This window comes from Pituophis catenifer, unplaced genomic scaffold, assembly GCF_029215685.1.
Source record: "Pituophis catenifer annectens isolate HBS135680 unplaced genomic scaffold, rPitCat1.0.hap2 SCAF_7, whole genome shotgun sequence".
Lineage (NCBI taxonomy): Eukaryota > Metazoa > Chordata > Lepidosauria > Squamata > Colubridae > Pituophis > Pituophis catenifer.
In genome coordinates this window covers 44,263,503-44,407,681 of record NW_027256887.1, presented here as the reverse complement: position 1 = coordinate 44,407,681, position 144,179 = coordinate 44,263,503, and the positions used below count along the sequence as shown (strand labels likewise).

The following is a 144,179-nucleotide window of genomic DNA, read 5'->3' as shown; positions in this document are numbered from 1 at the left end:
TGGTTATGGTTAGATAAGGGTCAATGGCAATCAAGAGGAAGTTGGACTTAACTATTTTATGGCTTTTTATATATTATATAATGATTTTAGGCAGAATCCTAGAATCTTCTTCATTCTTTGCCTTGGCTCTGCCACTCCTTCTATAGAAAGTCAGTAGGAAAGTCAAAAGCGACTGCTGCAGGGCTTCCTCTGGTTCCTGGGGACTGGCTGAAAAAGGTCTATTTCGATCCATTTTGGGATGGACCTTTTTCAGCCAGCCTCTGAGGGGGCGGGGAAGCTTTTCTCTGTTTCAGAAACATTGGATTTGCTGGAAAGTGAGCAAAGGTTAATAAATGATGAAACCATGAGACAAGTTGCCCATTTTTATATGAAAAATTGGGTCCTTACCTACAGGACACACACCGTTGCTGTGCAGAATTTTTCAAAGAAGCATAGGTCTGGAAGGGATCTTAGAGGTCTTCTAGTCCAATATGTATACAGAACAGCCTCAATAGAGTTCAGACTATTTTGACTTGCATTCCTTATAGGTCAGTGATGGTTAACTTTTTCGGCACCAAGTGTCAAAACTGGAGTATGCGTGCGGCAGCCAGCTGCACTTCTGGGTTGTGTCGCGCACATGCACCACACATCTGGTTCGGTGCATATGCGCACTGACCAGCTACACTTCTGGGTTCCATCATGCAAAGACCAGCTGATGGTGCACATGCGTGTGCCAGAACCCAGAAGACAGCAGCTGTCCGGCGTGCATGTGCACGACGGAACCTGAAAGAGCAGCTAGCAACCGTGCGCGTGCCCACAGAGAGGGCTCTGCGTGCCACCTCTGGCACACGTGCCATAGGTTCACCATCACGGTTATAGGTTATTGGAAGTGAAATTTAGTATACAACTATTATGTATTAAATAAAGCAAATAGTTAAAAATTAAAATTTGGCAATGCTAATTTTGATAAGCGAGTTAGGTACATTTCTTTTGTTTCTTTTCTAGATGGCAAATGTCTGTTATATTTTTTCCAGATGGCATTTTCCAGAGTCCAGATTTTTCAGATGGCAAAGTATTTTAGTAAAATCTTCCTGAGGACTTCTATCGCTTTTTTAATCAGTTTATTGCCTTTTTCTCTATATCTTTGCTTATCTCAGCAATAAGCCTTGCATATACAGTAATAAATAGTAGAATGATAGCAGCTTGGGGAACTGTTAATAAAAGAGGTGGGTTCTGCACCTGGAAGTGAATGGGCTTGCGTTTTTTTTTTTTTTTTAATGTGTATAGGATAGGTAGAAGAGAAATCTCTAATTTCATAGATGGAAAATGGACAGAAGAGTAGAAGAGTCTTTATTTTCATTTCTGTTTTGAATAAGGGTGCTCTTGAAGCATGTCTCTTGAGTTCTTGTTTCGATGCATTCAGGAGTCCTGGGATGTAAATGAGCATTAGAATTTGTCAGCTTAATAGAGGTTATCAGACTATAATTGAATCAACATAATCAGATAATTGTGGCTTATATCAAGAGTTGTCATCAAGTAACATACTACAAGAATTAACATTCCATTAATCTTAGTAATGTGATAAAAGATCTTAAAAATCAATTCTTGGGAGCCCTAAGTATTTACTTTTTTATAAACAACTTCTATGCATTATCTGCTGATTCATTGCCCTAGCCTTGGGTTGTTCCAGTTGGTCTAGGGCTAAAGACAAATAATCCTGTTACATATCTACATTAGGTTTGGTGAGAATAATCAAACAATTCTAGATTAAAATTAATCAAAATTCCCTAACTGAAAAGAGATACAGAACAATTATTAATCCAGAGATACAATTCCTTGAGCATTGGAAATTTTTTGAAGCGTAGAACTAAAACATGCTTCTACTAGTTATTTTTTTGAGGGGGGAATTTTAGCTTTTGAAATTTATTTGAGGACATTTGAAGGTTTCCGTTAATATTTAAAAATTATGTAGTTATATGCTACATTATATTGCATTATGTTTATAATATTCTGTACTACAGATGCAAAATGAATACATAAGAATCTCTGATATATGCTGTTATACAGTATGTACTAATTAAAATGCTTCTTTTGTCTCCATTATGTCCTTAAGCTAAACCACAAGTTGTAAACACACATATACCTAAATTTTTAATGTATTTGTATCGCTAGAAATGAAAAGTGTGTGTATAACAAAGTTGAAATACTTTCAAATTAAAAAGATTTAATCTTGAAAAATTATCTGAAAACTAGTGGCAAGCAGTACTTGAAAATTAGAGAATCTATTCTCAACTGATTGGACAAGCATTTCAATTGCCAGTTTTGGCTGACTTTAAATGGAACAGCTGCCTGTGTCAGCAGCATAGGGTTACCAGGGTAACGGTGGCTGTTCAAAGAAGAATGTAGCTGAGCGGGCAAGTTTTTGATCTGTAAGTTGAGGGAAAGAATTTGATGTGATCATCCATTAGCTCTTCTACAGTAATCACACACATTCAAGTACTAAACACTATATTAGTGGTGTGTAGTAGCCTATAATTCTGTTGCGTTTGTATGAGGTTTTAGTTACTTCATTTTTAGAAGCTAAAGAGTTTATAATAAGCAATTCTACATTTTTAGTTTCGAGGCACAGTAGTGAGACACTGCTATATTCAGTATCTAACTGTAGCATTTAATTTGCAGTTGCAGGGATAAAATACCTTTCCAACTTTGGGTTTCATAATTTGCTCTCTTTCAGTAAGAACATTCAGAACTGTTTTCAGGGAAAATAATCTACCTACCCTTTGTACTTATACTTATACTGTAGATACTTATCTTTGTACTGTTAATATTATTGGCTATTCATTTTACCTTTCATTGTTTTCTGAAATAATAATTCCAATTTGCAAAAAGGCAACATTTTCTTCTCTTATCTACCAGGAAAAGGTAGGCAGGATTTAGACTACACATGGGCAACCTATTGGTCTTCACATGCCCTCAGAGACTTTGAATATGCCTTGCTATGAATGCCAATCCCCTGAATCAATCTCTAAACTATTATGCTATTTAGAAAATTGTGAGAGGGGACTAGGATAATACCTGGGTAAACAATATACAGGAATGACCTTTCTCTTCACAGTTCATACGGAATTTGGAAGCTGTTAATCTGTAAAGATATAGGGGATTTTTCATAACCCATTAAATCTTTTCAGCTAGTTGAAGTTGATCTGAGCTCATTATTGCTTCTACTTTCCTGTCCTATGCAGCTTCTTAATCATAGTCAGTGACTTCTGCCGGAAAGACATCCTAATGTGAAATTCTCAGAAATCTTTTCCAACAACAAAGTTCAAAAGTGGCAATATTTTTTCTGCTTCTTCACAGTCCAACTTTCACTTCCATAGACTGACATGGGGAAAACCATTGAATGATTCTGATCTTTGTAGGTATTGACACATCCTGACATCTTAATTTTTTTTCCCCCAAGGTCTTCATTTCTATTCTAGCAAGTACTAGTGTGTGGAATATTTAGTGATTGCTTCTTCCTGTATTGTTCACAGTCAATTCTAAAAGGCAGGAGCTGTCCACCAGTTCAATGTATTTATTGTCAGGTCTATGATTTCTTGCATTTAGTACCCAATAAGTAAAGAAATTTCTCTTGGTGTCTGTATGCAGTGTGCCCTCTCCCCAATCATTGTTTTAGTGTGTTTTTTGTTTTTTATTCAGACAATTCTTCAGTTTTTACTTAATGATTTTATCTGCATAATTTTCTCATATTGCTGAAAGGAATGAGAAATTGTTCCATCTTAATTCTTTCCTTTACATTTTATTGAACCTTCCACTTTTCTGTCATATGTTTTTCTTTCCTTTTAGTTTATTCCATAGTGATTTTTATGCTAACAATTAGGAGTTTGAAGAATCGTTTGTACTGTTGAAGATTTGGGGCAAGAAAAAGGCATCAATTTTTTTAGAAACCTCTATTAAATAAAAATGTCCATCTTACAATTATTTAAAATATACACTTAATGTTTCTTAATATTCATTCAATTGAAAGTCTATTATTTGCCTATGTAGAAAAGAATTAAATAATATAACTCAAAGTTAATTTAATTTCTAGTATGTACTCACCACTCGATCCTGATAGACTGGGCTAGTAACAAAATATTCAGTCTAACAGAGAAAATATACATGTGCATGAATGATGGGAGATGAAAGAACAGATTTAGTACTGCAAAATAATTATAGGAGAGGTAAACCGTAACAATGCAGTGCAATGTCTGTTTACTTTCAAGTAATCCTTCTGAATCCAGGAAGTTCATTCACTTGAAAATATGTTTAGAATTGACTTTTAGAGTTCTTAATTGACCATGCATACATGGCAGCTTTTGATTAAGATCTCCTTTTGTATATTGGTGGGGCAGGGTGGGTTCTAAAAATTTTTACTACCGGTTCTATGGGCATGGCTTATTTTGTGGGCATGGCTTGGTGGGGGTAATGTGACTGGGTGGGCGTGGCCATTTTTTTTTATTTTTTATTTTTAAAAGCATTTTTACTACAACCTTAAAAGGTTGCAGAAAAAAATGCTTTTAGAAGCCTCTGACGATCAGGCAACTCAGCTGGGATCGCCAGAGGCTTTTAAAGGCATTTTTTTCCCTACAACTTCTTCAGTCAAAGAGGTTGCAGAAAAAATGCTTTTAAAAGTAAAAAAAAAAAAGCCTCTGATGAGGTGGGCAGGGTAAGCGAGCGGCGACTGGGCCGGGTCCAGTTCAGGGGCATGGCCAGCCAAAGTTATTACCAGTTCTCTGAACTACTACAAATTTTTACTACCAGTTCTTGCGAACCGGTGCGAATCGGGAGCAACCCACTACTGTGGTGGGGGCACATTAGAATTTTTAAAATGCTTAGTGGGATCTCACACAAAATTACTGATATGCAATATTTTCTCTAATAAAATGGCTGTTGTTATGAAAATAATGAGTTGCAAATCAATTTAATAAAGAATAGGCTGGAACTGTTGCTCTTTAGTACCTTTTTTTCTCTTGATGGATTTTTTTTAAAACGATCACTGATTACTTTTTTTTCTATGAAGCATTCTTTTTCTAATAAAGCATTAGATTGTACTGTAATATTGAGATTATTCAGCAGGAATTGGTATAAAAAGATCTTTTAACCCTTAAATACCAAAAACTACTCATCCCAGAGAGAATTTAAACCTCAAGAAGTAATGTGAAAAAGAAAGTACATCCTCTTAGAACTCGAAGTTCTAATGGTTTTACATATCAGGACATAGTAAAAATCATTGGTTTTTAACAGTTCTTAAAAGTAGGTAAATAGAACCTTAGATAAACAACAACACCTGATATTATGTGATACACCATGTCATCATTTATTTTACAAAAAGAAAGCCAAATGGAGAACCATGTATGAACAACTAAGTACACCTTATTGCTTCCATGGGTATGAAGAGGCTAAATAGCAACCAGGTGCTGCTAACCAAGTGCCCTTAATCAATTGATCATTAGCAATTATGACTACCTCTATAAAAGCTCAAGTTTTAGGAATTTCCTTGTCTCCAGCATTAAGTGTGTGTTAACACAATGCCAAATAGGAAAGCTATCAGCAATGATTTTAGAGAAGCAATTGTTCCTGTCCATTGGTCTGGGAAGGGTTATAAAGACATTTCCAAACAGTCCATCATTCTATAGTAAGGAACACCATTTCACAAGTGGAAAACATTCAAGATAGTTGCCAATCTTCCCAGGAGTGGATGTTCCAGCAAATTCACCCCAAGGTCAGACTGCAATGCCCAGAGCAATTGTTATAGGATTAATGGCATTGTATTGGAACAGGGGTGTTAAAATTGCAGCAACATATCATCATATGACATATCATGACTTTTTTACCCCTTTGCTAATACGGGGGTGGGCGTGGCCAGCATGTGATGCATCCGGCCCACAGGCCGCAAGTTTGACACCCCTATATTAGAATCTTGCAACATTCCTGCAAAGTAAATTTGTTATTATTACCTGAGTTGCCCCCAGCAATATCAGCTCAATTTCTGCCTATTACATAAAAGGCCAAGAGAGGTATGAATGGCACAGAAGTCTTAAAAATGATAGTAGGGATTATTAAGAGTTGGATTGGACCTTGGAAGTCTTCTAGTCCAACTCCCTGCTAAGGTAGGAGTCCCTATACCATTTCAGACAAATGGTTGTCTAATCTCTTCTTAAAAACTCCCAGTGGAGGACCACCCACAACTTCTGGAGGCAAGTTATTCCACCAATTAATTGTTCTGTCAGAAAATTTCTCCTTAATTCTAGGTTGGTTCTCTCCTTGATTAATTTCCATCCATTGCTTGTCCTGCCTTCAGGTGCTTTGGAGAATAGATTGTCCCCCTCTTGTTTCTGGCAGCCGCTTAGATATTGGAACACTGTTATCATGTCACCCCTAGTCCTTCTTTTCATTAAACTAGACTACAAATCTATGACCATGTTATTTAGTTCACTGCACTGCTATTACACAATATTATGAAACATTAATTTAAAAAATTGCTATTTACCAAATTGTCATATTTTGCATACATTACAGCTTGTAATGCATTGTTACTTTGTCTCTCCTCTAATGACATCTACTTTACTCCACCATTTTATCCTCCAAACATTCTTAGATATGATGGGGATCTGATTGTATCTGAGTCACTTTGTCATGCTCATGGCTAAGCAGAGATTGAATGTGTATCAACCCAGAGAAAATCCCATTTCTTATGCTATAAATAGGGTGGTCACAATGAATAAGGTTTAGGAAAGGCTTTTTCAGGATCAAAGCTTCCATAAATGTTATTAAAAATCAATCACTTTTGAATATGATATAAAAAGTATAACAAATTATATCACCAAATAATTATCATGTTGTAAATTGCCATCATGATAAATAAGCAAACTACTGCTAAAGTATAATTGTCTCAGAAAATACCTGCAGTTGCTTGTTTTTGTTTTTAATTAGAAGCTCATTAGAGGGACTCTGTCCACAAAGGCACAAAAAAAAATTATCACTCTTTATATGAGTAATTCATGAAAAGGCATCCATAATGCCAATGTAACATTTTAGTACTATGTTAAAACGCAAATGCATTGCATTACAATATCCCTCAGGACAGTTACCAGGGTGGCAAAAGTTCTTTACATGAATTACCAGAATACCTTATTTAGGATAAATATTTAATTGCAAACCTGATTCTGAGAACACTGCCAGACAAGTGAGATAATTGTAAAAGCAAGCTGTATATAACCAGTAATATTCCATTTATGTCTAAGCAACTCCCAATGTAGGTTAAATAACAAATATTAAATAGTTATATACAGGTAGTCTTCAAGATATGACAGGTCACTTAATGGCTGTTCAAAATTAGAACAGCTCCTTCAAAAGCTACATACAAACCTGTTTCACAGTTAAGGCGCCTTTAGCACTCTCATGGTCATTCTCCCTCGTGACTGACCACAGGGATGGTGTGGTACCTCACTCCGCTACCCCCATCCAGCTCTGAGGAGACTGCTTGAGCCTGATCTCCATGCCTCCTAGAAGTAGTTGCCATTTTCAGCACTCGGACAATTTCTTGCAGAAATGGTGGCTACTTTTGGAGTTTTCTGCCCTGATCAGCTGGTCATTGGAAGACTGAAAATATCTGGCTCTTGCTAGTCCTTAAGAATCCAGCCACTTGCATGCAAAGGCAACAACTTCAGAAGGCACTTCTCAAAACATTTCCCCAACATGTGCAGTGAATGGTCAGAGCAGAAGCTGGCTCCTTGGAAAGCTTTTTGCTGTTTGTCTGACTGCCTTTAGACAAGTCCTAGGTGGGTCCTAAAGGCAGTCAGACTAACAGTAAGAAGCTTTCCAAGGAGCCAGCTTCTGCCTTGACCATTGCTGCGAATGTTGTGCTCTAGCCAGCTGAACTTTTTGAGCAGAATTTTTCTTTAGTTCCTTAACACAAACTGCAGAAAAGTTTTTTTGCTTGCTTTTTTTCCTCTATTCTTCAGCTTGGCAGTCACTCATCAAGGTAACTTCCAGATATTGTCAGGCATAGAGTAAATTTAGAAAATGAGGTAAATTAAAATATCAAGATTGGAGACTAGAGGTAGAAAGTTTAGTTTCAGCACCTAATTGGGGGAGGGGAGAGAAAGATCAACAAGTCTGTTCCCCACTCCCGAAAACTTTTTTCTGTTTTCTTTATTGAAGAAATGTGGATTTCTGTAGGAGGCAGGGAGTTAAGTAAGGGGAAGATTTTGATACATTCTTCCTGAAACTGCTGCCTTGGCATGCAAGCAGCTGATTTCCCCAAAGCTTAGGAAAGGTTTGCAGTCTTCCAATGGCCCAGCTGATCAGGGCCAGAGGCTCAGCCCTCAAGCCCATCTTCATCAGCCAGCACAGAGGTCTGTTTGGAAGCTTCTCTGGCATTGGAACACGGCACTAGGACCTAATCCAGCTGGGATCTTCTCCCATGCTAGGCTGGTTTTTTTGGCTTTTTGCTGCTTATCTGCCTCCTTTATGGACCCAGCTGTGTAGTAGGCCTTCCAGGGACTCCCCTATCCATGAAGTGCCCTATATGCTTGCTTTCAACATCTTGTGTGTTCATTTAATGGTTGTATCATAATGACTCCCACCCCTGAAGGGGGTGGGAGTCATTATGCAAAGCTGTCTGACTTAATGGTTGTCACCACTTGCGACTGTAATAGAAAGGCTCCATTACAGTCATAGGTTGAAGACTGCCTATAATCACTTGAAGTATATAATTAATGTGTCCGAGTTTGACTAGACATCACAGAATGAGGCATATTGTTTCTCTAGCAGCATTATGGCCACATTTACACAAGGTACTGAGTGGGACTGCATTCTGTTACATCAACATATTTTATTAAAAAAGGGATAAAGATTTTATTAATGCATCTTTTATCCATCCAGCTATTCTGAAAAATATACACATATATACAGAAGGTGACTATTAACTAATGACAAGAGGGACATCACTAGTACATTCTTTACATCCCAGCACACTCAGATATCCCACTCCAACATTTCCTTTTTTAAAACTAGAAACAATCACACTACTGCCAGTCCAAGCCTTTCCTATACACTGGAATTCAAATGCAATTATGCTTTATATGAGATAAAAGAGAATATACAATATACAGACCATATACTGTAGCTCCATAAAGCATTCTCAGCCATCTTTTGAGCCTGGAAATTCAAACCCATTCAGAAAAATAAAGTCTCTTTCAAAAATAGCAAAAGTCAGGAGCCAGATCATCCAAACACTGATAATAACAGCATTCACTTCTTGGGGCTCAAGGTAGAAGCATGGGAATGGAGTTCAAACTGCCCAAGAAAAAGGGAGGAAAGTAAGTTTCAACTTCACATAGCTGACAGACAAAATAATACTAGAGGCAAAAAAGTGGAGGCTCCCATGGCTCCTTCCCATATTGAGAGATCTACCCAGATGTTATTTAACTACTCAGGCTTTACAGCAAATTGGACACATCATAAGGCATTAGTCTTCCTACACCCCCAGTAAAGGAAAAGAGGACATTTTCTTGTTCATCTATATTTCAACATTTTTATAACCTAAATTACACATACCGCAAACCCCTGGCAGTGTTTATTTAAGAACAGTTGTACACAATAAAGTTGTATAAGACAAAAATCCTCCCTGGGAAATAATTCTGAGCACGGTTAGAAATGATTTGCGATATAGACAGAGTCTGCAGTACTAGGAAGGAATTGTTATGGTTTCTTAAAAATTGCGCAAACCATTAAATTGGAGCATAGGGATTTCTGTTGTTGTAACAACCTCACTTGAATGCAATCCAATCTGCCACATCAAGTTCAGGGCAAGGATTTTCCAATTCATTTAGGATATAGATCCAAATAAACTAAATTCTGTGCAAATCAGATTAATGCATACATGTACACACATACACAAATGCAAGTGAAATAAAAATATTTAATATTTAATGTAATATTTATAACATGCATTTTAAAAATTAAAAATGGTATACCAACTTTCAATATTTCTTATAAATATAATTTTAGTGGAATTACAATGTAATTATTGAAAATTGTAGAAGAAAATAGTATACATTCCTAATAACATTTTAATGTCATGAACCAAGCAAATTAAAGATTACTGAATTATTTTTAAATACTTCTGCTTATTAGTCTTTCAAGAAACTTAATAAAAATATTTCTGCTGTCTTTCTTAAAAAAATATGATGCAGTTATTTAACTTGATTTTTATTCTGCAAAAAGGCACTTTACTTAAAACTTACATTTTTTAATGCCGACAGCATTTTTAAAAAGTTCAAAACTCAACTTTTTATATGTATGTATGTATGTATGTATGTTTTCATAGATTTTCACGGGTAGAGGTATGCAAGTTTTGATGTATTCGGGTCTTTTCCCGTGTAAGATTGAGATTACTTTCAATCTTACACGGGAAAAGACCCGAATACATCAAAACTTGCATATTTTATATATATACACACACACACACACACACACACACACACACACACACACACAGACAGCATTCCCACTTAATCTGCATAAACCTAGTCATCTTGGAAAAAAACCCAGTGACCTTTCCAATTTGTTTACAATCCCCACCCCAAAATTGTAACTCAGCGTTTGAAAACGTCACCCTGTGTGAGCCAAATTATATACTATGATACAAAAAGTGCTGGATTAAAAAGTGAAACAAAATTAGCCAACCTCAGTTAACTTGGTATATTGAATGTACTACATAATCATAAGAACATCTCTATTCACATTAAACTGCCACTTGCCTTATAGCTGCATACCTGAAGGAAAGCAAATCAAATCTTTTCCATTTGCCAGAGGAAGCCGCCACAGGGAAGTGATACTCTCTCTTATCAGGTAAAAAAAATCCAATCAAATTGGAAATAAAGGCATACTGAAGGCTTGTTCTTTTGTTCAAATGTTATCAAGATAAAATTCTATTCTCTTTTCCCCTCAACTCCCATTCTTTTTAATTTGTAAATCTTAGGGATGGGTCTAATCTTTTTTATTTAATCAATGTGAAGCATTTTGTCTTAGCCTGAAAAGCAACATATTTATGCATGAAGAAATGGCAAACCAAAGACAGCTCTGTGAAAAGCAAAGCTGACAAATGTGGCAAAATGAAGAGCCAGCAAGTAGACCTGCTCTTTGCAACTGCCTGCAAGTGCTCCAGACATCTGCTCCTCCCAATGAGATTGCAAAACAGTGGTCTCCAGCAGGTTTACAGCTCTGGGAGACAGGGAATAACCACCTTGCTCAATCTAAGTTGGCACCTTTGAAAAGAAATATGCAGAAAATAAAATGTAATTTATTTAGACCATCATATTGACTGAAAAAGAATCCTTTGACTTTTTAATGCATCAGGAAATATTCTGAAAACCTAATGGAATGTTTTACTAGATCTATACACATTTAGAATTGGTTTGGTAGTTTGTGATTAATTTGATACCTTGTTAGCGTGCAGGCTCACAAGAGAACACTGAGTTATTGTGAAAAATATGTAAGGAATCTAGGAGATCTAGAAACAAGCTTAAAGTTCTATACTATACAAATAAAATTGCTTATATTTTTTTTAAAAAAGCTGTACCTATTTAAATAATTTTAAAAAGCATCCTTTGAGAGTGTCTGATGTAAAAAAAAAATTGCTAGACTCAGAATGCCTATGGATTTCCCCAGAAAATTGTCACGTTTTGCCAGTGATAGCAAATACCCTCTTAAACAAGAAACACTGTACTACATGGCAATCTACATTCTGTTCCACCATTTCTAGTTACAAGGTTCTATGGATTTGATAGGTAAGGTCTGCCATCTTTTTTCCCCAAAGGCAGTCATCAAACTGAAAGTTATTTTGATTGTTTTAAAATCTGGATATGCTTGCTCTTCAAAACCTGAAAACAGAGTAACTCAAGAACAAGCACACAGACAAGGAGCCAACTCCAGAATCTATTTATCAGCCCCAGTTTACCAGAACCGCACTTTGTTTCTTATTAATAAGGGTGGGAAAAGCACAGTTTCTGCTCACAGACCCTACTATGCCATAATGTGATTCGTTTGGGTAAGGCTAGCAAGTGTTGCAAAACCGGACATCAAACTGCTCCTCCCCGCTTCCACAGAAGGCTCAACATCAACATTCCTGAGAATGAGGCCCTGGAATGACTCGTTTGGTGAGATCAGTGCGACCGTCGAAGCCAAACTGCTACCACGCAAAGGTCTTTGAAGATCATTCCCATTGGAGCCACTCCGAACTGAGATCTGGAGATGACGGACGGCATAGCGTCAAACGCATCTGGAAGGTACCAACTAGGAAAAAGCTAAGGCACGCCAAGTCAGCGCATCTCAAACCCCGACAAAGCGGAACTTTACTGACATCAGTTCTCGCCGACACCCGTCAAGAGCGCTTAGAGACCTTCGTAAAAACCACACAAGCGCCCAATACCGACTCTCTCGTCTGCTGTCTCCGCTGTCGCCCACTCCCCTTAGAGCCTTGTCAGGCCACCAGTACCAACAGCCATCCACCCGCCTCGGACCGCAGCCTTCGTCAGGACTCCCCTTCTCCGGTGGCAAGCAGGCAGGCAAAAGGCGCCTCCTTCCCTGCGCCCCGAGCCTTCCTCCCACGCACGGAAGAAGGGAACGGCTTTCCTGCAGCCAATTTCTCCCCCTTCCTCTTTCAAAGTCAAACCGACAAAACAACCTTAGACCCAGCGAAACCAGTAAAGCGCCCGGACGTGGCGGGGAACCGGGAAAGCAGCAGCAAAAACGGCCACCGAGAGAGATCCCGCCCTCACCTTCTTCATGAGGCCGACTGGCTTACAGGTGGCTAAGAGACAACCGACCGGGGTCCACACCTGCCTGGATTAGCCGGAATCCCAGTCCCAAGAGTAGCAGCCAGGCCTCGCTCTGGGCCGGACCCTGCCCAAGACAACTTCCGAGGCCAAGCAGGCAACTCCTTCCGGGCCAAAAAAGGGGAAGAGTGGGAGTGGTCGGCCGGTCTCCCTAATCGCGGATTCTTGGTCTTGCCGGCGGGAGCGGGGAAGGCGCGCCTTTGGCTGTTGCTACGGAGGGCTTGGCAATCAGGGCGCGAAAAGCGGAGCGGAGGAGGGAAATTAACCCCTTTGGTGGACCGGGGTTTTGTAATCAAGGAATGATAGCCTGGCGAGAGTGTTGGCTTCTTCATTTGCTACCAAAAGGATTTGTTTCCAAATGAACAGAGGCATTTTGTCTGTAATCCCATCAAGACTTTTTCCTGGGGGTAAATAACATCTTATCCCGCTAAGCAGAAGTTTTAAAAGTGTTCAATTAAACACATTATCTTAGTTGTTTCAATTACCACATGCTATTCTCTTGCTGTCAGTCCTAAAGCAAATGACTAGTAAAGAACCTTGTTTAGCACTGTGTTTAGCTTGTTCATGAGGTTTACCAAATTATTGATGGATAATGTCTCTTTAGTCAGACATGTTTTTTATTACATAATCTTCATTTTTATACATAAAGTGTTCCCACAGATTTAATATTATCAGGAATTGTTAAATACTGCCGGGTTAAACAATACTATATGTCATTTATTTAAGAGATTTCTATGTCTGCAATTGCAGAGCATATGAGTAGCTCACAACAGCAGTCAAACTACAAAACCATAAAATTAAAATAGCTAGTTTAGTGTGGTGAAAGACTTGAGTTCTAAGCCTCTTTTAGTTAGGAAAGACAAGATAACTTTGGGCTGGTAACTTGCTCAGCCCAATCCATCTCACAAGGTGGTTGTTTTGGAGAAAATAGGAGGCAGGGCATGAAGTATATTCACCTCCTATAAAAAGGAAGAATAAAAATATGGTAATAACACTGACACAAAAGAACAAAAAAAAAAAAACCAACCTAAAAACCCAGTGCCTCAATCAGCCTTAGAATACCTCAACAACTATCCAATTTCTCACCACTCTACCTTGGTGCCTGGGTAAAGAGCCAACTAAGTCTTGATGGCGTTCTAGAAGACTAAAATGGTGGGGGGCTGCCAGATCACTGGGGAATGGGTGTTCTACACTAGGTAGAGGCAACCACAGGAAAGGCTGTTCTGTGCAATAGCAAATACGTTGCTGTTTTAGAATAATTTTTCTGGTTTTGTTTGTTTTTATTCACTTGAATTAAAAAATTGTGAACATGGCCAGAGTCAAGTTATCTTGTTGGAATCTTTTAACAAAATATAGTTAGCTTCAGAAGGTAAATCCAGTAATAATCACTTCTCCATGAGTAGATTTTGCAGTGCAGCCTTAAAATTTCTCTCATAACTATATGGTTGGGGCCTGCATTAGCTTCTCTTTCTTCCAAGCCATCTCAATTTTGACCTGTCATGACCTTATTATTCCAGTCTTTGCACTCTTACAGGAAAGAACTCTTATTGTGTGGTGTTTTTGTCATGGAAATTAGATTGCATAGACTACATATTTTCACCTGTGACCCATATTGTTTTAGCAAGTAGCCAACTCTATGTAGTTCTAAAGAGCAGTCAAGCAGCATAACTTGTTTTTACTCAGTGGAATATATCTGTAAAATAAACTGCTCCTTATTCTTTCCCATGCTGTTCTTTGGTTAGCTGGAGTAAGACTCATTCCTCTGCTAGATAATTTCCCACAATTCCTGTGAGGTCATCTGAAAGTGGCACTTTTGCACATGAAAAACAGGGACCGTATTAAAAGAGTATAATAGCACTCTGCCTCTATTTGAGACCTCACACATTTCTGAGCTTTAACTACCTTCCTCTGGCAGAATGGACAATGGTAAAAATAAAGAGTTGTAGTACCTTAAAGACTAGCCAATTTGATTATCACATAAGTTTTCACGGATCACAGCCACTTTAGCAGATGAATGCAGGAAATTCCTGTGAGAGCAACAATAGCCATAGGGAAAGAAAGTGGGTGGTGAGAATAGAATTACATTAATATCCAAGACAAAGAGAAACAGAATAAAGTAATGGGTATATTCTCATGTGATCCATGTAGCAAAATCAATCAAAAATATTGTGGTTTAAAGACTAGCTACTTGCTTACTACTTGCGTGAGATTTATAAACCCCAAATGTTTTAAGGCATCTCTGGAAATTGAGAAAAATCTATAAGAGCTGAATATTTTCCACATCTGCTACAAAAATACAGCTGCCACTCTGGGGTAAGCTAATTATGTATTATTTCAAAAATCATGGTCAAAAGGCACCTGGTTAAGTATAGTATGCAAACATTTTTATGAATCAAATTATTGTCCCTAAACAACAAAATTGTTGCAAAAATGGACATCAGAGAATGTTGATTGAATTTATTTGAGACAAACATTTCCATGTTATTCTCAGAATCACTATAACTCAAGCTACAAGTTCCCATGCTAAATGTTGGTAATTCAGTTCTGCCAAATTACTTTAGTACGGAATCAGACTGATTCCATCTGTTGCATAGGAGTTTGCACAGAATAATGGCAACTTTTACATTTATTTCAATACTATACAGTTACTTCCTGGGGCCTAGCTTAGTGTTTCTGATGGAGAAAGTAGAAATACAACAATAGCAACAGAAACATAATCAATGGCTAGGTTATATTTCTGTTGTTTCTTCAAAGGACATCATGTCAACAGTCGAATATGTTATTTTGTTACTATGAATACAGCATTTTTCTTTTCAATTATGGGCCATCAAATTGATGTTGTCTCTTAGCAACTATACAAGATCTATCCCGAAAATTGGTCCTCCAGGTTTTCCTGTGATCCACCATTGCTACTGTAATCAAAGTGCCATTCGTTACAAAACAATTGCTACAGTCAATCCTACCTAGCTCAGGTTCAATTGAATATTTTTATTTATTTATTTATATCCCCTTATTATTTTTACAAATAATTCAAGGTAGTGAACATATCCAACACAGTTCCTTCCTCTTCTATTGCATGTTGCATTGAGTGTACATTATAAACATCTGAAATATTGAAATATTTCAAAAGTATTTCTCACTCTGCCAATAACTTCTGAATTTTAACAGCTGATAACCTGATATGTTTACACTTCGTTGTTTGAACTATTTTGCTTACCATTGATTAGTGACCAAAACAGTGCATTAAGTGGTTCTATAGGGTTTTCATGTAATGGAAGATATAACAATAAAAACCCTTTTATTATAAACCTTCCCCAGAGTTTAGTTATATCCAACTGCCACCTACTGCACAACACATAAATATCACATTTCATTTGAATTTAATCTATGGCTTTAATAAAAGTAAGCTCCTTGGAACAAGCGTATTTTTAAATAGTTCTTTTTAGGTAGATCTGACCTTAATGTCTCAGCAAGTGGCAATATCTGGGCAAAATTAGCTGGGTTTGGAAAGGTAGGTTCGGCCGGTTAGTACTCTGATGAGATATTAACAGAAAGGGTTATGGCTAGATTGGGAAATTGAAAAACATTATGGAAGAACCCGCTTCCATACTATTGCCAAGAACATTTATTTATTTACTAGCTGATTACCCATGTTCCGCTATGAAACTATGTGATTGGGCTTGATAAATTGACACTTACAACTTGAAAATTAATGAGTAGTTATGATCAGCCTCTTCTCTCCCCTTCTCTCCCTCAGGCTTGCCCCACAGAAAAGTCTCCTATCCCATCCCCTTCTCTCCTTCAGACTTGCCCCACAGAAGCCTCCCCATCTCACCCCCTTCTCTCCCTCAGGCTTGCCCCACAGAAGCCTCCCCATCTCACCCCCTTCTCTCCCTCAGGCTTGCCCCACAGAAGCCTCCCCATCTCACCCCTTCTCTCCCTCAGGCTTGCCCCACAGAAGCCTCCCCATCTCACCCCCTTCTCTCCCTCAGGTTTGCCCCACAGAAGCCTCCCCTATCCCATCCCCTTCTCTCCCTCAGCCTTGCCCCACAGAAGCCTCCCCTATCCCATCCCCTTCTCTCCCTCAGTCTTGCCCCACAGAAGCCTCCCCTATCTTATCCCGTACCCTCCAGAGTTATTTTCAGGTTGGGAGGGGGAGTAGAACGTCTAACTAATTAGCATCAGAGCGTGTTAATAATAATATAAGAAATACTAATGATCTGATGGTCATTTTGAAAAATCCTTTCTTAGCAAGCACCTAGAAACCAAGAGGAACATACGTGCCAAATTTCAAGTTTGTAGGCTTTACGGTTCTGGAGATTTCATGATCGCGGTGTGAGTGGTTTTCGCTTTTATATATATAGATTATATTTATATGCCATCCATCTAATCAATAAGGCAATTCTAGGCAAACTTACAAGCTTAAAAAAGTAAATATAAAAGCAATTAAAGTTAAGAATAAAAACTAAACTAAGGGGAAAGACAGCACTGGGATGAGATTTTTTTTCTTACCTGTCAACCACTTCCAGTGTAGAGCACCCCCATTGTGGCTCCAAGCCAATCAGCAAAATCAAAACATTGCATTGATAAACCCACAGAATCATCAGTTGAAATTGATTCAAGAGAATCTTCACTTTTACTTCATTAAACTTAATTGTGCTGCTTAATACATGAATAGATACATGAATACAAGAGCCTTGGTACTACAGTGGTTTAAAGCACCCTGTTATTAACACAGCTGCCTGCAATTTACTGCTGGTTCGAATCTCTCCAAGGCTCAAGGTTGACTCAGCCTTCCATCCTTTCTAAGGTAGGTTAAATGAGGACCCAGTTTGTGGGGGCAATAAGCTGACTTTGTATAAAATATACAAAAGTATGAAGGCTATTGCTTAATGCACTGTAAGCCGCCCTGAGTCTCCGGAGAAGGGCGGCATATAAATCAAATTAAAAAAAAAAAAAATACATTTCATAACTAATAGCTCCATGTTACCTGAGGAACCATCTCAAGCCAATGGGGAGGTATTGGCTCATGTCCACCCATGCCAGCAGAAGGGGCATGCTGTGGACCCCGTCAGTCAAGATATTCTGCTGCCAGGGTCCAGGAGAAGAGCCTTTTCTATCATGGTTCCCATCCTCTGGAACATTGTTCTTCCCAAGCATGTCTGCACCCACCCTTTTGGCCTCCCAAAAGAGCTTGAAATCATGACTCTGTCAATTGGCCTGGAGCCCTAATCAAACTGGAGGTAATTAATGGACTGAAGTAAGATCCCTTCTCCCTGTATGCATCTTGCTCCCTTCCTTTCCATCTTTGCTAATTTTAAGGTTATTTTAATGTTAATGTTTATTACACTAATGAATTGTTGCTTGTTTAGATCTAACTTGACTAATCCACAAAGACCAATAAGCTCTCACTGTTTTAAATATGCTCTAAGGCATTTGATTTGTTTGTAGAATTATATGCTTAGGTAAATTTGACTTTGTTTCTTCTGTTCTCTAAAGGCAAATATGAAAAATTCAAATTCAGTATTTTGCGGGATTGCCTGATGCAAGCATGCCTAAAAAGCAGTCTGACCTTTGCAACTCCTTTACACATTATAAGAGATAAAGTGTCAGAAAAAGTATGCTATGGCTGTTAAAATCCTCATTTCCCCCCCTTGTCTTACTGTTTTTTAAAATACTATTAACTAGAGGAAGAGGCGGTTTCATGGTATCTGAAGCAGAACAACTAGATTCTGTAATAGCTTTGTACCACATAGTATCAATCTTGCTAAGTCTCAAGACTTTTTTCCACTATGTATTCAAAATGGACTGTGATTAATATATATATTAATCAGATCCATAGTAAATAAAGCCCCCCCCCATTTGTGATCTTGTTCAGGAGGGGGGAGCGGATCTGGCAGATATTATGGAGACCTGGTTGGGCCAAGAAGGGGGGTCCCCCTCATTGAAATGTGCCCTCCTGGTTTCCGTGCATTTCATCAACCGAGGTCACAGGGTAGGGTAGGGGCGGGAGGGTGGCAGTTGTTATAAAAGAAGGTCTTGATCTGAGGGAGGCCACTGTTCCTCAGATTGCCGGATGTGAGTCCCTCCGGTGAAGTGAGGTGATGGGGTACAGGTGGGCTTGCTGATCATGTACCTGGCTCCCTGCCATGTGACAGTGGCCCTGCCCGAACTGCTCAACGTTATAGCCAGGGTGGCGGTTGATACCCCAAGGCTTATGGTCATGGGGGATTTTAACTTGCCATCCATCGGTGAAGCGTCTGAGGCAGCACGGGAGTTCATGGCTTCCATGACGGCTGTGGACCTGACCCAGTTAGTGCATGGCCCTACTCACACGGGGGGAAACACTCTGGACTTGGTTTTTGTCTCTGGACAGTGGTTGAATGATCTCGATATTGGGGATATAGTGACTATACCCTTGTCGTGGTCGGATCATTCCCTCCTTCGCTTTGACCTTCGAACCGCCACACCCCGCCGCAGGGAGGTGGAACCGATGAGGTGGTTCCGCCCCAGGCGCCTGATGGACCCGGATCGGTTCCAGACGGAGCTTGGGCCATTTCCTGAGGCTCTGGCTCATGGCTCGACCGAAGACCTGGTGGCCGCCTGGGATAGAGCAGCTGCTGGAGCTTTGGATTGGGTCGTGCCTTTGTGGCCTCTGACTCGGCGCCGATCTTGCTTGGCTCCTTGGTTTACTGAGAAGCTGAGGGAGATGAAGCGCCAGAAAAGACGCCTGGAGAGCGGTTGGAGGGCCAGCCGGTTTGAACCTGACCGAACACTGGTAAGGTCTCATATTAAGACTTACCTAGTGGTGATAAAAGCGACAAAATGTAACTATTTTTCCGCTCTTATTGCGTCATCAGATAATCACCCAGCCGCCCTGTTTAGGGTGACCCGCTCCCTGCTCCTTCAGGAAGCGCGGGAGGACTCCTTGGAGGGCAGAGCCGAGGATTTTGTACAGTATTTGTATGATAAAATTGCTCAGATGCGGGAACACCTGGACTCCAACGGGGTAGATCCAGGGGGGAGGATGGAGGCAGGTCTTGAGAATATTATCTGGGAAGAGTTTGATTCTGTGACTCCCGAAGACGTGGACAGGATACTGAGTAGACAGATGCTACCACATGTTTATTGGACCCGTGTCCCTCTTGGCTGGTGCTGGCCTCTCGGGAGGTTACACGAGGCTGGCTCCAGGGGATTATAAATGCTACTTTGAGTGAAGGTGTCTTTCCCGCCGCCTTGAAAGAAGCAGTGGTGAGACCTCTCGTCAAGAAGCCTTCCCTGGACCCGGTAGTGTTGGCTAATTACCGTCCAGTCTCCAACCTTTGCTTTGTTGTGAAGGTTGTTGAGAGTGTGGTAGCATGACAGCTCCCTCAATACCTGGATGAATCGGCTTATCTGGATCCGTTCCAGTCGAGCTTCAGGCCTGGGTACAGCACGGAAACGGTATTGGTTGCATTGGTTGATGATCTCTGGAGGGCTCAGGGCAGGGATTGTTCCTCTGTCTTGGTCCTATTAGACCTCTCAGCGGCTTTTGATACCATCGACCATGGTATCATGCTGCACTGGCTGGAAGAGTTAGGGGTGGGGGGCACCGTGTTGCGATGGTTCTCCTCCTTTCTCTCTGACCGGTCGCAGTCTGTGTTGGCAGGGGGGCAGAGGTCGACCCCGAGGCCCCTTGTATGTGGGGTGCCACAAGGGTCAGTGCTCTCGCCCTTTCTGTTCAACATTTATCACTGACTATTGGGGGCGAGTCGTTGGCCCCCACAGAGAGGGTCTGCAACTTGGGTGCCCTCCTGGACTCACAGCTGTCTTTAGAAGGGCATCTGATGGCTGTGGCCGGGAGGGCATTTCATCAGGTTCGCCTGATTCGCCAGTTGTGTCCCTTTCTGGATCGGGACTCATTAAATACGGTTACTCATGCCCTCATCACTTCCCGCCTGGACTACTGCAATGCTCTCTACATGGGGCTCCCCTTGAGGAGCACCCAGAGGTTCCAGCTGGTCCAGAATGCAGCCGCGCGGGTGGTTATGGGAGCGACGTGGTGCTCCCATGTGACCCCCCTCCTGCGCAAGCTGCACTGGCTCCCAGTGGTCTTCCGGGTGGGCTTCAAGGTTTTGGTTACCACCTTTAGAGCGCTCCATGGCCTAGGACCGGGATATTTACGAGACCGCCTTCTGCCACCAGTAGCCTCTCACCGACCAGTACGCTCCCATAGAGAGGGGCTTCTTAGGGTGCCGTCGGTTAAACAGTATTGACTGGCAGCCCCCAGGGGGAGAGCCTTCTCTGTGGGAGCACCTGCCATCTGGGACGAGCTCCCCCTGGAGATACGGAGGATCACTGATCTGCGTGCTTTCCGCCATGCCCTTAAAACATTCCTATTCCAGCAGGCCGGCCTGGCCTAATCTCTTTTTTAAATTGTTTTTAAATTTTAAATCTGTCTTATAATTGGGGTTTTTAAATTTTGTTTTCTGGGCCAAATTATTTAATTGTATTTTAATGATTTTTTAACATTTGTATTATATGTATTTTATCTTTTGGCTGTTCACCGCCCTGAGTCCTTCGGGAGTAGTGTGGTATATAAATTCAATAAATAAATAAATAAATAAATAAATAAATAAATAAATAAATAAATAAATAAATAAATGAATGAATGAATGAATGAATGAATGAATGAATGAATGAATGAATGTATGTATGTATGTATGTATGTATGTATGTACATATACAATGCATCCAGAAAATATTCAGAACCCCTTTACTTTTGTCATGCTTTAGCCTGATTCTACAGTTGTTGAAATTAATTTTTTCTCATTAATCTACACTCAGTACCCTATAATGACAAAGTGAAAACAGAATTTCAGAAATGTCTGTAAATTTATTAAAAAGAAAAAAAACTGAAATATCACATTGACATAAGTATTGAGATCCTTTGCAACAACACTTGAAATTTAGCTCAGGTGCCTCTCATTTCTCAATAGTTATGACATGTCCCTACACCTTGATTTTAATCCACCTGTGGTAAATTAAATTGATTGGATATGATTTGGAAAGGCACACACCTCTCAATAGAAGGCCTCACAGCTGACAATGCATATTGTAGCAGAGCAGAAGCCACGAGGTCAAAGGAACTGCCTGCAGAGCTCAGAGACAGGATTATTGCAAAGTACAGATGGAGGGAAGGCTACAATAAAATTTCTGCTGCACTGAAGGTTCCTAAGAGCACAGTGGCCTCCATAATTCTCAAATGGAAGAAGCTTGGCACAACCAGGACTCTTCCAATAGCTGTTTGTCTCATCAATCTGAGCAATTGGCCTTAGTAAGAGAGGTGACCAAGAACCCAATGGTCACTCTGACTGAGCTCCAGAGATCCTGTGTGGAGATTGGACAGAGTTCCAGAAGGACAACCATCAATCACCTCAGCCTTCCATCAATCTGGACTGTATGGCAGAGTTGCTAGGCAGAAGCTATTTCTCAGTGCAAAACATCTGAACTGGTTGGAGTTTGCAAAAAAGGACACTCAGACTGTGAGAAACAAGGTTATCTTGTTTGATGCAACCAAGATTGAACCGTTTGGCCTTAATTCTAAAAGTTATGTCTGGAGGAAACCAGGCACCACTCATCACCTGCCTAATAACATCCCAACAGTGAAGCATGGTGGTGGCAGCATCCTGCTGCGGGGGTACTTTTCAGCAGCAGGGACTGGGAGGACTGGTCAGGATTCAGGGAAAGCTGAATGGAGCAAAGTACAGGGATATCCTCAATGAAACTTGTTCTACAGTGCTCAGGACTTCACAACTAGACCAAAAATTCACCTTCCAACATGACAACGATCCTAAGCACACAGCCAAGACAACACAGGAGTGGCTTAGGGACAATTATGTGAGTGTCCTAGAGTGGCGCAGCCAGAGCCCTGACTTGAACCCTATTGAACATCTCTGGAGGGACCTGAAAATGGCTATCCACTGATGGTTGCCATCCAGACTGACTGAGCTTGAGAGATTTATAAGGAAGAATGGCAGAAAATCCCCCAAACCAGGTGTGCAAAGTTTATCACGTCATACCCAAAAAGACTTGAGGCTGTAATTGCTGCCAAAGGTGCTTCAACAAAGTATTGAGTGAAAGGTCTGAATACTTATGCCAATGTGATATTTCATTTTTTTTTTAATTAATTTACAGACATTTCTAAAATTCTGTTTTCACTTCATCATTATGGGGTACTGAGTATAGATTAAGAAAAAAATTAATTTCTAGAACTATAGAATCAGACTGCAGCATAACAACATTGACAGCAGAGGGTTTCTGATTGATGTTGTGGCGAGATCGGACACGAGTGGGTCTCCACAGTCCTGTGCCAAGTTCTCCCCGTTGGTGGGCTCTGAAAGGAGCCAAAGCCGCCCTGTAGGGGCGGTAAAGCAAAGAGGGGTGCCCTGTGAGGTCATGGAGAGTCGCATCTCTCCTGACTGACCCGGGGTTTTCTTTCCCTCTCAGCCATGGCGAGAAGAGGCAGCCTAAAGATGGCTGCCACAAAGCTGGGACAACTAAGACTGCTGCTGGAACGAAGTAGGTGAACAGTTACTGGAACTGGAGGAGAGAATTCCTTTTCACTTAAAACCTAAGCCAAAGGTCTAATTTAAAACTATTTGCCAAGAATTATTTGTTAAAGAGGCAATTAAGCACATTGAGAAAAATACAATTAAAATATTATTTTAAAAAACTGACACTAGATTGACTAGTGGCAACACTGAAATTTAAGTTGAGAGCACCACCTGCTGACGAAAGGAAAACATACAAGTCCGGGAATACTTATATGAAGGATTGTGAAAATATTTACTAGGTTATATCTAACTACCCCACAACTACTGGAGATTCAAGTATGAGAACAAGGAAGTTATTTAATTAAAGTGACCTCTGAATGTTATGCTAAAAGACTGAACCTGTAAAGGGGACGTAAAGAGGCTTTTGATAACTTCTGGGACAGAACTGACTGATTACCTATGGGATACAAAGAACTGTGATTAGTGTACTTGAAGGGCAGCTTTAGGTCTGAATAAATGGTTCTTAGACTAGTGGACAAAAGTGGGATTTTTAAAAATAAAATAAGATGCTTCATAAAGAAGAAATGAATGGAACTTTGGAGGAGATGGAATTGATTTTCCAAAGCACAAAGGACACCATGGAGAAGGGATTTAAGGAGATTATGGAAAAAATGGAAAATATTATATGAATAAAGATCAAGACGCTCTGAAAAAGGAGGACCTAACAGAAGGAATGGAGGAGAAGATAGAACCAAAGAACTAGCAGGAAAAAAAAAGATGACAAGGAGGAGATAATAATAAAAATAACAGTGACTGATGAATTAAACCAGGGGAAAAACATTTTAAGAAAGTTGAAAAGAGAATTGGAGATACAGAAAGATACTTTTGAAAGGGAGATAGGGGTTTGGGCAGTCATTTTGGAAGCTAGGCAGTGGAAGAGGGTAGAGATGGGAGAAATTCTTAAGACTGAATAATCAAGAAGTAGATGTAGACAGAGATAAAGATCCAAGATATGAATATAGGAGGCAAGTCAAAAAAAGCATAGCAACTAAAATACTGAAGTGGGCAAGAGACGATGGATAGAAAGAAAGAAAGGAAAGGGTTTCTCTCTTTTCTTTGATATTTTGATTTGCTTTCCTTTCTCTTTTCCTTCTTTTTTATAATGGTGGCATGATTAGACGTTAAGTAGAAATAAGAGGAGGAGGAAACATTTGTATATACATATCTTTATACAATAGAATAAAAGTAATAATAAAATGGGAAAACTAGAGATTGATGTCAGCGTTCCAGAAAACCCCATATTAAATGGCTAATATGGTTTCCAAAGCTGACAATTGAATGATGGTGTTAATAAGTACATTTTAATAATATTGTGATCGGCAATGGAATAATATATTGAAATATTGAGCAATTAAATAGTGAAAGAACATACTTTAATATAAATGTGTGTTACTATCAGAATTATATAGATTTGATGACTGTAAAAATATGATTATATTAATTTCATATGTCTAAATAATATTGTGATTGGTATTAGAATTGTGTATTGAAACATCGAATTAAGAAATAATGAACGATTGTATCTTAATACAAATAGATGCAAAGAGTGAAATATGGGTAAGTGAAATATATGTAAGTTAAAAATGAACAGGATTTAAAGCACCAACGTAGAGAGAAAGGATTGAGCCAGAAGACAGGCTGAGATCTCAACTAACAATCAAGGGTGCTGGGATGCCTACCAGAATCCTTTCCCCTTTACAGCAGACAGATAATAATAGAGAACCTGAGAAAGTTAGGCCTGTAACACGTAGCCAAACAGCCAGGATGAGGAAGCAGGAAGAAAAACTGCTGTCCTCCAATCACAACATAGAGTTACAGACTAACCAGCATACGTCAGCAGCAGCAAACATAGAAAAGCAACAGCTCCGACCTCGCAACACACCCATAGCTTCTAAACTAGATAAGAGCCTGAAGATGACGTTACTGAAGATGAAGATGAGCCTGTCGAAACGTTACTATAAAAAAAACTTTTAAGGTACTGGTAGGATTTTAGCTAAGGTTTTAAAGGACCTTGCAGAGTGCTCTGTAAGGATTTTTAGAAGATTTTAAGCTAGGATTCTAACCAGAATTTTAAACATTTTAACCAACTTATTTAACATGACGAGGGAAAACAACCGAGATTTTAATTTTTTGCATATACACACACACACATATATATGTAAGTATGGTTTAAGTTTTCCTGGTTTTTATTATTTTTTAAACTTTCCTGTAAATTTGTAATGTTCAATTATTAGTGAACTGCAGCACTTTGTGAATGGACAACAGAGAAAATTCAACTTTGTAACAAGTTCACATTTTACATTACCATCAAAAGGAATTGTATAAAATTATATACTTTTTGGCAGTGGTTTGCTCTCCAAGCTTGTTTCAATTTAGTTTTTGAACATTTTGTTACCGGACTAGGTAACATCATCAGCAGGATTTTCTTGTCCCATTATCCTTAGCTTATAAACGTCTTGTGTGTCAGTTTAGTCAGTTGGTTATGTGAATGGTTGTTCATTTGGAGCTATATTTAAATTCTGAGAAGCTGATTGGTTCTCTTGTTGATTGGTTGTTTGAATGGTCTGGTTTCTTACGTAGTCATATGTTGGATCTAGATCAATATGTTGTTAATTGCTCCTTTGGTAGAATACCAGGCTTCAATAAATTCACGTGTGTGATGGGTGCTGGCATGGCCAATGATTTTTGTTCCTTCCCAATCGAACTGGTGTTACTATTACTGCTAGTTGATGTTCACAAACCTTTGTTTTCAATTGCCTTCCTGTTTATATAAAATTATATACTTTATCATATTTTAATATTAAAGAAAATATACAAGTTTTCACATATTACTTTTATTACTGGAACTCTAGAACAACAGACAACAGTTTCCAAATAGAGTCATGATCAGTTTTGTCCTCTGTAAGGGTAAACCTACCATTGATATTTCTTTGTACAGTTCTATCTCATTTCTGAGAAATCTGAAAACAAAATAATAGAAGACTTGGTTTAGCTGCCTATAGTACAGTTTTATTTTTCGTTAAGGTAGTGATGGTTTATGTAAATACGTAGAATTTTGACTACACACTTAGTAACAATATCATAGGAGGATTTCATATACTCCTCAAAACATCAGACTATGAACAAGTTATAAGCAATTGCAACTTAAAACCATGAAAATATTGCTTATTTTCTAAAAAAAAAAAAAAAAAAAAAACTTAGTGAAATGTCATAATACTGAATTTTTTCCTTTTGTCCACAAAAAAAAAAAATCTCTCCAGAATGCCTATATGCAGTTTTTCCCAGAAAAGGAAATGTGTTATTTCCATGATCAAAATAGGTTTCATGTGAAGTCTCTTAAAGTAGTAAATAGGTATTATATATCTTTAGTTTGGTCATCATCCTCAAGCTTCCTTATTTCATTTTTTAGACAGTTGATAGTTTCACGGCTTGCTTTTAATCTTTCTTTAAGTTCTGCAATCTCAAAGCTGGTCTTCTTCTTAGCAGCTTCCAACTTCTCTCGAGTTTTTACTTCTACACTGGCAACTGGAAGAAAAATATATGTGGTACATTGCTTAATTATTTTTTTCAATATTTCTTTCATTGTTTAGAAAGGCACAGCCTTTGTTATTTTGAGTCAAAAACATTCTGGACCAACCACCATGTGCTACTGTCGCTAGTACAATACAAACTATATTTTTAACATACAATGCCTTTAAGTTGTAGCTGCAATAAAAGTATCATTTTAGATCTCCAAAACAACTGGATTAGTTTATCTTGGATACAAAGTTGGCATCATCTACATAAATCAAAAGTTCTCCAACAATAGATTGGAAGCCCTGAGGGTCTTGCATTTTGCTAGACACATATGGCTTTTACCAAGCTGCTGGCACAAGGGCATTGTAGATTCCAGACCTTCGATGTGTTGTGCTCACAACACCACCTCATACCGTAGCCCAGGGGTGAAATCTAAAATTTCTTACTACCGGTTCTGTGGGCGTGACTTGGTGGGGGGTAATGTGACTGAGTGGGCGTGGCCAATTTTTTTTTTTTTTTTTAAAGCATTTTTTCTACAACTTCTTCGGCTAAGAGATTGTAAAAAAATGTTTTCAAAAGGCTCTGAGGAGCCAAGCTGAGTTCCCTGATCAGGGAACTCAGCTGGGATCGTCAGAGCATTTAAAAGAAAACAAGGGTTTTTTTCTTTAAATGCCTTTGACGAGCCCCGCGATCATCAGAGTCTTTTTTTTTTTTACTTTTAAAAGCATTTTTTCAGCCGAAGTTGTAGAAAAAATGCTTTTAAAAGTAAAAAAAAAAGCCTCTGATGATTGTGCGGTTCAGCTGGGCATGGGGGGGGGAGCGGGGATTTTTGCTACCGGTTCTCCGAACCACCTGCCTCCATCACTACCGGATCGGGCGAGCCGGTCCAAACTGGGAACATTTCACCCCTGCCGTAGCCCAAATGTGCCATCCAAAGTGACCTAGCCAGGATCAAAATTCTCTCCCCTTTCTCTCTTTCAAAGGCAGCTCTTTCTAGATTTCTGAAGGAAAAGGTTTCAGTAGTCTTGCAGCTTCTCTGGGAAAGATTGTGATCCTGGTCTCAGCTTAATTACAGTGCAAAATAAATTACTCAGTTTATTGATGCTACAAGCAACAGTCACTATTATTACTACACTAGTAGTTAATTATGAACCTCTAAAATAAGCTGTTTAATAGCCTGAAACCCTCTCTATATACAACAGCTGGAGAATGATAAATAAAAAGGGTTTCTAGTTCTTTAAAGAAACACTATAATACTGTAATTGAAACTTGGTTTCTCCTCTGTTTGAGTGAGCCATTTTTTTCTAAATGCTTACTTGAGCAGGAAGAAAAAAGACAAGGGCAGGCAGAAATAAAGGACATTTCACCATCTTCAGAATGGCCTATCAATAAGATGGAGGTCAATTTGAATGTTCATCAAGAGGCAGAATTCAATTGCTGGGTAAGGACCTGATACGAAGAGATTTCAAATTGAAAGCCTCAAATTGGTGGGCATTGTGGTTGGCTATCCTCACATTAATGTTATATAAATAGCTTTCCCATAATTAGCTGAATAGTGCAGGAATCCTCTTTTTAAAAAAGGAACAAAACAAATCTAGCCAACTATCGCCTCAGCCTAATGCTATAGATAAGAGACTTATTTGCTTGATCTGCAAGTTATATGAAGGAACCACCATGAAAGTTTAAATAGATCAGGTAGTGATATTATAGAAAAAAACTAAGCAGACTGGTGGGGTATGCCTTTTGGTTAATTTTGTATATCAATATACTTTGAAGAAATAGAAGATAAAAACTATTGATACTTTTGAACTTTGATGTTGGAGAGGACTCCTCGGAATACTAGATAGCCCTCGGAATACTAGATAGCCCCCTGCCCAAAAAAACCCCAAACCTATCATCAAACAAACAAACCAAAAGTTCTCATTAAAGCACAAATGACCAGATTCAAATTATCACACTTTGGACATTTTCACAAAGACCTAGTTCTCTGGAGAAGTTTATAATGCTGAGACAAGTAGAAATAGAAGTCAATGACTGGCAGCAAGATAGATAGACTTGGTGATGGATGCACCATTAGAAGACATGAGGGACCAGGATGGGGAGAAACCTTATTGATGAAAATCTATCTATGTGAAAATCTATCTAAGAGCAGACACCAACTTGATGGCACATACTTAATCATCTATCAACAATATTACCACACAAGTTTAATTCCCATAGACAGCAGCTCTCTATAATTTCATATGCAGATTAACACAATATTGCTTTCTATAACACAAATAGATGCACACACAGCTTCTACAAAGATGAATGATAAGTAGTAGAGTGCTCACAATTAATTATTGTAGGGGGTCATAACACCACAAAGTTTGAGGAGCATGACCTTAAATAGTGAAATTTTATAAAGACCATATAGGACTAAAATATGATGATTATGCAGAACTGAACTTTCCATACTTTCCATAATTACTTTTCTCTATCTGGACTAAAATATTATAGACTGAGAGAGTTTTTTAAGTAAAATATAATTTTTATGAAAGCCAAAGCTAAAGTGCAGATCTTGTTTAAGTCATACAATAATGATCGGAAAGAGGGTCTTTAAAATCAAGTTTTAGTTTATCTAAAATCAACACATATTACTGAACTCTTAGCATTCAGCACTTACATTCTGTTTCATGCTTATAAGCACCAAGTGTTAATTGACGAGATGTAGTTAGCAGTTGCTGCATCATAGCAGTAGGATCCTGAAAAATCTATTGGAGAAAAGTAATACATTTCTATTATTTGCTAGACTATGTAATGTTTCACAGTAAAATGGGCAATATATATAATCATGTAATTTGGTTACTAGAATATTCCAGTCTAATGGATCTTTCCTCCTGTATATCCAACATGCACCAAAAAATTTGGGGAACCACCCTCCGGAGCAGATTCAGACTATCCGTCTGAAAAGGAAAGGGAAAGAAGAGGAGACTATCATCCAAAAGTTAATGTAACTTTTTGTTATCTTACCATCTCATCATAAAATTCAGAAACAACAGTTTTCTTTCCCAAAATGGCATTTGTATCAGACTGAAACAGCTTCAGCAAATGATACAGAGTCACCTGTGCAATAGAGAAAACTGGTTACTACCCAAATATACAAATCAAACAGTAGAACAGAAATCGAATATTTTACATTTCAGCTTGCCATGATAACTGAAACTGAAAATTTGCTGTATATAGACAAGAATTAATAAATTTAAATGAATTAGTAATTACAGATTGTGATGGAATAGCACTATTTGCTGACATTTTCTTCAGAAGGCAAACCTTTTAACTTTCATTACTGACATTTATTTTCTGTAGAGACACAGAGAACCATTTTACGATTATGCTGCAAAATATTTGTTTCCTCATAATTTAGCACATAGAATTGTTGCATCATTCACAGAGACAAAGCAAAAAATGCCTAAAGTAATACATTTAAGTGATTCATACTGTAAATATAAGTAAACCTTCCCAATATTTTCCCAACTGTTATTTTAAACAGGATGCACTCTTGCATGTTGTTCTCAAAATTCCAGCCAAACTCCAGCTAAACTGAATCACATGTCAATCACAAATAATTTATTTATGATTATACCATGAGAAGAATTTTAGTCATTGACTGCTTTAGGAATTGGTGACAGATGTAATCCACTTTCACAGAATGTTTAAAAAGTCATGTTCAAACACATACAGCTATACCCAGTTAAGCTCTCTCTCATGCTAGTGCTTTTTCTCTAAACATGGCTTAACAATTCAGATGGATTTTCTTTAATCTTAGCACAAAATTCACAACTTTAACCTTTCCAACAAATACAAGCAATGTATACATGACCTACCACATTTTACTTAGCTGAAATAGAATGTGACTTCTTCAAGGTAATCAGATGTATAAAACTGAGCATTGGGAAAACTACTTACCGGTCTTTCATTAGGATCAATAAAAAATATCTTAATGATGATTTCAAATTCACCCCAACCTGTTTCAGTGATCTCATATGGTGGCTTAGTTACCACTAAAAAAAGGAGGAAAATACTAAATATTAGATAATCCAACTTTGAAAAATAATGAAACCATTCTACTTTCATCTAAGACTGTTTAAATCATACCTCTCAGTGGATTACCATAGCTTTCATGTAACTTGAACTGGATTTTCTTTACATAAGCAGACATATCCTAAAATTAAAAAGAGTCAATAAGAATTTACATATATAGTTATGTTTTATACTGTTTCAATGTTCCTTCTAGTCTCTTTGTCACACAGCATTCCATTTATTAATTCCAGTACTTTTTACAGATTTTAAGTTATTTTCCTCATGCAATATTTGTGGGTCCTCCAAATGGTAAGACATTCTGAACAAATCACCAAATACTAGGTATATTTATCAAGACGTGACTTATATTCCATATAAAATCACTTTAGTTTGGGGAGGGAAGTTCTATATATTTTATCTGACTGTGCAGAATAGCAATGTCCTAATTAAACATTTTAAATACTCAAAATTGAAAAAATTGCATTATTGTTGAAAATATTTTTGCTTACCTCATTTCTATAAGGCTTAACATAAACTGTCCACTGATGTGTATGGCCATCTTCTTCTCGTTTCTTGCCAAAATAGCGGGCAACATTACCATAAACAATGGGTTTTACAATAGTTACACCCTTGAAAGAAAAAAGCAAAATCATTTTACATTCTTACTTTGAAGCTTTAACACAGAAAGTAAAAGATTCTTTCTTAGATCAGTTTCTTTCTTCAGAACTCAGTAAAGGGAGCCAGTTTAGTCTAGTCATTAAGGCACAAGACTGGAAAGCAGAAGAGTATGAGTTCTAGTCCTGCCTTAGCCATGAAAGCCAACAGTCAGTTTAGGCCAGTCACTCTCAGCACAACTCACTTCACAGGATTGTTGTTGTGGGAGGAACAGGAGGAAGGCATGTTGGACATGTTTGCCACCTTGAATTATTTGTAAAAATAATAAAGATGAGATACAACTAAACAATCCCCTCATGGATTACTGCCTTGTCGTGGCGAAGGGGCTTGCATAGCTCAATGAAACTATGAACTATGCCGTGCAGGGCCACCCAAGACGGACAGGTCATAGCAGAGAGCTCTGACAAAACGTGATCCACTGGAGAAGGAAATGGCAACCCATTCCAGTATCTTTGCCATGAAAATCCCATGGACAGTACCAAAAGGAAAAAAGATATGATGCTGGAAGATGAGCCCCTTAGATCGGAAGGTGTCCAATATGCTACTGAGGAAGAGCAGAGGGCTAGTACTAGTAGCGCCAGAAAGAGTGATGCAACTGGGCCAAAGCTGAAAGGATGCTCAGCTGTGGCTGCATCTGGTGGTGAAAGGAAAGTCCAATGCTGTAAAGATCTATTCTCAATAGGAACCTGGAATGTAAAATCCATGAATCAAGGCAAGCTGGACGTGGTCAAACAAGAGATGACAAGACTGAACATCGACATCTTAGGAATCAGTGAACTAAAATGGACAGGAATGGGTGAATTTAATTCAGATGACCATCAGATATACTACTGCGGGCAAGAATCCATCAGAAGAAATGGAGTAGCCTTCATAATCAATAAAAGGGTAGGAAAAGCAATACTGGGATACAATCCCAAAAATAACAGAATGATCTCAGTTCGAATTCAAGGCAAACCATTCAATATCACAGTAATCCAAATCTATGCCCCAACCACTGGTGCTGAAGAGGATGAAATTGATCAGTTCTATGAAGCCCTACAGCACCTTATAGAATTAACACCAAAAAATGATGTCCTTATCATCATGGGGGATTGGAATGTTTAACAGGCAAGTTTGGCCTTTGGCCTACAAAATGAAGCAGGGCATAGGCTGATAGAATTTTGTTAAGAGAATATGATGGTCATAGCAAACACTCTTTTCCAACAACACAAGAGACGACTCTACACATGGACATCACCAGATGGTCAACACAGAAATCAGATTGACTATGTGCTCTGCAGCCAAAGATGGAGAACCGGTAGCAGCGGCGGGAGGCTCTGTCCACCCGCCCAGACATCATCACAGATACTCTGCGCATGTGCAGAGGTGGTGTGCGTGGTCACATTTGCGAACCGGTAGCGAAGGTAAGTGAATACCACTACTGCTCTATAAAGTCAGTAAAAACAAGACCAGGAGCTGACTGTGGCTCAGATCATGAGCTTCTCGTTACAAAATTTAGGCTTAAATTGAAGAAAGTAGGGAAAAGCACTAGGCCACTCAGTTATGAACTAAATCATATCCCTGATTAATATACAGTAGAGGTGACAAATAGATTTAAGGTATTAAATCTATTTATGATAGACAGAGTGCCTGAAGAACTATGGATGGAGGTTTGCAACACTGTACAAGAGGTAGCAACTAAAACCATCCAAAAGAGAAAGAAATGCAAGAAAGCAAAATGGCTGTCTGAGGAAGCTTTGCAAATAGCTGAGGAAAGAAGGGACATGAAAGGCAAGGGAGAAAGAGAAAGATAAACCCAATTGAATGTCGAATTCCAGAGAATAGCTAGAAAAGAATGCATTCTTAAATGAACAGTGCAAAGAATAGAAGAAAACAATAGAATAGGGAGGACCAGAGATCTCTTCAAGAAAATTGGAGCTTTGAAGGGAATGTTTCATGCAAAGATGGGCATGATAAAGGACCAAAATGGCAGGGACCTAATAGAGGCAGAAGAGATTAAGAAGAGGTGGTAAAATTACACAGAAGAACTATACAAGGATGTCCCTGATAACCATGATGGGGTGGTCACTGATCTCGAGTCAGACATCCTAGAACATGAAGTCAAATGGGCCTTAGGAAATCTGAGCAACAAAAAAGCTAGTGGAGGTGACAATATTTCAGCTGAGCTATTCAAAATCTTAAAAGACGATGCAGAAAAAGTGCTACAATCAATTTGCCAGCAAATTTGGAAAACTCAACAGTGGCCACAGGATTGGAAAAGGTCAATTTGCATTCCATAAACTATCGCACCATTGCACTCACAGGTTGCACTCACAGGCACAACACAGGTTATGTAGACAGTAAACACAGGGTCAATCAAAATGGACTCAAATGTCTATACACCAATGCACAGAGTATGAGGAATAAACAGGGTGAATTAGAAATTTAAGTAAATGAGGGCAGATGTGATATTGTTGCCATTATGGAAACTTGGTGGGATGAAACCCACAAATGGAACATGCAGCTAGAGGGATATAATTATTTAAAAGAAATAGACCAAATAAAAGAGGAGGTAGAGTTGCACTATATATATATAAGAAATAACTACATCCCTACAGAAATAGAGCACAACAATGATGAAAATTATTTTGAATGCATTTGGGTCAATGTTAAAGGGGGGGGGGAATGACATTGTCATAGGTCTATACTATAGGCCACCCAACCAAACAGAGGAAGTAGATGAACTTTTTGCTAGTCACTTAACTAAGGTATGTAGGAAGCACATCACAATAGTAATGTGGGAATTTTACTACCCTGACATCAACTGGGAGACAAACACTGCACCAAGTGGAAAATCCAACAGATTCCTAACAAACTTAGCAGATAATTTTGTTTCCCAAAACGTACAGAAGGGAACAAGGTGATCAGCCATATTGGATTTAATTCTCACTAACAGAGATGAAATGATAGAAGGTGTTGAAGCTACAGGAACCTTGGGACAAGTGATCATGCAATATTGGAATTCAACATTATGCAAACACAAGTAGTAGAACAAAGTCAAATTAGAGTCTTGGACTTTAAGAGAGCTAATTTCAATAAACTTAGAGAGAGCTTGGAAAGGATACCATGGATGAGAATCCTCAAGGGGAAAACAACTCAACAAGCTTGGGAAATTTTGAAAAGTGAGATTATAAAAGCCCAGTCTAGCACAATACCAATGAAGAAGAAAAATAATAGCTCTCAAAAGAAACCAGCATGGCTGCATAAAGAACTCTCAGACAAATTGAAAGACAAAAACGACAAGTATAAAAAGTGCAAAAGAGGGGCAAATAACTAAGGCAGAATATCAGCAAATAGCCCAAGCCTGTAAAGATGAAGTGAGGAAAGCTAAGGCTCACAATGAACAAAGTAAAAAATAACAAAAAAGCTTCTTCCAACATGTTAAAAACAAGAAAAAAGTCAAGGAAACAATTGGTCCATTGCTGGGAGAAAGTGGCAAGAAGGTGATAAGCAATAGGGAGAAAGCAGAACTACTTAACTCGCTTTTTGCATCTGTCTTTACACAAAGGGAAAAAACAGTCCAACCTATCAAAAACAGCACCACAAAAAAGAGATTAGGAACCCAAGTTAAAATAGGGAAGAAAAGTAAACACCTGTCTACCCTAGACAGGTTCAAATCACCAGGACGGGATGGATTACACCCCAAGGTTCTGAAGGAACTGGCAGATGAGATCTCAGAACCACTGAACTATATTTTTCAAAGATCCTGGAGCACGGGGGAACTGCCAGAGGACTGGAAAAGAGCTGATGTAGTTCCCATCTTCATAAAAGGAAAAAAAAAGAAATCCAGGAAACTGCAGACCTATCAGCCTGACGTCAATACCAGGGAAGATTCTGGAAAAGATAATCAAGCAACGAATCAGCAAACACCTAGAAGCAAACAAAGTAATAACCAAAAGCCAATATCGGTTCGTCAAAAACAGATCATGCCAGATTAATCTTATAGCATTCTTTGACAAAGGGACAAAATGCGGGTTAGACAGCATCATCACCAGATGGATTCGTAATCACACTCAACGTGTAGTCCTCAATGGAACTGCATCTACATGGAGGGAAGTATGCAGTGGAGTACCCCAACGCTCTGTTTCAGGCCCAGTACTCTTCAACATTTTCATCAATGACTTGGACGAGGGGATACATGGGGAACTCATCGAATTTGCAGATGACACCAAGCTGGCAGGAATAGCCAACACTCCAGAAGATAAGCTCAAGATACAGAAGGATCTTGACAGACTTGAACATTGGGCGCTATCTAACAAAATGAAATTCAATGGTGAAAAAAGTAAGGTTCTACATTTAGGCAAGAAAAACAAAATGCATAGGAACAGTATACGTGGTACCTTGTACAATAGTAGTAACTGTGAGAAGGATCTTGGATAACCTAATGGATAACCATTTAGATATGAGCCAGCAGTGTGCAGCAGCTGCCAAAATAGCCAACACAGTTCTGGGCTGCATAAACAGACGGATAGAATCAAGGTCAAGTGAAGTGTTAATACCACTGCTTTGGTAAGGTCACAATTGGAATACTGCATTCAGTTTTGGTCACCATGATATGTAAAAAAGATGTTGAGACTTTAGACAGAGTGCAGAGAAGAGCAACAAAGATGATTAGGGGACTGGAGGCTAAAACATATGAAGAACGGTTGCAGGAACTGGGTATGTCTAGTTTAATGAAAAGAAGGACTAGAGGAGACATGATACCAGTGTTCCAATATCTCAGAAGTTGCCACAAAGAAGAGGAAGTCAAACTATTCTCCAAAGCACCAGAGGGTAGAACAAGAAGCAATGGGTGGAAACTAATCAAGGAGAGAAGCAACTTAGAACTAAGGAGAAATTTCCTGACAGTTAGAACAATTAATCAGTGGAACAACTTGCCTGCAGAAGTGTGAATGCTCCAACACTGGAAATTTTTAAGATGATATTGGATAACCATTTATCTGAAGTGGTGTAGGGTTTCCTGCCTAAGCAGGGAGCTGGACTAGAAGACCTCCAAGGTCCCTTCCAATTCTGTTATTCTATTCTATTCTGTTCTGTTCTGTTCTGTTCTGTTCTGTTCTGTTCTATTCTAATTTCACATGCTAGTAAAGTTATGCTTAAAATCCTACAAGCTAGGCTCCAGCAGTATGTGGATCGAGAACTACCAGAAGTACAGACAGGATTTCAAAGAGACAGAGGAACTAGAGATCAAATTGCCAACATATGCTGGATCATGGAGAAAGCTAGAGAGTTCCAGAAAAACATCTACTTCTGCTTCAGTGACTATGCTAAGGCCTTTGATTGTGTGGATCACAACAAATTGTGGCAAGTTCTTGAAGAGATGGGAGTAGCAGACCATCTGATTCATCTCTTGAAAAACCTATATGCGGGTCAAGAAGCAACAGTGAGAACTGGACACGGAACCACTGATTGGTTCAAAATTGGAAAAGGAGTCCAGCAAAGCTGTATACTGTTGCCCTGCCTATTTAACTTATATGTAGAGCACATCATGAGAAAGATGGGGCTAGATGAGTCAAAAGTTGGAATTAAGATTTCTGGGAGAAATATCAACAACCTCAGATATGCAGATGATACCACTCTAATGGCAGAAAGTGAAGAGGAACTAAAGAGCCTCTTGATGCGGGTGAAAGAGGAGAGTGCAAAAGTTGGCTTGAAACTCAACATTAAGAAAACTGAGATCATGGCATCCAGCCCTCTCAATTCCTGGCAAACAGATGGGGAAGAAATGGAGGTAGTGACAGATTTTATTTTCCTGGGCTCCAAGATCACCGCAGATGGGGACTGCAGCCAAGAAATTAAAAGATGCTTGCTCCTGGGGAGGAAAGCTATGGCAAATCTAGACAGCATAATAAAAACAGAGATATCACGCTGCCAACAAAAGTGCATATAGTCAAGGCTATGGTTTTCCCAGTTGCAATGTATGGCTGTGAAAGTTGGACCATAAGAAAGGCTAAGAGCCAAAAAATTGAGGCCTTTGAACTATGGTGCTGGAGAAGACTCCTGTGAGTCCCTTGGATTGCAAGGCGATCAAACCGGTGAGCACTAGAGGAGATCAACCCTGACTGCTCTTTAGAAGGCCAGATCCTGAAGATGAAACTCAAACATTTTGGCCACCTAATGAGAAGAAAGGACTCACTGGAGAAGAGCCTAATGCTGGGAACGATTGAGGGCAAACGAAGAAGGGGATGGCAGAGAACGAGGTGGCTGGATGGAGTCACTGAAGCAATCGGCGTGAGCTTAAATGGACTCTGGGGGATGGTAGAAGACAGAAAGGCCTGGGGGAGTGTTGTCCATGGAGTCGCGATGGGTCGGACACGACTTTCCAAATAACAACTAAAAAGTAAAAACATGTGAGAATTTCAACCTGTAAGATAATGTAATTTACAAGTCACACTGTATTTTTAATTACAAAAACTTTAGAAATTATTTATTTTTTTCCTACCACACACACTCCTGGACTGACCGGCCATATTGTCACCCATTCCTTTCTCACCTCTCATCTGAATCACTACAATGTGCACCAGATGGTTCTGTCCTTGAAGACCACTCAGAAATTACAGTTACTCCAGAATGGTGCCATGAGTAATTAGAGGACCACTCCTAATACCCATGTGACACTGCTGCTTTTCTAGCTGATTGCCAGAAAGTTTCCAGCAGCAATTTAAGGTGCTGGTTTTGTCCTACTAAGCCTTTCATGTCAAAGTGCACAGAGATTTTGAAACTGCCTGTCTTTAATTAATACTGCCCAACTGATAGGATCTGAAAGGGTAAACACAGCTTTAGGTTTTGTCACTCAAAGTGCCATTTGGTGGATAATATACATAATCTGTTGCTATATCTGACCTTTGGAACCAAATTCTCCCTGAAAACTGGATTGCCCCAATTCTGCCTGTTTTGAAAGGCTTTAAAAACTTGGTTCTTTCCACAGACATTGGGTAAACAAGATTTGTGCCAATTTTGACTCATTTTTGTTTTGAAATGACTGAAGTTGTGTCCAGCACAATATGTTTTAATATACTTTAATTCTGAAGGACTATTATGTTATGTTTACACAATATTGGAATATGGTGATTGAGAGGCTACATAAATAGATTTGATAAATAAAATTGAAGAAATTCAATGTTGTTTATGTAAATGCTGGATCTAACCTCAAGTCATACTTAGATCCACTAAAATAAATGAAATCAGGACGGTTATGAGATATCAGCACCACTAATTTTGATGGAACTATACTAAGTAATATATTTGCTATGAGCATTTAATTCACTTTAATATTCAGCTCTATACAATTTTCAATTTTTTAAAAAAAATTTGATTTATATGCCGCCCTTCTCCGGAGACTCAGGGCAGCTTACAGTGCCTTAAGCAATAGCCTTCATACTTTTGTATATTTATACAAAGTCAGCTTATTGCCCCCACAAACTGGGTCCTCATTTTACCTACCTTAGAAAGGATGGAAGGCTGAGTCAACCTTGAGCCTGGTGAGATTCGAACTTACAGTAATTACGGACAGCTGGTGTTAATCACAATGCTTTTTAGTCTGCTGAGCCACCAGGCCCATTTGCTTACCAACATTGGAAAACAGTATCAATTTTATTATGTCTCATTGTGTCTCTTTAGTAATGCCTGATTGGGAAATGATTGATATCCTATATGGAACTTTACAGGTAGTCCTCTAAACAGTTTGTTTAGTGACCAAAGTTACAATGGCACTGAAAAAAGTGACTTATGACCATTTTTCACAGTTATGACCTGTGCAGCAACCCTATGATCATGTGATCAAAATCCATATTTATGACGGTTGCAGTGTCCCAAGGTCATGTGATCACCTTTTGTGACCTTCTGACAAGCAAAGTCAACAGGGAAACCAGATTCACTTAACAACTAGGTTACTAACTAATCAACTACAGTGATTCATTTAACAACTGTGACAAGAAAGGTTGTAAAACAGGGGAAAGCTCACTTAACAAATGTCTCACTTAACAAAATAAATTTTGGACTCAATTGTGGTCATACTTTGAGGACTATCTGTACTGAATTTCCTGAAGGCAGAAAGTTAGAATGTAAATATAAAAGTAGTGTTGAAAAGTTTAAACCTAAGAAACTAGAATACATGGTTGTGTAACCCAATTGAAATTTATCAGCACTTACTCCCAATACTTATAATTATATAAGGTTACAAACTTACTTGATACAAATCTTCTGAATTATAAAAATTGGAGACCAACTATTTAAAAAAATTATGCAGGTTGTCCTCAACTTACAACAGTTCATTTAGTGACCATTTGAAGTTACAACGGCACTGAAAAAGTGACTTGTGACCATTTTTCACACTTATGACCACTGCAGCATCCCTATGGTCACCTGAACCAAATGCAGATGCTTGGCAAGCAACTCATATTTATGACAGCTGTAATGTCCCCGGGTCATGTGATCCCCTTTTGTGACCTTCTGACAAGCAAAGTCAATGGGGAAGCCAGATTCACTTCACAACCCTGGTACTAATTGTGGTCAAAAGTCGAGGTCAACCTGTACATAAATCCGGAGACCAGCATCATTTTGAAAAATACCTTATAAATTATTTGAATGTCATTTGTTTGTATTACAGCAAACTACACCTTCACCATACAAAACCAGGAAATATTTAATAGAGAATTGCTTTTAACCACAAGTAGGTGTATATGGGTTTTTAACACTAGCAACTACTTAAAAATTTGCAGTAGCTTCAGCATCCCCTTTCTTACACCTACCGTATTAACTCTTAAGAAGTCATAATCTAATGAAGGATATACATAAAATCTGAAGTAATGAAATATATAACCATATAAGCGATTAGTTAATTCAGCAACGCCGATGGAGAGCAAGGAAGAGATTAAATTTAGGGAGAGTTAAATTTATACTTAAAACTAGGAAAGGTAAGTGAAGCACAAACAGCTTTCCAAGGAAAGAATTACAATGACTTAATCTTCGGAAACTTGTATGAAAATGAATTCGTCAAGTCTCTTAAGCTCCAGAAGACCCTTCGGTGTTAGTTACAGCAGCAACAACCAAGACGGTTCCCTCCTTCGAAACCATTTACTCCGCAAGCCTCTTAAATCACTCGGTACACTTGAAGCTGTGCAACGAACCGCCCCAAGGGACCAAACGCATGTCAAACCCTGCGATCGCCTTGGGATCCAACACTGCCCTCAGGAGGAAGAGAAGCCGTTTGCAAATGGACCAAAAGCCCCCTCCCAGCGGCCCTCGCACCTTCACTCTCCCACCAGAGTCAGGCCCGAACTCAGCCATTCTTTTGAACATATTGCACCGGAAGGGAAGGCTCCTCGCGCCGCTCTAGCGCAGCCAGGGCAAGGCCGGCCTCATCTGCCCGCCCATCGGCCGCGAGACTAGGGAAACCTTCCCTTCTCTCCGCAACCCGGCGTCCCCGCGCTGAGAGAAGACCGCGACCCTCATACAATAGCTTCCGGGTGAGAACAACGTAAACGCACATCTTGCGGCCGCCTTCCCATTCCCTGCAGAAAGCAGCGGCTTGGTTAGGTCACGTGATCTGCCGCCGCTTTAGTTTGGCGAACCGGAGATAAACGTGAAAGGCTAGAAAAAGAAAACAAAAACTCCCTTCCTGGTGTGTGGCGGTCTTGCTGGCTGTAGTCAAGTGGTACATTTTGGAACCCAAATGTAAGATTATAAATTCAATTCTGAGTTACTGGCAGCTGTTGAGATGCTCCTCGGAAGTTTCTGTAATCCATGTTAGCATCCTATGAGAAACGCCTATTTGAATTCCGTGTTTCATAATACGTCTATATACCAAGCTTTCTCAAAAAGTTATCTACACTTACACTAAAGCACTTGCAATACTGTTGTTGTAACCTAATAAATTTTATATATGAAAACCATCAATTGAATATATGTAACATATCCCTCTTAGGCTCTGAGTTAATATACTTCCTATTAAATGCATTTAATGTATTTTATTCCCTATGCTTTTTATAAAGCTAGAATTGAAAGGAGACATCAAAGAACTAGTTTAGTGGTTAAGGAAGGCATCAATCTAGAAACTGGGAAACCATAAATTCTAGCTCTTCCAGCTGGGTTATTTGGGTTAGTAGTCATTCTTTCAGCCATAAGACTGAGTTCATACACTCTATTGTTGGAGTGGACATCACAAATCTATTTTTCTCCCAAGAATGTTGCACTAGTGCTCTTATAGCACTATGCTAGTTTCAAATGAAAAATTGATATTCAACAAATAGAAAACATTAACTTTAGGACTGTTATAAGGAATTCTTAGTGATATCTTAATGGTAAACCTATTGAACCCACCCCCCTTCCAAAATAACCCCCTCTTTACTTTAAAATACAAGTTTATTTTTTTTTTTTTACATCTAACCTATGTCAGGGATGTCAAATTCACATCATCACGTGACATATCACCTTTTCCTTCGCTAAAATGGGGTGGGCGTGGCCAGCATCTGACGCATCCACCTGCGGGCCATGAGTTTGACACCCCTATTCTATATATATATATGTGAGCTTCAGCTTGTCTTAATTGTTAACTCTTGTTACCTTTAAACTTCATAAGTTACAGGGACAAGTTTAAAGTCCCAATGAAACATGTTCATGGTTCTGTATTTAATAATATCTGAATCTTTTGCCATTCTGTCTTTTAATTTAAATCTCATATGGGTTCTTTCTTCAGGAGAAAACAGGATAGTACCTGAAAATTAAGAACTAGCAGACTGAAAATATTTTTAAGGGCATTGATAAAATCTTCTGTGGGGAAAATAAATGGATCAAAGTATAGTTGATGGAGAATGTAGAGACAGCTTTAAGAGAAATTTTACACTGAGAAGGAAGTTAAAATAATCAAGTATGAAACGAACAGAACAAAATGGATTCGCAAGGATATTTGGTCAAGTTCAGAACTGGAAATACTGTAAATTGATTATTTCATTATACAAATGTACATTATAGACTAGGATGAAAGCAGAAATATTAAAGATTTGTGCTATCAAAGCACAAATTATACTGTGCTTACATCTGTTTACACGAATGTGTGCAGAGAACAGTAGTAAATCATTGTGTGTTTACATAGCAACAATTGACATAAAAAGTGATTAAGGTTTCTATTTTATTTTTCACAAGGTATTTTGTTCAGCTTGTTAATTTTCCTTTTTTCAGAAAGAGCAGCTTACATTTAACTTCAAAAAAAGTTCCATAGTTCCATGAAAAAAGACAAAACAGACTTAAGCTTTCATTAAAATGTGCTTTATTTTTCCCCATAAAAGGAAACTTCTTTTGCAGTTTAAAAGACCCAACAAATGGTTCAATACCAAATTCTTAACAGTCACCTAAAGACTAGAAATAAGGGTAATTAAAATTATCAAATGATCAAATAGAAGTGAAATGAAATTTTAAAAGCCATTTCTACAGGAAGAGATTTGGTTTATAAAATTTCATATAGTATGACATTATTCCCTCTTACCTTGTGAAGCCATTTAAGTTCCAAAAATTCAACACATTCAAGATGTTCTTGAGCTGCCAGGTATTAGAAAGTCAAAAGAACCTGGGTTGGTTACATATACCAATCAATTTAAAATCTTGGTGTACACAGTGCTTTTACTTTCATGTAAACTTTTGTGCAAACTATGACATAATAAATCCCAACCCCAGCCATGTAAAAGTATCTAAAGAAGAAGTGGTTAGCTCCACAGGCACTAAAGAAGTATAAAATGAAAGTTAAATCTCCCCACTTTTAAGGCAACGTATTTACAAGTAAATTCATAGAATCTCAATGTTTCACAAAAAATAAGCTGGTATCTAAATCATGCCAAATCCGTCAATAAGGAATGCAAGATCACAGCTGTTTGGCATTTAATTTCACTTTCAAGAAAAGCAATTATAAATTATTCTAGGAATCCAATTGAAAAACATTCCCTCCTCTGCTTCAAGTGTGCACCTGATGTGTCATGTGAGAATAGATAGCATAAAGGAAGTTCTTCAAAGAGGTACCTGCCTATTTTGGCTCTTTCCACCATCAGCAGCAACTTCTCAATAACCTGCCAATAAGGCAATTAGCTTTCATCTCCCCACCCCTTTATATAGGACATCTTACTCGAAATGCTGATTAATTCGACATTTTGTGGAAGCTTCTAAAAAATTTGCCTAACAAGATTCTCAATAACTACAAAGATAAATTGCCTCAGAGTTGGAAGAAAATTGTAAAATCGTCTAATCCCCAAAGTTTAATACAATATTAAAAAAAAAGATGTCATTCTCCATGGAGAAAGCAGGGCTCTGCAGCACTTCAAATTCAAAGGCAAAAAAGTATTCAGAGTATATAAGGGGCAAACATATCATTAGTTTGTATCGTTTCAAAGTAGTTATCTCCTTTCCCAATGTCATGATGCAGGGGTGCGAGTTCAGAGAAATACTTATTTAAGGTGTTGCAGATAGGCATTACATTTGTGTCTCTGCATGATCTGAAGCACTATTTTGCTTCTAAATCCAAAGTGTGGCAGAGTTCCATGTTTATTGCATTTTTGGATCTCAGCAGAAATATGGTCTTACAACGTTCTTTCATTTTGCCCTGCTGCAGTCCCATGTGCTATTCCAGAGAATGTCTTCTCAAAAATGACTTTTGATTTGAAAGACTGTACCCAAAAGCTTGAAATAATCTACATTTGTAATATGGATACTGTGGCATTATTTTTATTTAAACTAATAATTTACAACTGTAAAGAGAGAAAGCAATATTTGATGGAAATGAAATGTATTAATAGTTCACATAAGCATGTGTATGTTTGCTGATGGCATAGTTTGTACACATACATAAGGAGTATCAAAGTTTCTTATATAAAATATTTCTAATGTGCTTTTTAAAATACCTTGTTCTCAGATTAGCTATCTGGTTGTTAAATAAATCCCTACTATTCTTTCTTGCTCAGATGAAAATGTTATTTTCATTAACACAATTTTGCCTATTTCTCAGATTTTTAAGATTGACAAACAGTTGAAGGATGCACATTTTACAGAGTATGTTTAATGCTTTTACATTAAAAGCTGCATTTTAAGGCTGTGAAATCTTACATCAAACAAGTAAACAATGTGAATAAGACCCTACATATAAAAAATAGTAGTAAACTGAAGTTGGAGTGAGAATCTAACCACTATCCAATATTGTATTTACAAAAGAGTTCTTAAAACTAAAGTCATTATATACATTTAAAACCTGCAGTTCGTATTTGACAAAACTTGAACAACCAAATAATTCAGGGATAATCAAAATCAGTCAAGCACACACAATCTCAAAACTAACCAGGATTTTCACTCTAAAATTAATTACGAAATCTAAACATAAATAACATGCATTGCATTCCCACTGCAATATTTGCAATCAGGCTTTTGGACAGACACATGATAGCTAATGGGCAAGATTTTAAAACAAGAGAGTGCATATCTGCTTAGTATGCAATTTGAAAATTTATTCTAAAAACAAAGTTATCCAGCTATATGTATTGTTAGCTCAATACACTGAGAGAAAAACTATCCAATTAATAAATTCACCGTTCTGGGTTAAGTTTGAATTAGTTCCAGGAATACCACCTGCTGCAACCATGCACATTAAGAAATGTGACAATGACATTACAGGCAGATGCTGACATACCTAAGGACATTAATCAATCAATTTAGTTCTGTGTTTTGCTTTTAATTCATATTGATAAAAACATAAACTACCTCTTTTTAACCTACGAATATCTATATACAGAACATCAAGTACCTACTTGGACATATTTTCCTGTCAGAAGCAGAATAAATACAGAAATCCAAACAAACTTCAATAGAAACCTAGAAAATATCCAGATTTTTGTTACTGTCCATTGAGTATGCCCAATAATATATCCTGAGTTTGCTCACAGACGTATCACAACTGGAATGCCTTCATTTGTCTTAATATCTTTGGAATTCTTTAAATGTTAATTAAAATTAATAATTCAGATTGGAAAATATTTTTTACCCACAATTTACTACCACACATCAGAAACTTTCACACAACATATATAAAAAGTTATCAAAAAAAAAACCATTCATACTTTTATTTTTGGCAAATCCATTGCCAGCAATGGAAATCTTGAGAAGAAAACATAAAATAATATATATACAGCAATAACACTACCTTTCAACTGTAAAAAGTTACACTAAAGTAAGTTATGATTTTAAATTATTTTCATTTTGGTTCTTGGATACTTAAAGTTTTCCAAATAAAATTTATCCATGATGCATATCTAACTTACCTGGCTGTTTCTTCAGCTTTTGGTGTTTCCAGTTTTTAGTCCCGATTCTTTGTGCACATTCTAGCTAATTAAATATGCATTATTGTACTGGAATTCTTAGGGCTACGACAACCACCCTACATAAACAAGCCATTCCAAGTATGTGAACAATTTCCCATTTTCTGATTATATACCTATTCAGCTCTGCACAAAGGAAACAATTCAAAACCTTGAGTATAACTTTTAAATAAAAAGAGTATATGGACCCAAACATCTTAATATTTTACTTCCATTGATTTTTACTTCTGAACTACCTATTTATTTATACATATATACACACGCACGCACGCACACACACACACAATGAAATTGGAGGCTAAATCAAAACTAATATTAACATTTCCACATACTAATTAGGAAAATTGATCATAATAATATGCTTAACAGAAGCCAATTTCACATAAAAATGTGTTAGATCAAGAAAACAAACCAAGAATGAATCATAAGAATGTCCAATGTACAAAAATGATAAAGGCAGCCATTATAAAAATCTTTTCAGTGAACATTAATTAACATATCCATACAACTCCAGTTATTAACAACTACAAATTAATTTGAAACAGACAAGTCTATACAGTAGGTTAAGTTGCACTGACTGAGCTAAGCACATGATAAACTGACTTTTATAACAATGTAAAGTAAGTCATATTGGATAATCATCAGAGAGAGAGATTTTATTTCTACTCTGAGCAGGATTATGTATAGAACCAGTATAGTAATTTTAGTGTTTCCATGTGCAGCTAATAATGAGTGGATACATACTATTATGCATATTTACTTAAATGTAAATTCCACTTTCAAAGGGATTTACTCCCAGGTAAACTGAAACAAAGATCCAGATGATACCTTATTATGTATAACTGAAACACACATACTATGTATGCTTCATTTATCTTAAAAACTGTAGATGTGTCAAGGATGCTATTTAAAATTATTACACAATTATATTAATTAAAAAACCCAAGACTGATCATGGTTTTTATCAAGTTATAATTGCAGAATATATATGGTGTATTTAATTTCATATCTCAGCAAATTTATAATCCAATTTATTAAGATATTGATTAAATATTAAAAATGATTTTCATTAATTCATAAACCAATTACAGTAAAATTGGGGAAATAGTTAACATTTAAAATGTTGACAGCATTGAAAGGAGAAATTAGGCAGGTGCAAGTAAGAATCTGAGAGGTCTGTTTTTATCAACAAACAACATTGCTGAGCGTGACTATAAATCTACTGTTGAATCTGGAGTACATCAGATTTACATCTGCTTATTAGGACAAAGTACATTCTACTGTTTAAAGAAACTGCTGGAATTTTTATTTTTCATGTTGTTGTTTTTTAGGTAACTCTTTTGTACCTACTGTTTACAACTATGTGTCTATGTATACACTATCAGAGTATTTGGAAATAGGACATAACAAAAAAGTAAAGAATGACCATCATCTGAAAATGCCCAATGTTTTTTTCTAACATTTTGTAAATAAATATAGGGTATTTAGTTCTGTATATTACAACAGAAGTCTTTTGTACACTTTAATTCAACTTAAGTCTAAATCTTCTCCAATGGAATTTCAATCTACAAGGATCAGAAACACTAATTTTTTGGTACACTTTTAGGCATGTTCAAAAACCATCTATGTAAAACTGGCTATAAACTAATAGTGTGATTTCTATTCTAGTTTCATCATAAAGTTCATCAAATACAATAAATTGATGCATTTGTAAAAAATATGCATTTTGTTAGAGACATTTAACACCATTAAATATTGCTGAACACAAGACGCTCCCTGAGGTGTAAACATCAAATAACTCGAACAGATTTACACATCAGCCCCATCAAACAGTTTATTACAACACTACATCTATTATAATCAAATTGGTGCGCTTTACAGACATTATCTTGAACATTTAAACAAGAACCAACTACTATAAAAACAAGCATTTACTTGACTTTTTTCCAATTGCCTGCACATTTTAATTGTCAAATATATATATATATAACCAGTAATAGTTGCAAAAAGCTATATGTTTTAAATCACACAGGTTCCTTCAAATAAAAACAGCTAAGCAACATAAAAAGTAAGAGAGCTACTGGTTACCATATATGCAGATTTGCTTTATTCAGATCTATTCCTGTTCAATTTATCCATGAATCCTTTACAGCTCTGTTCGATCACAAGAAGCAAACTGCTGGACAAGCCTCTTTCCACGAAGTTACATTTCTTTTCTGGCGAGGTGCTCCTCTTCCTTCAGCTGTAATGTGTTAAAATTTGTGATGTAGATTTTGCTAGATCCCACAGCAAGCAAAAATGGTGGTTTAACTATACATACACAATTTACAAACATCAAATCTATTTCAGCATAAAAATAAAAAATGGAAATAACAAGAATTTGTTTGAAAACCTTCCAAATTGCAGGTTGATCATTTTAGAATTATATTACAGGAATATATACATACCTAATTTTGTAAAAAGTAAACATAAATATGAATGTTTCTTCAGATCAACATTCAAAAAAGTGCACAGAAGATTATGCATCAGCCAGACCATTTTGTTACATTGTTTAACCATTTTAATTTTAAAAAATGAAACTATGTGAACAGCTAAATAATACAACTGTTAAAAACAAATTAATCTGACATATAAATTATAAACAGTTCCTTTCCTCTATGTAGCTTTTTGTTCATGCTTGAAAATCAGATAAACAGACAACTAGATAATATGTGTATGAACTAAGAGAAATGTGGAAAAATGAGAGGAGCTTGGCTCATTTCTAAGCACAGCTAGCACTCAAGTATAATTGACTCTCAGGTGCAGTCATGTATGATATTTATAAGCAGCAATCACGTAAGTGTTTGGCACTTCGAAATATCAAAATCAACTCAATAGCAAAATTACTAAAGACTTCACCAGAGTTACATAACTCTGCTATGATCACATGGAAGATTTATTTTTACTTTGGATACCATGAACAATTCTTTAATTTGTACTAAAATTGGTAGCTGTGATACTACACCCCCTTTTAAGACAATCAAAGGCTAACATGTTCTTTCTTTTCTTCAAGCTGTATCAGAAACTACTTTTAAAAGTTTGCTTGGTTTAACAAAAAAATGTGCCCGAATTCCAGAAACAAATCACTCAAAATTTATACTTCATATCTTTAGATTCTAGCTAATTAGCTTTTTAAAAGTTCCACACTTTTTAATAACAATATTATTATAGAATATTCTATATAAAATCTACAATAAATACACAAATACTGTTTGGTAACTATTGCAAGCGATATTAAAAATGATTTTAAAAATACATTAATACATCACATGTTTGTTCATTCCTATGCCCAATGCTGGCAGGAAGCAAGCTCCTAAATGTTTCCAGTTTTAAAACAGAAATTTTAAATCTTACTGTAAAGTAAGTCACGCTGAATCCAGTGGAACATGGTTCCAAAAAAGAATGTTAGGATATAGCATAAAACAACAAAGCAATAATTTCAAAAAAACCCAGAAAATTTAAAGCATTTGCAAAAGTACATATTGATATATTTTGTATGCAGATATCTAGATAAAGAATTTCAGAACACAAAGCAATATGCAGCTGCCATAATGTCACTCTTACTACTGATACAGTTCAAATTATTAAAATTAATTCAATTAATAAAAATTTCAGATGCTCTTCTCTGGTGTTTCCTTTTCTCCCACAATGGGTTTTAAGCAAGTGAGAATTAGTTTTCACTTTGAGTATTAAATATTTGGATTTTTTCCTCTGTTGCACATTAAAAACCTTTTTAAAGTTGTTTTTATTAAGATGAATCAAAATGTACATAAATTGTGTTATTTTAAGTTATAAAGCACAATGGAATCTCAGTTTCAGAGGAACAAAATGACAACTGCAAGACTATTAGAATTTTCCATTCTGAATACAGTGTCCATTAAGTACCTAAAGAAATAAGCATGAAAAAACATAGTAATAACTATAATAAACTATTTCTAAAACACTATCTTGTTGGTAAACACAATTTTAAGATTATCAATAGCAAATTTAAGTACAGACTCCAACCTTCTCAGGTATTGATACAGATTCTATTCTAAACTATTTCAATATAAATAAATTAATGAATTTATTCTAACATTATTTCCATTGGTAGGTAGTATTTTTTAAAAAGCTATACTAGCATGTTGTAGATTGGGAATACTATAACACAAAATGAGACTAAAAGTCTGTTTCATATACTGGAAAATATTCAGTGATTAAAATTTTTATAGGAGCATTGCTATTTAGAGATTCAATATTTATTAAATTATTACAATGGTGGTATAGTTTTAAAATTACCAATTTTCTCTTCCTTCTACTAAATACATGTTTTTATTGACCAATTATTTCAGTGGAAATGTCTGCTGCAATATGTAAATGCAAGCAAAAAAACCCAATAATTTTAACAATTATTCAAAGGTTTCACAATGGTTTCACTAAATAGCAATTCAGTCCTTTTGAAGAGTTCCTAAATAAAAATGTAAAGATAAGGCAGGTTTAGGAACTGTGAAAGTGATTAGGCAACTTCTCATTCTCTCAATCACTTCCTACTTTCACTCTTTAGAGCAATTTATTTCCCAGTCTAATAATCTCTTGTGATACCAAACCCAGGTAAATTATTTTTGATTTTTAAAAGAGCAGGCAGAATTTATGGGCATTATGGAGAAGGACAGATGCAGCATCACACAATACACAATCCCCAAAACCTTGACCTTATTTTTACAACTGCAAGCCCATGACTCTTTAGTTTATTGTAATTCCTTATATTCAGAGCCTGATTCCCCCACCGCAAAATTCTCAATGAGATTAATACCCATATTGTAACATAAACACTTATTTTTCAAACATACACCACACAACCATAGTTGCAAATTAATCTTCTATGAAGTCTTAGGCTTGTTGTATTTTAATGGATTATGTATTTTAATGGATTAAGTATGTGAAAAATGTATACTTTATTTCTTTGTAAATAAAATACTTTGGCTTTTCTGTTCCAAGGAGATTCTAACATTAGCATTTCAGCTTTTGGGAAGGAAAATGTATTCCAACAAAAGTCCAATTATGTATGTCTGTTTTTTCTGTTCTTTTACTTTTAAATACTATTAAGTATTATATAGTTGCATATTCAAAATGAAACTTTGGTGATATATCTTACTTTGCATTTACATCAGTTAGAATTTTTTTTACTGGTTGTGTCTAGTATTTGTTTATTTATACAGCTACATTACAAGAACTCAAGTTGGGTAACTCAATTCTGGCTAAGTTAAATTCTGTGCATCATCATGGGATTCCTTTGGTTTGGCCATTTCTCCTTTCATGTAAGGGATGAAGAAGCCAGGAAGCCACAATCGTTTTATCTTTAATCCAAGCTAGTTTCCTTATCTTGTCTGGACTAAAAAAAAATTATAAAAGTTTCCAGTTTGCATTAGTGGAAAGCAGCTTCCTACTCATTTATGTGGCAGAACAGATGTGGCAAAAGCAAAAGAGATACCATATTGATACATAGTTATGTCTGGCTAGGATCCGATAACCTAATGCAATCAGTCACAATTTCTTAAAATTTCAAACTGTAATAATAAATTCCACTCAGTTCACAAAAAATAATTTAATTTTTCACATATTTCTATATATTTTCACACTTGAGGTATATGAGAAACTAATAAAACTAAAACTGCAACAAGTAAAATAGAATACTGTTGAGTTCCTTTAAAAGTTCTCAAACCATAGTAAGCAAGAAATGCACTTCAATATATTTGATGAAAAATGAATTTTAACCCCATGATCTTTGTCACTTCCAAAATCAAATTAGTTCACATAAGGAAAGCAGTTCAAACCAACTTTTGTTATGAATCTATTAGAAAAGGATGATTGTGTTCACAACCACAATTATGAGAAAATGAAGGAACTGGACTAGCATAAAACCTGTAGTACAAATATAATAGCAAAATTACTAACATGCACAAAATTGCTATTCATTTTGCCATTATAGGTGTTCTCAAAATAATTCTTACTAAAACTGGAAGATGATTTATAATTATTCACAATTTTTTAACCACCAGTACTAAAGAGTACCAGTAAAATAAACATTATAGCAAAAAAGACATAAAACATACAATCATCTGGAATAAGAATTTCAGATACAAATATCAAGTCTTTTAGGTTTAAAAGAAATGCTTTCTGGCAAAGATTTTAAACAAAAATTTGGATTATAAAAGGGAGAGACATAGTTGTTGCCAACTATCTAATCCAACCAGCTATTCTCTCTATACATTTCACTGATTTCAGAACAAATTAGCATTGCCTCTCAAGACAGGAGTAACAGTATTGATTAATCTAGCCATGAATATAGGTATTTAATACATCTGCCTAATCCATTTAATATTACACTTTACCAGGGTCATGAACAGGATGTAACCATCTTATGTTCTAAATATAGGTTCAGTCAGCTGATATGCATGTGATACATAATTATTATGATTTTGTATATTTATATAAAGTTTATGCAAAATAGATAAGGGATGAAGTAGTACAATCATTATGCTTGGACACAAGTGTTGATTCTATTCTGCTAGATACCATTTTAGTATGTGCAATGCCTATACATAAAATGCTAAGATGGAGAAATCTTATGTTTCCACTTTTCATTAAGTATTGCACCATACCCATCTGGTGCAGCGTGCATATGCTAGATTATAATTTCTATCATCCTCAGCCAATGTAATTATTTCTTGTGTCTACTGGAAAATGCAAATAGTAATGCAACATATCTGGAAGCCACTAGATCATGAAAACTACACTGAATGTGCGAATATAAATATTCTTTCCAAGAATGAAACATTTTTTTTCCTTCACAAAGAAAAGTTTTAAGAACATGCTTTGTAAAAAACAAAAAAAGCCACACTTTAAATTTTACACAAATTTGACCAAGAATTATGTGCATTTAAACTACTTTTAAATTACAATGAGGTTTGCTTATAGTGGTTTGAGAACAGAGATAAATTTATTGTCAAATGAAGCTCAAATCTATCAATGCTAGGTTGATTCATCCCCTTTTTAATCAAGGTTGCAAGAACAAATCATGGTAAGCAAGTAAGTAAAAACAAATTGAAAACTTTCAAAACGTTAGTTAAAAATCTTGTTTGTAATGTGTATAATATGCATCAGAGCTTAAAAACATTTTTAAATTCCTGCATTTTAAAATGCTTATTCATGACAAAGCATAAAATTATTAAACACATCACATGATATACCATAATTTACAATTTTCATGCCTGAAGCAATTTTTGAAATTGTGATTGTTATTTCTATGCAATTGTGTTGCTTTCAGCTTTTAATCTAAATATGTGTATCATCCAAAACAAATATGATGATCTGTAGGCTGTTTGCACACAAATTTCTGGGTTTTTTGTTAAGTACAAGAAAATAGATACACATCTGAAATATTTACAATTTTCTTGTACTTTTATAATGACAATTTACAAAAGACATAACAAAAATACAGAAATTTATGAAAACATCCAAAATAATCCAGTAGCCAGAAGAACATTGTCAAGGCACATTTTTAAAAATGTCATTAAATACATTGAAACCAGGTGAAAATCCATTTTGGGATCATTCAATCATTAACCCCCAAACAAAATTGGAAAGTTACATCTGATTTCAGAGAAACTACAAGTAATTCCTATGGCTGTAGTAAATGTAGGTGATTATTATCTTAAGATTCAATCATAGGAAGAAAGAGAAAACAAATTTTGGCACTTTCAAAAACTCTTGTTCAAAGGTGAGCGGTAGAGTTCTTGCAGTGTATGTCTGCAAGATATATGGTTTCATCTTACTCATAAAAATTGAGTAGGAAAAGTAAGTCTGAATATACTGTATAAACTTCAAAAAACCACATAGTAATGAAGTTTTGTGAAGTCATTAAAGAAGAGCTTGTGCAAACTGATTTCCTCAGGGTCTGAGGATGATATCTTGCAGTGTTTTTCTACCTAAGTCAGAAATATTCTTTCTCTTAGTCAAAAGCTTTTGACACCAACCTAATATGACTACTTAACATATTTATACTTGGAAAACATTAAAAATATACATTTTGTGTGTGTGTGTGTGTGTGTGTGTGTGTGTGTGTGTGTTCAATATCCTTCATATATTTTAGGTTTGTACTGAAAATTCATTAAACTGATAAAAATTGTGTCACTATGTTACAGGTACATCTAGTTATATTACTAATTACCAGATGACACATCCGGAACGTAAGATTATGTACTGCTGATAAGTATAGCATCTGGTTTAATTAAAACAAAGACATAGGTGAAAATTGGGATTTAAAATTGTATCATTATCCTTCAATATACTCTTTGGATAATCTATATTTTTAGATGGACAAATTATTGCGTAATTTAAGGTCTGAGATGTAAGTTTGGGCTGGTTGTTCTATAATCGTCACAGAACATAATTTTGTTACCTCAACCATCTTCCTTTATATAAAAAACCTGGTACCCTCATATAACATAGATGGTATCATTACATCAGATTCAGAACTGTGCCCAAGATAATGCATCTTTTTAAAATAAAAATGAGTTTTATTTCAGAGAAACCAAATACAACTTTCAGAACAGATTGCTTTGAGTTTTATGATTAATACACAGAACTCTGTATCTCTCTTGAGGCAGACCTCTCATTCTATCTCATAATGGCAAGTGCTACTTATTTTCATAATTGACAAAATGTAGCTACTTTCATGTAAGTTTCCTAGTATCTTTCAAAACCCCAAATTCAAGTCTTCATTCAAATTCCTCCTAAGAACTAAAAAGTGAAAATTTAAAAGACTGTATTTTATGATTAGATTGCAAATTATATAGTAATATATTTCAAATTTTAGGTATTTGAGGTATACATTACATACTATTATTTCAAATTATGAAATTTAGAAGATTATTGCAAGCATAAGGGCAAATCATATTGTTTTATATTGTTTAATATTTAAATTCATAGAATTTGAACTTATTATACTGAAATTAGGTAACTGAAAGATTGTGTAAACTGGAACACATGTACACAATGAAATTTCAAGGACATAAAAGCAAATTATAATTTAAAACAAAATTTCTCCAGTTTGAATTACATGTGCAAGGACCACTCTATAGTCTATTCAAAATGTTTTAATAAACTGTAACAACAAAGGCTAAATTATTATATTTACATGTAAAATCTTTTTTAGTTTCCTATTGTTTGTCACTAGCCAGGAGCCAGTGGGAGTTTTACCTCATTCCACTTATCACCAATAAGTGTTTTAAATGGAATGAAGATAGCGGAGTAAGAAAAAGAAGTTGAAAACCATATTGGGCATATGTAAAAGAACAGACATAACTTTCTAGGCTTTTAACATCAAGTCTTTCATACAAAACAGCTAGGGTTCTTTAACTGATATATCAACATAATTATATTTTTAAATAAACATATTATCTCATATTACCCTTTCAGCACTGTTTAAATTAGTAGGATGTTCACATGGACAGATTAGCAGGATATTAGCTGGATATTAACTGTGACTTCTAATTGTATTACTAAGTTCCTGAAACCTTCTGCCTCAAAAATGTATTTACATTTATTAAGAGATCTTCCTTTTACTTTGACCCAAACAGAAATCACATGGCCCTCCAGATGCTGACAGAATACAACTCCCACAATACATCTCTTGACAGATCATTGTAATATATCATTCCCTCTGGAATTTGGGGATAAGTTTCTCTAAGATGAGAAGAGTGTTTTCTTTTCTTCCCATCACTGACAGATATACATTTTAACAGTTAAACATGCATAAAGGGCAATAGCTCTTTATTTATAAAATGAATAGCAAAACTATGATGATGATTCTCTACGAAAAACTCAGCTGTTTGTACAATTACTGGAAGCAGTCACTGCACTAAGATCATAAAATACCTAACTAATGGCCCTCAAATCTTCCCTCAGCACATAAAAAATACCTACCCCCATACTGGCCCGTGCATCATTTAGTAAACCTCTAAGCATTAATAAATAAAGCTGTACTGTACTGCTGTACATTAAATTCCAAGAACTTTTATACTTGAAAGAAGTACTACAAATATAAGTATTGTGGATTAAAGTCTGTCTTGTGCACAAAGGTTTCCATTAAAAATATGCAGGGTTATCAAGTGAGGAAAGAGGCTTGATGAATGTCAGGTGTAAGGGAACCTAGACTGCTTTAAAAGTACTGTAAATGTAATTCTTATTTGCAAATAATAAACATTTGTAAACACCTCATACAAGAAACAGATCCTGCAGATAAAATTAAGTAAGAAGAGCATGCAGGTCAACAATAAATATTAAGCACCATCTACTCAGAAAAGATTAAGACGATCGATAATAAGAAAATCTAATATATTTTTCAGTTTGTATTGAGTGTGCTTGTTATTATTCTTGAAAAAAATCATGAATTCCATCTGACAAGTGCAAAACCTTTTGATACTCAAAATTATACCTGTTATGTGAAACAACACATGTTCATGTTAATTATTCTCTACTTAATCAGTATGTAACTGATACTAAATAGCTATGCCTACAGAAGTAAACAGCCTTTATTAGATTACTGAAAAAATCTGGAAGTGAAGAAATGTCAATTACTATAAGATTAAAAAAAGGAATATAATGATTCTCTAATGAGAAACTTCAAGTAATTTTTGACTATTGGTGGCATGTTCAAATAAATGTTCAGGCTTTTAAAAAAAGGGCAATAAACTGATGCAACTAGAATCTTAAAGGAATGATAGTGACTTTTAAATGATTAGAGTCCTGGTGGTACAGTGACTGGAATGCAGTATTGCAGGCAAACTCTGTCTACAGCCTGGAATTCGATCCTGATGGGGCTCAAGGTTGACTCAGCTGTCCATCCTTCCAAGGTCAGTAAAATGAGGACCCTGATTGTTGGAGGCTATATGCTGATATTGTAAACCACCCAGAGAGTGCTGTAAAAGCACTATGGAGCAGTATATAAACGTAACTGTTATTGCTATTAAAAGAAAGTGATACTCAAAAAAGTAGCTCATTATCATCTAATTTACTGCAACTAAAACATAAGACAGCATCAACCTTTGGAAACCAAATATTAAGCTACTCTACATGTCACATTGCTGACTATATCGTATGCTACTTTAAAAAAAAACCCAAATCTATGAATAATATTAAAGACAACTGTGTATTTTCTCGGTTTGGAAAAAAGCATACAAGGTTTATCAAGAGTGGAAAAAGAACCAGAAAACAAGTTGTAAAAAAAAAAAAAAAAGCACCCCTTATGATTACATACATGAAACTGTATTGATACATTCAGATAGAATCTCATTACTCTACATGCTATAAAGGTCTATTAAAAATAGGAATTCTATTCAAAGTTCTATAAATAATCAATATTACAAATATCTAACTGTTTTTCAGAATTTCTAATGTGTAGAAAATACTGCATTAATCAATATTTATTTTTAGTTTAATCCACATTTAAATAGGGTAGTCAAACAGAACTTGAAAGATACAGAAACAGAAGTTCTAAAAATTTTCTACAATTTTACTTCCACTAGCTATGGTTTTTTTTAATACTTAAAGTCTAATGCTCAAATCTATGAATGAACCCAGTGATTTCAAAAGGCTTCAAGTGCAAACAAATGTGTTCAGGCAGTTAAGCAGCGCTAGGTCAGTCTTCAAGCATAGCAGCCACTGACTGTAATAACTGTTGCTTCGTGAACCTCTTAGTTTCAGCTTTGGCTTCCTATTACTACACAAAAAATTTATAAATATTATTTTACAAATCTGTGGCTAAGAAGTAAAGACTATTCTAATACTGGCTCCTTAAATCCTAAAGAAAAACCCATGGTGCTCTCCTTTTCTGCAAATATCTATGGATAGGACATATAACAATAGGACCAAATGGATCCTAAAAATCTGAATTAGCTATTTGGCAATTAACTGATAAGACAACAAAAATCACATATCACATCCAAAAGAAATGCATGCAATTAGCAAAGGAGGGAAAGGGAAGGAATAGTTGGAAATATCACTGTCATACTTACCTGACCTTATCTCCCAATGAAAAATGTGTTCAGTACAGCATACTGCTACACAATTCAAGAATATATATTTATTACATTATTTCAAGATTAATAAATTCATAATCCAGGAACAAATCTGCCCACCTCTTAACGATGACGATATTCTCGTTCTCTATCACGCTCTCTATCACGGTCTCTATCACGGTCACGATGCCTCTCACGTTCACGGCTTCTTTCCCGGTAATAATCATCATGGCGATCTCTGCTACGAGATTTATGGCGCCGGCTTTTCTCCCTTGATCTACTATGGTCTCTCTCCCTTGACCGTTCACGTCTTCTAAAAAAAATTACTTCCTTAATTCTCTAAAATCAATTTACATATCTTGTAATAATCTAAAGTTTCTTAAAGTCTTGAATAGGAAGAATGTAGCCCAAGCACAACAACTTACGATGAATGTTTTGGTAGTCCCATTTTACTAAGTAATGCAAGGAATGACTGTTACTTAGGAGATGAAAAGGCAAAATAGATTTTTGTAGTACTAATTATAAATATGCAAAATGTTCTGTACACAAAAGCTTGATGCATTAAAGAGCTAGTTTTGGACTATCCATGCCTGAACCAAAACATGCTTCTTTGAATGTTTTGGTCCATCCACAAATGAAGCAGGGTTATTTTGCTCCATGCATATGAATAAAACAGGATTTTTGCAGGCCAGTGGATCATTGGCAACAGCTGAAAGACAGGAGGGTTGGGAAAATGATAGGATGATAGGAGATGGGCCAGTGGTACATGAATACCGGTTGCTGAGAAGGAAAGAAGGGGCAATGTACACCAACCTTGTCTTATTTGCTCAACCATATTTTATCTCACCCAAATCTGCAAAGTATTCATTTTTTTTTGATTCTCCTGAAGTATGGCTGAAGTAAAAGTTTAGTAGACCTCAAGAACACAATGTTTGTTCTGAATTTGGAAACAGTATTTTTCCTATCTCATGTACAATCTTGGCATTGATGTTGAAAATAGTGTATTTCTTTTTAATGGATTCACTTCAGAGCTAGTTGCTGTTTCAAAAATGTTTTCCTGCTTCCTAGTCTAACATTTTCATCATTTTAGTTTCATTTGTTTGTAGAATAATTTTTTTTTTTAATTTGATTTATATGCTGCCCTTCTCCGAAGACTCAGGGCGGCTTACAATGTGCTCAGCAATAGCCTTCATCCTTTTGTATATTTTATACAAAGTCAGCTTATTGCCCCCACAATCTGGGTCCTCAATTTACCTACCTTAGAAAGGATGGAAGGCTGAGTCAACTTGAGCCTTGGCGAGATTCGAACCCTGCAGTAATTGCAGGCAGCTGGTCTTAATAACCAGCTTAATAACAGGGTGCCTTAAACCCCTGTACTACCAAGGCTCTTCTCTTTTAATTATTTATATATTTCTATGTGTGTAAAAAGTGGTTTAAATAGGATTGCTACACCACTGAATAGAAATTTGGGTGACTAAAAATGAATGTTTAAATTTTACATGCATTTTCCTAACCAAAAAATTGAATGTGGAAAGATAAAAAGGGATCCAAGAATCATAATTTATTACATAACTCTTCTTGTTCTATTAAATATCAGTCAAGATTTTTAAACAAAAGGTTTACCTTGACCCAGAACCGTAAGACTTTGATTCAATCCCATGAAGACAATCTTGCAGAGAGCTAATAAGTACTTTGCAGCGATCATCTGCAGATACTTTGGACTGTTTAATTAATGAAATTGCAGTCACCAAGGTTTCTATAGCACTTCCATATTCCGCTGAAAAATAAGAATTTGGTGAACAGAGATATGTTTGCTTAATATAGAAACCTCTATAGTTCAAATATTTTCTATTCTTCCTCAAAAATGTATTAAAAACTAAAATCATACAAATATACGGTAAGATGATAAATCAGTTCTTGCCTTATGCCACTTTAGATTATAAACTAGAACTTAAAATGAATGAATAGGACTGAGTCATAAGATTTAACTCCACCACTTAAAAAAATATAATGATATACTAGAGGAAAAGATTCCACTCTTGAATTCCTCCCGACACAAATAGTCTCTGTACAAAAATGTTTTTTTAGTAAAGCATGCTATCATAGGTGCTCTATGAGTCCACTCCCCATCCCCCTTCCAGAATGGAACATCTCACCTTGGCCAACTTGCTGCAGACAATTCGTTGTAGGACAAGTCACCACGGCTAACTCGCCACAGGCCAATTCAACAATTCAATTTAATTAAAAAAATATTTTAATTTTGTCATTCACATTTCATTTTGTCCCTCCTTTTGCATCCTTTCTTTAATGATTCTATTCCATTTCTTCAATATTAGTATAACTCTTGTCCCGCTGCAAATTGTCTAGCAGCTAGTTGACTGCAGCAAGTTGGCCGTGTGATTTGGCCATAGCAAGTTGTCCTATACCCCCTCTTCCAACATACAATACACAGATTCATCATTCTTACAAACATTAATTCAATAATGTTGTAAGCAACATTATTAGACATCTATACCATAGTGCTCTTCCAAATAATTCAGTAGATAGAGGAGCTGATGATACCTGCAATTTCTGAATTATAGTTTAGTTTACAGATATAGACTATATATGAACAATAAAAATATGGTATACCTATCCTTTCTTGCACCTGTGTAAAAATTTTCCACATGTGTATTCATATAAGTATACAATTTTGTTGCTCTTATATATTTTTTTAATTATTGCTTTCTTTTTTTCTGTTTTATTAAATAAAAGCAAAATGTTTAAAAATCCAAAAAGTATTTTGTACCTAAAAGTTAAAAGAATTTATGATGTCATTGATTAGTAAAGCTTTAAAATCAGACAAAAATAATGAATAAAAATATTGTATGTTAAATGCTTTCTGAAAAGATAGCATTAGTCAGAGCTGAAACACAAATAGAGGGGCCAAAGGTCAAGTGTATGGTGTAGACTTATACTTTTTTTGTGCTTCAGAAACAAAGTCCCACTTCCTTGCCCTTGGAAGTTATATATTTATTTATTTATTTATTTATTTTTCATATTTGTATACCGCCCTACTCCCGAAGGACTCAGGGCGGTGAACAGCCATAATAAATACAAATACATATAGAATTTAAAAACTATTAAGAAACAGATTAAGTAATTTAGGCTCAAAGATTAAAAAACATCCAAATTTATCTAAAGAGGTTTAAAACCCAATTTAAAAGACAGTTTAAAAGCCAATTAAAAAGGGAGAGTTAGGCCAGACCAGCTTGTTGGAATAGAAATGTTTTCAGGGCTCGGCGGAATATGCGTAAGTCTTGGATGTTTCGTAACTCTGGGGGAAGCCCGTTCCAGATGGTAGGTGCCCCCACAGAAAAGGCTCTCCCCCTGGGGGCCGTCAGTCGACATTGTTTGGCCGACGGCACCCTGAGGAGTCCCTCTCTATGGGAGCGAACTGGTCGGTGAGAGGCTATTGGTGGCAGGAGGCGGTCTCGTAAGTACCCTGGTCCTGAGCCATGGAGCGCTCTAAAGATAGTAACCAAAACCTTGAAGCGCACCCGGAAGACCACTGGGAGCCAGTGCAGCTCGCGCAGGAGGGGGGTTACATGAGAGCGCCACATTGCTCCCATTACCACCCGCGCGGCCGCATTCTGGACCAGTTGGAGCCTTCGGGTGCTTCTCAAGGGGAGCCCCATGTAGAGAGCATTACAATAATCCAGGCGTGAGGTGACAAGGGCGTGAGTGACCGTGCGTAACGAGTCCCGATCCAGAAAGGGATGCAACTGGCGAATCAGGCGAACCTGATAAAAAGTCCTCCTGGCTACGGCCGTCATATGCTCTTCAAAAGACAGCCGTGAGTCCAGGAGGATGCCCAAGTTGCGAACCCCATCTGTGGGGGCATATATAAGAAAATCAAGCCACAAAAATTACCTCTCCAGAAGAAATGTCCCAATTCACATAGGAGGAACCAGTCCTTTGGATAAGCATAGTAGTAAGCAATAAATATCCTTATAATACATTGATCAGAAAGCTTTACTTCCCATATTTATTGTTTCCAGTTCATCTCTTGCTTACATGTAAATACCGATTATAGAACAAAATAGTCATAAATTAAATATACTGACCAGCACTTGCATCCGATACAGCTCTTGAAATGGCACTGCTAGAGATAGCCCTATTTCTATTCATAATTTCTTCAAATTCTGCTTCACTTAATGGTGTCCTTGCAGCATCTATTTCTCTGCAAACAGACACAAGTTCATTTTTATTTACTTCCAGCAGAATTTTAGTATGGAATTATAAGCAAAACACATAAAGGAAAGATTTTTCTTTGCAATACAAAACCTGCAAGCTAGAGAGAAAAAAAGTATACTATCACAAAAGCAATAACTGATATATTTATGCAGTGCTTTCCATCTTCAGAAAACTTCAGATGCTTACAAAACTTCTGTCAATAATGTATGATAATTCAGGTACAAAACCAAAGTTGCCCCAATCAACCAGTATGGCCTCAATACATATGCTTATTTTTTTTTTAATAAGAAACGAGTAAATTGTGCCAAGAATTAAAAATATTCTATGTTCTGTAATGATATAGTACACATAAGCAAGGTAATATGGTGACTACACATTTGGCTAATTACTTAATTACCTAAAAATTACTCAATTACCTAAAATTGGAGATAGAAAATGTTAACTTATTCTGCCAGTGCCCTTTTGAACTTTGTGACTTCTGTCAATCTGTATCTTCAACAAGATCTGAAGACTGACAATAAGAATAGAGCGCCCCTTTTCCCTTCTACAGGCACTCTGCTACACCCAAGATATAATTAATTAACCTGTTTTTTCCTCCCCTCAGCTTGTAACAAATACAAATCAAAATCATGTAATTTCACTGAGACACTTAGAAAGGAGATCATGCCTTGTGTGATGTTAGACTATATGTTCTTCATATTCTTTCCAGCATTTTAAATTATATGACTTAAGTTGCTTTTGAGAAATGTTTCTTGCAAATGTTAGTTCTTCTGGTAGAAAGAAAATGCAGAATAAGCAATTCTATCCTCTTAAGAGCAAGAAGTGGATCAAGATCCTATAGCTGATTTAGCATAAGAGGAAATGTCTAAAAATTCATACCTCCCTGCGTTTTGAGTATTATTTTTCGTTTGTCTCCAATACAATGGCATATGTAATTGTTCTCTTATGGACATGTTATTTCCAGTGAAACGCCTATGATATATAATTGACAATTTAAATATAGTTATGGATTGTAGTTGAGATCATCATGAAAATATTGGTCATTATGTGCAGAGGTTCTACTTCTCCTTTCACCACCCTCAGCCCTCCTTTGCTTATTAAATTATTCTCTATATAAAAATAGAAATTTATTGAGTTCTTTGCATATTCTTTCAAGCAATTATGCATAATGCTTTAACTTCATAAAAATAAGCTTTTTTACATTTTATATTTTAAATTTCAACAAATAAATTAATACTACTGGACTCAATGTTTCAGAAAAAAACTATGCTACTTAAACAAATCTTCATGCCCACAAAGCTTTACTGATATACTCACAACATGCAAAAAATGTTATGTATCACAATCTATAAAATTTTGAGAGGTGTTATAACATTAACATAATATAAATACCATCAAAAAAATAAATATAAAGAAACACCATAAGCCTACAGCATGTTTTAAAATGAATAAGTGGATTTTAAAAACTGAAATATGGAGTGGTGAAGCAGTCATGTGAATTTGCTATACATATTCATAAGCTGAATATTGAAAAGATACTGTTCAAATACAGTGCAATATGCCTGTTGTCGTCCTTTATTTTGTAATGGGCATTTCCTCATATATTCTGCCATCTGAAAAGATTCTCTGACTCTATCACAATGCCTGGTTATTCTAGACAATAGATATTGCAAATGAAGATCCCTATATACAGGTACAGCAGACTGAAAAGAAAAACATGCCAAAGACAATCCACATAGGTTTTATTAGAGGACTCTTCTAATTCTGACTTTAGTAGAGCTTTGTAGTATTTTGAATCTGAAAGGAAAAAGTGCTTTTGTATACAGAAGCGCACTCTTATAGTACTTGCAATAACTCCATAAACACAGATACTTCTTTTCTCAGGACTGCATGTTTGCACTCGGCTACTGCAGAGCAATCTGTATCCACACAGGGTCCAAAACAATTTTATCTCTTCAAACCAGTCGAACCCTGTCACTTAAATCTTAAGACAGTAGATACTTGAACTTATTATAGGCTATCATGACACTGAGAGAACTGTGTCCATCAGAATAATGAATTTTAACATTCCAGAGCAGATGGTATCTATGTATAGGAGGCAGAAGAAAGCAAAAGCCATGTCTGTTATATAAGTAACAAGCATCTCCCTGCATAATGGTTAGCTGTTTTTGTGAGTAAAGGACTTATTAAAGTTAAAAGCAAAGCTACAGAAGGCAAGAGAGATGTAATATATCTCATTAAAATAATATTCATAATACATTCTTTAAAACGCTTACATATAATATATAAAGGACAAAAACAAATAAATATGTAAATGAATGGAAGACAAAAGACCTAAGCAGCATTTTTAATCAACTGTTTGGTACCCTGCTTTGGTAGGCAGGTGTCACAACACCCCTGAGAAGCAAATAGTAGCAAAGAGGAACAGTGACTATTCAGCTAAAGTATAGGTGAGCTCTATATACACTTTTTTGCAATTAAGAGCCTCAAATTTGTTTTAGCAGGCTTTCTCCAGTGAAATGTATTTTCTTTTTGTATCACTTTCTAATGCAAAATGCCAGATATTCCCCACTGCAAAGAATTCTAGAACTCTTATCAGCAGAAGAACATTGGAGATCCCAAAGTCATAAAATATTCAGAGGGGGGTTAAAATTAGGAAAATACTGTTTTAATGATGACACCAGATGTTGAATATCCCTTGTCCAAAATGAGAGAATACTATCTGAACAGTCTCTAGAATTCCTTTAAATCAATAAATATAAATGCAAAAGGCATACTCACCTGCCTGGTGGCCCATAATCACCTCTGTCATATGGTGGAGGTCGGCCATATGGGTCTGAAGGTGGTGGACCACGACTGTCTGATGTAGGTATGCCACTATTGGCTGGTGGGGGGAAGAAAGCTGGATTCACGTGTGGGGCAGGAGGGGGAGCACCTGGTGGTGGCCCAGGTAAGTGAGGAGGAGGAGCCAGTGTAAGGGGTGGTCCTAAAGGACCAGGTGGACGAGGGGGGAAAGGACCTGGAGGTGGAGGAGGGCCTTGCTGTGGGGGTGGAGGACCTGGTGGAGGACCATAGCCTGGTACTGGAGGTGGAGGACCAGGTGGAAGTGGACCCAATGGAGGTTGGCCAAACGGTTGTCCTGGAAACAGAACTGGAGGAGGGGGACGGTCACCACGATTAGGAGGACCAGTTAGTGGAGGAGGCAGAACCTGGCCAGGTGGAGGAGGACCTGGTGGGCCTGGTGGGCCCGGAGGACCTAGAGGTGGACGTGGAGGAGTCTGTCCAGCTAAAGAGGGAGGGAAAAATGTCTATTATTAATATTCTATTGTCCATATTTTCTCCAAATACATAAAACATTTGCAATAAGTATGCTGTCTAATAGATAAAATCCAAATAGATGTCAGATTTCAATTCTCCCCTTTCTAGGCAAAGGAAGAATAAAAAAATAAAAATATTAATGTCATTTAATTTGCTATTTGTTTCCTACAAAAGAATTATTCAAAGTAGTTTTCTTTCTCTGTCTCTTTTATTTAAAAGACTCTCAATTTGAGTAGAGCCTCAGAAGGGAAGTATCAACAGTAGAACATAGAGGAAGCATACCATCAAAGTAAATAAAAATGAAAATGACCAAATATGGAAGAAGCCTTATAATAAAGCTACCATACCATACTGCTGAGTCTCACTGGGAATCAGGTGAAATATACATTTAATAAATTATGTTGTTGTTATTCCTTTTATTTAACAAGACAATTTAGGAAAGCTTTTAACAACTTAGGCAGCTTTAAAAGGAGTTTCATTCTATTCTAAACTGACTACCTTTTCAAAGGAAAAAAGAGGAATGTCTGTATTTTAATAGAAGAGAAACCATTAGTTTGCAGTACAGCAACAAAAATTAAAATATTTTACATTTCTGTTCCTATTTATTGCACAACTGTATTATACTATGTTTAAGTCTTAGTTCAATATATAATACATCAATATTTCATTCTGAACTATTAAATTTCAGGAACAAAATAAGAAGCCTCAAGGCTTCTACCTCTGCAGGACAACAAAACTGCAAAACAGTAGGAAATACTTTACCTGGAAAAGGTGGAGGGGGCCCTCCGGGTCCAGCTGGTCCCGGAAATCTGTCCCCTCCAGGAAGGGCACCTGGAAAACGGCCCCTCCCTCTGTTACTTGGAGGAAAAGTTGCTCGTGAACCGCCTCCTGGGGGACCAGCTTTTCCTTCACCAGACATCTGGCCTGATTGTGTAGCTGCAGTTAATGAAATAAAGTCTTTGAAGTGTACTATGGAATTAACAAGACTTTTAAACTGGTTTATTCTATGTCAATTATAGTTTTCCTTGGCAATTCTGTTTTACAGTCAACATGTTTTTTAATAAGAGTTTTGTTTTGTATGTTTTTGTTGACAAAGTTAACAATGTATGTTTCTATTTCGAAAGAAAATTGCACAAAGAATTTTTTACCAAGAAAAAAAGAATTTGCCATTCTCTAGGTTTTTTTCTATTTACTAGAATTTAAGATCTTAAAATATTTTTAAGGCTAGAATTTAAGTTGCATGTAGTCCTCAATTTATAACTACAATTGAGCTTAAAATTTCTGTTGCTAAATGAAAAATTTGTTAACTTTGCCCCATTTTACGACCTTTTCTTGCCAGTGTTGTTAAGTGAATCCACTGCAACTGTTAAGTTAATAACATGGTTGTTAAGTGAATCTGGATTTCCTATTGACTTTGCTTGTCAGAAAGTTGCAAAAGGTGATCACATGACTCCAGTCATAAATATGAGTCAATTGCCAGGCATCTGAATTTTGATCGTGTGACAATGGGGAAGCTGCAATGGTCATAAAGTGTGAAAAACAGTCATAAATCACTTTTTTCAATGCTGTTGTAACTTCGAGTAGTCACTAAATGAACTGTTGTAAGGCAAGGACTCCCGGTACTACACATATATTTAGAGTTAAGTGTATCCAATGTGTTTTCAGGACTTGATTTTTTTTTTCAAAATGACCCATGAGATAATCTATAGTGCTTCTGTGAGCTTTGAAAAAGCAATTCCCAAATCCCTGAACAAATTAATAAATAGTTGCTTAATTTTGATAAATGGTCTTTATTATTTCTTTAGCAAGATCTAAAAGCATTTTTGTAAATAAAGATCACAAACCACATCTGATGAAAATCTGATTAACCCTCTTTGTTCATGATACTTATATTGCTCACCACTTTGATTAAATAGCAGAATATCTAAATTGCTTAATAAACTTCAGGTGCCCGAAATATTCCGCATACCAATAGGCACGCTAGAAACTTAAATTTTTCAGAAGGTAAACCACTTTGGTTTATTTTGTGGAAGTGTAGTGATGTTCTACAAGACAGGCAGTAAAACATACCTTCAGGGAGCAAAATAACTTATCCATAGAAGTAAACAATTATTTAATTTAAAGAATTACATAGTAAACATTCTTGAGATTTTCTATTACAATATAAAAGTAAATTAGCAACACAGAAACAGTTTAAACTCAGTTGTAAAAATCATGAATACATGAACCACCACCTTCTTCCATTATCAATGGGACTTGCACAAGCATTCAAGTTAACTGTTACTATTTTTTTATATAGAAGACATGAAATAGTAAAACTCTGCACATTTTTAAAAATGGTTCCCAATAAATGCTTTAAGCCTTACACAAATGCAGCACCTCTTTGCTCTTCATTAAAGCAGTGTCTGTTTTTCAGACTTCCGCATAAGTCTGAAAAAAGATGTCCTGCTTTAAGTGTCATATTAAAAACACAGTGCTTTAACTACCGTATTTTTCGCACTATAAGACGCTCCAGATCATAAGACGCACCTAGCTTTTGGGGAGGAAAACAAGAAGAAAAAAAATCTGCCTCTGTCTCCCAGCAATTTGCCTCCTTACAGCAAAGAGCAAATAGCCTGGTCAGCTTCAGCACAAGCAGCTGATTGTCGGTTGGATCAGCCTCCTGGAATATCACCAATCAACTGTTCCATGCTGCAGGGATCACTGCCGCCCATCACTGCCTATCGCCATCTTCATGTGTCCTGTTTTCGGCCTCTGCATGTTCCATTTTTGGCCCGTTACAGGCGGCAGAGATTGCCGCCACCTATTGCAGCTGTTTGGAACAGGCCCACGGCCTGGAACTGGCTGAAAACAGGATGCACAGAGGCAGAAAATGGGGTTGCATTGAGGTGGTGGCGATCCCCACAGCTGCAACAGCTGATTGGCAGTATTCTGGGAGGCCGATCCAACCACCAATCAGCTGCTTGTGCTAAATCAGGCTGTGCTGAAGCTGACCAGGCTGTTTGCTGTTTGCTGAAAGGAGGCAAATTGGGAGGCAGAAACCGAAGGGTGGGGACCAGTGGGGCTTTGGCAACATTCGCTCTATAAGACTCACAGACATTTTCACCCGCTTTTTTTTTTTTGGGGGGGGGGGGGGAGGAATGCATCTTATAGACCAAAAAATATGGTAATTCATTAAAACAGTGACGATCAGGAAATACATAGCCCTTAAAGAAGACATGCTGTGCTTGTACTCTATCCAAAACATTTTTTAAAATAATTTTGAGCCATATAGATGTTAAAAATCCCTATGAAGCGTTTGTTACTCAAACCAAAGAAACATGTTTTTCTTTTACTTCCAAAACATACTATTTCCAGCAGTCTTCAATAGTAGTTTGAACAATGCAGACCTTCAGTAAATGAGATTGAAAGATAGCAGATTATGTTAAAATTATTAATCATTCAAATATGTATTATAATTGATAATTTCTAACCCCTCCCCTAAAAATGTTTTTCCAGTTCATAAGAAGTACTAGAGAACAATTCTTACTTTTTCTTGATTGCAGTTCAAATTGACTCAGAAATTGCTTATTACAAGGAGTTACAACAGGATTTTGACCATGTAACTCTCTTTTGGGCAACAGGTCCATCAGCTTTTTGGAAGATGCTTCAGATCCCACACCCACAAGAGCAAATCTGGAGGACAGACAATATAATTTTATGATGAGGATTTTTAACAGATTCCTAAAAGATGAATAACATGATAAACCAAGCTACATTATGATTTAGCACAATGTGCAATCATAGACGTATTATATTCAACCACTTAAAATATACCACTGTAACTCAAAATATTTATTTATTTATTTGTTTGTTTGTTTGTTTGTTTCAATTTGTATACCGCCCTTCTCCAGCAGGACTCAGGGCGGTGAACAGCCAGAATAAAAACAGAACATACAAAATTTAAAAACAGTTTAAAATAATTAAATATTTTTGGCCACAATTTAAAACAAACCCAATTAAAATCAGTTAAATTTAACCAAAAATTGTGGGATCAAACCAGCCCGGCTAGGTGAAATAAATAAGTTTTCAGGGCCCGACGAAAAGTCCGGAGAACTGGTATTGTACGTATCTCTGGGGGGAGGTTGTTCCAGAGGGCGGGCGCCGCCAGAGAGAAGGCTCTCCCCCTGGGGGTCGCCAGCCGACACTGTCTGGCAGACGGCACCCTGAGGAGGCCCTCTCTGTGTGAGCCTACTGGCCAGTGGGAGGCTATTGGTGGCAGAAGGTGGTCTCGTAGATACCCCAGCCCTAAATGGAGCGCTTTAAAGGTGGTCACCAACACCTTGAAGCGCACCCGGAAGACCACCGGGAGCCAGTGCAGCTCGCGCAGGAGAGGTGTCACATGGGAGCGCCCCGTCGCTCCCATAATCCCCTGCGCGGCCGCATTCTGGACCAGCTGGAGCCTCCAGGTGCACCCCAGGGAGAGCCCCATGTAGAGAGCATTGTAGTAGTCCAGGCGGGAAGTGACGAGTGCCTGAGTGACTGTGCATAGGGAGTCCCGATCTAGAAAGGGACGCAACTGGCGTATCAGGCGAACCTGATAAAAAACCCCCCTGGCCATGGCCGTCATATGCTCTTCTAAAAACAGCCGTGCATCCAGGAGGACGCCCAAGTTGCGAGCCCTCTCCGTGGGGGCCAGTGATTCGCCCTCAATAGGCAGCGATGGCACCAGCTGGCTATATCGGGATGCCGGAAGCCACAGCCACTCGGTCTTGGAAGGGTTAAGTCGGAGCCTGTTTCTCCCCAGCCAGGCCCGCATGGCCTCCAGGCACTGGGACATCACTTCAAGGGCATCGTTGGGGTGGCCTGGGGTGGAGATGTACAGCTGGGTGTCGTCAGCGTACTGATGGAACTCCACCCCGAAGCCACGAATGATCTCACCCAGCGGCTTTACATAAATGTTGAACAGAAGGGGCGAGAGGACTGACCCTTGTGGCACCCCACAAGCAAGGTGCCTCAGGGTCGACTGCTGCCCCCATCAACACAGATTGCGACCAGTCAGAGAGGTAGGAGGAGAACCACTGCAGAACGGTGCCCCCCACCCCCAGCCCCTTCAACCGGTGCAACATGATACCATGGTTGATGGTATCAAAAGCCGCTGAGAGATCTAACAGGACCAGGATAGAGGAGCAACCCCTATCCCAGAGATCATCCATCAACGCGGCCAATGCCGTTTCCGTGCTGTGCCCAGGCCGGAAGCCGGACTGGAGCGGGTCTAGATAGACAGCTTCATCCAGGTACTGGGGAAGCTGCCGCGCCACCACACTCTCAACAACCTTCACAACGAAGGTTATAATCATGACTTATTTTTATATGTGGGACTATTTCTTTTACTCCATAAATTATCTTCCAAGTTTTCCAGAAATACTTTTACTAGGTTGTCTCAGCTATTACTGTAATATTACAGGGTATATACGAGATCGCCTTCTGCCGCCGATAGCCTCCCACCAGCCAATACGCTCCCACAGAGAGGGGCTCCTCAGGGGGCTGTTGGCCAAACGATGTCGACTGGCGACACCCAGGGGGAGAGCCTTCTCTGTGGGGGCACCAGCTCTCTGGAATGAGCTGCCCCTAGAGGTTCGACCTGCGTACCTTTCGCCGTGCCCTGAAGACTCTTTTATTCCAACAAGCCGGGCTGGCCTAATACGAATTTTTAAATTGGGTGTTTGTTAGTTTTTAATTTCGTGGGCCAAATTCTATATATTTGTTTTTAAATTGTTCTTAAATTTTATGGTTTATATGTGTTTTAATATGGCTGTACACCGCCCTGAGTCCTTTGGGAGAAGGGCGGTATAAAAGTTCAATAAAATCTAAATCTAAATCTAAAATCCGATTCTGTAAAATCATTACAATTTTCTCATTCTGATCTCTGGTCTTCTTCCCACCTAATTTTTTCCCTATCATTCATTAGCCTGGTCTTTCAAAATAAAATATACTATAATACATCTTTAGAAATAGCATCTGTGCTGAATTTAAATACATTCTTACCCCTTAGACTGGCCATTAGCACGGTTTTCAAAAAATTTTATCTCCAAAATATCATTTACACCAAGTGAATGAACTGCTTCAGTTAAATCTTCATCTGTGGTCCACTGCAAAACAGTTGTAAATGACATTTTCTAACAGCAAAAAAGCACAATACTTTTCTCAACACACCATTCACAACAAGAATGTTCAACAAGAATGCACAAATTTACGCCACAACATATTCCATATTTTAAAAATAAGTAAGCTGCAAGTTCATTTTACAAATATGTTATTGATTACAAATTCTAAAAAGTATATTACAATCACAGTTACAGTTCAGCAATAGTTTATGTTCCACATGGGAAAAAAGTTTCATATTTGCACCTTCAAGTAAGTTTTCAGACCTGTTTACCAACAAATGTTACAGAGAGACTGTCAAACTTAAATAATTTTGAGTTAAATTGATTATAGACTAAATGACTAATACAGCAGTAACTAATCCAGCACTTACCCAAGTAAGATTCCCAATATATAATGCAATTCTTTTCCCTGTATATGTATAGACAACATTTGGTGCTGATCCTTTGCCCACATCATCTCCAACAGATGGTGGAAGAGAGTCCATATAATCACGATCCTCTGGTGCATCGCCGTTATTGGCAGATGGAGAGATGACGTCGTCATACAGATCTATCTGATCATGCCCACCGTATTCAGCCTCCTAAAAGACAATGTATAAATATTAATGATCAGTTATTTTCCTTTAGACAAGTCTATATCTGGTAAGGAAATATCTCTGAAAGGATGACCCAATGGATCATTGTTTGGCTAATGAACTGCTAAAAGTGCCCTGGTCAGAAAACATTCACAGCAAATTGAATTGACCCTGAATGGCAACAGGGAGAAGAATCAGTCAGGGACCCAAGTTGCCCCAAATTGAGTATATTCTCCAATCATAACTACCTGACTAAGTAGAAAGGGATAAATATTAATAAGGTCACAGAGATTAATTTATCCAAAATAGTCCAATAGTACATGCTTCATTCTATGGAAACTCTTACTGGTTGATATCAAATAAATTCCTGCAGAATGTGACACAATCAAAAGTGCTACCACTGGTTAGAGCAATTGCTAGGCAGGTGTATATGAGAAGTTTGGCAACACATTCCAAGTTGGTCCTCTCATCCATGATCAAATCAGGGATAAAACGGAGCTTTACTACAGTCCAACCTAGCATTCAATAACAGCAACTGGAGACCAAAGCAACTGAATACCCATTGACAGGACCTCAGGGCTAAGATCAAGGTGCTGGAACATGGAACCATTTCAAGATAATAGTTCCTTGTCCCCAAGAATGGACTGCTCCTTGTCTCCCAAGATATCCCCATCACCCAGGACAGAGTTCTTATAACACCAACACCCCAGATATACTTCTGGTCCTCACCCAGAGGGATTAAAAAAAAAAAAGCAGCAGAGTCACTTTACCTCAATGGGATACCTCCAGGCCAACTGTCAAGCGCCTTACCATTAATAAGAACAATAGCATTTCTTCGTCCTTGGGGCCACAGGAAGGAAGGATTAATAACTAATACTGGTAACTCAATAATTAGTATAGCTGCCAGATGAAGGTACTCATTATGTTACTCTTTGGGCTTAAGACAATGGTCCTTTTCCCAAAGTGACAGAAGCAAAGAGTGAGCAGTCAAGCTGTCAGACTTCTCAACCTGTGTTCAGCAGTAAATCACACCCAATAAGTCATGGCTTGACTTCTCAGAAGACTTATAAACATGGTTCAATGAGATTAGAAATGAAGCCATTATGCAGTAGTTGATTGCCTACTATCATTAGTACCAAGTTGAAAATCACCTTTATATTTCATGGGTTAAATTTGAGGTTTCCTCTCATCCTTCTAAATTAACAGACTTTTAGTATAACACCTAATAGCTATGAATCTAAGTAGGCGTCCTATGTTTTAGATAAAGGCCATCTCATGGCCAGGTAACTACTACTTTCTGCATCTGTTTCTCAATTCTTCCATATCTAGCCTCCAAGAAAACCAATTATTTAATTTTAATATACAATACAAGAAAGCCAGTGTGGATAGTAGTTAAAATGCTGAAGAAGACAACCCAGGTTCTAGTCCTTTCCTCTAGGAATGGAAGTCAAAATTGGGTAATTTGAGGGCACTCATGTTATCTCAGCCCATACTGGGGAGTCAAAAAGCTACCAGTTCACATTGGGTCAGCAGGGTCCATTACCTTCAATGAAGAGGCTTTTATCCTGCAGTGGACTGATAATACTAAAGACATAGTGGGTATCTACTCAAAGATAACAGAAACTGATTTCACAAAACAGTAATGGGTAAGCATCCCACTCCCACTTCAATCTGTTTAAAATCTAGCATGTATGTCAATATAGTTATGAACAATTTCCTCATAACATTCAGCAAATTATCACAGCAAATTCTCAGAGTATGGGAAATTAATCTTCAAAATCAAAATTATTCCGATCAGATGGCAACTTGCAAAAGCAGCTAATAAGCTTTGTTGACAGGCTTATGTGATAAATATAACCAGATGTTCTATTTTGAGCATAGTAACTTTTGTAGCAATTTTTCATTTACATTTTCTTTCACTGATTTTAAATGTATCAGATGGCAAATTTACTAAATACATAGAAAACAAAAACTAAGACAGAAACTTGTTAATACTTCAATGAAAACCCACCAAAAAAATTCAGGGCTGTAGACTAGACGACAAAGTTGAGAATATTTTCTGGAAGAAGTCAAGGCAATGCTATTTCTATACTGCTGCCAAGAAAACTATACTAAATCACCAGCTGTGCTCAACTTAAGGAAGGATTTAAATTTTAATTGCATTTTTAAAATTTAATTCAAGGATAGTTTTTGTCAAAGTTTTATCCACTTCTGGAGCAGAGCCCCATACTTGCCATTCAAAAATAGGGCAGCCCACAGCCTGGAAAAAATACATTATCCTTGCTTAGCATAATATGTGAAGTCAGCCATCCCTTCCAATTTTATTTGGCAAAAACAACCATTCCCTGCAAAAACAAAAAATGTACAGTACTCAACTTCAAAAAAAAAAAAAAAAAAGAAGAAGAAAGAAAGAAAGAAAGAATGTATCCAAAAGCTATGTATCCTTTAAACATGTATTAATGTTTAGTGAAACAACGAATTTACAGCATTCCTAATAATACCATTGTCATTACAGGGGTAAACTACCAGGAGACAGAATAATACATTTTAAAAGTTGCAGAGGTAGTCCTTGACTTACGACCTGTGGCTTAGCAAACATATAATGGACCTCACCAAAAAAATACTTACAACCTAGTTCCGAAGTTTTAACTGCTACCCTCCAGTGGCAACTGTTCTCACTTACAGAGTCCTGCAGTCACATGATCGTGACTTATTTTTGCCCCAAACTGGCATTTAATCCTTTTTTATTTAATACAAAGCAGACTATAAGGGCATTGAATCCTTAAAGAATATAAAATACCTCCACAATCAAATCCCAGAATGGGTTTGAAGAGATGCATAGAGATGTGACACATTTGAGAGTATCTCTAAAAGCAGAGTCAAACTGACTTTTGGGCCAAGTGTGAAACAGAGTAGGAAAAACTGTCAGGAATTCAACTTCTTTTATTTTGGTCTTTAGATTCATAGGAAACGGTCAAGCAGTGCTCATAAATCATCAAATTAGCAATAACTTTGGTTAAATATTGCTTCTGCAGGGAAATCTAAAGATGGATTTTTTTTTAGTGGAAATAATGAAAAACAATGGAAACTCTCGTCATTCTCAAGAATCATCCCGCAAACAGGAATACTGATTCCTATGGCATGGCTCCTACTAAAAAATCCAGAGAACACATTAGTTAGAATTTCTGAAGCATACTGTAAAATTGCTCCAGCAAATCAAGGTTTCTCTCAATCTTATCATTCCATGGTACATGTGGCAGAAAAACTTGCCAGATACTCAAGCTTTTTACTGTAACTATAAGCTTCACTGCACTTTTCTCTCCCAATGAGTCAATAATCACTAACTACTATGCACTTGTAGCAGGGGTAAAATGCTCCCAGTTTGGACCGGCTCAGGCAAGTATGTAGAGATGATGGCCGGTGGTTCGGAGAACCGGTAGCAATGGCAGCTGGAGGCTCCGCCCACCAGCTCCATTCCCCGAAGTTGGGGAATGCACCATTCCCCGACTCTGGCCTTGCCGCGGAGCCGCTGCCTGCTCGCCCTTCGCCACGCGGCTCCGCCCACCCGCCCCATTCCCCAGAGTCGGGGAATGCACCATTCCCCGACTCCTACTGGTCACCTTTCTCCCGTGGCTGGCTGTCAGGGAAGGCAAGCGCCCGAAAGATACCGGAGTCGCTCACTCACCTTCTTGAATGAGCCGCTCTGGTCCATGCGCCGGCTGCGCAAACGCACACCCAACCTGCCGCTGAATTAAATAAATGGTGTGCGCTTGCGCAGCCAGCGCGTGGACCAGAGCGGCTCATTCAAGAAGGAGAGTGAGCGACTCCGGTATCTTTCGGGTGCTTGCCTTCCCTGACAGCCAACCATGGGAGAAAGGTGAGCAGTCAGGGAATGGTGCATTCCCTGACTCCGGGGAATGGGGCGGGTGGGCGGAGCCGTGGGAGAAAGGTAAGGACACGCCGGCAGAATAGAAATGTAAACATTTTTCCCTACCGGTTCTGTGGAGGTGGCTTGATGGGAGGGAGTCTTGTGACTGAGTGGGCGTGGCTGTGAGTGACAACAAGATGGACAGGCCCACTCAGTCACAGGATACCCCCACCACCAAGCCACGTCCAAAGAACCGGTAGGGAAAATTTTTAGATTTCACCCCTGACTTGTAGAGCTACTTCTAACTGGAGTTGAGAGGCAAAGAGTAGCTATAGATGCTGGTCTTTATTAAAAGTAATATTACACAACATGTAGTTTTTTCTACGTTGACATGCCACTCGTTATATATAACTCCAGCTACAATGCTAAAACTCCCAAGTACTACTATCAAACTCATTGAGGACCACAATTTTACACTGATCTCCAACTGCAATAATGACTATATAAACATTCCAATTCTTGATACAGCACATTTGGAAATCCCTGGTACAAAGGCCCAACTACAGAGATGTCCAGCAGAGAGGAGCTAATCATTTATCCAATATGTATGAAACTCCCTACTAGCACGATTATCAGCCCACTCAATAAGTAATGTTTCAGAAAGTCTAAGGGAAACAACTCAGGAATTTACCGTAATCCCAACATCTCAAGAAATTGCAGACAAGAAAAGAGTTTGAGGAAATCAATATACAGCCTGAATTAATTATGCACCCAACAACACCAAGCTTGCTATTGTCTTGTGATCTCCCGTCCAAATCTTAATCAGGTCTATCCGTGCTTAGCGTCTACAACTTGCTATTTATTATCTTGGCCTTGCCCACTATGTATATATACATGTGCCATATATTTATGGGTACAGTGGGCTCTCTAGGATTAGTTTCAATTAACCTAAACTAATAAGATCGGGGAGACAGGGATTGCACAATTCTGTTTATCACCTCATCTAATATTTCTGTTTAGATAAACAGGGTAAAACTAGTGCCATAAATGTAATCAATAAGGGAGAAGTCTATCTTTGAACATTCAATAATGTATCTGCAATGTCTTCTATATTTTTTAAAATCAAACTTATAGTTCTACCATCCCACTTTTCTCCAAATTTCTGGGAATGGTAGCATCTTTTGAAACATCTTTGCAATATCTGCATAGACTACATAGAAGTTGTTAAAGTGTAGATATTTCCTGATATTAAAATATTAAAATTACATTTAAATATGAGAAATCAAATACCAAAAATTTAAAGAGTCACACTATTCCAGCAATAAGTTTATTTAGAATTCATAACATATCTGCAGATATTACAGTTGAGTTTGTACTTGATGGCAATAGCAATAAAATATAAAGCAATGGACTATGACTTAATATACAAATCAAATCAATTATGCAAAAGCACAGAGCAAACCAACTACCATATTTTCCGGCGTATAAGACGACTTTTTAACACATGAAAATCTTCTCAAAAGTCGGGTGTCGTCTTATACGCCGGGTGTCGTTCTCCTGTAACCAGGCAGACCAGCCCGAAAGGCTCTCACGAACCAAGCTCTGACCATCCCAGCTGAGTTGCCTGCTAATCAGGCAATTCAGCTTGGATCGTCACAGACATTTAAAAATCATTTTTTTAAAAAAAGCCATTTAAAATCCCCCCCTCCAGCTTGCTTACCTTAGCTGCTAGTCGCAACGTTTGCCTTGCTTCGCTTGCCTGCAATCCATTGCATCAGCAAGCAACTGAATTTCCCTGCCTGCAATCAAGCAGGCAGGTAGTTGTGGACTTCAATTCCCAGAATTCCTCAGCCAGCAAAGCAAAGCTGGCTGAGGAATTCTGGGAGTTGAAGTCTACAAGTCTTAAAGTTGCCAAGGTTGGAGACCCCTGTTCTATTGGGTAAGTTTTTTTCCCCTTTGGGAGCTTTAAAAAAAATAGTTAATTGGGGTTTTTTTTAGTTGTTCTTTTTTTAGACCTAGCCATTTAAAGTTTAGGAAGTTTAGCTGCTTTCATATAAAAATAAAAATAAATTAAAATAATATTTGTGCAGCTTTCTGAGATTTAGTGTGTTTCTGTAGTGTTTCACTCTAACTACACAAACACACAAAATCTCACAAAGCTGTATGTGGAATTTTGTGTGTGTAAAGTGTGAAAGTTGGGTTTTTGGGCTTTTTGTGGCTGTATGAGGTTCCTGCTTGTTGCAGGGGCCATTTTGGGTCTAGCACAGCTGCTTTTACATTGTGGGTGAGCCAGCTGTGTTGTGTTGTGTGTGTGTAAAGTGCCAGGGACTTGCCCGGCACGTGCTCTCTCTCTATTGTTTGTTATCTTCCTCCTATCATCATCAGTTCCAGTTTGGTTGACAGCTTAGAAAACAAACAGCATGGCAGCTCCCATGGGTTTATTGTTTTATCCTTCCTTTCAGCTTTAGAATGAATTAGGAAAAGTTTAATCCAATTGCACTGTTTTATGTTTACATGTTTGATGACAAACAGCCTTATGTTTATAAGTGACAGTTTTCCTGCTAAGTACCTGCATCTCATAAGCATTTGAATTAAAATTACCATATTGAAATCAAATCTGATGTTTTTTAATTTTTATTTGGTGTGCATTTGAAGAGACAGCAAGTAAAGCCCAAACCCTATATTTTAACAGGAAAAGTCGGGGGTCGTCTTATACGCCCAGTCGTCTTATATGCCGGAAAATACGTAACACACTACTTTTCTTTGGATTTTTTTTGCCAAGTTCTACACTTAAGTACAGGTACTCCTCGACTGATAAGTTTGTTTAGTGACTATTCAAAGTTACCACAGCACTAAAAAAGTGACTTATGATTTTTCACACTTATGACCATTGCAGCAATCCTCTTGGTCATGTGTTCAAAATTCAGGAGCTTGGCAACTGACTCATTTTTATGACGGTTGAAGTGTCCCAGGGTCATATGATCACCTTTTGTGACCTTCTGACAAGCAAAGTCAGTGGGGAAGCCAGATTCACTTAATAACCGTGATACTAATTTAACAATGCAATTATTTGTTGCATTGTTAAATTAATACTTAACAATGCAACAATTGTATTATTAAATACTAATTACTATACTACTAAATATTGTTAATTTAACTTAACAAATGTGGCAAGAAAGGTTGTAAAATGGGGCAAAGCTCATTTAAATGTCTTGCTTAGCAAGATAAATTTTGGACTCAATTGTGCTAGTAAATCAAGGACTACCTGTAATCAGTTGCAATTTTCAGAGAATATTTTCTACAGGACTATAAATTCAGGAAGTCCTTGACCTACAACCATTCATTTTGACAGTTCAAAATTACAATGGAACTAAAAACAGGACTTACAACCACTTATGCTCATTGCAGCATCCCCGTGATCACTTGATCAAAATTCAGACTCTTGGCAACTGGCATTAATGATACTTGCACTGTCCCAGGTTTATGTTACTAGCTTTTGCAACTTCTGACAAGCAAAGTCAATTGGGAAGCCAGATTGACTTCATAACAACTGTCGCAAGGAAGATTGTAAAACGGGGCAAAATTCACTTAACCACTGTCTTGCTTAGCAATAAAAATTTTGGGGTCAATTGTGATCGTAAGTTGAGGACTACCTGTACTCTCAATTGTTACTCTGCATTTGATTAGCCAATGGAAAATTATTTTGTCTTTGAAAAAAAATTGGGATGCACAGTTTTGAATGCTTGTTGATACAGAGAACTATAAAATTAATCCAGAGTATAATAAAGGGAAGATTGTTATTCAATTAGTTCAAGTACTGACAGTTTGTTGAAGCCAAGTCAAGTTGGGATGAAGATATAGATTATTATTTCACTCCCATAATTTTTAAAATTATGTTGCATTGATTTTAATGAATAAATCACATTTGCTAGCCTAACCTTGATGTCAAAAATGGAGGAATCAAGAGGACTTTGAACCTTATAAATAAGCAGAATACATATGCACTAAAACGCCTGCTGTTGGACTAGATATAAATCTGCAAAGCTTTTGTCAGAAACTCAGACCTAATTTCTCTAGCATTTATTTTGATAATTTCTTTCTTAATGAACAGCAACTTTAAAATATGGAAGAATGCAAAGATTTCAAAGCAGACAGTTAACACATCAAGAATTATAAATATATATTTTGGGGCATTGTTATTAAAAAAAAACACACTGCTTTAAAATAAATATCCTATGATAAATCTCTAAAATAAATCTATAACATAGGAGAAAAAAAAAAAAAACAGATGACTGAGTATGCCAAGTAGAACAGAGCCAAATTTAACAGCTTTACATCATAGTATGCGATTTAGTGCTATCACTGACTGGGAACATAGTTATGCAATCGAACCGTTTTACAATTATCTCCTATTCTACCTATTTCAAAGGTAAAAATTATTTCTCCAAACATGTAAAATACACTCATTTAATCTTTATGAATTAATCTGCGGAAGCCGATGCTTCTTAAAAAGTAACGGAAATGTCATTCTGGCACAATTGAATTTACTATTAAAATTTGCACATCGAAGGTTGCCATCATTACACCGAATCGTTTTGTGAAAAAATAAAAGAGGGCACACCAAGGGAATTGCAAACTCTTTGGGGGGGGGATTTTTACCCCAACAGGTTAAAAAGGACCCAGTTTGTGGGGGCAATAAACCGACTTTGTATAAATATACAAAAGGATGAAGGCTATTGCTTAACGCATTGTAAGCCGCCCTGAGTCTCCGGAGAAGGGCGGCATATAAATCAAATTAAAAAAAAAAAGCGATCATGTCGATGGATCCGCAACACATAGGGAGGCCGTGGAAGCCCTGATTTTCCCGCAATGATTTTAGAGCTTAACGGAGGGAAAGGCCGCCGTGTTTCTGTGCCGCGGGGTTCCAGCCTCCCTTTCCTTAAGGGAGCGAGCCGGCGGAATGGGGAATAAACAAAAAGGGAGTCTTAGGGGAGAGAAGACTCCTCCTTCGGCTCATTGTCTCCCAGCGCTCGGGAGCCTCGTCAAGAAACGGGAAGAGGCGGAGCGGAGGAGGGTGGGGGGGAAGAGAGAAAAGGCGCATTCTAGGTACGATGCCGCGCCCCTGTCGTGCGATCCTCCGGGCACAGCCGGTGTGCAGCCAAGCCAAATGCCAGGCGGGAAAGTCGCGCGGGGCCGCTGGTGAACGCCACAGTCAACAATGGCGCCGGCTTCCCTTGCGCTGAGAGGCCCGCACTAGCCAGCCACGCTCTGCCCCTCGAAGCCGCAGGCCTCTCTCCTCCCGCCGAGTGCCATTTCTGGCTTGGAACGTCTCCGTGGAAAGCCGGCCGCGCACGATTTTCTACCTGGTTAAACTCCTCTCCTACATCGGCATAAATGTCTATGTGGTCCACGCCGTCCGCCATATTCCACGGCTGCTCCTTCGCCTCCGCCAGCCCCGCCTGGCTCTACAGCTGCCGCAGCCAGCCACCGCCGGAGAGGAGGGGGCGAGTTAGCGCTGGGCGACGTCAGTTCCGGGAACTAACAAGGGAACATCCGGCGGGTAGAAGTGCGGGCGCTCCGAAAGGCCGCACCGGTGGTCACGCCCACGGAGCGATGGAGGAGGGGAGTCTCCTCGTCCGAAACGTCTACGGAGATTCTCAATCATCCAGGTCGCGGTTGTCCAAAAGGAGCTTTTCCAAAAGACAGTTCTTCAGAACTGGAGAAACTTCAGGGATGAGAAGCGAAACGTTTTATAGGGAAAAAAACAAGAAAGTCCAGTTGCCTTTTGGAAATGCACCTTTGGGACACTTTCCTTGTCCTTTTTTTCTGGCCAGTTCCACGCGGACCGAGCTGACAGTAAAGCGAACGTTATATTTTTGCAGTGGCAGATCAGTCCGTTACCATTACTGTAAAGTCCCATTGCCTTAGGTGATCCTTAAGTCCTGCTGCAGAGCGGCTCAGAAGCAGAATATCACCTACCATCAGTAGAGGTTTCGAAGGTGCCTGCTTGTGCACTATAGATCTATACACGAGGAGAGCACGGAGGGGATGAGACTGAGTCTAAATAAATGTTTCTCAAACTTGGCAACTTTAAGATGTGTGGATTTCAACCCCAGAATTCCCTACCTACCCAGCTTGCTGGCTGGGGAATGGCAGTTGAAGATCACACATCCTAAAGTTGCCAAGTCTGGTCTAAATTATACAAGGTTAAGCAGCCCTTTTAGCTGGCAGCCACTTTCCAAGTCAGAAGGCTTTCTAAAGACCTTGCTAGTACCTGCAATTTTCTTAGACTACAATGTACTTTCAGGTTACTAACCTCTTGTTTTCAAGATTGTGTGGAGTATTCCAAAATCTTAGGGCAAAGCAAAAGCAGTGTTGAAATAATAAACAGCATCTGACACATTAGCTCCTGGTCCAGGCATCTCTCATGCAGCTTTTCTTTATCTGATGCCCTCCACAGGAGCTGAACAACAGTTCTTTTAATTCCCAGTTGGCAAAGGGAAAACCCGAATAATCATCAGGGAAACTCAGACTTGTAATTTGAGACAGCAATAAGGATTTGAGATTAGATTCTTGTAATGACTCCCTTAGGAAATAAACTCTTGTCCGTTCTTTGTTTTAGATTTTGCTGGTATTATTAGTGGATAAAGAAGAAAATGCCAAGGGGCGAAATATTTATAACAGGCAACATTCAAAGAAATACAGTGTGGTCTTTCTTTGAAAGGTAGGGGTACATAAGGTAGGGTACATTCAGAGGTGGGTTTCAGCAGGTTCTGACCAGTGCTGGAGAACTGGTAGCGGAAATTTTGAAATTTCGGAGAACTGGTAGTAAAAATTCTGAGTGGCCCCGCCCCCATCTATTCTCCGCCTCCCAAGTCCCAGCTGATTGAGAGGAAATGGAGATTTTACAGTATCCTTCCCCTGCCATGCCCACCAAGCCACGCCCACAGAACCGATAGTAAAAAATTTTGAAGCCCACCACTGGGTACATTGTATTTCACATCTTAAGTTAAGCCTCATAATAATACATTAAATTTATATGCTGCCTGACTCCCAATGATTCCTGGCAGTTTACAATTGTTAAAACATTTCTCCATTCAGGTCGGGTGGTTCACCTAGGAACCAGGAGACTGAGTTCTAGACCTCCACTAGGCATGAAAGCCAATTGGGTGATTTAAGGCCAGTCACACGCTCTCATCCCAACCCACTTCACAGGATGATTGTTGTGGGGAGGAAATAGGAGGCAGGAGAAATTAGATGAATTGTCTTGAGTTGACCAAATATTTTTTTTTAAAGTTGGGATTAAAAACATAATAGTGTGTGCCATAAAAAGCTGGATGCATTAGAACAGTGATGGCGAACCTTTTCGGCACCAAGTGCCCAAACTGGAACATGTACATGTGCATGTGCACACAGGAGCTCCAGAAACGGAAGACCAGCTGTCTGGTGTGCATGCATGCACTGGAAACCCAAAGACCAGGTGGCATGTGCACTCCAGAAACCAGAAGAGCAGCTGGCGATGGCCCGCGTGCCCACAGAGAGGGCTCTACATGCCACCTCTGGCACATGTGCCGTAGGTTTGCCAACATGACGTTAGAAGTTTCTACATACCTGTTGCCATCTAATGATTGTTTAAAATGCAGCTCTGCTATAGCCCTAAGCTAGTGAAATTGCACCTCATACAGTACATACAAGACTTCAGACACAGGTGACTCTGTCACTGCCCTCAAGTATAGTGGGCATTGGGAGCTAGGCTGGACCGTCCAGCAGACAAGCAGGACAATTTGCTTCTTTCCTCTCTGTTCCTTGGTGATAACTGCTTTTTTTCAGTCTCTGCAGCAACCAGCAATGCCATCTTCACTTGCATCCCTGCCCTGTTGGTCCTCCATTGCTTGACCTAACTTGTGTACTCAGTGAAGGAGGCAGAGGCAGATACTAGATACACTATAAGACCTTATAGAGGAGCAGCAAGTAGTGACCATTATATTGGTGGGCATACCACAGAGAAGGGTAATATGTGGAAAGAGCCCTGTTTAGGAGCTACCATTTTTCTGGGCCCCACTGCATCTGTCTATACTACAACTCCTTTAAATTGCTCTTGATTGACATATCTGTTAGCACTTCAATTCCCTCTTACACAACTATAAATAATTCAGTGGGTTTTTCTATTGCTTGTTATTTCTGGTTTGCTGGAATTATACAGCTGGTTTGTTGCGTATCATACTTCATTATCTAATTGAATTGGTTCTTCTTTCTACAAGTGTTTCAATCATTCTAGAATTGTTTCAGTTTTATTTTTCTATCTGCTTTTAGTCTTTTTTTTAGATTGTTATGTGATTATTTTTGAAATTCCTATCATGGATGCAGCAAACTTTTTTCTGATTTTCTTTAAAATACCTTGTATTTTTCATTTTCTTTTACATTCTAATCTATTTTATTTAGTTGTTGATGTATTATGGCCTTCATTTGCTTCACTCTGTTTGTTCTTTTAAACTTTGCTGGGCATTGACCAAATAAATGATTGAATTATGTTGTGTGATTTGTTGAGCTTTTAGCCTGAACTACGTTTTCCTATTTCCTATTTTCCTGGATTATGTTGAAAGTGTATGTTCAATAATCATATGTCCATATTGTCCAAAGTGCCCATCCTCCATCATTTTGTAATATCAAAGTTTATTTATTTATTTATTTTATTAGTCATATTTCTATGTCACCCACTCTCCGAGGACTCTGGGCAGCTTACACCAAAGACAGAATACTAAATAGCATATTGCCCCCAACAATCTGGGTCCTCATTTTACCCACCTCGGAAGGATGGAAGGCTGAGTCAACCTTGAACGGTGAGATTTGATCCACTGATCTGCTGAACTAGCAGTCAGCTGAAGTAGCTGCAGTACTGCACTCTAACCACTGCGCCACCTCGGCTCTTATTATTAATTATATATTCTAAAGCCATAAGATCTCTTTGGAAGTTTGGAAATATTTTTCCACTTAAATTTTCAAAAAATGTTTTCTGTATCTTCCCATAGTTCCTCAAGTTCACTTTTGCATATATTAAATGTATATAATGTTCCTTATTTTGAGTTTAACTCATGTGATAATCTGAATTAAATAGTTCTGGTTCACCTTAACTGATTTATTTATTTCTCAGATGCCCATTTTGGTGTGCCTTATTTCTGCTTTGATAGTTTCAATTCTTTCTTGGTTTGTGCCTCTTGCTTTTCATATTGCAATACACTTTTCTTCTCTTTCACTATCAGTGACCAGACTTCCTTGAAAAATTGGTCTGATAACATCATCATGTGAAGATCTACTTGTGAAGTTCTACAATCTGGTTTTGTAATTTGTATTATCTGATCAGCGCCTTGTGATCTGATTTGGGAATTCCTTATTTTAGTGGTTTGTGTATTATTTTTAATTTCCACATTGTTAGGCTTTGCGTTCAAGGGTGATTTTGCCAGGATGGCTGTCAGGGTCATTAGAGCTCTTCCTCTATATAAATATAATAAGCTCCAGAGAAGAAGACTAATTTAGAGAGATTTTTAAAAAATTAAATTCCACTTATAAAATAGGTGTATTCAGAATAATGAATTGTCTGTCAGATTGTAAAAAGTACAGAAACATGAAGAAATTAATTTTATAATGCCAAATTGTCATTGTTATTACAATAGATGTCATTGTGGCTACAGCATAAGAAGCATGCACAGATATAACCTGCATCTTCCCCAAATGAAATAAAAGATAGAAAATTTCCATAAATTTTGTACAGAAACTATTTTTGCTCAGGACAGTATTTGTAGCTATTTTACTAAATAATCAGCCAATACCTTAGTCACATTCAGTTTGTCATCTTGAACTTATTTCCATTGAAAAACTGTGACAAGATACAAAATTTCTTAGTAACTCAAATGGGACATCAGTTCCTTTTGAAAAGAAAGAAGGGTAATAACGAGAAAAAAAATCAGAAAAGACTTAATACAAGGCATGATTCACAGAGGACCACATGAAATGTTCTCAAAATATCCAGTATTACCTGTGCTAGATCATCCTTTTAATGAACAGTATTCTGTTTCTGCTGCTTCTCATATATAGGGAAGAGCACAGATCTGGAGATGTCATAATCAAAGAAACTAATTATATAAAACTGATTAAAAAGGAGTTGCTAAAAACAAGATAACTAGCATGGTGATTATATTTGTAGATAACTTTACAAGTTTATCTACAGGTTTTGTTTTACTGTTTTAATGATACTTGAAAGCCAATTTAATAGGAGAAATTATTAATTTCTAAGCATATATATCACAAGATGTAATTTTACTAAAGAAAGCTGCTTTTTTTGGAATTTATGAATCCTTTCCTTAAATTCTCTTTAAATTAAACTATTTCTTTGAGACTTTTTTATACTTTTCATCTAAAATAAGTTTCTGTTCATAAGTTTAGTCTTAATTTGTTTAGTGTAATTAAATACTATCATATACAGTCATGTACAGAATATATTATGCCTGCTGTTTTAAAAAGATAGGCGCTATATTCCCAATGTACACAAAATGTGTACAATTACCATAAAAGAAAAAACAATGCTTAAAAGACATACAATTATATTAAGAATTTTTGGTATAAATGTGTTATCTGTGAAAAGGTGAGAGGACAGAGAAGAGAAGAAAACTTTCTTAATGTTCACAAAAAATCATGAATGAAGAGATGAGTCTTTTTTCAGCAGTTGTTTAAAATACATTCCGGCAGAACCATTACTGTACGTGACTGCTGGGAGCAAAACCATAGTTGTGAAGAACCACAAGGTGGCAGTTTGCAAGTTCAGGCACAAGTAATAGGATCAACTTTGATTATCTTAGTAATTATCTAACTCAATTGGTGATACAGGCATATTTTTAAGCTGTGCGTATTCAGGTTAATTCGACAGCATTCAGCATTAATTGAAAGGCTTTTAGTAAATGTATATACATGATAGATTTACATCAGTGTCATAGTGAGATACTATAGAATGTCACTGATATTCAGCATGTATGTTGCAGTGCCATAAATTAGCCATATGGATTGGATCTCAATTATTGTTTGTGTAGGTGTTAGTTGTTAAATGTATTTGCCCTTTCTGTATCAGCTCTTCTATTATACCCCCCTATTTTTTCCTGACTGCATTTATAAGATTAAAATTCTGCACTGGGGAACCTTAGACCCATAAATTTGATCTTAAAAATTCATTGCCTATTTTTTTTCCACTTTGGTTCAGTAATTATTTAGCTTTAAATATTCTAATAAAATCGGACAGCTGCAAAGATTTAGAGTTTTCTGCATCTCTTTGCTGCTGTCTAATAATTTTCAGATTTTTGCAGCCCAGATATAGTATGGTAGCCCTAGGATAGTAGGAAAAATACTTACATTATTATTTTTATATTGTAATTTAATCTAAGAGCTTCTTAAGGCAATCTAATGCTATTAAAAAAACATTGTAATGCAATGTAATGAGCTAAGGATATAGCTAAATGTCCTTCATGGTAGATATACAAACTCTTATAGACAGTAATGAAAAGAAGGTTTAAAAAAGGCTAAGGTAAGGCTACATATTAGCCCTATCATAAAAAATTATTTAGGCATTATCCAACATTAGCAAGGTCCAAAATTACAATACATGTTATTGTTATAAGAACTTTATGCCTTTTGGTATCCTTGTCTCCTACCTCACCATTGTTAGCTACTGCTTTTCTTCCTCAAAAGTCAGACAAAAAGCACTTTCTGTCTCATTTTCCTCCAACTTAATTGGAGAAGTATTTATTTTACTAATTCTACCAGTCATAGAAGGGAAAAATAATACTGCCCAATTCTTAGCTTCTATTTCTAGCCATCCTGGAATGGCAAGTCAGTCATCAATGGTTAGATTTTCAACCAATACTTTTACATTATCAAATTTCAGGCTTGGATGATTGTTTTTGCACCGTAAACCAAGAATATTTAAGAGAGAGAAATCAAGGTAATTATACTAATAATCTGTAGGCTCTGGGGACTTGAGTATAAAGAAAAATTGGAGTTGAAAATTGCATATTTTCAAGCAAGAGATTATCATCTGCAGGTGAGTGTTACCAATCCTTTCTGGTTAGGGCATGCTTTGAGCTGAATCAATATCCAAACTGCGTTTATTCTGCCTTTTCTATCAGTATATTCCTGAGGTTAGCAAGTGAAGCTGCTGTCAGTGTAGTCACATCCTTATCTCACAAATGTAGGCTCCTATTTCATTGCAGAACTTGCTGTTTTGCTATGCCAAAGAAGAACAGAACAATCTATCAGTTGTTTGCGAACAGATGTTCCCAGATCACCCCATCCCCACGACTCTTTAAATGAACAAATGCCTAGAGACAGGAACCCATCTTGTCCCAAACAGACAGAAGATTACTGAGGGGGTTCAGTTTCACAGAATTCTGAATGACTGTGGATGAATGGAATGGTCAATGACCTAATTCAGAGCTAACTATGGCATTGTTTAATTATGATTTGTTAAATAAAGTGCAAGTCTCTAATTTCACACAATATATGCTAAACTTTGACCAAACGCATTATGCTCAGTACAACAGAGGAATCCAGTCAATGTGCACGTAGAATATGATTTGCTCCTACAGGTCCCCCTATTCAGCAGTCTTTTAACAGTAGTGTCTCTATGGGCAATGACCAGTCCACTAACCTCAAGCTGCCTGTTCTATTTTTATGCATTTCACACTATAAGTTGTCAGTTGTTTCGGATCACTCAACTTAAGATTTAATTCATCAATTCATATTACATTTCGTTCTTAGTTACAACTCAAAAATATTTAGCAGACAGCAATATAAAAAAAAATCTCTTTAAATAAAAGACCATGTTTCAAAGTCAATTCCAAAAACACCTTAGAGCATGTGGTGGTACGAATATATAATTCAGTTGCAACTCTTTAAAGCAGCTGTGGGTTTTTTTCCCCCTGGACGGTGACAGCTACATGATTCCTGGAAAAGGTGCACCTGCCTTAAAGAGTTGGAAAGAGATTGCATGCATACTTTCCCCTCCCAGGGATCTGCAAAATCAAAATTATTGGCTAGCTTCGGATGGAAATAGTACAAGATTAAAGTCCCAACCAACAGTCATGAGAAATGATAGCAGCAGCAAATTTGTCAATTTTAATTTTTAATAATGGAAATATCAATAAATATAACCCAAGTACTTTGGAGTTCTCCATAAGTCCTGAGAGAAAAATATTTAAGAAACACTGTTCTACAGTCTCCATTTTTGGTAACAAAAGAGCAAAGAGAGTAGGTTGAACTGGGAAGCATAGACCTCCAACAACTGTCAGTACTTCTCTTGTCACCCTACACATCACCTAACTGTATTCATTTTTCATATTTGTGCTGATGCATTCCTGCTGATATAGAGGTTTGTTGTGTGATAGTAGCTTGGCACTCAAATGTTATTGCTATAGTAGTGTATTTCTCTTCTCTGTGATATTATAAGGGCAAAGAGAATTGAATGTAGTTCATGATACAATCTATGCAAAAGATGTAACTCATGATACAATCACTCTTAATAATCCTGTATCAGACAGAGAAAAGCATTTTAAAATTGTTTTGCTTAACTGCAGGCTGTAATAATAGATTTTGAAATCTGTGGTTCAGATCTCATGTATGGTTTCTTAAGAATCAACATAAATTTGTATGATTCAGTGGGCAAGGAATTTTGGATATAATGTGATGCTTGAACAATGGGCAAATACGTAGATGAAGGGTTTAAAATTTACATTAAATTATAATCTAAAAGAAACATTTAATAAGATGATATATCACTGGTATTTAACATCAGATAAGTTATCTAAGATGTATAAAGGTATGTCGAATGTTGGAAGTGTAAAAGCAAAGAAGGGACTTTTTTATCATTTATGGTGATCATGTGATAAAGCAAAAAAAAAATTGGAATACAATCCATTTTTTAATACAGAAAATTTTGAAAATGAAGATAAAGATTAAACCAGAAATTTTTCTTTTGGGCCTAATGGAAAAAGACTTGGAGAAAAAAATGGAACTTTGTTACTATATATGTTGACAGCAGCAAGACCATTGTACGCACAAAAATGGAAGGACACTTTGATTCCTACCATGGACGAATGGTTGCAGAAGCTGATGGAGTTGACTGAAATGGCAAAATTGATCATTTTGATTAAATTAAAGAATATAAGTACTTTTGCTTCCACATGGAGACCGCTTCTGAACTTTGTGCTTGAAGTGGAAAAGAATGAAACTTTGATTTTACCGATTAGACTGACATATCTTTATAGAAATGGCTAGTTTATATTATTATGAAAAAACAAAAAGTTGTGATTTAATGTTAATGCCTTATTTTACTGCAACAAGTCAGAAGTTAATGCTTCTTTTTCTTTTTCCTAATCCTTCCTCAACTTTTCTTCCCCCCTTCCTCCCCACTGTTTTTCTATTTACTTTTGTACTTTGTATCTTATTTTATCTTATAACTCAATAAAAAAGTTAAACTGAAAGAATCAACACAAATTTATCTGGCAATAAACTTAGAAATTGCAACATGAGGCCAGACTTAGAAACACTTCCTTAAAACTGATTATGGATATGGATATGTTAGAATTAAGCTTATATAAATAATCTGCCAATAAAATAGCTTTCAGGAAATGCCAATAGATGATGGATGTTAATAACATCATTTGCATTACATGAATTTTGTAATGCAAATGATGTTGTCTAGATTAATCTATTCATTTCTGGAATCAGGATAGAGAGAGAAAAATAAAAATAAATAAAAATAAATAAGTAATTATTTCTTTTTAAAAAAGGGAATGTGCGGCCAGATTTTTGCTGTTCAGTAAATTATTGAGAGGTTTGTGTATGTGAAACAATTATTGTACATTTCATTACTTTCATAACCTTATGAAAACAGTCTTGAATTTTGGAATTTGCATGTATGAATGTTGGTCTCTGAATGCAATGCATCTACCATGCAATGGAAGTAAAGTAGTTATTAGAATAAACAGAATCCTTAGTGAATTATTTTTAATAATTTATGACAGGGGTGAAATGATCCCGGTTCGGACCGGATCGCCCAATCCAGTAGCGATGGCGGCGAGTGGTTCAGAGAACCAGTAGCAAAAACCCCTGTGCCCCCCCCATGCCCAGCTGAGCCACGCGATCCTCAGAGGCTGTTTTTTTACTTTCAAAAGCATTTTTTCTATAACCTCTTCAGCCAAAAAAATGCTTTTAAAAGTACAAAAAAAAGCCTCTGATGATCGTGCAGCTCAGCTGGGATTGTCAGAGGCTTTTAAAAGCATTTTTTACAACCTCTTCGGCTGAAGAGGTTGTAGAAAAAATGCTTTAAAAGTTAAAAAAAAATTTGGCCACGCCCACCCAGTCACCTTACCCCCACCACCAAGCCACGCCCACAGAACCGGTATTAACAAATTTTACATTTCACCACTGATTTATGAACAAATTGATGTTTTAGTGATATTAAAAGCATGTTAGTTGGGAATTCGAATTCCCAACCTGTGTACTTTTGCATTCCCTGTGTACCTTTGCATGACAATATTATATATTGACTGAGAATCTGAATTATCTACAAGCTAATGCAGTAGTGTCTTTAGGAAGTCAAAGCAGGCACAATTGTAGTTGCAGCACTGCGATCAAAACCCCATCCCTTTATACATGTATTTGATGTCGATACACTTCTAAAAGGGATAAAGCTTAAATTGTTTGAAGATATATTACTTATTTCTGTTTATCTAATATGCTTTCTATGTAATTCAGTTCAGTTCAGGTAGATTACCTGCATTGTTGCTTCATTATCAAGTAGATAGATGATCTTTCACCCGACCCTGATCCTAAAATTAGTCAGCCATCTTCTTTATCACAGGAAGAAAACACTGGAACTCTATATTTCACAACAGGAACAAATCTTAATTTCAAGTCTTAATCCATCACAGTATGGTACAACAATAATGCATTGTTTAAAAAACATTTTTTAAAAAATAGGAACAGGTATTTTCAAGGGGAAGGCATTTCCTCATTCCATCCATGTCATGGTAAGAATTTATGTAATATAGAAGTTAATTATTACTGCTGGATTACCATCCAACTTTCATTATAGAGTTTTTAGTACCTTCTGTTCAGTATCGGTGTCACAACATATTTTAGTAAATTTGTTTGCTCTTGTCTTCTGCTAATCTCTGTATTTTTCTCTTATCTATGTACCGCAATAAAATTTATGAAGGTTTCACTTCACTTCCAATTTATGGGAATGACTGTAAAACATAGATACTTTTTCCAAAGAATGCTGAGAGGCTTTGTTGAGGTAACCAATGCAAATATGAATAAACATGTTTAGTTTTACATTGGCCTCAGTAAAGCAGAATTGGATACTAGAATTGATGCAGATCATGCGCTCTGCCAGTCTAATAAACTCCAAAATATTTTTAGTACGATTTGAAGCAAAAAGCTGTAATATATACTTATTATCTGGACTTAAAAAGGCACAGATAACCATGGTAAACATTTGCTGTTCCTGTTCCCCACTCCTATCATGCAGCCTCTGACATGCTGTCAAATCATGTCATGATTTCATATGTCCAGAGTATATTAAGTCATTCATTAAACCCTAGGTTGATGCCATCCCCTATTCTAAGCCTCACCAAATGATGGGAAACACCTGTCAATCATAGCAGTGCTGTGATTAGCAAATGGTTTTGGTAAATAACTAGACTTTTGGATTTAACCTCATCATTTCTTCATGCTTCCTCATCAGCAGACTGGAAGAGCCCTAAACTAGCAAGTAAATCTACTGCCAAAATCTGCTGCTTCCCCAATCACTGAATAATTGATTCAAAGACTGAGATGTTTGCAGGGTACACATTTTCCTGCTGTACCCACCATGTCCTCAAGCTGTTGGGCAATGACTTAAGACTCGCTTGTTATAAGTTACAGGTGAGATGAAGGCAGTGCCATAAGGATAAGGCAGAAAAAAGAGAAGCTGTCAAGAGTGTCCTGTGTTTTATGCAGTAGAGATAGACTTATAGTCCTTTCCACTTTTTGAAGGCAAATGCGGCACATCAGTTTCAGAATGCATCTGACTGACCAGCGTCCAATACAAAATACTAGGGTAGTTTCCTCCTCCCCCTCTTCTCCTAATTTTGAATTTCCCTGCTGCTATCGCAAAAGAGAGGAAAGGAAGAAATGGGGGTAAATTGCATTTGACAGCAGCAGGATTTGAACAGCCCCCGTCGGAATGCGGAGTAATATTCCGAAATGCTCTGTGAGCGCGCGCCTCAGTCACCGGCCTGCTCTGCCTGTGCCGAAGGAGTTCTGGCCCGATTGCAGGAACGTTTCTTCCAGGGGGTCACAACTTGGCATCAGGCCGAAGGAATCCGCGCGAATCGGCCCGCTTGCTTCGCGCGCTGTTTGGCTGCTCTCGGGACACTCGGGCGGGGGAGGCAGAGGTGGAGAAGAGGGGAGGGCTGGCCAGGCAAGTCAGTCTCTTCTCACTGGACTGGACACCTTCTGTGTCACTCAAACTAAGGTCCCACCCCTCCCCTCCTGGCTCTTTGCTTCTGCAGTTTGGCTGAAGCAGCCGGTGTCAGGAGTAGCTGTGGGTTTTGCGGCTACCTCAGAGAGGCTGGTTGGCTACTGTCACTTCGGTAAGAATAAGGCAGCGCCTGGCAAAACTTGCCCCATGGCCCTTCTGCCAGTCGGCTTGCTGCTCCTGAGGCCGCGGTCGCTGCCGACTGGGCGCTTTATTCGCTCGACTTAAACTCTCTAAGGGAGGGGGGGGTCTCTTCGGTGCTCCCCTCTCCTCACGCTTATTTCCTTGCTCTGCTGCTTCTTTCGAGTAGGAGATGGGCATCTTCTGCCTGCTTCTTCTGCTGCCTTTGGTATCCGGGTTGGATTTTCGCTACCATCACACCAAGGAATTGGAAGCTTTTCTGAAGGAGGTGCAGAAGAATTACACTGCCATCACTCACTTGTACAGCATTGGCAAGTCAGTACAAGGTAAGGCTGGGTGGGGTGGATCGTATGCTGCTTCTCTCCGGCCTGTTTGCCCAGCATAGAATTTAGCATTTGCAGAAGAAAGAAAAAAAGTCGGTATCACCCAGAGGTCTGGCCTAAGTACCATTGCTTGGAATACAGTGCCACTGAAACCATCAGGCAGCCGCTTCCTACCCACGCTCGTTATTCCTGAGGGCCTTTCACGGGAGAGTATCCTCATCTAGCTGGAGGGTGTGCAAGTTTGAAAAGGGCTGTAATATCTCCACTTCAGGGAAAGAAGAGTGCTGTTATTTTTTAAACATAGCATTTTATAAGAGGCCCCACATGTTGCCTTCTGTCATAAGTAATCTAAGTCTTCCCAGTTTTTTTTCTTCATCCCCCTCTCCAATTAAAAAGGAAATAAGTGCACCTATAGTTTGGTTAGTTAGTTTAACCATTGAGGATGAAATGAAATCCTCAATGCTATTTTCAACAAATAAATTGTGCAAGATCAGCTTTTTTTCTTTGATCGAAGGCAATAAATTTAAGATTGAGGTTTATATTTTAGTTAAACATTAATACAGTGTAATCCTAAACATAGTTAAAGCTAATAAAAACTAAACTAAAAGAAATAATCTCTTTCATTCTGGTTCAGCAAAAAGTCCATTAGGAGTTGCCAGAAATATCAAACAGATAGTTTGTCTCTGATAGTCCAACTTTATAGTCCGTATTTTTGCTCTGTACAATCTTGACTTTTAAATCCTCCCTATAGGGGATTGCAAGATTTGATCTTTCATCATTTTTGATACTTAAAAAAAAGTCTTCAAAGATTTCACCAGGATACTCTGTAAATCCCATAAAGAGGCATCACCCAGGTTTTCTTGTCACAGCTATTCCCAGTTCCAGTTCCTTTTCTTCCCATAAAGAGACATCATCCAAAATTTCTTACCGTATCTTTCGCATATTTTTTGAATTGTGTTTTGTAATCCCACTTGGATAATGTCAATTTTGTTATCTTCCATTCATTCAAACTCTGTGTAAGGTCTATGTCACATAAAGGTTTTTGAAGATTTTCTCATCATCTTTTAAATCCTTATCCACTGAAATCTGTACCCTTTCTGAGATATTTTAGCCCATGTAAAAACACTCTTTAAGAAATACCCAGCATGGCCATTTTAACTCTTTTCTGCCTGGCTCTTTGATTTCCTCTACTATTTATTTATGTTTATGTACTGCCCAGAATTGTTTGATAGTGAGATGGATGGCATGTAAATTTAATAAATAAATAATCAAATAAATAAATTCTATTTGTGGCTTCATCAAGCTTTAGTTCCTAATATGGATTCAGTTCCGTTTCATTTTTTTCCAGTGAATATATTATATATTAGTGTTTTGAATCTTTCATAAAAAATATCCAATATTCTGAATTTCTCATTTTCCAAGCTATTTAAAACTTTTTAAAATCAAAATCCATTTTTTTTTGCTTTTAGCCAGTTATATTTAAAATTCTTGAAGCTGTATTTAAAAATTTTTAAATCTGAAGGTGGAACTCATCAGGTGTCAGATTGATCTCATCATTTTAAAAGCCTCTAATATCCATAAAGTAGTTAAACTAAACATTTCCAAAAATGATTAAAAAAGGAGTTTAACTGGCTTTGTGTTGTTATGAAAGGCTCTGCTGTTTTGAAGTCAAAGCAATTTTTCCCTTGGCTCTTGGAGCTCAAACTTATGGGAGACCATTGTTTTACGGTTTCCTCATGAAGAGCCGAAATTCAAGTTGTCTACTTGTAGACAATTTCCCAATTTTTCTTTCTGTGGAGAAATTCAAAGGAGCTGTCTCCTTTCCAGTTTTTGTTCTACACGGCTTTGTCTCCACTCATTCGTTGAGTCATATTTGGGCAGCAAATACAATGTAATCCTTTTTGTCTGAATAAGTGACATGGTGGCTTCCATAAATTTTGGAGGAGTATGGGATTCTTTCACAAGTATCTGGATCCGTTCCAGTCGGGCTTCAGGCCCGGGTACAGCACGGAAACGGCATTGGTCGCGTTGGTTGATGATCTCTGGAGGGCTCAGGACAGGGGGTGCTCCTCTGTCCTGGCCCTGTTAGATCTCTCAGCGGCTTTTGATACCATCGACCATGGTATCATGCTGCACCGGTTGGAAGAGTTAGGGGTGGGAGGCACTGTGTTGCGGTGGTTCTCCTCCTTTCTCTCTGACCGGTCGCAGTCTGTGTTGACAGGGGGACAGCGGTCGACCCCGAGGCCCCTCATATGTGGGGTGCCACAAGGGTCGGTCCTCTCGCCTCTCCTGTTCAACATTTATGTGAAGCCGCTGGGCGAGATCATCCGTGGTTTCGGGGTGGAGTACCATCAGTACGCTGACGACACCCAGCTGTACATCTCCACCCCGGATCACCCCAATGATGCCCTTGAAGTGATGTCCCAGTGCCTGGAGGCCGTACGGATCCGGATGGGGAGGAACAGGCTCAGGCTCAACCCATCCAAGACCAAGTGGCTGTGGTTTCCGACGTCCCGATATAGTCAGTTGACGCCATCACTGACTATTGGGGGCGAATCATTGGCCCCCATGGAGAGGGCTCGCAACTTGGGCGTCCTCCTGGATTCACGGCTGTCTTTAGAAGAGCACTTGACGGCCGTGACCGGGAGGATTTTTCATCAGGTTCGCCTGATTCGCCAGTTGCGTCCCTTTCTGGATCGGGACTCGTTACGCATGGTCACTCATGCCCTCGTCACCTCCCGCCTGGACTATTGCAATGCTCTCTACATGGGGCTCCCCTTGAGGAGCACCCGGAGGCTCCAACTGGTGCAGAGTGCGGCCGCACGGGTGGTAATGGGAGCGACATGGCGCTCCCATGTAGCACCTCTCCTGCGCGAGCTGCACTGGCTCCCGGTGGTCTTCTGGGTGCGCTTCAAGGTTTTGGTTACCACCTTTAAAGCGCTCCATGGCTTAGGACCTGGTTATCTACGGGACCGCCTACTACCACCAATAGCCTCCCACCGGCCAGTACGCTCTCATAGAGAGGGACTCCTCCGGGTGCCGTCAGCCAAACAGTGTCGACTGGCAGCCCCTAGGGGGAGAGCCTTCTCTGTGGGGGCACCTACCGTCTGGAATGAGCTCCCCCCAGAGATACGGAGAATCCCGGATCTGCGCACCTTCCGCCGCGCTGTGAAGACCTTTTTATTCCATCAGGCGGGCTTGGCCTAATCTCTTCCCTTTTTTAAATATGTAAATTTTAATCTGTTTTTAAATTATCGGGGTGTTTTAATTTGTCTGGGCCAAAAAATTTTAATTTGATTTTATCTGGTTTTTTAAATTTTTTGTATCTATGTATTTTATTGTTTGGCTGTTCACCGCCCTGAGTTCTTCGGGAGTAGGGCAGTATACAAATCAAATAAACTAAACTAAACTAAACAAGTGTTTGCATGTATAGATGTGTTTGGTTAATGAGAGAAATTCAGTCCCAGTATTAATATGCACCTTGAGCATAGATTAGATTTTATTAATTTTGGTCAGTTGGGGTTAGAATATTTAATATTAAATTATATAATTATATAAAATATTATACAATACATTTAATATTATTTAATATTTAATAATAGTTAAATAATATTTAATATTATTATTTAATGTTACTGCACATTATTACGGTTGATCACACACAGTCAGCCAGATATTTAGACAGGATTTGGCATTTTATGCACCTATGAAATCCTTCTCAAGGACCTGGAATAGACAAATGTTATTGTTTGATAGTGCTAAAGGTACTGTTGCAGGATATAAACTGTTCCAAGAAAATCCACCTTTAGTAATTGATTGATGGGGATTTTGTCAATACTGTTGGAGTTCAAATGGTGGTCTAGGTGTTTTGGAACTCTGTTACTATTGGTACTATCATTGCTTTCTTTTGTCACGCTTTTTCTATTTGCAAGTCTTTGTACTTTGGGATTTTCCCCAGTTCTTTTTCTTCTATTCTGCTGTCTTCAGGTACTGCCATGGCCACTAGCCAGGCATTTTTGCCTTTCTTATTGACAATTGTTAAGCCTGGGGTGTTATGTGACAGGTGCCTGTCTATTTGAATTCTAAAGTTCAATTTAACTTCTTCATTTTCTATGACTCTCTCTATTTTGTGTTTGTTTCTCCTTCTCCTCTTCCTCCTCCTCCTCCCCCCTCCTCCCTCTCCCCCCTTCCATCAAAATAAACTAGTTATAGATTTAATGTGGAGTCAGTTTTTTGATCTGGTATACCTCATAATGCTGACATGTACATATTTTTTAACTTTCTCCACAAAGGCAAAGACTTGGATTATGCTTTGGAATTTGAAAATGTCAACATTTTCAAGTATTAGCTTTTCTTTTTATTGTGCCCACAAATTAGTCCTGATGGAATGTGGATAGATTTTTAATTATTCTAACCTACGTATTTCTAAACACGTCAGAGATACTAATAGTTTGTGAAATAAATAAATAAAATATGGTAAATAAATAATTACAGTAAATAAATAATTGAAAGCTTATTTTGAAAGCTTATTCTTTCAATAAGCACTTTATCTCCTTAAGTGCTGGCATCTGCTGTGGGGTATTAAGAAAATGTAGGGGCTGCTTTCTGTCTTTAAGAGCATGTTTCTCCATTTCTCCTTTAGGGAAATATAATATTCTGCCTTTTTTAATATTTCCCAAAATATTTCATTCTTCTAGGAGGGGGAGGTTTCCTACAATAGTAAACAAAGAAAAAATAAAATAAAAAACTGAAGAAAAAAGAAAGGAATTTAAAAAAATAAAAATTATAAATACAATAATAAATTGTATTGGCTTTTTTGCAGCTGTTAGCTTGTGATTCACCAAGATAACCAGATTCTTTTCAAATGTACTTCTGCTCAATATGCTCTCCCCATACAGAATAATTCCTTTTATTTCTCCTTCCTAAGGAGGTTTGTCCCCGGTGTTTCAGTATGATAAGGTCTTCCTAAACCTTGATACTGTCTTCTAAGGTGATTACTATTCTCCCTACTTCTATATCAACTCCAAATGTGAACTGTGCCTAAAATTTGAACAGAGACTAGAGAGGACATGTAGAATAGATTGTTCAGTCAGTTCTATGTCCAACAAGGTAGCACATCTTCCCCATATTTTGCCATCTTTTCTGTTACAATCTCATGGGAAACTTTGTTGGATGTTTTGCTGAAGCCAAGCATTCAACAAAGTTTCCATGATATTCTAATAGATAACAAAATATACCATTCTCAGCATTCCCTTGGACAAATAATCTGCTTGATCTATCAAAAAAGCAGAATCAGTTGGTTTAATACATTCACTCTGGGCCCCTCCACAGTGCTCTGATCTTTTACTTGACCATGGAAAAAAATGATGTTTCAGAACTCACTCTGTCCTTTTGCATCACACAGTGCTCAAGTAATCCCCCAGGCAGTTTTTTGACATCCCATTCAGTGATGCTTACAACTGCAGAGGAGATGTTACCTGCAGTTTGAAAAACCCTGTAATGAAAATTCAGTCAAGTACTCAGCTGCAGGAGATATAAATGCAGAAATAAGATGGTTTATTTTTGGGGGGAGGGGAGATACTGCAGACTAGAAGCTTGAAAACAGAACATACCACATTAATGTATCTCACTCAAATAATGATTTATTTAAATGAAGAAAGGGTAGAATATCTTCTTTATTTTTTATTACCGGTATCATTTTAGAGGATTTTATTTGAGACCTTCACAGCCCTTCTCCCAGAGTCCATAGTTACAGTATTAAGAAATTTTGGAGAAGGATAAAAAATGTGATAATTAATGTATGGCGGGACACTTGGGAAAAGTTGCTAAATAGGTTTTATAGTGCAACCATTCCTGCTGATTAGCGATAAGAATGCCTTCCATGTGAAAAAAAACTGGAAAAACAACGGCAAGACAAGAAAGAGAAACCTGTCACATTCAAAAGTAGGGTTAGAAAATGACCTGGTAGAGATCACGCAAGTGCCACAGCTTACCTTCAGAGGTAATATTCAGAGGAAAAGAGATATTGTATCAACAATAATAAAAATAATCCTACAGAAAAGAATTCTTACCAATGATATCACATAAGGTTATTGAGATAGATTTGAATGTGTAGAATTATATCACTTTAGAAGTATTAGAAGCATTTAGAAGTGTTGTTTCTGCTGCTTAATTAATGCCTGTCCAGGTATTCCACACCTTTGCAGATTTTTATAAATTCATTCTTAACTGCATGGGGAATGCATGCCTGATTTGATTCCACATGCACAGTTCACCAGACCGAAGATTAAGGCTGACAGGAAAGGCAAAGGAACATCTAAGTTCAAGACGAGATGAGAGAGGTAAATCCTCAAAAGAGGTTATTGCTCTATGTCTTGTTTTGCAATACATTATTTTTACCATATTTTATGAAATAGACTTTCAGGAGATAATTTTTTTACTGTATAAAATATAACAACACATTTTAGGGCATTATGCTTGGAAACTTTTGTGTTCTGGTTCTGGAGACTTTGGTATTCTCTCCTCCAATTTAGAAGTGCTTTCTCTAACAGGGTCAAACTCTTTGGAAGGATGGGAGTTTTAATTCAACTTACTGGGGTAGGGGTTTCCGTTAGGAAAGCAGATAGCATTAGAATTAGCAGCTTCTTAAGGCATACTGCTCATTGTCCACTCATTGCTTAAATATTTATATTTTTTTCTATTTTTCTGTTTTTTAACAAATTTTATTACCTGTGTAGGACTGCTCTGAAATGGAAACATTTCTATTTCATTTCTTGTTGCTGACTCTCATTTCTCCTTGATTTTCTTTTCTTTTTTTCTTCCTGAGCTGTCTGACAACTTCTACCTGTTTTGCCTAAGTTTCTTAACCCTGTTAAATGAGAAACAAAAGAAGACAGACATAAAATTAAGAATGGAATGAAAGTTAAGTTGTGAAATCATAGTTACCTATGATTTATTTAACTTTGTTTATATAGCATTCTAAATTAATCACACTGGATACATTGACCATTGACTATTAATCACACTAGGTACATTGATACTACATGCCTGACTATAATATAGAGTAGCCCAGTGTCTAGTTCAGTCTGTTATGAGATCATAGCTTGGGAACGTATACATTATTAAAAAGGACATTGTTTTTTCAAAGACATTAACAGCAAAGGTTGGAGTAATAACTTGACGTTGACTTAGTCTACAATACATAGAGAAAAGAAACTTAATTATTCTTTCTCAGTTTAAAATCCACCAAAATAGGCCTCCTCCTTCCATCTACCTCTTTTAAACTTAGCAAAATAGTTTCCTTTGCAATTAATTGATCTGCGTTCATAGCTATCTGAGTATAAGCGAGTGATTTTGCTAGGTTTATAAATAGGGAAGGAAGGTTAAACTTCAGCTCCCTGAATACTGCAGGCCTTCCATTCTTCCAAATGATGCTTTTATTTTTCTCCAAAAGGACAAGCACTGCAGTCAAGGATGATTACTCATTAGGATCACTTCAAATAATATTTTGGATTTTAAGTAGAATGAATGGTGGATGTAAAAAATAAAGTATGCCTACCTTGTGACATACTTCATACTCTGCCGAAAGGTTCCCAAAAGATATCGGGTTGATAGGTTCGGGAAATTCAGCCTGTTTAACTTCCTCTGTAAATACTATTAAAAGCTCCAATTCATATTAATAGGGGGTTGAATGAAATGATCTCCCAATAACATAAGTCCCATTTAAACTAAAATCTGAAGTGCTACTTCATTTTATTTTATCTCAGACTTTGTCCAGTGTAAAGATCAAGTAAACCAGGAAAATGTTTTAAAAGGGATTTGTCTTCCTAAGTTAAATATTTGTTTCAGCTACTCAGGGAAAAATGGTTTGTGCAATTCTTCTAAGTGTTTCCAAGTATTCAAACAAGAATTTATTCTGTTTTAATATTCATTGTATATTATATTTGATCTTTTAAACATTTGCAGTCCTCTGTTGTCTCTTACTAAGTGTTATTGATCTGACTTCTTGTTTATATCTCTCTCTTTTTTTACAGATTTCTTGTTCATATATTTTTAAACTTAGCTCTCTTCAGTAAAATTATTTAGTTATTATTAATGGATTCTTTTAGGAATGAATAAAAATTTTATATTTTTTAATTTAAAATGTTTTGGTTTAAATAAAAGAAAACATTGGGCTTTAATTCATCTGAATAACTGCCTACATCTAAAACTCATTTATTCAATGCCATGACAAATGAATTAAAGATAATACAGTTTTTCTTAGCTCTTCATTGTTTTTTTGTGTTATTATTTTACAACTATCTGCATACATTCTGTATCTAGTAAAGGTAAAATTCTTTTCCACTTAAAGGTAGAAACCTCTGGGTTCTTGCTCTGGGAAGGTCTCCAACCCAGCATAAGATTGGCATACCAGAGTTCAAGTATGTTGGTAATATGCATGGGAATGAGGTACGTCTATAACTTCAGTTGTTGTGGTTTCCTTACAGCACTATTTATAGGAAGCACCCCAATTTATATACATGTGGGAAAAGTTTAATCTTCAACCTAAGCAGCCAAAAAAAAGACTGACATTTTCTTCCTCCCCCCCCCCCCCCAAGATTGTACAAAGTTATAAAAATGTTACAGTACAAGACAGGGAGGTCTGCTAAATGCAATGTGTTTTCCTTAATTTCATAAAGTAAATAGAGTTATATTTTGCTATTATTAATGAGCATGATCTAGTAAGGTACATGTGGCTTTCAGTGAAAAGGACAAGCCATAAATAGTCTGTTGAAATTTATGTCACTTAATAGATTACCATTCTAGTAGTGTTTATAATTAGGAATAGAATTATATAATTTTATTAGCATTACCCTTCACCATTTCCAAGAATCTTTTCCCACTATAAGTTCAATTTTGTAAAGCAACATTCAATTTAAAGTTCATTTTTTTGCTGGTTCTGCCATTTGCATTTTTCTATTGAAGCTGACTGGGCATATACTGTATGATCCTGATAGTCTATCTGTAAAGAATAATGGGGGGGGGGGGAAGCATAACAATTCCAAGGAAAGTTTAAGAATTTCTGATTTTTCTGATTTTTTAATCCTTGTGGCCATTATTATAAAAATATTTACATTATTTTAGAAACCAGCCATATGCTTTCAATAATGCTTATCAATAAAAAGACAACATAAATGGTCCTGTGATTGTTGGCAGTCAAATTTTGGATCTCTGTGTTCCTTATGCCTTGCCTTACAACATTCTCCCTCTCATAAATAGAAACATAATGACATCTAAAGGAGAAAGAAAAATCTTGTCTCAGCTCCAAAGGTTTGTATTTATCTGCTTCCGCAAAGAGAAGGAGCAAAGTGGGAACAATTGGATCAGACCTATGTATTAATTGAATAAACTAAAGCAATGTCTCACCTCCTTTTTCTTGCTGTAGCATTACTCCTTTATTGTGAGGCTCCGGACAGAGTACAGAACATCAACTCATAAAAATGAAAATAACTGATCAGAATGAACATCCAGAGTCAGTCATTTAGGCCCCAAAACATAAGAATATATTAATCACAGAATACAAGGTGAAAGAGAAGTATTCACTTATTTATTTATTTGTTTATATGTTTCTATTTTGATGCCACCCAACTCTAAAACGCTAAAGGAAATAACAAAGTGGAATCAACAGAAAGGCAATCCAGACAACCTGCATCAAAACATATGTACACCTCTAAGAAGTCATATCCAAAGAATGAAATTCTTATTAATCCATTAGATGTCATAGGCAGACTATTCAAATGGTCCCGTTGTGATGCAGAGGTCCATGGCATCATGATGTCCAGTTTATTGAAGTACTGATCTAATTATGGTAAAGGGTACATATAATTTCCTCCATTCTCACATCATATTTCATCTGCTCTGAAACAAAGACTAGGTCAAGCATGTACCTGCCTGCATGTTTTGGGACTATACCGGTAGTTGCTGTGACAGAATATGGAGGTTAAAGTCAGCCGAGAAAATGATAACATGACATTCAGGATTTGCAGAGAGAAGCTTGTAGTTGGCATATCAGCAGCGGCCAAAGATCCTCATTGTGGTACAATTCTATTCAAAGGAACTAACTACCTCTGGAACAGTGCTTGATCACTGTGAGCCTCTTTATGATGTCACATCTGATGAAGGCCCTGAAACTCAGGTGGCCAGCTTTTTTTCAGATTTCATCACCATTATGCCTGATTCAATAAACCATAAAAAGGCTGCATGTTCATTCACATATCATAGATGGACGTGGCCATATTCTGCATAGATTTGGCATTTACCAAAACTACTAGGAAATCAAAATGCCCAACAGTTAGACTACCTGGACTGGCTAAGGTTATATTACCTTATTTCACCAATAGTTATATTGGTGAACTCCAGTATTCGATTCAATTTATAATTATAATAAATCAGTAATTAATCAGCCTAGTTTTGTGTCACATATTGGTCCTATTGGCAAAAATTTATGGAGTTAAAGCATTTAGGGATGTGAGAACATGCCATTAAGTGGTGTAATGGTTAAAGTGCTAGATTAGAAACCAGGGGAACATTACTTCTGCTTCTCTCTTAGGAATGTAAATGACTGAGATAGTCATTCTTTCTTAGCCCACCTTCTGCCTTGGAGGGGTTTGTTGGGAAAACAGGAGGAAGGAGCATTATATACACTGCTTTGAGTTGAATATAAATGTAATAAATAATCCAGTGGCTTAATATGTATTTATATTGAAGCATGTTTATTCATAAAGAAGTGCTTGTATAAGAAATTCCCATTTTTTAATACAACAAATAATGTATCACAGTAACAAGTCAGTTGGTCATCTGAGCATAGATGGAAAAATTGATAGATTTTTTTCCCCTGATTAATTCTAAAAAAATACTAGAGGAAGATAAGCAACTATTCAGTTCCCTTTTGCACTTTGACTTGTAGCAATATGTGTGACAATGGAGTGAAGGATAACTATTAAAATTCATAATTAAATAAAAACAATAACAGTTATGCAATAGGTTTGTCCCAATGATATAGGATTCATGGGAATTTTCAATACAGGAAGTCTCTTTACCTAGTCCCTTCAGGTATGCTGGACTTAAATTGCCATTATTGCCATCTAGTGTATCAAATACGAAAAATGTCACCCAACAATATTGCTTTAAAGCAGGGAGGGTATTTTGGCTGGCTAGTTTAGGAAAAGGGATTAAGTGAGAAAAAGTAGCAAAGAGATTAAACAGCTATCGGTATTTAACAAAGTACTATTATTGGATATTTCATTGAACCCTGAGGAAAAAACAAAATATATAAATTGTAATTTTTAAAACAAGTCTCCTTTTTTTCTTTCTTGAAAGCATTAAGCAATAACATAGTACCATGGTGGAACTGATTGACAAGTTCTACCCTGCTGACAAAGAAGCATCATTTACAGCAATAATCCACTTGCAACCACAATACTTATAAATTGTGCCTGTTCCAAGGAAAATAATAAAAAGAAACAATTTGGGAATTGCCTATCTGTTGTCAGATTATTTAAATTAATATTAGAATTATTCTAAAGGTTCTTGTTATTCTTTATGATTTTTGTGTTTGTCAGGATATTTAGATAGACAAACATATCTCTAAAAAAATTGATTATATTGACATTGATCTAGTTACAGTAGATCTCTGTATTTCTATCCTCTGTTGAGGGTTGTGATTCAGCAGACTGTTACTTGAACAGAAAGAGCAATTCTTACCAATTCTGCCCTACTTTTGTAGCCCACATTCTTTCTCTGCACCCAAAATGGGCTCAAAAATTGCTGGAGAAATACAGTTACAATGCTGTAGACTGCTAACGGGTTAGAGACAATCAGTAAAGTGAATATCTGGCTTCCAGACCAGACAGAGCAATCTGAGCAGATCCCTCAAGAAAGGTCCTTTTGGTCAGAATAGTGTTCTATATCTACAGTAAGTCACAATCTGTGCAATATGGATCCAAAATAATTTCCTTTCTTTTTGCTTTTTAAATTATTAGACACTTTAATTCTTTTTTCTTATCTTCAACTACTACAATTTATTGGATTTTTCTGCTTTTTTATTATCTTTCTTGGTCTCTCTATCCATACAATACAAATAAATTTACCATAATAAACTTTTAATCCTAAATTGCTTCATCTAGAAACTTATCCTTTTGTATTTGTTCAGGTATTTTGGTATTATTTTAAGTAGTTACCTTATGGTAAGATGGGCGGCCAATAACTTTTATAAATAAATAAATTTATGCATTTTGGCCTGATATGATTGTTGATTTTTAAAAATTGAATTTGTATTTGTTTTACTGTATTAAGTGGATAAGAACTTGCCTTTGATAATACCATAATACATGATATTTTCTTGTCCTCTTAGGCTATATATTTTTTCTTATGTTCTCTTATTATTTTTTTCTTCCTAGTAATTTAAATGATTATCATAAGTACTAAAAATGATCAAAATTACACATGATCCAAACTCTTACAAGATTTTAAGCATTCTAATTTAAAAAAAACATTCTGGAATACAATGAATGTGGCAGTTTTGGTTTGCCCAGTATGGTCCTGAAGAAATAATATAGGTTTTTCTTTAATTTTTTAGTTTCTTGCACGGAAGTTAATGTTTCTGAGCCCTGCTGGCAAGGACCTGCATATTTTATCCACATAAAGAGGTCTAGAATACTTTCAGAAATGGACAATGGGCAATAATCTTTTAGCTTGATTTCACTGCTGTTGAAAGTTTGAGGGTTGATATTACAGGAATAACTAAGTTTAAAATTAGCAATTATTACTATGAAGAAAATAAAAATATTCTCATTTCTTTTAATGACTACCCTATTTCCCCAAAAATAAGAGCTATCCCAAAAATAAGTCCCATCATGTTTTTACATGTGTGTCTAACATAAGCCCTACCCCCCAAAATAAGCGCCTGAGCAGCTGGCCAGCAGCCCATTCTGTCTGGTTGCTTGCGGTGCTGTGGCCACGAGGTGGGGAGGGTGGAGCTGCCTCATAAATCCCGCTCCGGCTTACTTAGGGTCCCTGCAGCCAGGCCATCTATGCCCCAACATCTGCCTCGTGGTGGCAACATCAACAGCCATGTGCAGCAGGAGCCCACATGGCCACTGGCCCACTTCTGCTTGCTCGCAGCTGCAACGGAACAGAAGGCTGAGTGGTGTGTTGTTGCTGCACCCGCAAGGCGAGGCAGCTGTTGGTGCATGGATGGCCTGGCTGTGGGGGCCCTGAGGTAAGCCAGTGCAGGGTGCGTGGGGCAGGTTCACTTCCCATCTCACCTTGTGGCCATGCCACCATTGCATTGCTCAGCCTCCTGCTCCGTTGTGATCGCGAGCAAGCAGAAGAAATGGGCCAGGGGCCATGCAGGGTCCTGCTGAACGGGGTTGCCAGAGCTGCTGCTTTGAAGCAAGACAGATGTCAGGGCACGGGTGGCCTGGTTGCAAGGGTCCTGAAGTAAGCTGGTACAGGACGCATGGGGCAGCTCCACCCTCACTTGCCTCATGGCGGCAGCACTGGCGCACCATGCAGCCTCCTACCCTGCCACGAGCAAGCAGAAGTGGGCCTCCTGTAGAGGGGGAAAAATAAGACACCCCCCTCCCAAATAAGTCCTAGTGCTTATTTTGGGGCCCAAAAGAAAATAAGACCCAGTCTTATTTTCAGGGAAACATGGGTAGTTAAATGTCAATAATATAACGTAACATATGTACATAGTTACATTCTCAAGCATGGAATCCCATTGACAGCTGATGTTAAGGAAAACAGGCTGGCTTCTGTTATGAAATCTGTTTCAGTAGCTGAAATCATATATGTGTCAGGCCTGGAGGCCATCTTTTGCAGTGGGCCCTCAGGCCTGCCACATTTACTGCTGTGGGAGACTGGGAGGGTGCATTGTATGGAGCAGGAGTGATATATAGTCATAATAACATTCCTTTCTCAGAGTCAGGGACATCTTGCCCTGCACCTGGAGGGGTGTGACTGGGAGTCATCTCCAGTTGGGATGGTGCATTGATTAGACCATGTGTTGGACACGTGGGTGCTGGGCTGGGACTTGGACTTTATTTTGGGTGGGGAAAACCTGGAAGCTTTCAGATTCGGGTTTTCCCAGATGTGCCAATATGACATCTCTAATAAAATGGAACTTTGAGGAACTTCAAGCTTCGGAGTCTTCTTTCGTTCGGGGTGTTACTTGGAACCCCAACAACATGTTGCTAAATCATTGCATGGTTTGTTTTTGGTTTGGCAAACTGTGTGACTCCAGCTATTGTGGTTTGTAATCCATAATTACAGGTAGTTCTCAATTTACAACAGTTCTTTAGTGACTGTTTAAAGTTATAACAGCACTGAAAAAAGTTATGATCGTTTTTCACAGTTATGATCATTGCAGCATCCCCATGGTCACATGATCAAAATTCGGATGCTTGACAACTGGTTCATATTTATTATAGTTGCCGTGCCCCAGGTCATGTGATCCCTTTTTACAGCTGTCTAACAAGCAAAGTCAATGGGGAAGTCAGATTCACTTAATAACCATATTACTAACAACTGCAGTGATTCAGCTGTGGCAAGAAAGATCATAAAATGAGGCAAAATCCACTTAACAACTGTCTTGCTTAGCAACAGAAATTTTGGGCTCAATTGTCATAAATTGAGGACTACTTGTATAGTTTAGTATATGGCTAACTCAATCGATTTTGGCTGATCATAGTTAATCGAAACTTTATCATAATCCATGAATCCATGAATCTAAGATGTATTTGTATGATTATATGAAGACTACTCTTTAATTAATTAGTCTGGCCATAAATTAAACTGATATTTTTTATAAATTCTGTTTTGTACACATGCATGCTGTACATATGTCCATACATATGTATGTATTCATTAATTAGGTACATGCATTATGGCATTTCTCTATATGTGGTATTAGGAACTGTTTCATGTAAATAAGACTCCAGTTTTTTCTGACTTCGGTTTTTAGGGAGATTATTTGTAAATTGAAAACATTAGCCATTGCATTTGCTTGTTTTTCTTACTTTTGTATCATGTGATTTTTGCCCAACTAATATTGGTTTGTTGCTTCTTATTGTCAATTTAATTCGAGTACTTATTCCTCTGCTTCCCTTATAGGCTCTTGGGCGGGAACTGCTCCTCCATTTGATTAAATATTTGGTGGAAAATGATCAACACGATCCAGTCATCACAAAACTCATTAACCACACTCGGATACACATCATGCCTTCAATGAACCCTGATGGTTTTGAAGAATCAATAATGCTTCAGTGTGCATCCACAATTGGCAGGTAAGAAAAAAGCAACTTAGGATACAGTGAGGAATGTCTTGGGTATGTTTTCAACATGCTACTTAACCCACAATACATTTAGCAGAAGAACAATTTTGTAGGTTCAGTTCTTAACTATCATATCATTAAATCAAGTTATAGTTTCTTGAGCAGGAATAGGAAATTTTATTTAGCCTGGTCTTTCCCACTTACCTTTACATGTAATAAGGAAGTTTTTATTAACTCAAAAGCAGGCTGGGGGCAAGGGAATGGTAGTTGGTGAATTTTTGCAAAGAGGTTTTAAAATTTCATGTAATCCTGCCCTCAGTCCACAAGAATGAATGTTCATCATTCCTCTTTTAATGTTGGGTCATCTTTAGATACTTCTTCAAAACTTATGTGCCTCTCTGAATTAACCAGTCTCATATCATCCTTTATCAATACCTCCCATAATCATGTCCATCTTTCATTTCAGATTAGCGTAAATTTCTCTGCTAGTCTATAACTTTCCTTTGATTAAAAAAATCCCCCTTCCCTGGGTTCCTCTGAAATGATGGTTTCTATTACTCTTCCTACAGGCTTATGCCTTGTTTGCTCTCCCTACAGGTCATCTCTTTGCTCCTTAGATTTACTTATTTTATTATCTACTCATCTTTGCTCTGTTTCCTTGGAATTGTTCTTTCCTTATCTACTTGATAATAGATCATCCTGACTAATCATCAAGATACTTTTAGACCACTTTTCCTGGTAAAGCCAGTGCAGGTACTGTTACTTGTTACTATTTCTTACAATTCTGTTAGCATTAGCCTAGACTCTCTGATTCAATTCTTATGGCTGAGCTCATATACTCAAAAAGTATATTAAAGATTATATAATAACAATGTTATCTCTTCAAGGTACAATGCTAATAGAAAAGATCTGAACAGGAATTTTCCTGATCATTTTATCACCAATAATCAAAATATCCAGCCAGAGACTAAAGCAGTTATGAACTGGATAAATACTGGAATGTTTGTTCTTTCTGCTAATCTGCATGGTGGAGCACTGGTTGCAAGTTACCCCTTTGATAATGGCAATCAAGGTAAGCTAATACTTGGATGACCATGAGGATACTACAAAACAATTCTCAATTATTAATTAATGGTCCTCATATCAAAATAAATTAATGAACTTATTAATAGCAAGTATTATAATAAATCAAAATAAATTATATTTGGATTATATATATATGTATATATGTGTGTGTGTGTGTGTGCGCGTGTAAGTATGTATATATATATGTATGTGTGTGTGTGTGTGTATGTATGTATATATGGTATACACACACACACACACACATATATATATATATAGTGCTTTAATTTATCTATCAACTCAACTCAACTCAACTCAACTCACATGCACATTTATTTGTTAATTTATGCATGCTTTTTATAGATCACCCACTTCCAGAGACTCAAAGTGGTATGCAAAAAAAAAAAAAAAAAAGGAACACTAAAAATCATAACCAGTCATTCAGTTTAACGAACTAATTTAGGCTTTGTTAATCCAATCCATGATTTATCTAATCCAGATCAATTCCAAGGCAGGGAACAATTAGAAAACTAACATTCTCCATTGTTGTTGGAGACAGCAGCCAGTGTGGGTAGCACTCGCCCAATCAGCTGAAGGACTGAGTCTGCCAATAATATTAAAGCCCGCCCTTGTTGCTGGGCAGGTCCAGCTTTCAGTCCTTTCAGTTGGACGGGCGTGTGGGTCTTTGGCTCTGTCTCCTACACCTTTTCCTATTGCTATAAATCGTGTTTCTTTGCTGGCTTTTGACTTTGGATTGCTTGACTTCGATTGCGTTCTGCTGTGCTGGTTATTTGGACTTTGGACTGCTTGACTACGGTTTTTCTCACCTCCCTCTGACTCTGGACTGGTTCATTTCGACGTTGTGAGTTGTCTCTGCCCTTTTACTGTCTTCTGTGAGTAGTGGGGATCTTTGTTTGTCCGGCTTCCTCCCCTCTGGGGAGGGGGTTCTTCATCGGCCCATTGGGAGGCTAATTGGAGCCGCTTCCCTGCTTCGGCTGCAATCGTTTCAAACGGCGGCAAATTCCCTCAGTGCTTGCGGCGGCCATTTTGTTTCGGCTGTCAAACCGCCCCGTTTTTTGGCATTGCATTGGACCCTCGCTTCGGCGGCTGCCTGCTCTAGTCCTCTGTGCCTTTTTCGCCGCTCTGAAAAGTCATCGACTGCCGGGAGGTTCATGTTTTCCCAGCGCGGAGCCTTGCAATCTCCCTCCTGTCAGCTGGGTGTGTTTTCCTCTTATCGGCACCGATCTGCTTCATCTGACTGTCTCATTTACCAGCTGCCAGTTCTGTTTGAAGGCGTGCAGCCTTGCGCTTGCCCCCTGTCAGCTGGGATTGCTCTGTCTGCTGGGATTCATTTATCTGCCCTCCTCGCCTGACCGGCTTCTTCGCTCGTTGCTATTTCGGCTGTCCGCCTTTTTGTGGCCAGACTGTCATCGCGGTGGCCATTTTGAGTGACTCAAAGGAACTTAGGCGCCTCATCGAAATTTGTGGAGTTTGTACACTCCCTCAAGTTGATCAAGGGCTGGATTGTGGAGTTTTTACGCTCCCTCAATTGGCATTCAGAACTGATTTGTGGAGCTTTGCGCCCCGTTGGTTGATTAACGGAGCTCTGGTGGAGCTAGTTACTGATTAGTGGAGTTTTTGCGCTCCCACCTTCTATTCCAGCGCTTTGTTTGAGGAGCTTCTATGCTCCCGTTGTTACACTTGCTGTACCATCAGTAGTTTCTGGTGGAGCTCAATTGTGCCCAATCAAGACCTTGATTGCAGCTATGCCTAAAGCCCTGGCGAAATCTAAACATGGCCGCTCGGCTAGTACTGCTGCACATGCCCAGTCAGATTCTGCCTCTCATAACAGACCTCAGGACACAGTGACATCCAGGGAGTCGTTACCATCATCTGACCCAGCACGGTCTCGCCAAAAAGGCCACAAGCATGGGGCATCTTCTAAATCTGAGAGGCGAAGGGACAAGGTCTTAACTAAGCTCTGCGAAAAGGCGAGTGCTGATATGGCTGCAAAGAGTGCTGTGACCGCACCTATTGCTGACAACCCAACTCCTGGGTCAGTACCTAGACCCAATACCCCGGATCAGTTATCCCTATGGGACTGCCCTGTGACCATTTCGACTTCTGCTTTGTGGGGTTCTTCTGATCCTCCTCCACCATTGTTTCTGTTCCGGAAATTACATAGCCAGTCTCCTCTGCACCTATGACTTCGGCTCCTGCAGCGGCTGTCTCTTGTCAATTGCTACCTGAGCAACTTCAATTTCTTATCAAAAATGTGGTGCAGAGGTCCTTAGCCGTGCAGGAGCAATCACGTAGCCGCCCTGAATCAGTGCGATCGATTTCTTCTGTTTCTCCTGAGCAACGGGCCAGTGAGGAACCCCAGACCTGGGCTCCTGTTTCGCCTACTTGTTCTTACTCAAGTCAACCGTCAGTCTTGACAGATGTGGACTGATGACTTCGCCCTATCGGATGATGAGAACTTGCCTCAAGAACAACCGGCCTTTACTGGACTTTTTCCACAGGCTTTATTTAAGTCCTTACTTTTTAAGGCCGTTAACACCGCTCGCTTGTCTTCGTCCGCTGCGGACCCGGTTCTGGTTTCTGAGGCATTGGATCCCATGTTCACAGAACCTGCCAAGCCTATTACTTCTATCCCAACACCTCCTCTATTTGTAGATGTGGTGAAACGGCAGTGGTCTTCACCAGGTGCAGCTCCTTCACCCTCGTCAAATGATCGCAAGAACGTTCACGTCGCTGCCGAACTAGATTCTCTTCTTCAGGTGCCATTGGTGGACGCCCCTATTGCCACCCTGTTGCCCAACGCCAATGTTCCGGGTGATCCTGATGAGGGCCTTCGGCCGGATGAATGTCGCTCGGATTTGGTTCTCCAGCGGGAACATCAGAATTCTGCCTGGGCTATTAGGGCAGCCACTACGGCATCGTTTTTTAACCGTTCCACCTTGCTTTGGCTGCGCCAGCTTCAGAAGAAACTGCCTCTGGAGGACACACGAGTTAGGCAGGACTTGAATAAAATTGTCGCAGCCTTGCAGTTTTCGGCAGACTCCACACTGAACGCTGCTCGCTTCGCTTCCAAAGCATTGGCCTCCATGGTCACTGCCCATCGCCTTGTCTGGTTCCGCCACTGGCAGGCTGATGCCCATCATAAGTGGCATCTGGCCTCAGTTCCTTTTGGGGGGTCCCGCCTATTTGGTGATGCCTTGGAACCGTTCCTCACCGAAACCAGGGATAAGAAGAAGGTCTTGGCACCTGTATTTCGATGGGGAGACTCAAGATTTGCCCCTTATGCTCCTCGCTCTAATTTCCGAGGTGCTGATGGCGTGGGGTCGGCTCCCTTCTCTTCCCCTAGACCTTATAGTAATTTTAACAGGCAGCGGGGATCTCAAGATAGGCCCTCCCAGGGAAAGCCCTTTGTGTCTAGGCGGCCCTTTCGAGGGGGAGGAGGTCGTTCCTACCGGCGCCGTCTCTGATTGCATCTTGAATCCTCCCATTGGCGGCAGATTAGCCCTCTTTGTCGCCGCTTGGGAGAATTCTACTTCCGATAAGTGGGTCCTGGCTACCTTAAGATCAGAGTTGGCCATAGAATTTGTTTCCCCTCCTCCAAGCACCTTTGTTTGCTGCCCGCTTTCTCATAATCCTGAAAAGAGGGCGCATATGGACGCTGCGGTACAGCATCTCCTTTCCATCAGGGCTATCCAACCTGTTCTGCCCGAACAAGTCAGGTCAGGTTTCTATTCCCGGGTTTTTCTAGTCCCTAAGTCCTCGGGTGGGTGGAGACCCATTCTGGACCTAAAATGGGTAAATCGGTATGTCATATTCCGTAAATTTAAGATGCAGTTGCTGAAATCTATCCTTGACGTTGTTAGGAGGGGCGATCTCCTTTCTTCTATCGACCTAACTGAGGCTTACTTGCATATCCCCATTCTCCCTTCCCATAGAAGGTACCTGAGGTTTTGTTACTGGGGAGTTCACTATCAGTACAGGGCCTTGCCCTTTGGGCTTTCGTCTGCCCCTCGTACATTTACTAAGGTGTTGGCCTTGGCTGCTTCCCTCAGGGTTCAGTTGATTAGGCTCCTTTGTTACTTGGATGACATTCTGGTGTTGTCCTCTTCCACTCACCAAGCTATCCTAGATATTAGACTCACTCTAGAGACATTGGCTTCCCATGGGTTTTCCGTGAACCTGGAAAAGAGCAACCTCCACCTTTCTAGTTCATTTAGGGGCCCTAATTGATTCTGTTCAGGGTTGGGTGTTTCTCTCCCCTGACCGCTAAGATAGTCTGCGGGTCTTGGTGTCTCGGATTGAGGGATGTCGGTCCAGTTCACTTTATATTCTTTCTCAGCTCTTGGGGAAGATGATTTCGGCCATTGCCATTGTTCCCTGGGCTCAGTTCCACGCCTGGGAGCTTCAATGGTTTCTCTTACCTTTACAGAAGTCGGGCAGAGGCACATCAACCAGGCCGGTCCCTGTTCCCTCCTCAGTCCTCAAATCCCTCCGGTGGTGGCGGTCCCCAGCAATATCAGCGGGCTGTCTCTTCCTGGAACCCCAACGAGTGATGGTGACCTCCAATGCCAGTCTCTGGGGCTGGGGTGCCCATTGCCAAGGTCAACTGGCCCAAGGGACGTGGAGCGACTTGGAGGCCCGTCATCCGATCAACTGGTTGGAGTTGCAAGCTGTCTTCCTAGCTCTCAGAGCCTTTCGCCACCTGGTCTCTGGGACTCATGTCCTTGTGCTAACGGACAATGTGACAGCCAAGGCACATTTGAAAAAGTTAGGGGGCACCAGATCCAAGTCCCTCTTGTCTCTGGCCTTGAAACTGGGTCTCTGGGCGGAACATGATCTCGAATCGCTCCAGGCGGAGCACATATCCAGGGTCGCCAATGCTCAAGCAGATTGGTTGATCTGTCAAGCAGTGGACAATGCAGAATGGCATCTTCATCCCAGGATATTTCAGGACCTGGTTCATCGGTTCGGAGCTCCAGTTGTGGACCTTTTTGCGACACATTCCAATGCTCAGCTGCCCCGTTTCTTTGCCAGGTTTCCGGAACCTCTGGCGGAGGCCATCAACGCACTTCGGGCCCCATGGCCGGACGGACTTTTGTACACCTTCCCTCCGACCTCCTTGCTTCCCAGGGTCATCCGCAGGATTCTGGACAAACGAGCAGAGGTGATCCTCTTGGCTCCTCATTGGTCACACAGAGCATGGTTTGCGGACTTAGTCTCCCTATCTGTCGCTCCCTCCTGGCGCATTCCTCTCAACGCGGATGCGCTGACGCAAGGGTTGTTGAGCCATCCGGACCTTCCTTGGCTCAGTCTGACCGCCTGGAGGTTGAGCGGCTCTCCTTGACAGGTGCTCGTGTTCTGGGTGATGTTATTCGGACGATCCAGGCCGTCTAGGCGCCCCTCCACGGACTGGATCTATTCTGCGACCTGGCGGGCCTTCTGCATGGTGTGACCATGGTGTAAACATCCTACAACCTTCTATTGTGGACCTTCTTGTATTTCTCCAGCAAGGGCTCTCCGATGGTCTGTCGCCCAACACATTGCGTCGCCAGGTTGGTGCCATTTCTTCTGTACTTACCTGCGGTTCGCTGTCATCGCTGGCTCAACATCCTCTGATTAGACGTTTTCTTCGGGGTGCCACAAACCTGTCACTTCCGGTCCTGCATCGTTACCCTACCTAGGACCTTCCGTTGGTTCTCGAATCCCTCATGGGGCCTCCTTATGAACCGCTGAGAACGACATCTCTTCGGTTGTTTTCTTGTAAAGTCGCCTTTCTGGTGGCCGTGACCTCGGCTCGTCGCATTTCGGAGGTGGCAGCCTTATCCATCCGAGCCGATCTCTGCATGTTTCACGTGGACCGCGTTGTTCTACGCTTGGATCCTACGTTCGTGCCGAAGGTCAACTCCGTTTTCCATTGTTCACAAGAACTGATTCTACCAAACTTCTGCCTGCAACCATCTCATCCCCGTGAACGCCGTTGGCACACTTTAGACGTCAGGCAGGCATTGCGGATTTACATCAAGCGGACTGCCGACATTCGCAGGTCGGAAGCTTTGTTTGTCTCCTTCCTTCCCGTCTCCTTGGGTCTCAAGGTGTCATCTTCTACGATAGGCCGCTGGATTCGACAGACCATCGCTTCAGTTTATGACTTTCGTTCTCTGCCACGTCCTTCCCAGGTGACGGCTCATTCCACACGCAGTGCGGCCACGTCGGCAGCCTGGGCTACTCAACCTCCCTTGTGGGAGATTTGCCGGGCGGCTACCTGGACCTCGCCAGCGCCGTTTATTCGGCACTATAAACTGGACAGATTTGCCTCGGCTGAAGCCGCGTTTGGCCGTCAGATGTTACAGCGGGTTGTGGCTGGGGAAGTTGTTTCGGACTAGCCTGGCCCCTCCCAGACCTTGGGACAGTGAACTGGGGTATGTCCCACACTGGCTGCTGTCTCCACCAACAATGGAGAAGGGGCGTTGGTCCTACCTGAGATGCTCCTTCTCGTTGTGGGGAGACAGCAGCCAGACCCTCCCTTTACCTGTCTGGTCCTGTTATTGGCTTCCTTCTTAAATCTTTCCTTTCTGCCTACCCACACGCCGAGTCTGCCCTTATAGTCTTTCGCCAAAAGCTGGACCTGCCCGGAAACAAGGGCGGGCTTTAATGTTATTGGCAGACTCAGTCCTTCAGCTGATTGGGCATTTCAGAGGTGGCGGCCTTATCCATCTGAGCCGATCTCTGCATGTTTCATGTGGACCGCGTTGTTCTACGCTTGGATCCTACGTTCGTGCCGAAGGTCAACTCCATTTTCCATCATTCACAAGAACTGATTCTACAGCTGATTGGGCAAGTGCTACCCACACTGGCTGCTGTCTCCCCACAACGAGAAGGAGCATCTCAGGTAGGACCAACGCCCCTTTTATCTGCATGTACATACTCATTTGCATCTAAATTATCAGAAAAATGTGAACATTAAGATTTTTTAAAAATGTAACATTTAATGGGATTTGTCACATGAAATCCATCTTATAATAATAGCCAGCTATCCTATTGTTAACAAACCAAGATAAATTTCCACTAAAATACAGGAGAGTTTTTTTTCTTCATTCTGAACTGACAAAGAGAAAATTTACTGCAGCACCTAGCATTATAAATGTAAAAATGTGAATTGTTCAAGAAGTGACTATAAGAACAATGCTAGTAGAAAAAGAAGAGGGAGGATCTGCTGTGACATCCTCATTGTGGAAAACTCTTCCCACCATCTACAGAACTAGAAGTCTCACTTCCTGCACAATACAGTTATCCAAATTAAAGCTTCCCTAACAAATTGTTGTTAGTTACTATCTGATGCATGATGAAACAGCTCACCATTTCCCTCAGTAATTGCTTCTTCAGTTGAACTGCTCTTACCATGAGTAAGTTTTTCTGAAAGAAACTTAGGAAAACATTCAGCTGGAATTTTCTTTTTTGTAACTTTTGAATGTTAATTCATGGTTTGCACTTTGGAACTAGAAAAATATATCTTGACATTCTCTGCACCACTTAATTATTTTTCTTTTTTCACAGTCAGATATATCCAGCCCCCTCAATCTCTCCACATAAGACTTTGTTTCCACTTCCTGGAGCATCCCTGTTGTGTTGTTGTTTTTTGGGGAAAAAAATCTGTTTCAATTTCTCTGATTTTTGTTTTAAATGTGGTGCCCAGAATTAGAAACAATACTTAAGGTAGGGTCTGACCAATGAAAAATACAGAGTTTTTAAATTTTTCATCACTGAAAAGCTGTCCTGTTGATGCAGCTTAACATTGTATCGATCTGATACAATATATCACAAAAGTGAGTACACCCCCTCACATTTTGTAAATATTTAAGTATATCTTTTCATGTGACAACACTGAAGAAATGACACTTGGCTACAATGTAAAGTAGTGACTATACAACTTGTATAACAGTGTAAATGTGCTGTCCCCTCAAAATAACGCAACACAAAGCCATTAATGTCTAAACTGGTGGCAACAAAAGTGAGTACACAATGGGAATGTCCATATGGGGCCCAAAGTGTCAATATTTTGTGTGGTTACCATTATTTTCCAGCACTGCCTTAACCCTCTTGGTCATAGAGTTCACCAGAACTTCACAAGTTGCCCCTGGAGTCCTCCTCCATGACAACATCACAGAGCTGGTGGATATTAGAAACCTTGTGCACCTCCACCTTCCGTTTCAGGATGCCCCACAGATGCTCAATAGGGTTTAGTTCTGGAGACATGCTTGGCCAGTCAATCACCTTTACTCTCAGCTTCTTTAGCAAGGCAGTGGTTGTTTTGGAGGTGTGTTTGGGGTCGTTATCATGTTAGAATACTGCCCTGCAGCCCAGTCTCCGAAGGGATCATGCTCTGCTTCAGTATGTTACAGTACATGTTGGCATTCATGGTTCCCTCAATGAATTGTAGCTCCCCAGTGCCGGCAGCACTCATGCAGCCCCAGACCATGACATTCCCACCACCATGCTTGACTGTACTCTCCTGGTTGCTGCCACACACACTTGATACCATCTTAACCAAATAAGTTTATCTTGGTCTCATTGGACCACAGGACATGGTTCCAGAAATCCATGTCCTTAGTCTGCTTGTCTGAAGCAAACCGTTTGCCCCGCCTCCATCTATTCTCTGCCTCCTTAGTCCCAGCTTATTGAGAGGAAATGGGGATTTTGCAGTATCCTTCCCCTGGAGTGGGGTGGGAATGGAGATTTTACAGTATCCTTCCCCTGCCATGCCCACCAAGCCATGCCACACCCACCAAGCCATACCCACAGAACCCGTAGTTAAAAAAATTTGAAACCCACTACTGGTGTTCTCACTTTTGTTGGCACCAGTTTAGACATTAATGGCTGTGTGTTGCGTTCTTTTGAGGGGACAGCACATTTACACTTATACAAGCTGTATAATCACTATTTACATTATAGCCAAGTGTCATTTCTTCAATGTTGTCACATGAAAAGATATACTTAAATATTTACAAAATGTGAGGGGGTGTTCACTTCTGTGATAGCCTATATGGAAAAAGTAAGTAACCCTGAACTGCATGATTAAGCTCAATGCACAGGAATATGTACTTGAATCAAATATTTGCTTATTTGTACCCTATGAATATCATTAAGTGTTGTACCTTATGATTTTTGATGAACCTATCTTTTCTTTTATGTACACTGAGAGCATATACACCAAGACAAATTCCTTGTGTTTCCAATCACACTTGTCCAATAAAAAATTCTATTCTATTCTATTCTATTCTATTCTATTCTATTCTATTCTATTCTATTCTATTCTATTCTATTCTATTCTATTCTATTCTATTCTATTCTATTCTATTCTATTCTATTCTAATGGAGGTTTCCTATATCATGGCCCTGAAAGTCAACAAGAGACGTTTTAACTAGTAAAACTCCTAAAGATCCAGTCAGTGGAGAGATCGATGGGAAAAAGTATGGAAAATCAGAAAACATCTCAGGATAATTGATTGTATTGTTCTAGATTCAGATAAAGAATGGAGAACAAAGTTAGGAAAGCATGCCAACAAACCATTACAGTAGTTCAAATGAGACACTACCAAGGCATGAACTGTATGGCCATTTCAACAGTAAGAAATTGATAAATTTTCTGGACATTCAGGAGATAAACTTTGCAGGTTCTTGTGGCTTTCTCAATCAAAGGTTTTAGATAAAATTTCTCCTTCATAAGAACGCACAAATCTTGCACCAGTGATAACATTACAGCTGACAGTCCTGAAAAGCAAAAGAAATGGGAGAAGGATGATCAAGATAAGGGACAAGCTTAGTCTTCTTCATATCTACTTTAAGGTGATGAGAAACAGACTCAACTGCAAATTCAACTAGGAAGGCAACAGAAAAAGGATGATCATGCCTGAGAATGATAAGAGAATGATGTCTGAAAGTCATCAGCATAAATACTATATGATAGTTTAACTAAAAGAAGAAATGAGAGCAGTCAAATACAAAATGCACAAGGTGAACAGATTATTGAAAATTGAACTCCATGGTTGACACAAAATATTTGTGGTTCTATTTTGGGTTGTGAAAAGGAATGGACTTTGAGATCCAAGGATCCATAGCACCAGGGGAAGGATTCAGCCGGTTCAACGGTTTGGACCGTTTCAGGCGAACTGGTAGTTGTGACCTGCGGGTCCACCTGCCCCGGTGCTATGCTGTCCTATTTAGCTGCGTTTTTTAAGGCGCGCACATGCTCACATTTTCAGTGCTGGCAAACCAGTTGTTAAATTATGTGAAGTCCACCTCTGCATAGCATCATCTCATATTTCATACCTCCAAACATTTTTATTTACCACTGTAAATTTGAAGAGGTATCAGCTGTTTTCAAGACACTCTCTCTCTCTAAGTACAATCATCTTTTTGTCCTTGTAGGAGAAAACTGAAAATTCTGTGGTCTGTGGAAGACTTGGGAAAGGATTTCTAACTATTACCTATATTTGTATATTTATTTGTTAAATTGACTAAACATTAATATGAATTTCACTGCGACCTCCTTCTTTCTACAGTTACAATTGATGCAAATGGTGTTAGCAAAACAGTGGACAATGATGTTTTTGTTCATCTTGCAAGCACATATGCTAACAATCATCGCACAATGCATAAAGGGATTGTGTGTGATGATATGAATCACTTTAAAGATGGCATTACGAATGGATATAACTGGTATATAGTGAAAGGTACAATTTCCCATTCTTTCCTTATGCCTCTTCTGTTTCTTTGATAGTATAAGACTTAATAGATTTTAAGATCTTTGTCATCCATAAAGAGTTTGAAGAACTCACAGTAGTGAATGTTGAGATTAATATGGAATCCAATATGGATTAATTTTATGCTAAAAACATAGAGACAGATTTTCACATACAAGATGGAAATAAGGAAGAGTGGGGAACTGTTTAGATGCTTCATGAATATTAAATTATTTGGATTTGTTTCAATGTACATTTGATTGAATAAATACACAGGCTAAAACACCTATTCAGACTAACACCTAAATTGTATTCAACAGTATTTGTATTGTTTTAGCATTATATTTAGCAGTGAGATCATTTTGTATGCCTGATCTTATGTGATATGTTACGCCAACAAAAAGAGGTATGAAAAGGCTAAAGTAGCAGTAGTGCACTGTTCCCATTGTCTATCGTGTAATGGGGAGGAGACACAGTTATACAGAATGAACAGTTTGCCATACCTAACACTAGTTCAAGGCAGTTATTTGTGCGTTCACCTCCCCAGTGGACCCTTATGTGGAAGCAGTCACTAGACAATAGCAGCAATAAAATTAATAATTAGCATTATAATTAATTATTTGGAGTTGCAAAACCTGATGGTGACATCTGCAGAGAAGTTCTGTTTTGGTGTTGTCCAGCCTCATTCATGATGCAGAAGTGCTTGCTTTCAGATCAAGAGCACATTTTGATGGACGAGAAGCAGTATGGAAGTGATCAGGAGGATAATATGCTTGTTTATTTTAGGACTGATCTTTCAGTGATGTAATTGAACATTTTACTTTAGGTAGCATGCAGGATTATAATTATGTTTGGGGACAATGCTTTGACATTACACTGGAGTTATCATGTTGTCACTATCCCTCAGAAGATAAGATTCAAGATTTCTGGGATGACAATAAAATTGCTCTGATTGAATACATTAAACAAATTCATCTAGGTAAGTCAATGTTATTGTTTGTAACTTATTGGAATCTGATATGCTGTAAATCTTGTGGAATAAATTACTAAAAGGACAATTTATATTTGTTGGGTTGTTTCTACAAGAATTGTCACTGATAATATTGTTAAGCAAATCCAGCTTCCCTAATTAACATTGCTTGTCAGAAACTGGCTGGGAAGGTTGCAACTAGTTGTAAAATGGGAGCCAGTTGCCAAACTTCTGAATTGTGATCATGTAACTATTGGGGTTATGGGAGCATCGTAACTTCGGGGACAGGTGAAAATCACTTTTTCCCCAGTTGTCATAACTTGAAACCATTAAGTAAACACTTGTAAGTTGATGACCACCAGAATTGATAAACCATCCTGGCAAAATAATGTCCATCTAATCATATAGAATCAGAAGTGGCTGAATGACTGAATTATAAATATACATTTACAATTACAAATTATAATTCATATGTGAACATGCAGTATGTTTTTTCCAAAAAGTACATTGATAGTGTCTACTCACTATTCTACATGCTCAATTCATTTTAATGTATATATGATAAATATTCTCATTATTGTTGTTTGTTAAATTTATTTGCTGCCTGTCTTGCTATGGGGCTTGCAACAATAAAAAGGGAGAAATGAAAAGAGGGTAAACAGAACAAGAAGATAATAATAATTTTATTGTCATTGTACATGTATACACAGTATACCCATACAACGAAATTCACTTAACACCCAAAGACCAGGTCCAACACACATAACAATCCCCAAACACACTCCCACCCACCACAATTCTCCACCCCTAAACCACCCAAACATCCACACAACAGACCAAGTAATGCTGTCCAACAGCTCACTGATGGTGGCCCTTTAGTTCATTGTTGAATGCAATTATAGCTCTGGGATAAAAACTATTCAGAAAACCTGTGGTCCGAGTTTTAATTGTTCTGTATCTTCTGCCAGAAGGCAACAGTCCAAAAAGATAATAGAGCAATAAACAATGAAAAATGAAACATTGAAAAACACAATGAGAATACATCAAAACACCACCTTGTACTGTACTCGGAAGCAGACTGGTTCCAGCGGTTCACAGAGCAGAGATGTAATATGGGCCATCATAGAGGCCCTAAAGACTGCTCTTACTAACCTGTATTTTGCACCAGTTGAAGCTTCCAAATGGAGTAGCCCCATGTAGAATGCATTGTACTAGTCCAGATGAGTACAGGGAGTCATGATCTAGGAAAGGTCACAACTGGTGCACAAACCGGAACTATGCAAAAGCTCTCCTAGTGATGCTTACCAGCTTCTCTTTGAGAAGGCATGAATCAAGGAGAATCCCTAGATTGAAACTGGATCTGATCAGGGACGTGCAAATGCATCCAGAACTAAGGTTGACAAACACTGAAGTTTTGAGGCTTGATGCACCCAAAGCCACTTGATTTCATCAAGATTAAGTCGAAATCTGTTGTCCCCCATCCAAATCTCTGCAGCCTCCAGGCATCATGAGAGGGCATAGATAGCATCACTCAGGTCACCTTGTGTAGTCCTTTTCCAGGGAAAGATTATTTATCTATTCATGTTTTTTCCAGAGACTCTTAGTGGGTTAGTCATCATAATGAAAACATATATAGTACTATTTCAAACTGCCTAACAATAAAAGATGTAATTCCCTAAAATAAAATCACATATTAAATTATAAAATGACCTACAGAAGAGCAATAAATATAAATGGCAATATCTAGTATATTAATCAAAGTCCCTCTGAAACAATCCGGTTTGTAATAATTTTCCTAAAGCTTAATAAGGAGCTGATCAGATTTCAGGGACAGGGAGCTCAGTAACAGCACCACCATAGAGAAATAATATCTGCATTAACTCTGAGATACTTGGAAGCATGTATGTGTAAGTTACCTATTGACAATTTAGGTTTGTTCTATTGTGCAGCCACAGCCAAGAAATTCCAACTTGCCCTTCAGTCACAATTGGGCCTGCAAAGAGTCATCACAATTGTGATAATCTGTAGCAAAGAAATTCTCCATTAAGCCTGAAAAAAATAAAAACACCACCCTCTCTTCTTTCCTCCTTATAGGTGTAAAAGGTCGTGTTCTGAATCAAAAGAACAAACCCATTGCAAATGTGATAGTGGAAGTTCAAGGAAGGAGGCATATATGTCCTTATGTAACCAATAAAAATGGAGAATATTACCTTCTCCTCCTTCCTGGAGTCTACACTCTCAATGTAAGTGCAATACTCTTATCCAGTTCTTATCCAAAATTCCTTGTATTTTGTATAATCTATCCCAAGCCCTTAACATCTATTAATCTGAGGGATTTGAAGTAATTGGTGTTTCAGACTTTAGAATATGAAATGAGCATTCTGCACATGGAGCAAAGATTTACATTGATAATGGAACTTCAAGTTACACTCTGAAAATAAGAATAGTAAACATAGTAAAGCATACTGACAGACTAAAATTTGTTTTTCAGGCAACTCTCCCTGGATTTATGTCATTACAACAGGAAGTGGTTTTACCAAATGGTGCAGAAAAACTCAGTGCCTATGAATATGACTTTATTTTCTCCCTGGGATCTACCTCAAAAAAGCCTGTTCGATGCCCTTTGAGACCACTTCATTCAAACAGTGTTAGTACAGTTACTGTTACAGTGTTTAACTTTCTAATTTTTGTATATATAGACATATAAAACATTGTATTTTTATATTTGCTTTTGAACAGTACTTGACTATAGATTTTAAATTTTATTGAGATATTCTGGATAATAAAGCCTTTGAATTAACAACTGCATTCTGTTTCAACCTTTGAGAATAGGAAAATGTGCATTCAGGTCACAGTTATATAATTATATCACAGTATAATTATTAATTTATGGTTAATTTAATGAAACATCCCCTTTGTCCTTCACTTAAAATAGAATTACTATACTAACACAATTGAATTTTAGAGATAAAAATGAGAAGTCAGAAGAGACCAATGGCATTTTTTCTCTTTAATGGACAAATGAATGCAAACATTTGCTTGAAGAAATTGGTTTTTTTTTTCACTATGTATGTGTGTGTATGGCATCTGTACACACATGTAACCTACTCTGAGCAACCTGAGCCAATGAGATTATTTTATTAGTACCTATTAAGCATCTATAACAAATGCTTTTGGATATGGTACTGTATAAAAAAGCATGATCTGTTGCTTTTACTTTTCCTCGTCTTGCTTTGGAATCACATTTTAGAACTCTGAAGTCAAGAGAACTCTAAATTAGGGAAAATATTTCAATGACAAACTATTTTTACATTCTAGGTAAGAAAAAAAATACAGTACTGATGCATTTGCCCCAGAATTAATACAAATGGGGAAATAATATTTTATGTGCGTACACGCACACGCACGCACACACATCCAAATAGCCCAAGAAATACAACATAATATGGAGGCTCTTCTTTGTCAGATCTCATTTTAGAAAATATGACTTCAAGTAAATTGATCACCATTACGATCTTTAGATTGTAGATGTGGAGGAAAAGAATCAACATTACACATTGCTGCCTCTCCCTACTACCAAAGAAAGACTGAAAACTGATAACCTATTACTGCTGTAAATTACTATATGAAAATAAAATGTGGAGAATAAACAAAAGCAAAGATCGTTTATTGGTAAATTATAGATTGCAACTCACACATTCTACATTGCTTGCTGTGAATGTATTACAATAATGAGTAAGTACTTGGAATGCTACATCTTATTTCAGTGACTTTTAGAATTAGTATTCTAAAAACCTTTTAAACAGAATTCTTGCCATAATACTTGATCACAGCACAAACGTAAGTCATCCTTTATAATTTCACCAAAGCAATACAAATATGGTAACCATGGCCTAAAGAAAGCAACTCGAGTAGACCACCAAAACTTCCATTGGGTTCATTGAGTCAAAGGTAGAGCTTTCACATTGGGAACAGATTGTAAGTTGTCCAGGCCCAAAACAACTGTCTGCCTCTTGTTTTAATCAGCATTAAAGGATCTGTCAGAACTAGTTTTTTCATATCAGCTTTAAGCTCTTCTTGAGATAATCTTAGCTTGCTAGCCAATAACCACTTAGATAAAATAAAACTGTTAGACAAGAGGAAACTTGGAAAACAACTAAAAATCATTGTTAAGCACCTTCCATTGTATCCTCAGTGATTGGCCTACAGTATTTGGATCACCTTAGGAAAGTAAATCAGTTTCAGATTTAGAACATAATATATACTTTATTTCTGTGGTCCATACAAGCGTAATAAGATTTCTTTATATTAAATATAAAGAATAAACTCTGAATTATCAGTCTTCATCATGTATACATGCGCTTACTGTTTTGGCAAATTTCAAAACTAAACTGGAGAATGTTATGATCACACTGTCAATTGCAGTGCAATGTTTAAAAGTATCTTTTGGAAAATAAATATATTCCTGTAAACATTCAAAATTGCATTCTGTGTTATTCTACGTGTAGGACTGATCATTTGTACTGCAGCTAGCAAAAATAAGTTAGCAATATCATCTCAATAGGCTGCCTGCAGACTGGACAAGGTTTGTTCCTTTTCTTCAGCTTTTTTGCACATACAAAACATGACATTAAGTGTCCTGTCCTTCCATGTACTATGCAACCATTTTTAGGTCTTGTTTGACATATGACACAAGGCTCTACACTGGAGACAGGCTGCCCCAGTTCCAGTCTTTCTTCTTTGTCTTCAATGTCTTCTTTCTCAGATTCTTTATAGTCTTCTTGGCTACTACAAAGCATACTGCTAGATGTAGATGGCTGTGAATATGCCTCACTTTCCTGAGATTCAGGACTTTGTTCTGCACTTTCTTCTTCTTTATCTTCATTAATTTTCCCTTTCTTACAGTCAGGAACATCAAAGCCTTCCTCAAGATCTAATGGTGAGGGATTTAGAAATTTGCTCTTCTTGGCTATCTCTGTCTTTTTATCAGGAAGCCAATCCTTCCGAAGAGTCCAGCATCTTGGGCAATGGGATGGAAGAGGTGGGTTCATTTCATTGCACTTTGTGCATTTCCAATAATCCTTTGATGAATTAAATAGAAATAATTTGTGTTAATACAAATGCTTTATCAAAATAAAAGATTAACTATAAAGTTCTTTGTGCATATGATGGGCTCTAAGATCTCAGAAGAGGCCATATTTGTAACCAAAACTTATAAACAACCCTCTCTGATTATTGCAATCCTTAATTGTACAAAATAGACATGTAAAGTCAAAGCAGTGGCACTATGCCATAGATGCATGGTAATCTAAAAAGATGTTGAAGAGCTAACAATGTTGGATGTTTTCACATATATAAATATGTAAAGCCTATACTACTTCTACGTTCATGACAGATTGAAGCCTTGCATATAAATAGCAATTGACTGGAGGTCCTAAGTCAGATGCTTTGGCCTCTGGTAAGATATGAGGTGAATATATTCTGAAAGGCAAAGTGTCCATGACTGTCCAGACCCTGGCCAGTTGAAATACTTTTAAATTTTCATTTTAAAAGTATTTTAACTGGCCAGGGTCTGGACTGCTTAATATACTTTAGGGTACAGCTATTCATAGCACTTTGGCTTTAGCCACAGAACAGTTATGCTTAAAGAAAAGCGATTTAAAATTGATACATTTTCGCCAAGATTATTTCAGGAGAGGATCCTGACAGGATTTCAGACTTGGTGCCATATTTATTGTAATGCACTCTGCTGTCCGAGATACTTGATTTCCTGAAGAATGATTTGGTGATATACCCAATTCAGATTTTATTACATCAATGTAATCACATTGATTCTATTATTAGGGAAATTATTATCATTCCACATGTAATGGTTTGTGAAAAGGGAACAATATATATTCTTTCCTAAAGTGTACTCTTATTACCCAATAGTGTGTGTGTGGAGGGGGGGGAGTGGAGCTCTTCCAGAGGGAGAAAAGTGCAATTTGAAGTCAGTAAATACACACACAACCCGGCTGGTAAAGATTTAGCGATCACTGCATATTTTCAGGGCAGTGAGAAGACTCGAGAAGAGCTCCGCTCTGTTCCCCCCACCCCACCTTCCCCCTACCCCGTTTACACTTAATGAAAAGTGAAAAGACGTGCACAGGAATCAAGAGGCTTTCTTGCTCTCTCTTCTCCCACCTATCACGCTACGCTGCTACGCACTGATCAGAACAGGCTTTCCCCCCACACCCCTTCTGCAAAGGAGACACATGCTACATATTCAACTGATATATCCCAAGCACCCGTTAGGCAACCAAACACTTTTTACCCGGACAGAGAAATGATGGAGACTCAAAGCTTTGTGCGCTTGCAAAGGGGACGGTTTGAAATGAAGTGATTAGGTCTGTTTCAAACTGTCCCCTTTGCAAGCAGACAAAGCTTTGTCTCCCTCTGGGTGAAAAGTGCGCAGCAGAGCCAGATGGAGGCAGAGGCAATCCCAATGCTCCACCCACTCCATTCCCACAGTGTCTCAGCTTGCCTATGGCTGCGCTGAACAATCACCCATACAGGGCATCGGAATTGCCTGCCTCCCCCATGCCTCTGCCTGTTGCTGGCATCACCACACAAGCCTCCCGTGAGTCAAGCAGCCACGCAGCACATCTGGATCACCTGTCTTCTCCCCCCCCACCTCTGCCTCCACGCTCAGAACAAGTCCTAGCCTGATTTTGGGGGTGGGGGTGGGCCTAATATAAGCCCTATCCCAAAAATAAGTCCTGGGGAATGGGTGTGGCCAGCACGAGACCGCGAGTACGTGGGTGTGGACGGGATCCGGCTGCAGCCTGCCGGCTCCTTGGTGCAGTGCAAATACTGTTAATTTTCAGGGTGGATCTTGTTTCCGGGTAAACATGGTATTTGTATGTATGTTTACAGACAGATGGGTCATCTCCTGGAAGAAATTTAGGAATATGTTGCAAATTCAAAAGTACAATTTGTCTCAAACCAAGATTTTACTTACTGCTAGTGAAATTTCAGGGTCTTCATCAAATGAATCTATATCACTGTCTTCCGTCTGATATATAGTTACTTGATATACCTGATGAAAAATTAAATTATTTTTAATTAAAATTCACACAAAATATATTTTACAACTCTAGATTAAAGTTAATTTGTGAAGCTTTAATTCTCTTTCATCAATGAAAATAAATTTCACAATTATTTTACTATCTGAGAAGAAAATACATTAATTTCCCCCATCCCAAGTCAAATGACTCTTTAATTTTAGAATACTTTAAAATCAATAAAATCTTATTAGGAATTATCCTTGAGAACAAGATTGAGATAAAAAGGAAAGTTACCAGCTTCCTACTCTTTCAGAATACTTCCAGAATCAGCTATCAATTGTACTACATAATTTATTTTAAAAAGCTAGAGGTCCAGTTCATAAAATTAAAACATTAATTAGTGCTAAACCATATCAAATAACTCACATCTTAACTTTGCACTATAAGTAAACCCAGACTTTGTCTAAAGCTTTAAAACCTGGATTCTATTTTCAAAACAAGGGATCCTTGGTGGTCTCTTACCTTGCTTGTTTTCTTCCAGATGTTTCATTACCCAAACTAGATAACATCAGTGCTCAGAGCTTTATCCTAGTTTGGGTAATGAATCACCTGCAAGAAAACAAGCAAGGTAAGAGACCACCAAGGACCCCTCATTTGAACCCCAAGCTACAAATATTCTCATTTATTGATTTTCAAAATAGAATAAAGAATATGCCATTCAGGAGGGAAGCATTTTCTCCCAGCATCAGACTTTATTTCTTCATTCAGACTCCTTTATATATATCAGGACTTACATAAAGATCTGATAATAGTGAGTAGCAAAGAAAAGCAGAACTTCTGAAACTTCACAGAAATGTACCTCTAGATTTTGAGAGATTGATAGTTCACTTGGTTATATCCACTTTTAAGTGTTCCTATATGGTTACATTTCTCAAATAACATTCCATCTGATTTTGGTTCAAATATACATACTTCATCATCCTCATCTGTTAGTTCAAAACCTTCTTCATTAGGACTATAGTCTTCTGAGTAGATAGATTCAACTTCAAACTCTACACTGAATTGGTCTGAAATCGATTCCTCATCTAACCAGTCTGAATTTTCACTTAAACTGGCATGATCCTAGAGAGAGAGAATGTTTCTGATTAGAATAGTAATGAAATTTAAGAGATGAGGTCCCTAAAATTATAATGCATATATAGGATGAAAAAGAGCATCTGAAATAATGGAAACAAAGCTGAGCTAATAGAATACAACTTCTAGTAAAATTCTAAGTAAGTAGTTAATTTTATTTTTTTATTAAAGTACAGGAATCCCTTGATTTACAACCGTTTATTTGACTTTTCAAAGTTATGACAGCATTGTAAAGTGACATGACTAGTCTCTGCACTTGTGAATGCCGTAGTATCCCCATGGTCACATGATCAAAAGACAGATGCTTGATAACTAGCATGTATTTACAATGGTTCCAATGTCTCTGGGTTACACGATCACCATTTGCGACCTTCCCAGAGACCTTTCAACAAGCAAAGTTAATGGGGAAGGGCAGATTCACTTAACAACTATGTGATTTGCTCAACAATCATGGCAAAAGGATTGTAAAATTGGGCATGACTCACTTAATGACCACATCAGTTTAGCAATCCCAATTGGTTCAGGTCCCAATTATGGTCCCAAGCTGAAGATTGCCTGTAGCTCCTACAATGAAAAATGCATATTCCCTGAAGTAGAGGGGCATTAGTATGGGAAATAAATATTTTCTTTCTTTAAAAACAAGGCTACTTCCATAATTAAAAAGAAACATTCATCTTTTTAAAGAAAGAACATTATTGAAATGGCATGGGCATGAACTGAACAGAAGAGGCACACTATGTTTAAGCAACAATGATCATAAGGCATGAGTTGTCATACAGTTTTAGGAATTGCCTTACCATGGTTCTGTGTGAAATATTTAACATTTTAGCAGGTGTTATGCTACAAAAGTCTTAAAAAATTGTTTAGCCAGCATTATATTTTACTGTGCTAGTTTCCAGCTAGTAGAGGCAAGTTCTGATATCACTGAATATTAATGATTCACTATTGATTATGTTTTGTCAAATCAAATGTTGCAGAAAATGCCAGTCAACACAAAAATGCTATTACCCATTCTGCAAATTCAAAATCATATTTTAATAAAAGCTTCCTCTATTTTAGAATATCTAATTTAACAAACCACTGGCTTATTGAAACAGAATAAACAGCTCTTATTTTGCAAAATTTGTACTGTGATTGCATTTACAGAAAGGCTCTAGATGTAATAATATACTAGCTAAGAATACATTGCAGTTAAAATTGCTGAAGCCCATAAGAAACAGCACATTAGGCAGGAAGGACAAGGACATTTAAGTTTGAAAACATAGTGGGTGGAGGTGGACAAAATATAGCATCTTGAAATATGCAACTCAGACTACTAACAACAAATTTCACAGTGGTGAGTCCATCCTACAAATTATGTAAATTAATCAACAAAAATAGGGTTCAAACTATGAAAGCTAACATAGGTCATAGTACATATACATCAAAATGACTATCTCAGTAATAGTAACTGTTAGAAGGATCTTGGAGTCCTAGTGGACAATATAAAATATTTAAAGTATTTGTCTGAAGTGGCATAGGGTTGTCTGCTTGAGCAGACGGTTAGATTAGAAGACCTCCACATTTCCTTCCAATTCTGTTATCTTTTTGGTGGGTATATTCTAATGCAACAGAATTGGGGTAAAACATAATAAATATTAAAGGGGAAAAATTTTCCTCTTGTATAGTGTGCTATACATGAGAACTAATTGTTTTCTAGTACTTCCTAAGAGGCCTTTCAGCATCTCACTTCATGAAAAATTTTCTCAGCCATTTATTGTCTTAGAATATGGACATGAATTCAATACTCTACTATTTCTGATGAAGAAACTCTACAGATAACAAATTAGCATGTTTACTGAGAAGCCTCAACTAGTTTTCTTCTTTTTTGACATGTCAGTTTAAAATACATGGTATCATTTTCTCAGGCTATTATCACGTACTTCCAGTGGTACAGATTTAATATAGTTAAGTTTCTTGTTTAAAAATTCAAACTAGTATCTACTTACTGGTCTTGGTGAGGAACTGCTGCTGTTGCTTTGCTCACAATGTACTACACACCATTTAAGACTTTCATCAAATGTAAGAGAAATACTGTCAGATTTCTGCCTTTTTCTTTGTCTTTCATAATTCATATCTTCTGAAGCACTATCTTCTGTTGGAAAATACAACTCTTAAGCAAATTACCAAATCTCTGATTTTGTGTTAGAAAAGAACTGAATGAAGAAACTCTGCTATGCAATTCCTAAACTTCAGAAAGTTTAGGTGATTGCTACGTCTTATTCCTATCATTCTGAGGACTAAATCTTCTTTCCATATTCTGAAAGAAAATCATCAGTACTACCTAAAATGTTTGCATAAAATACTAATGGCTCATTAAGACATCTCTTGACATCCCCCTAAAAAGTATTTTCAATATAATTCCAAATTACATAAAATTGTTCATTGGATTGCTCTCTTTAAAAGCAGCACTCCTAAATATTTTTAAAAGCAGACATTATTTTATGAAGATTTTAAAAAGCTTCTACATGACAGTAAGGATAACTAGATTTAAAATGTTTCTAGTACAACTGCTTTTCACTAAACCAGTTGGAACAGTGTGAAATAAATTTATCAATAGGATAAATAATATTCAGAATACAATAAACAAAGCTGCTATATCTCACTTAGCTATATCTCCACAACACACTGTATTAGACAGAGAAGTTAAATTCCAGTGTTAAATTTGAGGCCAACAGCCAATGTATTAAAGAGTATGAGAAGTCAGATCTCAATCAGAGGTCAGCCAATCAATAAACAACTCTATTTCCACACAATGTATACAATCACATTACTAGTCAATGATTACCTTTGAATATTCAAATGACTCTAAGGACTGAAACATAAAACAACAGATTTATATACCTGTTTCACTGGATCTTGTTCTTCGGGAAGTAGTTGCTTCAGTGGCTTCTTGTATTGTTTCCTGTTTAATAATATATTAAGTAACTATTTCAGATTTACATGTGAAAGAATAAAGAGGCATATACCATATATATTCCTGAGAAATTATCTCAACCCATTGGGACATGTCTGCCCCATCTGCACCGTCAGAAGAGGTATACTGCAGATCCAGTCAATCAAGGAATTTCGGCTCATGAGGTCCAGAAGAGCCTTCTCTCCTGTGGCTCCTGCTCTTTGGAACATCTTACCCCTGGGGAGAGATTCCTTTTTCTCCTTTTTACATCCCTTTAATTCCTTTATTTGGGGTGGAGTCAGGGTAACTAAATGGAGCTGAGCGTTTACTGGCCGGATGCCCTTCCTGATACCTACATGGAGTTTGCCGCAGATATTTTCTCTTTGTACCCCGATAGAGAAACCTCTGCTGCTACCTAGGATTGAACTTTCAATCTTCTGAGTGGGAGGCAAGCATGTCTTCACCTCTAGGCCACCACACCACTCCCTCCTAACCTTCCATAAGGACCTGAAAACCTGATTCTGCATGTTGGCTTGGGGTCTCAATGGGGGAATGCTACACTGGAGATGGTTGGTAGATTAATAGCTGATTCCACTTCACCACCCGCACAACTTGTTACTTCCCTCCCCATATTTTTACCATAACTTATAATATTATTGCTATATGTATATTTGTATTGTTTTGTTGGTTTTAACTTTGTAAGCTGCCCAGAATCACCTTGTGGTGAGATGGGTTGTAAATAAATTTAATAAATGAATGAATAAATAAATGTAATATAAATCAGTGATCACCTTTAGAATGTTTCCATTTTCTAGCTGGCATCTGGACTGATTCACAGCTATGTTATTAGTGTCTTCAAAAAAAACACATATTGGAAGTCACAAAAGAGGAAAGCTGGCAATTCAGACACACATTTAAAATAATCTAGTTATTACTTTATAATTAATAAATTTGAATTACCTAAAATTCAGTAATAAATGTTAACCAATAGAGTTAGAAAGTATTAAACAAATATTTATATAATTGCATTTCAGAACCTATTCCCTTTTCAAAATTTTAACCATGCAATAGTTCAGTGGGTTTCTTATTTGCACCTAGCCCTCTGTCCATCAATTGTAGTGCAAGCTTGTTTAAAAAAAAAACTTACCTTGCTGGGTGGCTGTTACCAGGTTTTTGGAAATCATCAAATATAGCTGCCTTTTTAAAGATAAAATAAGATCTTAGCTTTAGATATAAAGAACAGTGAACAAAACAATTATGAAAAAAGCTTGCATGTATTCAGAAGCTTCTGGGAAAGAAACAAAACTGAAAATGGCTGCTAAAAGCAGAGTAAAAGAGGGCTCTAAGCCATTCAGCAATCAGTACAGATCTTTCAATATGCATATATGATTCTCCTCCTCCCCCTAGTCTCTTTTTTTAATTTCTCTTGAGTTCTGACAACTGCCTGGACAAGTCCTTGCAGTTTTCTTGGCAGCATTTTTGGAAGTGGTTTGCCCTTGCCCTGTTCCTAGACTGAAAGAAAGTGATTAGTCCAACCTTATACAACTGACTTTGTGCCTAAAATATGACTACAATTAGGCAGGATTGGAATTAAATCTGCATTTACTTTGATGCCATATACTTATACCAACTAACAGCCTAGGTGATACTTATTAATCATTTGTCCACTTCTGAAGCTAGAAGTGTTGGTTGAAATAGCATAATATTTTACCTTTTTTTCGAATTCTAAATGGCCTTATTAAAGCTACATTCAGATCCAGCCATACGATATACTGTTAAGCTGCTAGGTTAGCTCTTAGGATCCAGATTCCAGCCTATCTTCAGTCTTGACTCAAAGTCATCCAGGGTTTCCAAGCTAAAAGATGACTAGAAGCTGTATCCTCAGTGCCAGCCCAGCACTTTAAGCACTATATCACACTGGCTTTAGTAATTTAAAAATATATATAGAAAAAGCTCTTATCTACAGCCCCCAATAATCTACTGTGAGCTCTCTAAGATGTATATAAATGCAATAAATAAATATTGCCAAAATTTGGATGATTTTCTTGTAGACAGTATTTTATTTTACAGTATATTTATTACAGCTACTAAGGAAATACAATACAGAACTATAAAAGGTTAAATTAGATTTCTACATTAAAAATAAATTCACTAAGCATGCAGACAATCTAAATTGATATGTTTGTAGCACATAAAGTCATGCCAACAAAACTTTAGCATAGCATTTAAGATCAAGCTACAAGTTTGGGGTTTTTTTTACCTGTGTTCTTTTATAGAGAAACTCTGTACTCCAAACAGATCTCCCAAAAGGTCATTTGCACAGTGGACAATATGTTGTTGCTTTTCATCATATAGACGTTTAGACATAATATATTGCCCAATATAGAACAAAATCTACAACAACAAACATTAAACAGTTTTATAACACAAGATTTAGAAAGTAGAATTTGTATTGCATTTACTACAGGTTGCTCACAGAACAATTACATTTATTAAATTGAAAGCTAGTTCCCAATAATGTCTCAGTTATAATACTGCTACTGTCCCCTTCTGAAATTAGAAATATTCCAGTGAGGACTAATAGTGCTTTAATTTGAGGTGTGGGGACACCACCACACAGCTTGAGTGGAACCCAGCATCCAGCGCGGGATGCTGAACTTCCTCTGGACAGAGGAACTGTGAAATAAACCTACCTGATCTTTAGATGGCCATTCCCTATGGGTTAAACAGAAAAATGGGAGTTTTTGTGGTTGTTTCACAAGTTAAGTATGATGTAGCCTATTGACATTTGGATCTGCCAATCCTCATTTTTTAATTACATTTGGAACATTATTATTCTTCAATTTAAGAGAGATTTTCTTTTGCAACAGATAAGAACTTCTTTCTGTGACTATAAACTTAGAAGTTTTAGAAACTTAAAAATATATTGATATTTTACAATAAGCGAGATAATAGGTGTTATATAAGAAAGGTATTAATAGACGGGGAAGATTACTTTTAAAAACAATCGTTTTTCATGAATTTGCATTGTAAAAATCTCAACTGCATTAACTTGACTTAGTTCTTCCATGGGAATGCTTTTTGTTTTGTCTTAATATGTTTGATTGTTGACTGGATTTATAAAACAAAAGGCCACAGTAATCTGAGTAGATTGTGTATTTGGCTGAGACAAGTGCTTGTAATTACAGCTTTAAAGACACTGGACAGAGTTAAGTAGATAATCCTTGATTTACAACAGTTCATTTAGTGACTGTTCAAAGTTACAACAGCGCTGAAAAAAGTGACTTATGACCGTTTTTTACAGTTACATATGCAGCATCCCCATGGACATGTGATCAAAATTCAGACACTTGACAACTAACTCATATTTATCACTGTTGCGGTGATCATGTGATCACCTTTTGCAACCTTCTTCCAAGCAAAGTCAATGGGGAAGCCAGGTCATTTAACAACCGTGTTACTAACTTAACTGCAGTAATTCACTTAACAACTGTGGCAAGAAAGGTAATAAAATGGGGCAAAATTAATGTAACAAATTTTTCACTTAGCAACAGAAACTTTGGGTTCAATTTTGGTTGTAAGTCAAGGACTACCTGTATCTGTTTTCTTTTCTGCCTATTACTTTCGCTCTGGAATGACAGCAAGCAAAGGGAGAATGGAGGCTTTTCAGAACAACTGTTAGAGTAGAAAAGATAAAGATAATGAAAATCCCTTTAAGTTTATTGCAATCAATGTTTGATGATTTCAGGACTAAAATTGGTTCAGCTGCTTGAAGCCAAGTTTATGAACCTTGAAGAAAAGACAGATGAAAGATCGAATAAAATGGATAATTCTTTAAAAGGTATAGTATAGTGAAATACAGGTAGTCCTTGACTTATGACTGGTCATTTAATGACCGCTCAGTCATGACAGACCTCCAAAGAGCTACTTACAACCAGGATTAAAAGTCCAATGTTTTCTTTCCCTCACCCTGCAGACATATGATTGCACTGAGCAGTTGTGACATTTATGACTGTTTGCAGTGTCCCACAATCACCTGACTGCAATTAATGCTTTTTACAGTTTCACCAGATGGATCTGGCTGAACTAGTAAGATTGACAGCTTTGATTAGAGAAAATGCACTGCTTTTAATACTGATTTTTGCATGAACCAGAAAAAATATTAAGAAAAATATTAAATTAGAAATAAAAGTAGATAAAAGAAAAATGGAAGTTAATGTTGTAAACTTAGTGTTTAATGTAAGTCAATATGTATACCTATTGTAAAGGAAGGGTGGAGGTAACTTATTTGTATTTATAAAGAATAAAGAATGAAAAAGAAGCAAAATCAAAAGAAAAAGGATCTAAAAATAAGAAATCAAAAGGATCTTTTTATTTCTACATTTTTGATTTTGCTTTCTTTTTCATTCTTTTTTCTCATTTTTCATTTTTGAGCTTAAATATTATTTTTGTTAGTTTCCATTTATCTTAAAATCTAATGTTATTTTTAAAATTAGAAATTAATGAATTATTTCTAATAAAATTAGAAATATTCACAATGTAGAAAATAATTCTTTGAAAATGGGCAACTTTGGAAAACAGAATATGGGTCTTGCCTTTGCTTTCATATATAAAAGCTAAGATAAAGTCACAACCCATCATCTCAGTTGTGTAGTATTCTTCACTTTTCAGCCACATTACTGTTAACTCAACATGTTGTTCAATGTATGAAAAATAAATATCTAAATCATTTGTACTTCATATGTTGACTGTAATGAATCTATTTACCTCCTTCATGGTAAAAGTATCCTTTTCTGCACCAGCAAACTGTAGAAGTTTCATAAGCAGTGGTTTGGGTTTAATCTGAAAATATAAACAAAGATGCAATTTGTTTAGTTGTGTCTTGTTCAAAATATGGGAAATGTTTCAAAAACTAACCTAGCTCTAAAGTTTTTAATATGCTCAACAATAGCAGATCTTTATGAGATCAAACTCAAAAAGGCTTGTATTTAAAAGCAGGAGGAGAAAAAAAAGTACAATTTCCTAAAACTTGTTTCTATCATTCCCCAAGATCATGGCCAAATAACAGAGAATGCTATTTTATTTAAAATCTTACATTCTGCTTACTTATCATGAGATGGGCTGAAACTGGCTCTTAACATATTTTATATATTCACGTAAAATGCAATAACATAACCAAAACTAAATAAATAACAGAACAGCTTTAAATACATGAAATGAAAAACATCCACACGTGGGCCTTGACAACCAACTGGATCTTATTCTGATGCCTAAAGGAAAGTTGGGGCTTCTCAGATACTATGTTGCCACTATTTGAAAATGCTTTGAATACAGCTGATCAATACAAACAGAATAGCTTCATATATATTCCAAATTTTTTTAAAATGACAAAGGTGACCTAAGTTTCAGTTTTCCCTTAAGAATGGAAACTGTCTGCATGAGTTTTAGTCAGCCAGTCTTCAGCCGTGAACTAGGAAGTTAAAAACATCCCTCTACCAACCCACAAGTAGGTAGGTGAGGTTTGCATATTATTCTTATATCCAATCTAAATTGCAGTTCACCACAAAGTGGTACCCGCTCATAGCATCTTCAGCCTTGAGCCTGCCTCCAAATGAGGATAAATTTTTAAGAGATCTTCACTTTGCCTCAAAAATGTCTTACCATCTCAAATACAGAGTAATACTTAATTACTGCAATTCCACCTAGCAATTTTTTATACCTTTCAAGTGACAAGATTCTACCTTGCACATGAGAAATTTATGCTGATAAATCTCATTAGCCTGAACTTCCCAGCACACTTTATAGCTTTTTCACTGTGTCTTTGGCTTCATGTAAACAATCATCTCAGGCATAATAACACAAAAGCATGTTCTTTAAGTCCAATGGATTTTTCCCAAGCAAATTAACAGTAGCTTTTTTCTGAATTTCTAAACTGAGACAATGTAAAGGATTTTGAACAATGAAGTGGGTCAGAGTTCTCCAATTTAAAAAAACCTATTAGCAGCATTCCCACATTGGCTAAATCAACCTGTCATTTGCTGATCTCAGGATGCTGAGGGAATCCCTCATTGCAATTCCTAAACCATGGTTTAAAACTTTAAAACGTGTGACCCACCTAACTTGTTTAACCAACTCCCCCACCCCCCAAGATTACGTTTAAAAAACCCTCGTCCCAACATGGGATGCGTACACACAGAGTAGCTAATAAACAACAGTAAAAATCGTCCTCTCCCTTCCTATTGTCCTGTCGGCAGGACGCTCAACAGGGACTTCGGGAAAATGCAACCATCTCTGAGGGCCTCGGCATCGCCTCACACGCTTACCAGGCCTTCTTGATCCGAGCAGTCAATGACAGCTGAGCCAGCCGCAGGCTGGTCGGTCGCAGAAGCCATTTTAGTATTGCACATTTGCCTGGTAGGGAGGAAAGGAAAAAAAAAACCAAATAAGACGAGGCGGTGCATTAGACGACAGGGCAGCAAAACCCAAAGCACCTCGATGACCTTACCGTAAGGGGCCCTGCAGCTATGCGAGTCTCAACTGCCTCGCAACAGCCGAGCATAAATAGTAGCTCCGCGACCTCGTTTACGGGCATGTCTGGACTTCACTCCTCCAAGCAGAACGGCCAGGCATGTCCGAGCATGATTAGAGAGAGGCGCTGAGTCAACAAGGGAGGAGGGACGAGAACGGAGCGAAGCCGCCACCGTCCCCTCCGCTTTTTCCCAACGATCCCGCCACGCTGAACGCGTCTTCCGGGGAAGCCAGACGAGAAATCCCTCTTCCCGCCCAACCCCCAAGCAGCTCCGCGACTCCTTCCCTTGCGCTCGTTCACCCCCCCTCCTCGCCCGTTTCCGTACGCGCCTCTTTCTCTGTTAGCGAAACCAAACCGCCGCCTCCTGAGTGCCGAGGCCAAATTTCACGCCACGCGTCGCCATTTCAAACCAATGTGCTCGAAGTTGCTTTCTTTTTTATGCGGAGGCAGTAGCTGCTTCCTGGCTGCGGTTGCGCGAGCGGTCTACGTGGCGCCCCCAGCCGGGCCTGCTGGCGCTCGCGCCATCTCCCGACTTCCCCCAGCCGCCCAGAGCAAGCGGCTTTCAACGGAAGGGGCTCCTTTTTTTCCCCTCAGAGCGCCTGCCCCGCGCTATCGTTCATGTTTGAAACCGGGGAGGGAGGGGATCATCTGCTGCTGCAGGCTTCTTGCATTGCACTGCATTCTGCGTGCTTAATAATAATAATAATAATAATAATAATAATAATAATAATAATAATAATAATAATAATAATAATAATAAACTGTACAAGGTTTATAGTAAAGCAGCCATTCTATTAGCGTGTATTTCTCGGTTTGGCTTCGATTATTTTTGGGTCCATACAGAAACATAAAATCCGATGCACCTTTACTCCCTCTTTTTTCCATAACCTGAAAGGGCTAGATACATTAATACTGTGGAGACCATGAGTTTACTCCTGCCTTAGCATGACAGCCAGCTGGGTGACTTTGGGCCAGTCAGTCCACAGTACATTTACGTGTAAAATTCTATGTATGTGGAAGGGCAGTTTAAGAGACTTGCCCTGACACGTACTGTGGTACATTTATGCTTCTAACCTCTGTCAACCTATTGAAAATACAGCTCAGCTGCTCTAGTGAAGTTCACCTGTTGGGTACAGACACATCTTTGCTCTTTTCTCACTGACCATAGGGTAACAATTTGCCATTGCAATCTTCATAGTCTCCTTTACAGCTCTGAGAATTCCTGGTGGTCTCTCAACCAGGTTGAAGTCCACTTTCAGCCATTGCACTTTCTGGATGATTTAGGGCAGGGGTGTCAAACTCAAGGCCCGGGGGCCAGATCCAGCCCACAGGATTTTCCCTGGCAGAGGGTTGCAGGAGGCCATCACAGCTGAAAACAGCTTGCGAGTGCTGTGTGCGGCCCTCCCAGGCTCCGTTTTCTCTGGCAGAGGGTTGTAGGAGGCCGTCAGAGCCGGAAAAGGACCTCAGGAGCCCATTTTTGCTGGCAGAGCGCTTGGGCCACCCAACATGAGTGATGTCAAACTGGCCACAAACACCCTGGCTACCTAGCCCCTCCCGAGTCAAACACAGCTCTTATGCGGCCCTCAATGAAATCGAGTTTGACACCCGTGACTTAGGGTCTGTCATTCTGTGAGATCTTGAACCTCTCAATACAGTAAGTAAAATGCAATAGTACAAAGCAGATATACAATGTTATCCTTGATATGTTGAAATTGTATTCTAGGTATACATCAGGGCTGCTTAAATGTGATCTGAAAACTCTGTCCCTCGAGACCTCTTAAGGATTCATGAAATCAAGACTATTTTCCAGATACTGAAGATATTTGCAAAAATTCAAAACAATGTAACTCTTCTCATTTTTACTTTTTTTAAAAAATAGGATATTTTTCCAGAAAAAATATACATATTAATACCCAGTTGGTTTAATATTTTACATAATTAAGTAAATAGACTATGAATGTTTCAATTGTAATTTTTAATACAGTAAATATTGATAAATATAATCTAGACAGATAAAAGCTGTTTTTGGGATTCCCCATAATTTTTAAAAATGGGAAGGGGACCTGAGCAAAAAGTTTTCACAACAATACAGTACCAAATTCAAACAAAATGGGTTCTGTTAAAGAATGTATAAAAGTAATCAGAAAAACAATTTGGTTTAATGGTTTAATGGTTAAGGTATCAGATAAGAAACTGGGAGACTGCTAGTTCTATCTTTTGCATGAAGTCAGCTGGTTGACAGACTCCCCCTCTGCACGAGGAAACAGACAGTGACAAACTACTTTTGAAATTTTGCCAAGAAAACTACAGGGACATGTCCAGGCAGTTGCCCAGGAGTCAAGACTGACTTGAAAGCAAAAACAAAATAAAAAAAAATAATGAATTGTGTCAAGAGTAGGGAGCATACACAACCTTTATCTTGATCAATTTCTGAAGCCATGACAGCTTTAGATAGCTTTAAACTTTAAGAAGGGACATGGTGTATTCCTAGATAATAAAGTTATTAGTGCCTACTACTACCAACCCAATATTCTACCTTCTGATAGAATTCTGGAAAAAAAAAAGGTTTCCTCTGTGTAGGTTTCACAAATATTCATTTGGTCATTATTGTAAGCATGATCTTTGGTCTGACTCAGCAGAGCCACTATGAGATTATTTTTGCCCAAACATGTTCTGTTCCAAAGCAGCAGCAAATAAATATTACAAATTGTTGAGCACATAACTTAAATATCCAAAACCACATAAGAACTGGCATTTAAATAATAATTGGAATTTTTTTCTCCAGAATTTTTAAAAATCTAAAGTGCTTTCAATCATACAACTGACCAGATCAAGATCTTTATTATTCTTTATTTGGCCACTAAAACACTCTTAGATAATTCCATGTTTAAAATGGAGTTGCTCCAGAATTGCAGGTAGATTTCAGTATTTGAAACAGCTTCTCTCTAGAATGTAGGCTGGCCAGTTTTATGACATTTGTCAAAAAGTTATCAAAGACCTAACTTTGCCAACTGGCCTAAGGGGTATGATTGCTCGCAACTTGGGCGTCCTCCTGGATTCACGGCTGTCTTTAGAAGAGCACTTGACGGCCGTGACCGGGAGGATTTTTCATCAGGTTTGCCTGATCCGCCAGTTGCATCTCTTTCTAGATCGGGACTCCCTACGCACAGTCACTCATGCCCTCATCACCTCCCGTCTGGACTATTGTAACGCTCTCTACATGGGGCTCCCCTTGAGGAGCACCCGGAGGCTCCAACTGGTGCAGAGTGCGGCCGCGCGGGTGGTTATGGGAGCAATGTGGCATTCCCATGTAACACCTCTCCTGCGCAAGCTGCACTGGCTCCCGGTGGTCTTCTGGGTGTGCTTCAAGGTTTTGGTTATCACCTTTAGAGCGCTCCATGGCTTAGGACCTGGTTATCTACAGGACCGCCTGCTACCACCAATAGCCTCCCACCAGCCAGTACGCTCCCATAGAGAGGGGCTCCTCCGGGTGCCGACGGCCAAACAATGTCAACTGGCGGCCCCTAGGGGGAGAGCCTTCTCCGTGGGGACACCTACGATCTGGAACGAGCTCCCCCCGGAGATACAGAGGATCCCGGATTTGCGCGCCTTCCGTCGCACGCTCAAGACTTTCTTATTTCATCAAGCTGGCCTGGCCTAAATCTTTTCCCCTTTTAAATGTAAATTTTAATTCGTTTTCAAATTATTGGGTATTTTAAATTTGTCTCAGCCAAATTATTTAATTCGTTTTTATTCTATTTTAAATTTTTGTATTTATGTGTTTTATTCTGTGGCTATTCACCGCCGTGAGTCCTTCGGGAGTAGGGCGGTATATAAATCCAATAAAAACAAAAAACAAAAACAAAACAAAAATGATTCAAAACCAGCTGCTATCTAGTTTCTTGCTTTATATTCATCTGGGACTCGTCTAGGAACTCCTATAAAATCTATATATATATTGTCATCAAATGAAGTGGCTAAAACTCTTTTTACTCTAGTTGAATTGGAAGATTTGTTATTAGGTGGATGTAGAGAGGCAATTAATACAGAGGTCCTT

General features: G+C 38.0%; 4 protein-coding genes across 10 annotated transcripts; 1 reads left to right on the top strand and 3 right to left on the bottom strand.

The window, feature by feature from the left end:
• Positions 1 to 26,276: 26,276 nt before the first annotated feature.
• On the bottom strand, positions 26,277 to 41,294 carry YEATS4 (YEATS domain containing 4). 2 transcript variants are annotated; one of them, XM_070946954.1, is made up of 7 exons: positions 41,239 to 41,294; positions 31,546 to 31,665; positions 31,112 to 31,178; positions 30,923 to 31,017; positions 29,987 to 30,079; positions 29,640 to 29,727; positions 26,277 to 26,983 (listed from the first exon to the last, which is right to left on the bottom strand). In XM_070946954.1, the coding sequence occupies exons 1-7, from the start codon at positions 41,257 to 41,259 to the stop codon at positions 26,814 to 26,816; spliced, it is 654 nt and encodes a 217-aa protein (XP_070803055.1). In that variant the 5' UTR covers positions 41,260 to 41,294; the 3' UTR covers positions 26,277 to 26,813. The 2 variants fall into 2 exon arrangements, with proteins under 2 accessions (XP_070803055.1, XP_070803054.1); XM_070946953.1 differs by lacking the exon at positions 41,239 to 41,294 and adding an exon at positions 41,000 to 41,199.
• A 1,772-nt stretch (positions 41,295 to 43,066) lies between these two features.
• Positions 43,067 to 81,826, bottom strand: CPSF6 (cleavage and polyadenylation specific factor 6). 5 transcript variants are annotated; one of them, XM_070946786.1, is made up of 11 exons: positions 81,703 to 81,826; positions 72,268 to 72,477; positions 71,778 to 71,881; positions 69,280 to 69,425; positions 66,513 to 66,686; positions 65,214 to 65,718; positions 63,312 to 63,404; positions 62,303 to 62,418; positions 59,820 to 59,973; positions 58,317 to 58,509; positions 43,067 to 43,285 (listed from the first exon to the last, which is right to left on the bottom strand). In XM_070946786.1, the coding sequence occupies exons 1-10, from the start codon at positions 81,760 to 81,762 to the stop codon at positions 58,320 to 58,322; spliced, it is 1,752 nt and encodes a 583-aa protein (XP_070802887.1). In that variant the 5' UTR covers positions 81,763 to 81,826; the 3' UTR covers positions 43,067 to 43,285; positions 58,317 to 58,319. The 5 variants fall into 5 exon arrangements, with proteins under 5 accessions (XP_070802887.1, XP_070802886.1, XP_070802888.1 ...); XM_070946785.1 differs by lacking the exon at positions 43,067 to 43,285 and adding an exon at positions 47,232 to 48,340; XM_070946787.1 differs by lacking the exon at positions 43,067 to 43,285 and adding an exon at positions 47,232 to 48,340 and having other exon boundaries at positions 58,317 to 58,506.
• A 20,961-nt stretch (positions 81,827 to 102,787) lies between these two features.
• CPM (carboxypeptidase M) lies at positions 102,788 to 125,185 on the top strand. Its single transcript, XM_070947448.1, has 7 exons — positions 102,788 to 102,817; positions 109,523 to 109,695; positions 110,571 to 110,755; positions 121,329 to 121,499; positions 122,335 to 122,487; positions 124,573 to 124,721; positions 124,970 to 125,185. Exons 1-7 carry the CDS (start codon positions 102,803 to 102,805, stop codon positions 125,183 to 125,185), a joined length of 1,062 nt encoding a protein of 353 aa, XP_070803549.1. The 5' UTR covers positions 102,788 to 102,802.
• A 944-nt stretch (positions 125,186 to 126,129) lies between these two features.
• On the bottom strand, positions 126,130 to 140,614 carry MDM2 (MDM2 proto-oncogene). Of its 2 annotated transcripts, none has more exons than XM_070947002.1 (11): positions 140,452 to 140,614; positions 139,917 to 140,004; positions 138,361 to 138,435; positions 135,854 to 135,987; positions 134,741 to 134,790; positions 134,385 to 134,446; positions 133,542 to 133,602; positions 132,647 to 132,792; positions 130,497 to 130,646; positions 129,479 to 129,556; positions 126,130 to 127,559 (listed from the first exon to the last, which is right to left on the bottom strand). In XM_070947002.1, exons 2-11 carry the CDS (start codon positions 139,998 to 140,000, stop codon positions 127,008 to 127,010), a joined length of 1,392 nt encoding a protein of 463 aa, XP_070803103.1. In that variant the 5' UTR covers positions 140,001 to 140,004; positions 140,452 to 140,614; the 3' UTR covers positions 126,130 to 127,007. The 2 variants fall into 2 exon arrangements, with proteins under 2 accessions (XP_070803103.1, XP_070803104.1); XM_070947003.1 differs by lacking the exon at positions 140,452 to 140,614 and adding an exon at positions 140,099 to 140,340.
• Positions 140,615 to 144,179: the final 3,565 nt, after the last annotated feature.

Bases quoted from the DNA above. Each gene is read 5' to 3' on its own strand.
- YEATS4 (XM_070946953.1), bottom strand. From the start codon at position 41,050: ATGTTCAAAAGAATGGCTGAGTTCGGGCCTGACTCTGGTGGGAGAGTG. The intron at 31,666-40,999 runs GTGCGAGGGCCG...TTTTCTTTCAAG, and splicing joins ACTCTGGTGGGAGAGTGAAG to GGTGTAACTATTGTAAAACC. The intron at 30,080-30,922 runs GTAAGTAGTTTT...TCTATTGCACAG, and splicing joins TTGATCCTAATGAAAGACCG to GTGACTCTGTATCATTTGCT.
- CPSF6 (XM_070946786.1), bottom strand. From the start codon at position 81,762: ATGGCGGACGGCGTGGACCACATAGACATTTATGCCGATGTAGGAGAG. The intron at 63,405-65,213 runs GTGAGTATGCCT...TATATATCATAG, and splicing joins GATTATGGGCCACCAGGCAG to GCGTTTCACTGGAAATAACA. The intron at 62,419-63,311 runs GTATGAATTTTT...GTCTGTTTGCAG, and splicing joins AATACTCAAAACGCAGGGAG to AGAAATAGATGCTGCAAGGA.
- CPM (XM_070947448.1), top strand. The intron at 109,696-110,570 runs GTAAGAAAAAAG...TATCTCTTCAAG, and splicing joins TGTGCATCCACAATTGGCAG to GTACAATGCTAATAGAAAAG. The intron at 110,756-121,328 runs GTAAGCTAATAC...TTCTTTCTACAG, and splicing joins CTTTGATAATGGCAATCAAG to TTACAATTGATGCAAATGGT.
- MDM2 (XM_070947002.1), bottom strand. From the start codon at position 140,000: ATGTGCAATACTAAAATGGCTTCTGCGACCGACCAGCCTGCGGCTGGC. The intron at 134,791-135,853 runs GTAAAAAAAACC...ATCTTTAAAAAG, and splicing joins TTCTCTATAAAAGAACACAG to GCAGCTATATTTGATGATTT. The intron at 127,560-129,478 runs GTAAGTAAAATC...AATTCATCAAAG, and splicing joins ACCCTGAAATTTCACTAGCA to GATTATTGGAAATGCACAAA.